General features: G+C 38.6%; 9 protein-coding genes across 18 annotated transcripts; 6 read left to right on the plus strand and 3 right to left on the minus strand.

The window, feature by feature from the left end:
- Positions 1-16,181: 16,181 nt before the first annotated feature.
- Positions 16,182-18,596, minus strand: LOC107793315 (splicing factor Cactin-like). Its single transcript, XM_016615645.2, has one exon. The coding sequence runs from the start codon at positions 18,542-18,544 to the stop codon at positions 16,466-16,468; it is 2,079 nt and encodes a 692-aa protein (XP_016471131.2). The 5' UTR covers positions 18,545-18,596; the 3' UTR covers positions 16,182-16,465.
- A 7,143-nt stretch (positions 18,597-25,739) lies between these two features.
- On the plus strand, positions 25,740-30,238 carry LOC107805627 (cytochrome P450 72A225-like). Its single transcript, XM_016629698.2, has 5 exons — positions 25,740-26,262; positions 27,233-27,450; positions 27,961-28,193; positions 28,457-28,844; positions 28,979-30,238. The coding sequence occupies exons 1-5, from the start codon at positions 25,986-25,988 to the stop codon at positions 29,120-29,122; spliced, it is 1,260 nt and encodes a 419-aa protein (XP_016485184.1). The 5' UTR covers positions 25,740-25,985; the 3' UTR covers positions 29,123-30,238.
- Positions 30,239-53,773: 23,535 nt separating this feature from the next.
- On the plus strand, positions 53,774-59,445 carry LOC107825439 (cytochrome P450 CYP72A219-like). The gene is made up of 5 exons (XM_016652303.2): positions 53,774-54,094; positions 55,132-55,349; positions 56,108-56,349; positions 57,911-58,295; positions 58,903-59,445. The coding sequence occupies exons 1-5, from the start codon at positions 53,809-53,811 to the stop codon at positions 59,323-59,325; spliced, it is 1,554 nt and encodes a 517-aa protein (XP_016507789.2). The 5' UTR covers positions 53,774-53,808; the 3' UTR covers positions 59,326-59,445.
- A 3,167-nt stretch (positions 59,446-62,612) lies between these two features.
- Positions 62,613-67,789, plus strand: LOC107825445 (uncharacterized). 2 transcript variants are annotated; one of them, XM_075227113.1, is made up of 3 exons: positions 62,613-62,882; positions 63,613-63,740; positions 64,080-67,789. In XM_075227113.1, exon 3 carries the CDS (start codon positions 64,086-64,088, stop codon positions 66,129-66,131), a length of 2,046 nt encoding a protein of 681 aa, XP_075083214.1. In that variant the 5' UTR covers positions 62,613-62,882; positions 63,613-63,740; positions 64,080-64,085; the 3' UTR covers positions 66,132-67,789. The 2 variants fall into 2 exon arrangements, with proteins under 2 accessions (XP_075083214.1, XP_016507802.1); XM_016652316.2 differs by lacking the exon at positions 62,613-62,882 and having other exon boundaries at positions 63,602-63,740.
- Positions 67,790-68,769: 980 nt separating this feature from the next.
- LOC107825461 (cytochrome P450 CYP72A219-like) lies at positions 68,770-73,207 on the minus strand. The gene is given in 5 exon segments (NM_001326151.1): positions 68,770-69,236; positions 69,949-70,333; positions 70,912-71,153; positions 71,998-72,215; positions 72,906-73,207. Coding segments are annotated over 5 exon segments (1,557 nt in total). The 5' UTR covers positions 73,195-73,207; the 3' UTR covers positions 68,770-68,813.
- Positions 73,208-73,871: 664 nt separating this feature from the next.
- LOC107825474 (F-box/kelch-repeat protein At3g23880-like) lies at positions 73,872-80,386 on the plus strand. Of its 9 annotated transcripts, none has more exons than XR_012697517.1 (6): positions 73,872-75,023; positions 76,052-76,186; positions 76,300-77,289; positions 78,871-78,969; positions 79,684-79,891; positions 80,248-80,386. XR_012697517.1 is itself a non-coding variant. In XM_075227114.1 (3 exons), the coding sequence occupies exons 1-3, from the start codon at positions 76,168-76,170 to the stop codon at positions 78,563-78,565; spliced, it is 1,014 nt and encodes a 337-aa protein (XP_075083215.1). In that variant the 5' UTR covers positions 73,873-76,167; the 3' UTR covers positions 78,566-78,785. The 9 variants fall into 9 exon arrangements, 2 of the variants coding, with proteins under 2 accessions (XP_075083215.1, XP_016507841.1); XR_012697516.1 differs by having other exon boundaries at positions 73,872-74,634; positions 74,970-75,023; positions 76,052-77,289; XR_012697515.1 differs by having other exon boundaries at positions 73,872-74,137; positions 74,532-74,634; positions 74,970-77,289.
- LOC142161661 (serine/threonine-protein kinase ZRK4-like) lies at positions 79,629-80,438 on the plus strand. The gene has a single exon (XM_075227560.1). It carries the CDS (start codon positions 79,629-79,631, stop codon positions 80,436-80,438), a length of 810 nt encoding a protein of 269 aa, XP_075083661.1.
- Positions 80,439-81,602: 1,164 nt separating this feature from the next.
- LOC107825430 (serine/threonine-protein kinase ZRK1-like) lies at positions 81,603-95,445 on the minus strand. The gene is made up of 3 exons (XM_075227561.1): positions 95,434-95,445; positions 94,834-95,288; positions 81,603-82,194 (listed from the first exon to the last, which is right to left on the minus strand). The coding sequence occupies exons 1-3, from the start codon at positions 95,443-95,445 to the stop codon at positions 81,603-81,605; spliced, it is 1,059 nt and encodes a 352-aa protein (XP_075083662.1).
- An 878-nt stretch (positions 95,446-96,323) lies between these two features.
- On the plus strand, positions 96,324-101,497 carry LOC107825516 (pentatricopeptide repeat-containing protein At3g16610-like). The gene is made up of 2 exons (XM_075227115.1): positions 96,324-99,550; positions 101,061-101,497. The coding sequence occupies exon 1, from the start codon at positions 96,475-96,477 to the stop codon at positions 98,887-98,889; it is 2,415 nt and encodes an 804-aa protein (XP_075083216.1). The 5' UTR covers positions 96,324-96,474; the 3' UTR covers positions 98,890-99,550; positions 101,061-101,497.
- Positions 101,498-144,179: the final 42,682 nt, after the last annotated feature.

A 144,179-nucleotide genomic window follows, 5' to 3' on the forward strand; every position in this document is an offset into this window, starting at 1 on the left:
CCCAGTACGGGTCCTCACCGTCTGTGAGAAAGAATAGAATAGAGTTTTAGAATTTTGATGTCAATAACTCGCACGACAAGAAAATCAAAGGAATATGATTGTTCTAAACAGTTACATAATTTTCCGAAGATAAGTACGGACGTCTCCGCACCGATCCGCAAGACTCTAATAAATCGGTTTGTGACTCGCGAATCATATGAACCTAGTGCTCTTATACCAACTTGTCACGACCCAAATTAACCCTCCATAAGGTATCGTGATGGCACCAAGTCTTTACGACTAGGTAAGCCTAATATTACAAAAACAAATGTAAAGAAAACACAACATCTTAAAGATAAACAGCATATTGTGAATAGCCAAAAGTAGTACCACTCCGCATATGCAAAATAATTTTTCAAGACCCGGAATATCACTAAGTCACAAGCTGCTATAATCTATGTAGCTCTATACAAAAGTCTGAAGATAATAAAGAAAGTCTCTAGGCGAGGAAGTAGAAGGGGACTCCGAAGATCTGCGGACGCAAGCAAAAGTACCTTGAAGTCTCCTAGAATCAGCAGCACGCACTAACCCCAAGGCTGATAGCTCGTACCTAGATCTGCACACGAAAAACATGTGCAGGAAAGGGCATGAGTACACCACAATGGTACCCACTAAGTGCCAAGCCTAACCTCGGTCAAGTAGTGACGAGGTCAGGTCAAGGCCCTACCGGAGTAAATATAATAAATTAAACAGTAAAAGATATAAGTAAAATTTATTGTAACACAGTTAAAGAAATTCTTGAAAATTTAACAGTTAAGGGAGCCCTCGGCTCAAAACAAAGTAGACACAATGGGGAATCTCCCGGGATACCGTCCCGTAGTTCCGAATGAATATGCAGTACAGGGGGATCTCCCGAAATACGTCCGTAGTCCCAAAGTAAATATGCAGTGTTGGGGGATCTCCCGGAATACGCCCGTAGTCCCAAAGTAAATATGCAGTGTTGGGGATCTCCCGGAATACGTCTGTAGTCCCAAAGTAAATATGCAGTGCTGGGGGATCTCCCGGAATACGTTTGTAGTCCCAAAGTAAATATGCAGTGCTGGGGGATCTTCCGAAATACGTCCGTAGTCCCAAAGTAAATATGCAGTGCGGGGGGATCTCCCGGAATACGTCCGTAGTCCCAATTTAAATATGCAATGCAAGATAAAATGACAGGTATGGCCTCGAATTTATACAGTTTACACTAATCACATATAGGAAAACTAAGGATTTAACTAAGCATGGCGCACAGAATGTCAAATAGGCAGTTAAAACACGTAAGCATGCCTTTCTAGTCTAAACTAAACAATTAAACATATTAGTGCGATTTAATAAGAGAAACAATTTATGATTTAAAAAGGATAAACAGGATTTTTGCAATAACAGCTCGTGTACATACTCGTCACCTCACGTACACGGTGCCCACACACCAAATAATATCAAGATATCCTAAGGGGAAAGTCTCCAACACAAGGTTAGGCAAGCCACTTACCTCGAACCGCTCAAATCAACTCGATATCACGTTCTTGCCATGAGTATCCGCCTCCAAATGGCTCGAATCTATTCAAATTAATTGCATAATGTGAATATAACTACAAGTAACTAATTTAACTAATTAATTCGAAGCTAAGGTGTGAAATTAGGAAAAACGCCCAAAAGGTCTCCCTGGGTCCACGTCTCGGAATCGGGTACAAATTACAATTTTGAACACCCATTCACTCACGAGTCTAACCATATCAAATTTACTAAAATTCGACACTATTTGGTCCTCCAAATCCACAAATCAAACTTCCAAATCCCTAGCCTCCAACTTCCAATTTTCACCTTAAATACACACTAACTAGGTGGGAAAATTCATGGAAAAGCAAGATTATTGATCAAAAATAAGAACAAGGGACATACCTCAAGAAATGCCTCGAAACGGCTCTCAAAGATCGCCCTAAACCGAGTTTGCAAAGTCAAAAATGACAAAAATCGCGAAGCCCTTTGATTTTAACCACTGCCCAGGTATTTCCGCACCTGCGGAACCTGGGCTCGCACCTGCGGGTGAGCTTATGCATAAAAAGTGCGCATCTGTGCAATTCACTTTCCCCCTCTGCCTTCGCGCCTGCGACTAAAGGGCAGCACCTGCGCGTGCGCTCCTGCGGAAATCCCTTCCGCTTCTGCTTAACTTGAGCACTTGCGAACGGTCTTGCGCATTTGCGGGTATCGCAGATGCGGCCTTTTCCCTCGCACCTGCGACCCCTGACCAATCCACCAAACTCCGCTTCTGCGCTAATTTTCTCGCACCTGTGGGCATCCTTGCGCAGGTGCAATTACAGCAGAACCAGCAAAAGCACCTGATTTTTCCTAAGTCCAAATTCATTCCGTTAAACATCCGAAACACACCCGAGGCCCCCGAGACCTCCATCAAACATACCAACCAATCCTAAAACACCATACAAACTTAGTCGGGCCTTCAAACCACATTGAACAACACCAAAATCATGAATTAAGCACGGATTCAAGCCTAAGAATTTAAAAAAATTCCAAATTCTACAAACGACGCCGAACCACATCAAATCTAGTCCGAATGACCTCAAATTTTACACACAGGTCACAAATGACATTACGAACCTACAGCCACTTTCGAAATTCCATTCCGAGCTCAATATCAAAATTTTCACTATCGGCCGAAATCGCCCAAAAACTAACTTTCGCCAATTCAAGCCTAAATCTACTACAGGCCTCCAAAACATATTCCGGACGCGCTCCTAACCCCAAAATCACTCAACGGAGCTAACGGAGTTGATGGAATTCCATTCCGGATCCGTCTTCACACAGTTCCGACTACGGTCCAAATTCTAAGGCTTAAACTCACAACTAGGGACTAAGTGTCCCAAAACTCTCTGAATTCCATAACCAATCACTCCGGCAAGTCCCGATAGCGGAAACAAATGTGGGGAAAACAGTTATTAGGGGATCGGGGCTTTAATTCTCAAAACAACCGATCGAGTCGTTACACTCATCATAGTTCTCTTAGTTCCTTTCCCTTCTTAAATACCACGACACTTTCAACCCACAACTCATGTTGCTAAGTATAATCATTCTCCACCCTTACTACAATATCATGATTAACATATTTCTCTTTCTGTATTTGTACAGACCTCATAACTTTACTAACGTGCACACTCATTGATCTTAGCTGAGATACGCATTTGGAGTACAACTCTGTTGTGTTATTTATGAGTTCATATTCACATATATTTTTCTCCAAGTACAACTTCCTTATGCTTCTAAGTCCATGCCCGGATATATTATTAACAAGCACGACTTCATTAAGCTCTAAGCCGAAGCTCAACCATTTTGAACAAGTATGAATGCTTCACATGAATTTGTATATCATATCTTTATGCAACTTTTATGCCATATAGACTTTCAAACAACATCTCCATACGTATTTTGTTTTCTTTTTCCCTTTTTCTCTTTTTCTTTTTCGATCATACCCTTACTACCCATGAATTTTAACATGTGTTTACACAATAAGATCCTCCATATCTAATAGGATATTCTTAGCCTCATTTCCACACAACATCTTTAGGATGAATGAGACATCAATACATATATTTGAAACATTTACAATTCGTCAACTTTCAAAATATAATATTACTGTTCTCCAGCTCTTTGGCCTTAATTTGTTCATGTATTTTACAACTCCTCAAAAGTATTACCTAGCCTCGTACTTCATTCAACACAGTCAACCCCTTTATAATGTAAGAGTTTTAATCAATCCATACGCAGCTGCTCCATTGGCCCATATAAAGTTTTTTGGAGTAAATTCTCGAAACTTCACCTTTCACAAATTTATCAACACTAATGAGACACACCCCGTATATACAAGTTTAATATCGTTGTTTCATGAAAACTTGCCTTATAAACAATTTATCTTACCCCTTTAACCTCTGAGGCCATGCCTTTTATACACTTTGTACCTTGACATATCATCTATTTATCCATTCTATTGTCTTTATATCATCGCAATATATATCAATATTTATTATTAAAAATTAATGCCCTTCATATTTCATAATGCCTTGATCACTAAGAAATGCGCTTAATACTCTAAACATGTCGTTGTTAGCTCATGTGACATGATAATGACTACAACCCGTCATACTAAGTGTCCTTCTGGCCCACATCAACTTTTAGTATCCATCTATAACAATCGCGGGACTCGAACTTTTTTAGTCAACTCGAAACTATCATATTCACTCGATTGAACTTTACCTCTCCTTGTTCAACTTGTCTTTCAGAACTGGTAGCCGACATATTATATTCATGTCTTTTTTCTCAAGCAATCCCAACCACATACCAGGCCACTAGGGTCATGCCCTCTCAATATGTGATCATTCTTTTTGGTAGCACAAACTTCCTGCAATTCTCGATGTATCACGACAACGGTCAACACGGTTCCCGTCTTATCTTCCTTCAAGCAGTCATTAGCTCTTGACAAAAAAAACATATGATTCGTTATTGCATTATTCGATTTGAATCAATTTTATTTCATTTCTTATCTTTTCCCACATATTCATATACATAGGCACCGACTCTTTCTTGGTAGTTCATCTAGTAGCTAGTGTCGTTACTTAAATCTCAAGCATTATGCTCAACACTCTCCTTCGTAAACCCCGCTAGGATGTCAATACATACACACGATTTTCTCCTCACTTCAAGCTTTAACGCACGATCTAGAGTGAGAAGAAAGGAATGAGACAATCCTACAATGTTCATGTAGCCTTCCCGTTATGGGTGTGGTTCACAACACACCAATAAGGAGAACTCTACTAGACACAATTCCATAGACTTCCCAGGACTCGAATTAGAACCTAATGCTCTGATACCAAGTTTGTCACGACCCAAAATCACGTGATCGGCACCCGGCATACTATCCAACCGGGGCGAACCAAACCGTACAAGAATGTCCATCTATATGAAAAATAAATACATGCAGAAGTCTTTTTGAAAATACAATCATTTTAAATGATTAAAACCATACATGAAACAAAGTCTTTAAATCCATTATTTTTCAATAATTGAAAAATACAAAATAATAACAATATTTCTTTCATGCATGACATACAAATAACTCTCGATTACAACTCCAAAAAAGAATAACAACTGTCTATGGAATCTCTAAAACACAATGATGAAATAAATACTTGGGACAGACCCAACCAAAAGTAAGTAAGATCAACATGAAGGCTACCACAGAATAGAAGTGGTGCCTTGCTATATGCTTCGGAGAAACAGTCATCCTATTGCCCCATCAGCTCATCATGTACCACGTCTCATCCTGAAAATATGTAAAGTAAGTGAGACCCTAGAGAGGGGTCCCTGAGGGCTGAGTACACCACGGCGGTACTCAATAACTGTCATAGACTCTCTCTAACTCAAGTTTCTGGGACAAGGCTTTACAAAAATATATCAACCAACATTGATATAAAACGATGACAATTATATCAATTCATGCTCTTTATCATTTTAAATGAAAAGACTAAAAAATTAAAATCTTGATATAAACTTTTAAAATATTTATTCTAACCCATGATTCTAATAAAATCATGTAAAATTATTTCAACTTCATTAAGTCATTGAAATCACTTTTGGCTCCTTAAGCCTAAACATAACAAAATTAGCTTTTACCTTTTCACCGGGAGTACTATACCGATACCGACATAATAAATAACTATTAGGTGATCGACCTAGCAACAAGTATTTGACCCTACTTGTCTGGGCGGCTTCTCGTAGTGTCGTACGAGTCGGCTTAACCTCATTACTTTAAGTAATGATCATTTTCCCTCTCAATGGGGGGACTTTATCCCACAAACCTCGGCTTAGCCTTGGAATGTGTCCCTACACCGGCACGTGTAGTTCCATGGTAACGAACTCAACATTCGAACCAATCTCGGTGGTCTCCACTAGTAACTCCCAAAACATTTGATATTTCAAAAATAGGTTTATAGCATATTAACCTCAAAGGATCTATTTTTATCAAATCATTGCTCATGGCCAAACTAAACCATTTGAATAAAACAATCAAACATATGATCTTTTTCATGTTAAAGCCTTTAGCAATTTAACATCCATCTTTCAAAGATAAAACGAGTGCTATCCATTAATAAAGTTTCAAAAGAAAATACTTTTCATAAAAATACATCTTTGGAACTCAAATATTTAATATTCTTTCCAATACTCAAGTTTGAATAAAACTTATAACATTTTCCTCAAGCAATTGTTTGACATCGAATCTTTAGAAACAAGATTTTTCAATTGTAAAACAACAAAATTTTCTTTATGCAACACAACTCCAAATACATAGTAACATCCTTTCCCGCTTGTCCCCACAAGTATGGATGCACATTTACAAACTCACGTAATAACTGAAATATGATTTTAGAGAAAATCCCTCAAGAAGAGTAAGTATAAATCAACTTACCTCAAGTCCAAGCTTCAAAATAATACTACGATGCTCGAATTCATTTATAACTCTCGAATGTCGCCAACAAGCCAATATCTACATTAGACATCCCAATACATCAAAATATATCCAAATATATGTCGATAACAATTTAGGGTTCACAAGTTAACTATAAGTCTTCAACAAGCCCAATTCACCCATACATATCCCATTTATCCTTAGTTGCTTCCATCATTGGCCTTTAAGCCTAATACATGTTATACGATTCAATACTTAATCATGATTAAGCTATTGAAGTACTAGAATCACCAATCATCTTAACAAGATTCAAAAATTCACTATTCATCTTCTTCTCCATTTAAGAACCCTAACTCACAATACTCATTTCAAGGACTAGTATAATTCTTCAACCAATTGGTACTTTCTAATTCACAATACATTCTAAATACTTAATCCATAGATGTATTTAAGTGTAGGGTAGGGATTTTACCTCTTGTAGCTCAAACCCTAACTTGAACTCTTTTGAATAATTCTTGAAGATTAGAGGAATCCCTATGAATTTCAATCCATGTAGATGTTAATACTATCATTAACTAGTGCTAATACATTATAAAAAATATCATAAAACTCACCTTTGATGTGTATTTGGGTTGGGGATGCTCCACCTTCTCTCTAGAATCCAAAGTTTAGCCAAAAATGAAATTTCTTTCTCTCTTCCCGAATCCCTTTATTTTTATAGAAAATAGCATGTGTAGACAAATTGTGCAGCCTATGTAGCTTGCCTACGTAGCCTATACAGATTGCCTACGTAGCCTACGCAGATTATCTACGCAGGCTTGTGTAGCCTACGCAGCTTAAGTCCTCCCCCTCACTTCCATTCTGTTTTTGCCTACGTAGCTTGCGAAGGATATGCAAGAAGGCTACGCAGGTCTGCTGGAATCCTTTCCTCTCTCTTAGCTCAATCATTCCAATTTATTAATCATACAACTTGAGGACCCTAAATCCATCTTACCTTCATGCCTAAGTATTGTAATGATCATATTACCCTCGTGTGGGTTCACAATCACTTCGAGGTCTCACAAAATATTCTCTTAAGCTCGAGTTCGGCTTAATCTTGTTAGAAAAATTTTCTGGGGCTTTACACTAAGAACCATGGAGGGCTAGGGATAAAGGATCTTGCCTTGCATAACAGGAGTTTATTGATGAAATGGCATTGGAGGTACAACATGTAAAGTTCAGGGCTATGGAAAACAGTAATTCAAGCAAAGTATGGGGTGGCAAACAACTAGTGCACTAGGCAGGGGAGAGCTCCACATGGTTCAGGCCCCTGGAAACACATTTCAAAGCTTTGGGGAGAATTCAAGCTCAAGTCATCACTAAAGCTAGGGAACGGGGCTCATATATCTTTCTGGAAAGATAAATGGCTAGGAACAGAGACCCCAAAAAATGAATTTCCAGCTTTATTTTTAATAGCTAGTAATAAAGATGCAACTATCTCACATGTTTGGCAAAATAGTGCTTGGGCTCCACATTTTAGAAGGGACATCGAAGATTGGGAGTTGAATGATTTGTTGGTATTTGCTCAATAAATTATCAGGTGCTAATGTCAATTCCCAAGTGCAGGATTAGTTGGAATGGGGTGAATCAAAAGAGAGAACCTATATTGTCAAAAGAGTACATGACAATCTATGCTCCAACAAGGAATTGATCAACAAATGGCCATGGAAGTTCATATGGAAAACCAAACTACCTACAAAAGTAGTTGGCTTTATGTGGACAACAATGTATGAAGCTTGTCTTACTCAAGACAATCTTAGCAGAAGGAGTATACCGACCGTGAATAGATGTTATATGTGCCAGATGGAATTTGAGAGTGTGAAACATCTTTTTTTGCACTGTTCAGCAGCAGCTGATATTTAGAGTATGTTTTTATTAGTTTTGGACGTGCCTGGGTTATGCCAAACAGTATCAAGGAAGCTTATGAGAGCTGGTGTTTGTCACGCACCCAAACTCGGGGAGTGCGACCGATGCTCAACCGAGTAAACCCGACTAAGCAAGCCTGTTAGATTTTATTCTATCCAAATTCATCCCTGAATAAAGAGGAGATGTACTCCGTTAATCAAATACTGAAGAGATTTCATTAACTGCTTCCATTTCATTCCCATTAACAACATCATTCAATATTTCCAAAATAGTACGAGTTTATAGATTTAATGAAAAACATGTTGCCAAATACTAACAGTTCTAATCCAATTCCCAACATCAGATACCACCCACATCCTGTCTACAGAGCCTCTAAGTATAACTGAAGAGTAATATAGAAATGCCGGCAACAAGGCCACAGCTATACCTCAAAACACACTACATGAGAAATAAAAGATACATGTGATGACCCAAAATATCATCTTTATATTTAATAATTAATTCTGTATTCTAAGACCTCGAAAATAACTAATTTATCATTCCTCGACTTGCGTGCACAGTACGTAAAATTTTCCGGAAAGTTTATATGTAAAAAATGGATTAAAATGTGAATTAGAGCTTTAAAACTCAACTGAGTTGATTTTGGTCAATATTTTGAGAAAATGAACTCGGATCAGTATTTTCACAGTTCTGGTAGGTCCGTATCATGATTTGGGATTTAGACGTATGCCCGGAATCAAATTTTGAGGTCCCTAGCCCGAGATATGAAATTTTGATGAAAAATTAAAAATTTAAGTTTAAATAATGACCGAATATCAAATTATGTGCAAACGACCCCGGAATAGAATTTTGATGATTCCAACAGCTCCGTATGATAATTTTGTACTTAGGAGCGTGATCGAAATTTTATTTGAAAGTCCATAGTGAAATTAGGCTTGAAATGGCTAAAATAGGAATTTAAGTTTGGAAGTTTGACCGGGGAGTAGACTTTTTGATATCGGGGTCGGAATCCAGTTCTAAAACTTTTTACAGCTCTGTTATGTCATTTAAGACTTGTGTGTAAAATTTGAGGTCAATCGGACTTGATTTGATAGGTTTCGACATCGAATGAAGAAGTTCGAAATTCTTAAGTTTCATTAAGCTTGAATTATGGTGTGATTTATGATTTTAACGTTGTTTGATGTGATTTGAGATTTCAAATAAGTTCGTATGATGTTTTAGGACTTGTTGGTGTATTTGGTTGAGGTCCCGAGGGTCTCGGGTGAGTTTCGGATGGTTAACGGATCAAAACTGGGACTTAGCTGCTGTAATTTTTCTGTTGGAAATGCTGTCAAAATCGGGCTCCCTGACCAAGTATCAAAATCGGGCTCCCTGACCAAGTGTTAAAATCGGGCTCCCTGACCGAGGTATAAAATCGGGCTTCTTGACCGGGGTACAAATCGGGCTCCGTGACACATCTGTAAGTTATAAAAATAGGGGACTTCGTCCCATTTGCCATTTTGACGAATTGGAGCTTGAGAAGAGGTGAGTTTTGTTATATTTTCAAGGAAAATATTGGGGTAAGTGATTCTAACTCGGATTTGGTCAATATACACGAATATATCATTGTTTTCACCACTTAATTAATGCTTTGAAATTGAAAATTTGAGAAACTTTTAGAAATGTCATAGAAATAAATTTTTGAGATTTCGGTGTCGATTCGGAGTCGGATTTGAGTGAAACTGGTATGGTTGGACTCGTAATTGAATGGGTTATCGGATTTTGGTGTTGAAACGCATGCGGTGAGATAAGGGTGGCTTGATACGCGTGACTAGTAGGGGAACTACTAGAAGTCATGCGGTGTGATAAAGATGGCTAAAACGTGGGATGCTATTTCGGAAAAAAATATTTTCTTTAAATTAAATTGTGAAGGCTCCCGTGGTGAGATAAGGAAATGAGATTTTGTAAATTTATTTATGATTTGGGACTACGAGGCGGTACCTCGGGAGTACCCTTGTTGATATTGATTTATGGCCGCAGTTGCCTTGATTTAATGTTGTGATTTTCTTAAAGTTGATAGAAATTTTTTTTTGTTTCCACAAGATATTAATTTCCATTATTTGGTGTAATTAAATGGTGACATGCTACTTGATTCATTTCTATTGTCATTTTATTTTATTATATTGTGAAATATTTTACCATGCCATTTATTATTTTCCAGTAGGGCCTGACCTGACCTCGTCACTACTCTACCGAGGTTAGGCTTGGCACTTACAGGGTACCATTGTGGTGTACTCATACTATACTTTTGCACATCTTTTTGTGCAGATCTAATTACTCCTTACCATCCCCGACTTCAGTGAGTTACATGTGCACGGAGCCTTCGAGGTATATCTGCCAGCGCCCGCAGACTCCGGAGTCCCCTTCTATCATTATTATGTTGCTTCCTTATTTTTCTTTAGACCTTGATATATAGACATTGAGGATAAAATTCTTAAAAGCTTGTGACTTATTTCTATCGGGTTTTGGGAGTTGTAATTATGTAAAAATTTTATATTTCTATTTTTATTCTGCATTGATAGGCTTACCTAATATTAGAGACTAGGTGCCATCACGACATCCTACGGAGAAAATTTGGGGTCATGACAATACATGACCCCGAAATAAAGTGGGGCTCACCAAATCAGCTGAAAAGAGTGTACTGCTATCACTGATCAATGCCACTTGCTGTAGAACCACCTGTATCCATTAAAGATACAGCGCCCCCGGCAAAAGGGACGTTAGTATTGTCGAATAGCACTAGTATGTATAGCTAGAAATCCTCTTTCAAAATAGAATGCACATATGATCTGTATGTGGAACACTTAATATAATGTAATTGAAACAACCTGAACAAACAAGGACAACGAAAGTGGCACCTATTGTCTGCATTAATAATGTGTCTCATTAGACCGTCCTTAGTGTTCACATATCATATTATACACTTATGCGTTTCATAGACCGTCCATAGTATTTATTCATACCGGCACCTATACTTCTCATACACAATGCACCTATGTGTTTTATAGACCATCCACAAGATTTCATAACACAATATACCTATGTGTTTCATAGACCGTCCACAGGATTTCATATCACAATATATCTATGTGTTTCATAGACCGTCCACAGGATTTCATATCACAATATACTTATGTGTTTCATAGACCGTCCATAGGATTTCATAACACAATATACCTATGTGTTTCATAGACCGTCCACAGGATTTCATATCACAATATATCTATGTGTTTCATAGACCGTCCACAGGATTTCATATCATAATATATCTATGCGTTTCATAGACCGTCCACAGGATTTCATATCACAATATACTTATGTGTTTCATAGACCGTCCAAAGGATTTCATAACACAATATACCTATGCGTTTCACAGACCGTCCACAGAATTTCAATATACCTATGTGTTTCATAGACCGTCCATAGGGTTTCATTCATTATTCTCGTTTTGGAAAATGATCACAATTTATGTTCATACTATCGCTTACTTGTACTAGCCACGGATAGTCATAGGACCTTAATGACATTATCATGTAAAGGAGATAAAACTCATCTCATAATGTTCACACATTCTTTCATTTCATTGGCACTATTAGCCACATATGTAATTCTCATTCTGGGCATGATGGCCACATTTAGTGTTCCATACTCACCCTTTTCACTTTTAAACATCATCATCATCAACAACAACAACAACAAGGTATTATAAATCAATATTTTTAGTAATCATGTGAGCAATTAAGAGTCTTAGGCACATAGAGATTTTTCACAAAATTTGGCATAATATCCTTCATTTGAACTTGACTTGAAGTCGCAATACTATTAACGCACAGCCCATACTTTGAACGTAATCTCAAATGACAACATAACATGATAAAGGTACTTTGGGATACCCATTGAACATATATCTTTCCACACAAGTTTATTCGAAATAGCCACTTTCATAATGAACAATTCGAGACTTACATAGATTACATGGATACCATGGGATTCAATTCTAGGAGAAAGGTTTAGCCAACATACCTCAATTGAGTTTTCCTTAAATTACTACAACGTTCCGAAAATTCTAGTAATCCCAATCTATTTTGAGACATAACAAAATTGAACCATAATTAGAAAGATATTCATGGTCTCAGCTCATTTGAGCATTTTATCAAACACTAGGTGTGCAAATTTAACCACAAGGTCCTTCTACAAGATTTCCTCCGCTCCACAACCCAATCCTTACTTATTTAAGCTCAACAATCTTTCCACAATTTTTATTGGTACATTCATGTATAAATAATACTCTCATACCCATGAATCATACTCCTAATCAACCATCTTCTACCCAAATTCAAAATTGAAAACTAGGGTATGGAACCTTACCTCTTAGATGAAGAACTTGTGGGTTTTCCTTGTTAATCTTCCAAGATTTGAGCAAGACTTGATGAATAATTAGCCTAGGGTTTCCTCTCTCTCTAAAACATTCTCCCTTCTCTCTAAAACATCAGAATTTTTGCTCAAAAATGACCCTTTGCGTGTATTTAACGAAGTAGGGTCGGGTTTTAAAAACTTAAAAATGGAGCTCCGGAATAGGTTCTGCGATCGCATAATCAATATGCGAACCGCATATCGGTCGCATAGTTGCTAACCAAAACGACCAAAAATTTATCTATGTCTGCGGTCACTATGCGGTCTGCATAACTATTATGCGGTCGCATAATGCACCGCATAACAGTTATGCGGTCGCATAGTCGACTGCATAATTGCTTCCAGACTGACCCTCTTCTGCTCACTTCTGCGGCCCGCAGAGTGGTTCTGCGGTCGCATAATGGACCGCAGAAACGCGCTTTTCCGCCAAAAATTTTTTTTTACATTCCGATGCATTGTTCAACCCAAAAAGTCCGAGCCGCGGCTCGCAATCTCGCCGCAAAGAATTTCAAAAATCCTCAAACACGTATACCTACTCCGGCACCACGTAACCTTAAATTCATTTGCGAAATTTTACTGGGCTTTATACTTAAATACTTCGGCAAAAAATTCCGGGGTGTTATAGTGTTCTTGGAGAGTTGGGAAATCCATCAAAAAGACTTGGTCAATGGTACTTGGTGCTATTTTTTGGAGTATTTGGAATGAAAGGAACCGTAAATGTTTTGATGGGATCTTAACTCCCAACAACACTCTTAAAGCCACTTGTTTAATTAACTTACTTAGTTGGTTCAATCAGACCCCTGTAACTAGTGTTGAACTATTTCTGGATTTTGTCTGCTCCTTAGCTGTCCTGTAAGTTTTTCTATATGAGCAGACAATACCTTTATGTTGTAATTTTTGCTATGCATCTTCTTGATGCCATTTAATGAAATTCCCTCACTTCGTCAAAAAAAAAAATCTAGATAAACAAAATAAAGCGCCCACTGCTTTTCTTCTCCTCTTTTTCTTTTGGTTTTGCTGTGCCGATAAAATTTCAGAAGAGAAGGTTGAAGGGGAGCGGTTTAGAGCAAGGGTGCGTCTTGTATAAAGACTCCGTTTTGCTCCTTAAGTGTACACGCAAGAAAGAAGAAAAGGAAAGAGGGAAGAAGGTTACCTAATCTGAAACATACATAGTCTGTATGAAAATCACACAATAGGTTCAATGATAGAAAAAATAATAAAGGTATATAATACTTGTAACATATTTCCAGAAAGTCCACCTTAACATATTAGTCATTTAACATTGTAACGCTCAGGGGAGTAAGCTACTTGCTTAAATAAAATTTGGGACATAACTCACAAACTTGTTTTAAATTACTAATTAACATTAAAAAATAATCTTCTAAATATTCAAGAGAAAGAATAAAGGAGGCTTTTATTTTCACAATAAATATGTAGGTTCTAACAGCAAACTTTAAGCTTAAAACCTGACTTCTGATATAGCTTGAGACTTTGGTTTGTATCCACATGCTCCATCAAACCAATATATATTCAACTAAGAACAGATGGAATAATTCCTAAAGACATGGATCCTAAGGGAAAACGAAATAAATCTAGTCCAAATCTCACCACGTAAATAGCACTTCAGAACACTCAATCGAGCTAATGGTAGAGTGCTGAAATTTCTAACTTATGATCTAAACAGAATATTATCCAGTCCAGAAAGTCTATTCAAGATATCAACAAGCATTCTGATTTTAACAGACTTTACTAACCATAGAAAATAGCCTAATCATGCTTTAGCCATAAACTTTCTAGAGTAGGGTTTTTGACAAACATGGAAAATTACGTGTATCAACACACATCAAACAGATAAATAACTATCCTGTTGGTTTGATTACCAAATTTTGAATGAAACGAAATCACAGTTTCTACAGTATCACATAAGACGTGCCTAACGTCGTCCATAGATAAACAGTCATCATTTCTGCACTAAGAAAAGAAGGGGCTAGATATATGCTCTCTAAGACAATTTTCAAGCATAAGACATATAATCAGAATAAGGACATTCATTGGCCCTCATTGTTATGAGATTTCTTAAGATGCGCAAAAAAAGAACCTAAGTAGCATGAACTCTAAGGCAACAAAGATTTGTGACTGGCATTTAGGCGGCATCAAAAAGAAGCATGACCAATATTTATTTTCACAACATCTACCATTAACGGATCCCAATCATACATAAACAGTTTGATAAACATTTGCCATTCACGTTTTTTATTAATACACAGCCAACATAGTAACTTCCCTAAAGAACATGATTTCTAATATGCTATATCAAACACAGAGCCTTCAATCAGTACCCAAAAATCAACTATAACATGGCAAATAGGGTAAACTGTAAATGGACAAAAACAGAAATATAGAGGTTTAGATCTAACCTACTTCAAAGCATTGATCTGGGCTCTGAGAGGCCGTTTCAGATTTACTCCTCCTCAAACAAGATCGAACCATACAAGGATTGAGAGAGGTTAAAAACTGGGATTTTTAGAGAGAGTAGATAGTCTGGAATTTTCACCCGGTTCGACCGTGGTTAAGCTGTAATAAATAACCAGTATTTACAGTGAAACTGGGGTTTGAAAAATAGGATTTCAAATTTGAGTTTGAAAATCATACTCCCTCCGTTTCAATTTATGTGAACCTATTTCCTTTTTAGTCCGTGCCAAAAAGAATGACTCATTTCCTTATTTGGAAACAATTTACCTTTATGCAATGATTTATAGCCACACAAAATATATGTGTCTCATTTTACACCACAAGTTTAAAAGTCTTCTCTCTTTTCTTAAACTCCGTGCCGAGTCAAATGAGTTCACATAAATTGAAACGGAGGAAGTATTAATTTAGGGTTTTGAAAATTGAAAATTTAGAGAGATTGAATGTTCAGATGCACAACCAAGTAACGAAAAATGAAGGCATAAGACTTTGCTGCTTTTCCTATTCAAGGAACATAGACCTTCAAGGAAACAATCAAGTAGGAATGATCCATCTCTAAAGGGGCACTTAGACATATCAAAAGCACAATTCAACCTGAGAACTATAAAATCTAGAATTACCTTTGGAATCTCCATAGGCTGCTCTATTTTGCAGATATCCCATGAAGGTTCTCCATTAGATTTATGTGCATCTTAGTGCAATTCGAGCAAACAGTGTTAACTCAATATGAAACACCACATTATAAATACATATTCTTTAAACATTCCAATGCCAAAATAAAGGGTCTAAGCAATTGTAAATTCCGATAGTTCATCTCCAGACATTCATATCTCTCTTAATTTACCAGATGCAGCTCAAACTATTGGAGGAAATAGAAATCATTAGCTTAATGTAAGTTACAGAGCATGCGAAGAAACTTGAGGAAGACTGAAAGGGCTAACCTTATAAGGTTGCCAGGCAACAGTGACTTCACTTACTATTAGCATAAGTTAATCAGAAGAGCCCTCAGCTTTGGATTACACACATTATGGCCAGTTTACAAAATTCTTCATGAATCAAATCACATATAAACTGGCCTAAAAAGTACATAAACAAGAAATTCATAAAGCTGAACCTTGCAACAAACTGTTTACTTCTTGAAGCCCATCAACGACGGTATCTGTGACGCTTGAAGTTAAAATACAGATGCAGAATTCCTCGATCGAATATGCACTTGAACCCCTTTTTATGAGAGTACTCCCATTCCCTGTTAACAATTCGAAAAGCTATATCCTCATAAGGAGGGCCAGCATGGAACTTTATGATGCAAGTATCAGCACTGTCTCCATCTTTCTCTATGACATAAGTTGGAGCTTTTGCTTTGTCAACGAGATCAGGATAAAAGATATTGAATTTGTATCCCTGCACAATCTTAGGAGGGGGGTTATCGTGATCATAATGAGTTTGATTATACTTGTTCCATTCATAACCAGTATGAACACGGTTGAAATACTTCGGCTTCCTCGGCCTATACTTGTCGTGCCACCAGTACACCTGTGAATCAAGATTAATTTCGTCGTTTGAGCCAAATACTGCATCCCCTTCCTCCATCACTCCCATAGATTTAAATGCTTTCTTCTCAAAGTTGTTGTCTTCTGCGGGAGTTGGTGTCAAAACCTTATCTTGTGCACGTCTCTCTTCCAAAACAGCCATACGTTTCCTCTCAAGTATTGCCCTGTCTTCTTCAGGATCAACTGCTTCTTCTTTGTCATCACCGTGCATTAACACAGGCGAATAAGAACCAGCCTCTTCATCATCATCTTCTTCCTCTTCCTCCACCTCCTTCTCCTTAGCCTCCTCATTCAAGAAGAGCTCCGGAGACATAGCTCTAACCTCGTCTTGATCATGCTCCATATCTTCCTCATTAGTCCTCAATGTCTCTTCTTCCACCTCTACATCGCGACTCTCCAATGGTTTCTCAAGATGCTCAAGATGTTTGCGCAGCATTTTTGCGTGAATTTCCCTCAAACAAGCCTTTGCCTTAAAAATCTGAAGCCGCTTAAGAACAGCTTCCCAGTACTCTACAACCTTAGCAGTACCAGATCGCATTTGCGACTCAATCTGCGACTGCATCGCCTCTAACTCACCATACCCTTTACCTTGTAACAAAGACTTAACATCTGCTTCGATACTCGAATGCAACCCCCTCTCTTCTGCAAGCAATTCAGGTGGTAATTCCTCTCCGCGCACTCGCGCTTTATCCATAGCTTCCCTTTTCCTAGCTTCAGCTAATTCCCAATTACACACCACCAAAAGCGCCTCCCAATACTGTATATGCATCGGTGTTTCCCTATCTAAGTCGATATGCAATTTTATATCCTCCTCAAGTTCTTCCATTTCTTTTATACCTAAACCTTTAAACACAACATAAGGTTCATCTATTTCCACATCGAAGTCTCCAGAAGGTTCTAACTGCTTTATAAGAACATCAATGGGCTTAACCCGACCCTGACGGAGGCGAATTTCAGTCCGAACTTTACTCTGATCAAAATGAAACTCTTCTTCCTTCTTCTCCCAGTCCTGAAACTCGGCCCGGGCCCGTTCTCTAGCTAACAACTGTAGTTCCTCTTCTCGTTGGGCTTTTTCCATTGCTCGTTCTTCTCTCCTTTTTTTAACCTTTTCGATTTCGGCCATTCGTTCTTTCTGCCTTTGCTTCTCTGCCTTCATCGAGAAGGTATCAAGCGGCACGCCACGTGTGACGTCTCGTTCGATTTTCTTCCTCCACACGAATTTCTCGTTCAGATTTGAATCACCGAATGGATTTGAATCGTTTGAATAGCCAGAAACTGTCTGTTGTTTCAACTTCTTCGCTACTTTCATAGCTTTTTTCTGTGCTTTTTTAGCCATATATAAAGCGATTTCTTCTTCAGTGATTTTCCTCTTCTTCTTCTCTCGCTCGTCATTGTCGCTGCTCTCTTCGTCGGAATATTCATGAGCTCTCGATCTGCGACTGTGACTTCGGCTTTTGCTTCGGCGGCGGCGACTGCTAGTCGGCGGAGATGAGTCGGAGTCGGAGTGAGAAATTGAATCGGAATCTGTGGCAGGGGATTCCGAATCGTCGGAATATCGTCGGCCAGACATGGACGATTTCTTCTTGCTACGGTTGCCGGATGAACCCATTGCGGCGGGGAGATTTTTGCTAATCGGGTTTGTGAGGGAAAAGTAGAACACGCAACTCTGCTCCATTTATATTTTGCTCCGGGTCGGGTTTAGATTTACTTTTAGTTTATTCTTTGTTTTTTGGTATAGTTTCGATTAAATGATAATGATAACATTGGATAAAAATAAAGAGCTATAAGCTGACGATTATTTGAAAAAACAAAAGTTCCTTTTCTTTTATATTAATTATAATTTAATTCAATTGTCTAATTGAATTATTGCATTACAGTAGTTTTTTATTTATAAAAAATTAGTATCGTTTGAGATAAAACCGAGTCTATTAATTTGCAAACAAAGTTGGGAAAAAATCCACTATGTTATAAAATAAATACTGTAAAGTGAAGACAAGTATAGAGAGAAACTGATATATTATTCAAACTTCAAACTTCTGTACATAATGAACTGAATTCTTCTCTATTTATAGAAGAGAGAAAGCTGTTGTGTAAGCTGCTACTGCAAGCTGCTGTGTAAGCTGTTTGTAAGCTGCTGCTCTAAACTGTTGTGCCAGATATAGATAATCTTCTATCATGGGTAATATTTATCCATAACGGGGTACCGAAAGGATAAGCTTCTTCAGGAGACTTATTTCCAATAGAGTACTAAATAGATAAATGTATTTATGGCGGAGTCTCATATGGATAAACTTCTTGAGGAAGCTTATTTACAACGGAGTACTAAATGAACATCCATAATATAATATATTGATAACACTCCCCCTTGGATGTTCATTAAAAGATAATGTGCCTCGTTAAAACCTTACTAGAAAAAATCCCGTGGAAAAAAATCCTAGTGAAGGAAAAAGAGTACACATATTTAGTAATACGCATTGCTAGCTGCCTCATTAAAAACCTTATAAGGAAAACCCTGTGAGAAAAAACCTTAATAAGGAAAAAAAGAGTACATCGCGTATTTTACTCCCCCTGATGAAAACCTTGTTTCAAATATTTAAGTCTCTGCATTCCAATCATGTATACCATCTTCTCAAAAGTTAAAGTTGGTAAAGATTTGGTGAATAAATTTGCCGGATTGTCACTTGAACGGATTTGTTGCATATCAATGTCACCATTTTTCTGAAGATCGTGTGTGTAGAATAATTTTGGTGAAATGTGCTTCGTTCTATCTCCTTTTATAAATTCTCTCTTCAATTGGGCTATGCATGCAGCATTGTCTTCATATAAAATTGTGGATCTTTTCTCACATTCAAAATCATATTTTTCTCGAATAAAATGAATTATTGATCTCAACCATACGCATTCCCTACTTGCTTCATGAATAGCTATTATTTTAGCATGATTTGAAGAAGTAGCAATAATAGATTATTTTGTGGAGCGCTATGATATTATAGTACCTCCACATGTAAACACGTACCCTGTTTGAGATCTAGCTTTATGGGGATCAGATAAATAACCTGCATCTGCATAACCAACAAGATCTGCACTATCTTTGTTAGCATAAAACAAACCCATATCAAGAGTTCCCTTTAAATATCGCAATATATGCTTAATCCCATTCCAATGTCTCCGTGTGGGAGAAAAGCTATATCTTGCTAGTAAATTAACAGAAAATGCTATGTCAGGCCTTGTAGCATTAGCAAGATACATAAGTACACCAATTGCACTGAGATAGGGTGTTTCAGGACCTAGGAGTTCCTCATCCTCTTCTGGAGGTCGGAACGGGTCTTTATTCACTTCAAGTGATCGAACAACTATTGGTGTACTCAATGGGTGCGTTTTGTCCATGTAAAAGCGTTTTAAGACCCTTTCTGTATAGGCAGATTGATGCATAAAGATCCCATTTGCTAAATATTCAATTTGCAGTCCAAGACAAAGTTTTGTCTTTCCAAGATCTTTCATCTCAAATTCTTTCTTAAGATATTCAATTGCCTTTTAGAGCTCTTCTGGAGTTCCAACAAGATTTATGTCATCAACATAAACAGCAAGTATAACAAATTCTAATGCCATTTTCTTTATAAAAATACATGGACAAATGACATCATTTATGTAACCCTCTTTCAACAAATATTCACTGAGGCTATTATATCACATGCGCCCAGATTGTTTTAAACCGTACAAAGATCTTTGTAATCTGATTGAGTACATTTTCCGAGATTTTGAATATGCTTCAGGCATTTTAAATCCTTCAGGGATTTTCATGTAAATCTCATTATCAAGTGACCCGTACAGATAAGCTGTAACCACATCCATCATATGTATTTCTAGCCTTTCATGTAAGGCTAAACTGATGAGATATCGAAATGTTATGGCATCCATAACGGGTGAATATGTTTCTTCATAATCGACTCCAGGTCGTTGTGAGAATCCTTGTGCGACAAGGCGAGCCTTGTATCTTTCAACTTTATTTTGCTCATTCCTTTTTCGCACAAAAACCCATTTATGACCGACTGATTTTATACTAGCAGGTGTTTGGACTACTGGTCCAAAGACCTCTCTTTTAGCAAGTGCGTTCAATTCTGATTGAATTGCCCCTTGCCATTTTGGCCAATCAGATCTTTGTTGACATTCTTCGACAGATCGGGGTTCAAAATCCTCACTATCTTGCATAATGTTAAGTGCAACATTATATGCAAAAATATTATCCACCACTATTTCAGATCGATTTAAATTAATCCCATCACCAGTAGAACTTATTAAAAGTTCTTCGCTCACTTGAGTCTCGAGTTTATTGATTTCTTCAGGAATCTCATAACTAATCAGATCTTGGGTCTCTTCAGGAGATCCCTTCATAATATCATTTTGATCATTTGTCGATTTTCTTTTTTTAGGATTTCGATCCTTAGAACCCATAGGCCTACCACGCTTCAGGCGTGCTTTAGGTTCACTAGCTCTCATGCTAATAGATGGTCCTGCTGGGACATCAATTCGAATAGGCACATTCTCTGCAGGGATATGTGACTTAGTTATCCTTTTCAAATCAGTAAATGCGTCTGGCATTTGATTTGCTATATTCTGTAAATGGATGATCTTCTGGACCTCCTGATTACATATAGGGGTACGTGGATCAAAGTGAGATAATGATGAAACTTTCCACACAATTTCTCTTTTGATTTCCTTTTTCTCTCCCCCTAATTGTGGGAAATTTGTTTCATCAAATCGACAATCTGCAAATCGAGCAGTAAATAAATCTCCTGTCAATGGTTTAAGATAGCGAATAATAGAGGGTGATTCAAACCTAATATATATTCCTAACCTTCTTTGGCGGCCCATCTTACTGCGCTGCGGTGGTGCTACTGGCACATATACAACACATCCAAAAATTCGTAGATGGGCAATATTTGGTTCATGACCAAAAACTAATTATGACGGAGAATATTTATTATAATGTGTTGGTCTGAGACGGATAAGTGATGTTGCGTGCAAGATAGCATGACCCCAACCAGTAGTGGACAATTTTATTTTTATAAGTAGTGGTCTTGCTATCAATTGCAGTCGTTTAATAAATGACTCTGCAAGGCCATTTTGAGTATGAACATAAGCTACCAGATGTTCAACTTTTATCCCAACTGATAGACAATAATAATCAAAAGCTTGAGATGAGAATTCTCCAGCATTATCACGGCAAATAGCCTTTATAGGATAATCTGGGAATTGTGCCCTTAATCGAATTATTTGGGCTAATAACTTTGCAAACGCCAGGTTGCGAGATGATAATAGGCACACATGAGACCATCTTGAAGATGCATCTATTAGGACCATAAAATATCTAAACAACCCACTTGGTGGGTGAATAGGTCCATATATATCCCCATGTATACGTTCTAAGAAGGTAGGGGACTCAATGCCAACCTTCATTGGTGATGGTCTAGTGATCATTTTGCCTTGATAACAAGCATCACAAGAAAATTCATTATTTGTAAGAATCTTCAAGTTCTTTAATGGATGCCCACTCGAATTTTCAGTAATTCGTCTCATCATTATTGATCCAGGATGGCCCAAACGGCCATGCCAAAGCACAAAAGTATTTGAATCAGTAAACTTCTGGTTTACGATAGAGTGTGCTTCAACTGTACTAATCTTTGAATAATTTAAGCCAGAAGATAAAGTTGGTAACTTTTCTACAATGCATTTCTGGCCAGAAATATTCTTTGTAATACAAAGATATTCCACATTCATTTCATCTATTGTCTCAACATGATACCCATTTCGGCGGATATCTATAAAACTCAACAAGTTTCTTCGGGACTTGGAGGAGTACAATGCATTGTCGATAATAAATTTTGTTCCCTTAGACAAAAATACAATAGCTCTTCCGGAGCCTTCGATCAAACTTATATTACCAGAAATTGTAGAAACATTTACTTTTTCCTTATGCAAATAAGAAAAGTATTTCTGATCTTTGAATATGGCATGAGTTGTTCCACTATCAACTACACAAATATCTTCATGATTGGTCTTTGATCCAAACATAATTTGAGGATTATCCATATTCTTCAAAATGACATAAACAAAATAAATATGATAGTAAACATTATAACTTTTATTTATGTACAACAATTACATAACTATACTATCTACTACAAATAACAAAAATTAAAATATTTACATCTCTACAGATTCACTACCGATCACATGACTTGTTTCTCCTTCTAGGAGTGCAAAGTAATCAGCTGCATCCAAATGCATGAAGTCTAAATTATCTTCAGAAATAAAATTTGCTTCAATATTTTTCTCTGTCTTCTTTAGGGAAGCTTGATATAGCTCAACCAGGTGCTTTGGCGTACGGCATGTACGTGACCAGTGCCCTTTTCCTCCACATCTATAGCATGCATTTTCTGGCTTTGCTGCTTGCACCGCTTCATGCTTTTGTTCCTTTCTTTTCCACTGCTGGTGGTGAGGAGGGTTCTTTGGTGCATTATTATTACCACGATTAGAGTTTCCTCCCCGACCACGGCCATGACCACGACTGGGGCCACGTCCTCTTCCACGTTTAGCTTGGTGGAAGTTCGTCTCATTCACTTCAGGGAATGGACAAGAACCAGTAGGCCGGCTTTCATGATTTTTCATTAATAGCCCATTATGTTGCTCGGCTACAAGAAGATGTGAGATAAGTTCAGAATACTTTTTGAATCCCATCTCTCAATATTGCTGCTGCAGGAGCATATTCGAGGCATGAAAAGTGGTGAAAGTTTTCTCTAACATATCATGATCAGTAATATTATCACCATATAGTTTCAATTAGGAAATAATTCTGAACATAGTAGAATTATACTCACTGATAGATTTAAAATCTTGTAATCTTAGATGAGTCCAATCATAACGTGCCTGTGGAAGAATGGCCATCTTCAGGTGGTCATATCTATCTTTCAAATTACTCCACAGTATGACTGGATCTTTAACAGTAAGATATTCCATTTTCAGGCCCTCATCAAGGTGATGGCGTAGGAATATCATTGCTTTGGCACGGTCTTGGTTTGATGCCTGATTTTTATCTTTGATGGTGTTTGCCAGACCCATCGCATCAAGATGAATTTCGGCATCAAGCACCCAAGACATGTAGCTTTTGCCCGATATATCCAGGGCTACAAACTCAAGTTTAGAAAGATTTGACATTATTTAGAAAAAGAAAGTTCGTACCTCTGATACTTTCAAAGTATTTTCTCGAGATGGCAGAGTCTCGTGCTGATAACGTGTTATAAAATAAAGACTGTAAAGTAAAGACAAGTATAGAGAGAAATTGATATATTATTCAAACTTCAAACTTCTATACATAATAAACTGAATTCTCCTCTATTTATAGAAGAGAGGAAGCTGCTGTGTAAGCTGCTACTGCGAGCTGCTGTATAAGCTGCTACTGCAAGCTGCTTGTAAGCTGCTGCTGCAAGCTGCTGTGTAAGCTGTTTGTAAGCTGCTACTCTAAACTGTTGTGCCAGATATAGATAATCTTCTATCATGGGTAATATTTATCCATAACGGAGTACCAAAAGGATAAGCTTCTTCAGGAGGCTTATTTCCAATAGAGTACTAAATAGATAAATGTATTTATGGCGGAGTCTCATATGGATAAACTTCTTTAGGAAGCTTATTTACAACGGAGTACTAAATGAACATCCATAATATAATATATTCATAACACTCCTTTCCCTTCTTCTTTTTACTCGAATGATTTGCTGTGTCCTATCCCCACCCCCACCCCACCTTTCCCTTGATGTAATAATTTTTTTATTATTGCTTTAGACAATATACACGAATTTATCAATTTTATTTTCAAAACTAAAATTATGGATAAATTTGTTTATTTGTTTAGTAAGTGATCATTATATTTTTATTGATGAGGTTCATTCCCCGTTCAATCAATTAAACGTTGCGACTTTAGCTCTTTGGTCTTTTTAGTGTTACAATTAATAAAAATTGTACATAAAATGTAGAATAAATGTAAGTTTTACGGAGTGGTGATTAGACCATATTGTATGGGGCAGAAGGTTGGTCAGTCAAAAACACTCATATCCAGAATATGAAAGTTGCAGAAATAAGAATGTTGAGATGGATGTTCGGGCATACTAAGTTGGATAATCGGGATATAGGTGCGTGTGGCTCCCATAGAAGATAAGATGCAGGAAGCGAGGCTTAAATGGTTCGGGCATATAAAGAGGAGAAGCTTAGATGCCCATCAAAGAGTTGCGAGCGGTTGGTTTGGGTGGATATGAGAAGAGGTAAAGGGCGGCCAAAGACGTACTGAGGAGACATGATCAGGCAGAACAGAACATACGACGACTTCAACTTACAAATGACATGGCCTTTGATGGTGTGAACGTCGAGAATTAGGGTAGAAGATTAGTAGGTAGTCGAGCATTTTTCTATTCCGTATCTATGATTTTTAGGGTTAGTCTGATGTCTTGTTCTTAAATTGCTAGTATTAGATGTTGTTTTCCTATAATCTTATGCTTAGGTTTTCTAGTATATTGTTGTTATTTTTTTTTTCTTGTTGTTATTATTGTTTGTTGATATTGCTTCCTTTCGTCTATTTTTCTAGTTCTTAAATTGCAGTTATTATCTTTTTGGCTTTTGTAGTTGATGTTGCTTGTTTCTACTATTGCTTTTTATCTTGTTGAGCCGATGGTTGATCGGAAACAATATTTCTACCTCCCAAGTATAGTTGTAACACATGCTTACACACATACTATAGACCTAGGAGTAAGACATGCGTACACGCTACAAACCTAGCTTGTACACTCCCCTAAATTTGTTGTCATTGTTATATTTCAAATGAGGCTTAACATATACAAAAAAGTTAGTAATGGAAGACGAAAAGTTTGATTTTTCTTGGCAGACAAGATCACTAGCAATCACCTTTGTCATATGCTTCTTATAAAGCTATCTAGATACCTTTGACTCTTCTAATATTTCTCAATGATAAGCTTGCTTTGCAACTCTCCTTTTGCCCAAAGAAATGCATATAAATACAAGATTTTCCAAGCCCATTTCTCCACTCTCTATCACAGAAAGAAACAAAGATGCTATACAATATTTCACTAGCAATCTCCTTTGTCATAATAATTATTCTTTTGAGATGTGGTTGGAGATTCATGAATTGGCTGTGGTTGCAGCCAAAGTGTTTGGAGAAATGCCTCAAAGAGTTGGGTTTCAGGGGAAACTCTTACAAGCTGTTGTATGGAGACATGAAAGAAGTTGTGATGATGGATGAAGAAGCTAAGTCCAAGCCTATCAAATTCTCCCATGATATTGTGCCTAGAATCATGCCCTTTATCCACAAAACCATCATCGATTACGGTAAGGTGAATATAATTCCCTAATACATATGCACCTTCTCATTCATTATGCTTTTTTTGTGTGGCTATTTTTCCCTTCCATTTTATATACGTGGAAAGTCAGTATAAGGAGTATAACCTGTTGACTCTGTGTGAATTCCTCAAGTGCGTATATTTGCAGTGGCGGAATCAGGAATTCTAACAAAAGGATTCAAAGGGAAAAAAATATCCAAGAATGCCACGTCTAAGATTTCCGTTCACTACACAAAAAGTTTCTCCTACGCCAAGAGGATTCAACAATTTATACATATCTAAGAAATTTTATTTTTACATTATTTGAATAGAATATTTTTTCGACGAAGGGAAATCAAACGTTGGACCATGTAGCTCGCCCCTGCACATATTGACATGACACTTCTTACTGAGCAAATATCTTGGGCGGAGCAAGGGGCGGAGGGGATCTTTTGTCAAAATATTACACTGCGTATATAAGATCATTATATATATTAGATGTTGAATCCTCTAGGCTTCTTCACATGCTATACTTTTATTATTTTTTGAATTCCCTTCGCGTGTTATTCCTGAGCCGAGAGTCTATTGGAAACAATCCCTCTTTCCTCACAAGGTAAGGGTAAGATTTGCGTACACACTACCCTCCCCAGACCCCACGGTGTGGGATAATACTGGGTAAGTTGTTGTTGTTGTTGTTGTTGTCCCTTGGTGAAAATCCTCCACCCACCACGGGCAAATACATGAAAATATTTCATAGATTGGTGGCAATGGAACTTGTGGACAGAACAAATAGCTTATTACATTACGTGAACTGATTAATCTGAAGTTCTGAACGCTTAAATTGTTAAAGACACGTTAATTACTTTTTTTAAGATCTGTAACATAACAAACGTCACTGCGCGATTTTGTTTGGAGTGAGATATTTATATGCCATCTCAATAGTTTTTATCAATAGTGAAATTATAGCATCTTAATTGTAGGTAAGAATTCTTTTATATGGTTGTGGCCAACTCCTGCAATGCTCATCACGGACCCAGAACTTATAAGGGAAATCTTGTCAAAGAGTAATATTTTCCAGAAGCCTCCTCCTACTGCACACACAAAGTTGCTAGTAGAAGGAATCTTGAGCTATGAAGCAGATAAATGGGCTAAGCACAGAAGAATCCTCAATCCTGCTTTTCACCTAGACAAGTTGAAGGTATCTCTAAACTCGATATAGTTGCTTAAGGCTCTAGGATTTAACTTCTATATATTGACGGTAATAAGTGAGAATAGTAACCTGCTATGTATAACATGTTAATATGCACTGATAAAAGGGCATCCTGCATTCAGGCAGGGTCCAGGAAAGTACCACACCCTAAGGGGTGCTTCCCTAAGGGTGTGTGTAATGTAGGCAGCATACCCTTACGCAAGCATCAGTGGCTGATTCCATTGCTCGAACCCATGACCTACAGGTCACACAAAGACAACTTTACCGTTGTTCCAAGGCTCCCTTTCATAAAGTGCTAACGCCCACCATGGGGCTCGAACCCATGGCCACAAGTTTAAGAGCCTTGCACTCTACCGACTGAGCTAGACTTAATATACACGGATAGGGTAAAAAATTTCTATACAGTATATATAAGAAAATCCTATTGATTTTTACCTTTACAGTATGCAAACTCTAATATACTGATTGTGGTTGTTTAAATGTTAATATAATATACAGCATATGATACCTTCATTCCATTTGAGTACTTGTGAGATGTTGAGCGAATGGGAAAAAGTTGCCTCTGCAGAAGGATCAGAGGTAGATGTGTGGCCATATCTTCAAAGTTTAACAAGTGATGCCATTTCAAGAACTGCATTTGGCAGTAGCTATGAAGAAGGAAGAAAGATATTTGAACTTCAACAAGAACTAGCCAAAATTATCTTAAAAGTGACAGAGTCAAGTTACATTATGTAAGTTACCTTCATATTCTTCCTCCAAGTATTGTTTAATACATAAAAAAGTTGAATTTATTTTTGTCGTGATTGGATGTTATTTTCGGAAGGATGTAAGTTATATACTTTGACAGCTGAAAAATAATTTTACATCATCGTGTAATTTAACCTATTATAGTAGGCATGTTCCCATTTTTAGCGGGTTGCCAAATATCAGAGTTGTCGTTACCTTATATGTTACACCATCAGCGCATAGAACTAAACTCATTTCTGAATTATAGGTTTCTGCCGACCAAAGAGAACAGAAGGATGAAACAAATATATCAGGAAGTAAGATCACTTGTGTTGGGAATTATCAATAAAAGAATGGATGCAATTGAAGCAAGGGAAGCTTTTAATAATGATGACTTATTGGGTATATTGTTGGATTCCAACTTGAAAGAAATTCAGGAACATGGAAATAAGAAATTTGGAATGAGTTTGGATGAGGTAATTGAAGAGTGTAAGTTGTTTTATTTTGCTGGACAAGAGACAACTTCAGCATTGCTTACATGGTCAATGATTGTACTAAGCAAACACTCCGATTGGCAAGCTCGTGCTAGAGAAGAGGTTCTTCAAGTCTTTGGCAACAACAGACCTGACTATGACATGCTGAATCAACTCAAAGTTGTAAGTGCATAATCCTATGTATCTATCCACTAAGTTTGAAGGTTTTTGTATAATTTTCTTTTCTATTCTTATAAACACTAGGAATTAAGTTAAAATACACTGACAGTCTATGTAATTTAACATGTGATATCAAGTGGAAAAAAGGGCAGCCCGGTGCACTAAGCTCTTGCTATGCGTGGGTCCGAGGAAGGGCAGGACCACAAGGGTATATAGTACGCAGCCTTACCCTGCATTTCTGCAGGAGGCTGTTTCCACGGCTCAAACCCGTGACTTCCTAGTCACATGACAACAACTTACCAGCTGCACCAAGTTCAAACGTGTGATATCAAGTCATTCACCATTTCTCCTAATGCTTAACCATAATAGGGATCTTGTAATAACCTTATAAATGATCTGATTTACACAATCAGTATATTGAATTTGAACTCTTTAAATAGAACTGGTGTGTTTAGGTGGACACCCGGTGTCATTAGGCGGATACCTACCTGTATCTTTTCAAGAAGAATTTAACTTATGTCCACTAACCGTGTAAATTAACAAATTTTTATATTATCAGTGTAATTTAACATTTTTCCTACCTTATTTTCTAGTTACTAATTTACCTTTTAGATAACATGATACTAATCGTATAAAGATTTATTTATACTGTCACCAGGGGCAGATCCAGCCTATTACATGCGGGTTCCCAGGAACCCAGTAGTTTTTGTATACACCCTGTATATATATTACAAAATTCACTAAATATCCATAAATATTTGATTGTGAACCCATTTACTTATTGTATATTTATTTAACTTCTTTTGATGGGTCGAGAGGTACATAAAGAAACCAAATTAGGAAACTTATCACTACCAGGTGGAGTGCAACTCCTATTACCAACAATAATGTTGCATCATGACCAAGAAATATGGGGTGAAGATGTTAAAGAGTTCAATCCAGAGAGGTTTAGTGAAGGAGTAAACAAAGCAACAAAAGGGAAGTTTGCATACTTCCCATTTAGTTGGGGACCAAGAATCTGCATTGGACAACACTTTGCTATGTTACAGGCCAAAATGGCACTTGCTATGATTCTACAACACTATGCTTTTGATGTTTCTCCATCTTATGCTCATGTTCCTTATTCTGTGCTAACTCTTCAACCTCAACATGGCGCTCAGCTAATTCTACACAAGTTGTAGACAGAGACGGAGCGAAAATTTGAAGTTTAGGAGCTCTAAACTTATCCCCGAATAGCTCGTCTTAGTTTCTCCAGACCCCACTTGTGGGAATATAGTGGTTATGTTGTTGTTGTTGTAGCTCGTCTTAGTTTTTGGGTTTGCAGTTAAATATTTATACATATGTAATAAATTTTCTATTACAAATACATGGTCTAAGCAAAAATTGATTCGTCTGAACTCGTGCCTAATACTTTAGTTCCGCTCCTGATTATTTGGAGCGTCTTGTAGCCAAATTAGCTTACGAAGTTTAGTTTAATATTTGGTAATAAAGGATCACTTATTCTAATTTTTTTTGTTACATGGTTTTGGGTTGTTATTTTTTATTTGTGCTGGTTCCTGCTCTTATTCATGAAGAGTGTATTAGTAGATTATTAATTAAAATCGAATCTATTATTAAGTGTATGAGTATCTCTTCATATTTTCTTGGTAAAAACGTTGGTGGGGTTGATGACATGAGATAGAAAAAATAACAAAAAATGGTCCCATATGTTTTGGAGTAGGTTTTAAAATAATATCTTAAATATAGTTTTGAGCACTAATTTTGTTCTTTAAGTTAGTCAAAAAAGAATACTTTTGATCTTCGTCAATATTTAACAGACTCTTCCAGAATTGTGATTTTCACTGGGTTTGAGAGATTTTGGTTACAGGTTGAAATTTTTTATTGGAATGTGTATAATTGTGCAAATTGTGTTTGTTGGTATTAACCAGTTGGAATATGTATAAATCGTGTAAATTGTGTTTATTGGTAACTAGTTGTAATATTTTCTTTCCAATGTATATTTGTGATTTGCACAAATAGGACACTTCGGTGTCATTTTTGCCCCTACTTGTTCTCTTGGCAAAATTTTAAGTTTAATACGTATTGTCGCTCGCTTACCTGACAAAAATTTTAAAAGTTCGGCAAAGACCCAAATATACTCATGTACTTTCGAAAATGGTGTAAGAATATCCCTCGTTATACTATTGGGCTATATATACCCTTCTCGTCATACTTTGGAACAAATATACCCTTATTTTGGATGGAGTGCCACGTGTCAGCACCAGATGAAAACGACCCATTTCTTTTTTTTTTTTACCCGATCCGTTTTAAAAAAACATCACCCGACCCGTTTTAAAATTCAGTTTTTTTAAAGCATATATTTTGTAAAAACTGGAATTTGTTTTTGTAAAAACTGGAGAAAAAAAAAAGAAATTTGCAAAATATATATTTTTAAGTCTTTTCAGTTTTTTTAAAGTATTCTTTTTGTAAAAACTGAAAAAAAAAATTTTTTAAAAAATGCTTTAAAAACTGAAAAAATATATATTCTGCAAAAACTGAAGAAAAAAAAGGAATATGCAAAATATATATTTTTCAGTTTTTTAAAGTATTTTTTTTTTGTAAAAACTGGAAAAAAAAAAGATTTTACAAAATATTTTTATTTTTTTTAAACTAATGCATATGTAGTTCACTGCTTTAGGAGTCTTTTTTATTCAGTTTTTAAAAAAAATATTTTTTTTTTCAGTTTTTACAAAAAAAATACTTTAAAAAAAACTGAAAAGACTTAAAAATATATATTTTACAAATTCCTTTTTTTCAGTTTTTATAGCATTTTTTAAAAAAATATTTTTTTTCAGTTTTTACAAAAAAATACTTTAAAAAAACTGAAAAGACTTAAAAATATATATTTTGCAAATTCCTTTTTTCAGTTTTTACAAAAATAAATTCCAATTTTTACAAAATATATGCTTTAAAAATCTGAATTTTAAAATGGGTCGGGTTGTGGGTTTTTTAAAACGAATCGGGTAAAAAAAAATGGGTCGATTTCATTTGACGCTGACACGTGGCACTCCATCCAAAATAAGGGTATATTTGTTTCAAAGTATGACGGGAAGGGTATATATAGCTCAATAGTATAATGAGGGGTATTCTTAGACCATTTTCAAAAGCAAATGGAGTATATTTGGCCCTTTGCCGTTAAAAGTTTGCCAAGTGAGGGTCAAAATATCAATACCATCCATTTTTTAGGCCATTAAGTGTAATTTACTGTTTCCTAGTCCACTTAAAGGATTTGACATACAGGGTTAAGAATGTTATTTTTTCCATTCATATAGAGGAACTAATGAAAGTTTAATATTTATACTATATTAAAACCACGAATGCATTCACCGAAATGTCATTCGCTTTTTTTACCCTTTAAAATATGTTTTCACATTAGACAAAATAGTCATTTATACTTTTTCCTAATATTTAGGAGTTTTAAACCAACTATATTTTGTGTATTAAATTTTTTCTTTTTTGAAATATTCACTTTTCAAAATTTAGGATTCTAAATATTAGGACTTTGAAATCAACTCAAAATTGATTATTAAATCTTTCCTTTTTAAACTAGGTACTAGGTGAGAAGTCTTAATATTTAAGTCCTAATACATAAATATATTACGTTAACAAAATATGACGTCATTGTTCAGAGATTTTTCTATGAATTGAGTTACATAGAAACGATAAGTAATAGAAACGTAATTTGTGTTATCATTAGTTTTAGGCTTTAAAAATCTTTTCAAATCATATTTTCAAGGATGTGAACTATATATATATGAATACAATATATATTTCTATATTATATTTGTATTACTTTTTATTCAAATAATATATTATTATTTATCATTTTTTTGTATAAATTTTAAAAATATACTCAATAATTAGAAGAAATACTAATAATATAACGAGAGAAAGAGAAAAATAATTTATTGGTGAAAGTTAATAACAATGATTCTACAATTTTGCTCTTGAAAAAAATTATTATTATTATCAATTTGTTAATCATGTTTGAGTCTTCTAAAATGAACTTGTGAATAACTTTTAAAAAAAAAATCAGAAAAACTCTTAAGTTTTCAAGAATTATATGTGATTGCTGAAATTGGAAAAGAAGCATGATAACTTATGAATTTAAAGTGATTGAATCATAAAACTGAAATAAATTTTAAGTTAAATATATTGACTGATGATTGAGAACTTCTATGAAGATTCGTCATTTTAGGGAATATTAACTTTTATTTTATAAATCAAACATGATATTTAATATATTATTTATAAAAAAATTACTGAGATATTATACACGCGCCAAGCACGTATCATAAGACTATGTGCATTCGCCTTAGCGAAATGTCGTTCGCCTTTTTTACCCTTTAAAATTAGAGTTCACATTGGATAAAATAGTCATATTAAATTATTTTTCTAATATTTAGAAATAGTCATATAATTAATTGTATTATATTTATTAATAATCATTGTGAGCACATGATTTTTGCCCGACTAAAATATTCCTACAAAAATTCACAAATAGAGAGTTTCTTAATTGTTTTAGGTTTTACAGAATTTGTAGGGATTTTTGGTTAATTGTTGCTTGCATTTATTTGCATATTTAACATTTTTAAATCATGAGAAAATACCAAAATATCTAAAGTATTTCATGCATAACATTTTAGGACTTAATTGCACTTAGGATTTAATTACATAAGTTAATTGCATTATTAAACAGAAAATCACAAAATATGGGTCATTTTTGAATTTTTAGCTTTTAATTGCAAATTAAGTAATTTTTCCTTCATTAGTCTAAATTAATTAATTATGGTAAAATAGCTAACTAGGTTTATTTCTACAAATTAGATTAATTTAAGACTTAATTTAGGTTTTAATTAATCAATTAGAATTCAAAATCAAGAAAAAGAAAAGAGAAGGAAATTCGTTGGGTTTAAATCTGGGCCAAAACAATTTGGCCCAAACAACCACCTGAATTCCGCCAGGCCCAACCCCTCACCCGGTCCAGTCTCACAACTAAGTGCGAACGACGTCGTTTTGGACGGATCGATCTCGACCATTCAATCCCTCTCCATCCAACGGGTACAGTCCACTCTCACCCCCCATATAAAAGGGCCATTATAATGCCTCCCCCCCTCCCCCAGAACCCTAAACCTAAATGCAGAGCTAAGCGGCGCCCACCTCTTTTTCTCTTCCTCCATCGACCGAACTCGCTTGAACTCAAGCAAGTTCACCCTCCCTCCAACTCACGCACGTGGTTCCTTCACCCTCCCTCCTCTACGTCACCCGTCCCGTAACGACCTCTGACAGAAAAGATTCTTCTCTCCCTTAGGCTTCACGCACTTTTTGTATTGAGAACAATCTCGGATGAATGGTGGTCGTAGGATCTGAGAGATTCAAGATCCTAGACCTCTATTTGTCCGATTTGGTTCACAAGAAAGAGAATCGGATTCTCGCGGATTTTTCGGACGGAAAGAGGAATTTTAGGGCACAACTTGAAGAAAATAGGTATGAAAATTTCTGGTTTGGGTATATATAGGGAGGTTAAGGGATTTCTTAGGGGTCTCTTTTTTTGGGAACAAAAATTTTTCAGAGAGAAAAATCGGAAAGAAAAACTAGGGTTTTAAAAACGTTCTTTTCCTTCTTAGTGGTGGATCTTCTTTTAGATTATTTTGTTTAGTTTCAGAACAAAAAAAAAATGTTCGGTCTTCTTCTTTTCCATTTTATTTCAATTACTGTCTAAAAATTCGAAAAAAAAATTCCGTCCCTTCTTTTCCAATCTGGATTTTGAGTTGAAAACTGGAGTTCGATTGGGAAGTTGTTGAGTTCGCTGCTGCTCAAGAAGGTTTTTGCTGAAGTCCTTGTTCGGACGTCATTTTCTTCATTGTAGTTCTGCTTATCATTTAAGAGGTCACATTTCGAATTCTATCCTTCTTTTTTGCAGATTCTGTGTCATGAATGTTGGCGTTATTTGCTTATTTTCTCTTATTTCTATATCTTGGCGTATATAATAATGTCTTGAATGTTTTTGAACTTTAAATGAATGGGTTTATGTTCAACAGTCATGCCGTAGATTTGGATTTCTCTTATCGACATGTTTCTGTTGTTCATTCTGAACTAGCATATTATAATGGGTTATTACTGTAAAATGACTTGATTCTTTATATGAATGTTCATCCCTCTTCCTGTTATGTTTCCTCACCAAAGTTTGCGTCATTTTTGTTTTGATTCTATTTGCTTGGATATGATTGAGTCCAGTCTCTGAGTTATCTCGGATCTTGAGCAATACCACGTTGAATATGTTTCATGTTTAGCTCATTATTTTTCGGCTGTCGTATGGTGAGTCGTATGATTATCTCTCTTGAGTGGCTAAATTTCTCTATAGAGAACAGACCCCCCCTCCATTCATATACCCAGATTTTTCTGATTTGGATCCTGGATATGTCATTTGGCCTATTGATTTCTGAGTTTACTTGACTTGTTTTGTTAGAATTACATGAGTTTATGTTGAATTCAGTTTGTGATTCTGTCATCTTTCCTTGTATATGCTTGTAATGCGAAGTTAGCCCCAAGTAGTGAGAAAACTGCGATTCTAACACTTTGGACAGCAAACTAATTTGGCAAATGTCTTAGATTAGCTACTGCTGTAATTCATGTTATCTAAGACCATAATACAATAGATGTAATCTCTTTGGCTATGTGTTTTGACAGAATTGAAATATTATGCATTGGGTTTAGCTTTTGTTTGTATTGACTTTCATGCATTTCGTGATTTTCCTTCTCCATGTGTGGCTTAATTGACCTTTGGTTTGAAAGGAAATGGACATGAGAGAGCCATTCCTAGGCCCCGGATGGATTTTGGCCATTTCTAAAAGGCTATCACGTCTTAGGCTGCATTTCTAAGCCCAATTTTGTTTGTGTTTGAAAACGTTGGAGGCCGATTGATCTTAACCCACGGTAATGTTATCTTGAGAAGAATTCTCATTGAAATAGATAAGAAAGCAACCCACTCATTAGGTTAATTCAATCGAAGAAAGATTCTTAAGTCTTCAATATTCTGACAGCCCACGTATGTCAGCTTCCAAATTTACCCTGGTTGGTGTACTTTATCTCCAAATAACCCTATAGTTATACACTTTCACATGAAAATCGCAAATTTTAGGAAAAGTTGAATAACTCACGAACACGCGCTAGTTGCTTTAGGCACGATTAATAAATCATCGTGACTATGGGTACGGTTCCCGTGACATAGTCATGATACACAATTCCCCAATTCGAGTGTGCGTTTCACGTGACTCGACCATAACTTCAAATAATAATAAAAATAAACATGTTGTAAGTCGCGGGTGCGTTTCACGTGACGTGATTCACAATGTGTGCCAAAATGACAAGTGTACGACATCGTGACTTGTTCCAGAAATAATTTCATAAATAATCAAAAGCGGTTAAAAAGTAAAAATGCACAATAGGCTTTAAATATGTAATAAATCAGATAATTAGGCCAATTATTAATAGTTGAGCGACCGTGCTAAAACCACGGAACTCAGGAGTGCCTCACACCTTCTCCCGGGTTAACAGAATTCCTTACCTGGTATTCTGTGTTCGCAGACCATAAATAAGAGTCAATTTCCTCGATTTGGGATTTAAAATAAACCGGTGACTTAGGACACCATAAATTATTCCAAGTGGCGACTCTGAAATAAATAAATAATCCCATTTCGATTAATGTCACTTTAATTGGAAAAACTCCCCTATCCTCCCGTTCGGGAAAAAGGAGGTGTGACAGCTCTGGCAACTCTGCTGGGGAACCGAACCCAGAATCTCTGGTTCAGGGTTCAGAATTCGAGCTTAGATGACTGTTATACTTGGCTTTTACTTATTATCTGATTTTTTACGTGTTTGAGCCTAATGTGCTAAATGCCTATTTTTACTGCTTTGATATTGTTTGGACTGTATATAAACTGTCACGAAACCATTCTCCTCTCTGAGTCTTCTAAATCTTCTGGGAAGTGCACGCTGGCGTGACTTCTTTTCTGTTAGTGTCATATCCTAATTTAGAACAAGGATCAGATCAGTTACAAAGCCGGATGGCCTTTTGGTTACCGGTACGTTGCCCCCCTCGGCTCGAGTTGTCCACTCGGGTAAGCCAGGTCTAGAACCATACACCCAGGGTTTTAAGCCTAGAATAACATAGCCTCATGCCGGATCCCTAGTAGGTACGTTTATTTGCATCACGTGCATTTGACTTTGGAGACTCAACATAGGGGTTGGGTCTGTCTAGGACAGGTGTACCCAAATTAAAAGACCATCCTGATGCATTTTACGTGCTACTTGTGTATTCATTTGTTTCGGCTTGCATGTTGACTGGTTTCTAGAATATGGAAAGAAAATTAAAAAAAGAGAGAGGAAAAAGAAAATGAAAAAGAAAAAAAACCAAAAGTGAGGTAGGATAGAAAAATACCCGGTTTTGATAATCTCGATATTCAAATAGTCTCGTTACTCTGCCAAAGTTTCAAAAAAAAAAAGAAAAAAAAGAAAATCTTTTCAAAAAAAATCATATCTTTCTGCGCATCAAAATTGGTAGAACTACGCGGGTCTGATTCTCACCGGATGTGAGATACGTAGGCAAACCTCATCGGTTCCGGCCCACAATTTTCAAAAAATCCAAAAATATTTTCCTTTACCTCCTCTTTAGAAAGTCTTTCTTTTAGACCACAATTTTTAAAAAATCCAAAAATATTTTCCTTTACCTCCTCTTTAGAAAGTCTTTCTTTGAGACCACAATTTTCAAAAAATCCAAAAATATTTTCCTTTACCTCCTCTTTAGAAAGTCTTTCTTTTAGACCACAATTTCCAAAAAATCCAAAAATATTTTCCTTTACCTCCTCTTTAGAAAGTCTTTCTTTGAGACCACAATTTTCAAAAAATCCAAAAATATTTTCCTTTACCTCCTCTTTAGAAAGTCTTTCTTTTAGACCACAATTTTTAAAAAATCCAAAAATATTTTTCTTTATCTCCTCTTTAGAAAGTCTTTCTTTTAGACCACAATTTTCAAAAAAAAAAAACGAAAAATATTTTCCTTTACTTCCTTCTTTAGAAAGTCATTCTTTTAGACCCCAATTTTTTAAAAAAATACAAAAACATTTCCTTTTTAATTTCTTCTCAAAATCCAAAAATATTTTTATTCTTCTTTCAAAAATTGAAAAGAAAATTCAAGATTCAAAAATATTTTTTTTCTTTTCTTTAGAAGTATTTTTTCATAAATTCAAAATAAAAGTCCATAAATTCAAAAATATTTCCTTTCTTTTTTAGAAGTTTTTCTTTCGAAATTTCGGAAAAACAAAATCAAAATTCCAAAATATATATATATTTTTTCTTCTTTAGAAGTCTTTCTTTTCAAAAATTAAAAAAAAAACAGAAACAAATCGAAATCCAAAAATATTTTCTTTCTTCTTTATAAGTCTTTCTTTCGGAAATTAGAAAAAAAAATAGTTAGTTTATTTCCTTTATTCTTGATCTTCCCGAACTACGCACGATCTGATTCATGTTCCCACATGATACGTAGGCAACCCACATCAGGTTCGATCGACCATAAAAAAAAAGTGTTAAAAAATGATGATGATGATAATAAGGACCGACTGAGTCCATTCTAACGTGTCTCTTGTTTTGAATTGTAAAGAAAGTTTGAGGTGGTCGGTTTGTGGTAAGCTGGCAACACAAGATCCAAGGAAAAAATGCCATTGACAACTGGTATCGAAGCTGTTACAAGTGCTCAAAAGACTCAGGGTCAGAGGGTTCAACAAGAGTCTACTGTGGTTGAGGAAAATAGGGTACAGAAGCAGCAAATGACTGAATGTGTCAAGCATGGGCCAATGGCCAAGGACCGCCTTTTTCTATTTATGGTTTTCCAGAGTTCACATCCATTTCAACTACTACCATTCCGATCTCATTGCATGATAAATCTTATCCACCTGGGTTGAGTCTTTATCCCAACTGTATGACTACAGTTGGAACTTCTGTTACGCGCTCCCAAAGTGTGCCATTGACAACCAATCAGACAACCACTACTGTTATGCCCGTCTTCACCTTCCCACAGCCGACAGTGGTACAAAAGAAAACTCATGAGTCACAATTTGCTACCCAGCAAGAACAGTACCATTCTCCTGAGTACCACTCATACCTATTTGATCTTCCTGCAAAAATTGAGAAGCCTGCCCAAAAGATGGCACAAGAAGAAATGACCCAAAGAATAAAAAGCTTAGAACAACAGTTGAAAAACATGCAAGGGTTGGCAGGTCAGAAGAGTATTGCCTTCAAGGATCTATGTATGTTCCCCAATGTTCGTTTGCCACTTGGTTTCAAGATCCCAAAATTTGAAAAGTATGATGGACACAACGACCCCATAGCTCACTTGAAAAGGTATTGCAATCAGCTAAGAGGTGTTGGAAGAAATGAAGAATTACTAATGGCTTATTTTGGGGAAAGCCTGACAGGGGTAGCCTCTGAATGGTTTATGGATCAAGAAACCTCTCACTGGCATGTCTGGGATGACATGGCCCAGGCCTTTGTCAAACAGTTACAATACAACATCGATATCACCCCAGACCGCAATTCCCTTTCAAACCTGAAAAAGAAACCAACTGAAAGTTTCAGGGAATATGCCATTAAATGGAGAGAGCAAGCGGCTAGAGTTAAGCCACCCATGGATGACCACGAGTTAATCACTGTCTTCCTTCAGGCTCAAGAGCCAGATTATTTTCAAAACATGATGTCCGCAGTGGGCAAATCCTTCTCGGAAGCAATCAAAATTGGGGAAGTGGTTGAGAATGGCCTTAAGACAGGCAAAATTATAAGTCAAGCTGTTCTCAAAGCTGCAACTCAGGCTGTCCAGATTGAATCTGATAATTTTAGTGACACGAATGAGAAGGATGAAGAAACCATGATGACAATAAGGTCGAGAAGAGGTCCTAGGAGAACATCTCGAAGGTATGAGCAGCCTCATCAGGTTTCCGATGATTCCCCTGAGCACTACTATCCACCTCAGAACCCACAATACTCTATTGCTCCACTTCAGTATGTTGTCTAGCCACCAAGACACCCCAGAAGGCGAGCACCAGCACCACAAAATTTCCACCAGCTTCCACAAAATTTTCAAGTGCCCTATAACCCACATCCAAGCCAGGGGTATAAAGGGGAACAAAGGTTGAAAGATAATTTTACACCAATAGGAGAGTCCTATGCAAGTATGTTTGAGAAATTAAAGCATTATGACATGATTGCACCTATTCCTCCAAATTATGTGGACCCACGTGCAAGAAGCTTTGATCATTCTAAAAGGTGTGAATACCATTCCAATGCCCAGGGGCACAATGTTGAAAGTTGTCGGGATTTGAAAAGAGAAATAGAAAGGATGATCCAGGAAAAACTGATTGTGATCCAAGATAATGACACCCAGAATATCACACAGAATCCTTTACGTGCACATGATGATGCACACTTTGTAGGGATGATGTGTGGTGACATGGAGTATGAGAATCCTCTTGGGAACTTGCCGACTGAAATTGGAGAAGGCCATGGTGATTCTGATGAGCAAATTTGTGGCTAAATGTCAAGCTTAGCAATTGAAAAGTCATTCCCTCATCACTAGGAAGGAATCTTGGTAGCTTGTTTTGATATTTTTTCTATTATCTGGGTTATTCCAGGGTGTGAACCAGATTTTATTTGTTTTATTGAGTCAAACCCTTCTATCCCTCTATTTTGTTTGTGTGAGTCTTGTCTGTCCATTTTGTTGCTATTTTCATTAGCCGGGTTATTTTAGGGTTGTAACTCGGATTTTAGGTTGTTTGTCTTGTTGTTTACTCAATAAAATACAGTTTGTCCTTTTGTGTCATTCCATGCTTAGTTCTTTTCCCTCTAGTTTTAGTGATATGACATGCATGCGGAATTTTTGGCCAGATCTTAGAAAACTGATTTAAGCTTGAATTGGATAAATGAGAAAAAGGAACTTTTGAGGATGAATAAAGAGTTGAAACACTTTGGAATTAAGCTCAAATAAATTGACCCGTGAAGGTTAATGATCTTTACCTTCAAATCATTGTGAAGGTCGGGTTTGAGGAAGAATCAATTGAAGTTTATTGGTAAGTTTGACATTAATGGGTGAAAAGTGTCTTTCGATCACGACACACCAAGAAGATGGACATGTTCATCAATGTTGTGTCGCGAAAGGAAACCATGTTTGGCATTCTCGAGGCTAGGAGGCCATTTTTCTGCTACCCAAATACTTTATACCCTTTGTTACCCCTTTTGAGCCTGCGTTATTTTCTTTGACCAACCTCTTTTGGAATCAAGTTTAGAGTCAAAAGTCAAAATAAAAAAAAAATGAAAAAAAAAGTTCATGCTCCCAAAGTACAAACTGGGAAACTCTTAGAAAGTTCAAGTGAAAAAGAAAAAAAAGAATATTCGAAGGTCCATGCCCCTAGAAAATAGAAGCTGGGGCAGTTTGTTTTGAAAACAAAAAAAAAGAGAAGAAAGAGGGGGAAAATGAGAAAAAAAAGAAAGAAAAAGAAAAAGAAAAAGAAAGAAAGATGAAAAAAAATAGTTAGTTCAGAGGTTTGAACTACGTTAGACCCGATCCCTTAAAAAAAAAAGGATACGTAGGCAGCCTTACACGGTTCGGTCCAACCAAATAAGAATTCAAAAAAAATCCAAAAATCCCCAATATCTGAAACTGGGGTAAAGATTTTATTTCACTTTTGAAAGAGTCGATTCCAAGAGTTGTAAGTCTACAACCCCTTATTTTGAGTCTACTTTGAGCCTTCATAACGTCGCTCTTTTCCAACCCTATCCAAAATCCTTCCAAATAAAGATCTCCCGATATGCTTTCAAGAATGTCAAGAGAAGCATGCAATGAGCAACGGTTGTCACGCGACATAGAACACTGTCAAGTTGCTCACACAAGAAAGCAAAAGAAAAAGAAAAAGAGAAGAAAAATGAGAGAGTCTTACTAGTGAAAACCCTCACAGGCACTGTAAGGCGACGGTAAGCAGAGATAAATAAAGAAGAGAGACTTGTTGGTGAAAACCCCTCAGGGCACCATTAGTCGATAGTGAGTCATGAAGCTGATGCAAAGGATTGGCACGAACAAGCCCGACTTCAAAGGTCATAAGAATGGTAAAAGGGAAGATTGGATCAGTTTGATAGATCAGGCCGTTAAGTCCAAAATGCATGTCATGATCATTAAGGCTAGTTACCGCAAAATAAAAAAAATAAAAAATAAAAAACTCTTCCTTCTGTCCTTCCGACAGAGGCATTTCTTGTTAATACTTGTTTCTTTGCATCATTGTGTCCTTCACTCTAAGTTAGTCCTTGTCAAAACAAGCAAGAAAAGATTTCAAAATCTGCTACTAGCTTTTCAGTTGCACAAAGTTAATTTGGCCAGCACAATCAGGTGTCACAGTCAACATGCCTTGAGGATTTATGCAAAGGCTTCCCCCCAAAATACCCTTGTCAACCTACTTGGCTAAAGCAAGCAAAGATAACCTCGAGTTTAATCAGGGGCTCGGGCTCTTTGTAGTACTGAACAAGAACTATAAAGTGTGCACATCATGCAAAAGACATTTAACAGTTGTGATTCTCCCTGAGAGACAAAATTGTTCCAAAACCAAAAGCCATTCAAGATATCTGAAAAGGTTATCCAAGAAAAGAAATCTCTTTTTTTGAGATAAGGCTGATTGAGCCACAAAACACAAATGGCATTGGGAGCGAAACAATCAGGGTTGATACAGAAAGTAAAGGTCCCTTGTAAGGAACAACAGAGTCTCCCAGCAGTGCAACCAACTACCAATACAGTCAGTCTTCCAAAAGTTGGATGATCACAAAGTCAAGCCACCCAAGACTCAAGGCCGCAAACCGACCACCACTTTTAAAACTGACAAAATTTTCTTTGTTTGAAACAGGAACAAAGCAGTGCAAGGAATTTGGGTTTCCAAAAAAAAAAAAAAAGAAGAAAGGAAAGAAAAAGAAAAAAAGAAGAAGAGAAGAGCCGACAAAAGGGAACTTTCTCAAATCTTTGCCTTTATTTGTCTTGCTAGTGTGCATAAAATATTGCCATTGCTCTTCACATTTTTCCTCCTAGAATCGAAATCTTAGTCTGATGAATCTTTCTCCTAAGATAAGAAGACCTAGTCTGATGAATTTTCTCCTAGGATAAACGTCTTAGTCTGATGAATCTTTCTCCTAAGATAATAAAAAAAAGACCTAGTCTGATGAATTTTCTCCTAGGACCGAAATCTTAGTCTGATGAATCTTTCTCCTAAGAATGAAGACCTAGTCTGATGAACTTTCTCCTAGGATAGAAATCTTAGTTTGATGAATCTTTCTCCTAAGATTGAAGACCTAGTCTGATGAACTTTCTCCTAGGATAGAAATCTTAGTTTGATGAATCTTTCTCCTAAGATAACAAAAAAGGACCTAGTCTGATGAACTTTCTTCTAGGATCAAAATCTTAGTTTGATGAATCTTTCTCCTAAGATAGAAAACTTAGTCTGATGAACTTTCTCCTAGGATAGAAATCTTAGTCTGATGAATCTTTCTCCTAAGATAGAAAACCTAGTCTGATGAACTTTCTCCTAGGATAGAAATCTTAGTTTGATGAATCTTTCTCCCAAGATACCAAAAAAAAAGACCTAGTCTGATGAATTTTCTCCTAGGATAATAAGTTTAAAAAAAGGGAAGTCTGAAAAAAAAAGGTCAATTTTTAGTTTTCTTAAGTTATCAATCTTTAGTTTTCTTGAAATTAGGGGTCCCGCCTTGAGAATAGGGTCAGTTTTTAGTTTAGTCAAGCTTAGTTTATAGTTTTCTGCAAGCTCAATCTCAAATTTAGGAGATGCACTTCCTAGTTTGGGTTTTACAGATTTTTATTTCTTTAGGAGACGCACATCCTAGTCGAGTCTTCAATTTTGCTCTCATCATTGCATCATTCATCAATAGCATAGGTAATTTATAGTTCTGCTAATAACTCACAAATCTTCCTAGTGTAAACTGGGGCAGAAAAAATTTCTTTTGTTGTTTCCATTTTGTTGTAGTAGCAGGCGCCCACCTGGAGAACGAGGGAATTCATTTCAGTTTTAAGTCATCAGGCACCCACCTGGAAAATGAGGGAATTTATTTTAAGTTTTTAAGTCAGCAGGCGCCCATCTGGAAAATGAGGGAATTTATTTCAAGTTTTAAGTCATCAGGCACCCACCTGGAGAATGAGGGAATTCATTTCAAGTGTAAGTCATCAGGCGTCCACCTGGAAAACGAGAGAATTCATTTCTAGTTTTTAAAGTCAGCAGGCGCCCACCTGGAGAATGAGGGACTTTATTTCAAGTTTAAGTCAACAGGCGCCCACCTGGAGAATGAGGGAATTTATTTCAAGTTTTAAGTCAACATCAGGCGCCCACCTGGAGAATGAGGGAATTTATTTCAAGTTTCTAGGTCATCAGGCGCCCACTTGGAGAATGAGGGAATATATTTCAAGTTTTTAGGTCATCAGGCGCCCACCTGGAGAATGAGGGAATTTATTTCAAGTTTTTAAGTCATCAGGCGCCCACCTTGAGAATGAGGGAATATATTTCAAGTTTTTAGGTCATCAGGTGCCCACCTGGAGAATGAAAGAATTTATTTTAAGTTTTTAAGTCATCAGGCGCCCACCTGGAGAATGAGGAAATTTATTTCAAGTTTTTAAGTCATCAGGCGCCCACCTGGAGAATGAGGGAATTTATTTTAAGTTTTTAAGTCATCAGGCGCCCACCTGGAGAATGAGGGAATATATTTCAAGTTTTTAGGTTATCAGGCGCCCACCTGGAGAATGAGGGAAATTTATTTTAAGTCATCAGGCGCCCACCTGGAGAATGAGGGAATTTATTTCAAGTTTTTAAGTCATCAGGCGCCTACCTGGAGAATGAGGGAATTTATCTCAAGTTTTTAAGTCATCAGACGCCCACCTGGAGAATGAGGGAATTTATTTCAAGTTTTTAAGTCATCAGGCGCTCACCTGGAGAATGAGGGAATATATTTCAAGTTTTTAGGTCATCAGGCGCCCACCTGGAGAATGAGGGAATTTATTTTAAGTTTTTAAGTCCTCAGGCGCCCACCTGGAGAATGAGGGAATTTATTTCAAGTTTTTAAGTCATCAGGCGCCCACCTGGAGAATGAGGGAATTTATCTCAAGTTTTTAAGTCATCAGGCGCCCACCTGGAGAATGAGGGAATATATTTCAAGTTTTTAGGTCATCAGGCGCCCATCTGGAGAATGAGGGAATTTATTTCAAAGTTTTTAAGTCATCAGGCGCCCACCTGGAGAACGAGGGAAGTCACTTAAGAATTCAATTCAAGTTAGAAGTAGCAAAAGTTCGCCTCGAGAATGCGAGCTGACAGTCCGAGATAACCAAAGGAAGAAGTCTCAATCCAGAATAAAAGAAAAAGGGTGAATCCAAAATGCAGAAGCCGATGAAAGATGTGAACTGCTCAAGACATGGCTGAAGTCACAAGCTTTGCATGTCCCGTCTTGATCCGAAAAGCTGAAGAAGAGAGAACTAGCATCTGCAGCTAGCAAACATCAAGGTTCAAGTCAAAAGTCCGCATGAAGAACCATTCAAGACTCAAGATCAAGCTTCAGAAGACTCATAGATAGGAGTCTTGTAACTCGTAGCTGATAGGCTTAGTTAGTTTCTTTTTCATTTTGACTTTGGTGTAATAAGGAGCTCAGCAAGAAAGAGCAGCAGCAGCAGCAACAGTGAAACACAGCTTCTCGGTAATTCCAGCTACCAAAATTTCCAGAACTACAATGACCTGATTCCGCTATAGCCGAGGATATGTAGGCAACCTCGGAAGCAAGGTTCGGTCAAACGCTTTCAAAATGCTTCCATGGAGTATGCAAGCGGTCAAAAATCACTCGTGTTTGCTCAATGTATCTTTGCCCGAAAACTCTTCGTGTTTCCAAGCAAAGAGGGGCAGCTGTGAGCACATGATTTTTGCCCGACTAAAATATTCCTACAAAAATTCACAAATAGAGAGTTTCTTAATTGTTTTAGGTTTTACAGAATTTGTAGGGATTTTTGGTTAATTGTTGCTTGCATTTATTTGCATATTTAACATTTTTAAATCATGAGAAAATACCAAAATGTCTAAAGTATTTCATGCATAACATTTTAGGACTTAATTGCACTTAAAATTTAATTACATAAGTTAATTGCATTATTAAACAAAAAATCACAAAATATGGGTCATTTTTGAATTTTTAGCTTTTAATTGCAAATTAAGTAATTTTTCCTTCATTAGTCTAAATTAATTAATTATGGTAAAATAGCTAACTAGGTTTATTTCTACAAATTAGATTAATTTAAGACTTAATTTAGGTTTTAATTAATCAATTAGAATTCAAAATCAAGAAAAAGAAAAGAGAAGAAAATTCGGTTTGGATTTAAATCTGGGCCAAAACAATTTGGCCTAAACAACCACCTGAATTCCGCCAGGCCCAACCCCTCACCCGGTCCAGTCTCACAACTAAGTACGAACGACGTCGTTTTGGACGGATCGATCTCGACCATTCAATCCCTCTCCATCCAACGGGTGCAGTCCACTCTCACCCCCATATAAAAGGGCCATTATAACGCCTCCCCCCCCCCCAGAACCCTAAACCTAAATGCAGAGCTAAGCGGCGCCCACCTCTTTTTCTCTTGCTCCGTCAACCGAACTCGCTTGAACTCAAGCAAGTTCACCCTCCCTCCAACTCACGCACGTGGTTCCTTCACCCTCCCTCCTCCACGTCACCCGTCCCGTAACGACCTCTGACAGAAAAGATTCTTCTCTCCCTTAGGCTTCACACACTTTTTGTATTGAGAACAATCTCGGATGAATGGTGGTCGTAGGATCTGAGAGATTCAAGATTCTAGACCTCCATTTGTCCGATTTGGTTCACAAGAAAGAGAATCGGATTCTCGCGAATTTTTCGGACGGAAAGAGGAATTTTAGGGCACAACTTGAAGAAAATAGGTATGAAAATTTCTGGTTTGGGTATATATAGGGAGGTTAAGGGATTTCTTAGGGGTCTTTTTTTTTGGGAACAAAAATTTTTCAGAGAGAAAAATCGGAAAGAAAAGCTAGGGTTTTAAAAATGTTCTTTTCCTTCTTAGTGGTGGATCTTCTTTTTGATTATTTTGTTTAGTTTCAGAACAAAAAAAAATACAAAAAAAAAATGTTCAGTCTTCTTCTTTTTCATTTTATTTCAATTACTGTCTAAAAATTCGAAAAAAAAATTCCGTCCCTTCTTTTCCAATCTGGATTTTGAGTTGAAAAACTGGAGTTCAATTGGGAAGTTGTTGAGTTCGCTGCTGCTCAAGAAGGTTTTTGCTGAAGTCCTTGTTCGGACGTCATTTTCTTTATTGTAGTTCTGCTTATCATTTAAGAGATCACATTTCGAATTCTATCCTTCTTTTTTGCAGATTCTGTGTCATGAATGTTGGCGTTATTTGCTTATTTTCTCTTATTTCTATATCTTGGCGTATATAATGATGTCTTGAATGTTTTTAAACTTTAAATGAATGGGTTTATTTTCAACAGTCATGCCGTAGATTTGGATTTCTCTTATCGACATGTTTCTGTTGTTCATTCTGAACTAGCATATTATAATGGGTTATTACTGTAAAATGACTTGATTCTTTATATGAATGTTCATCCCTCTTCCTGTTATGTTTCCTCACCAAAGTTTGCGTCATTTTTGTTTTGATTCTATTTGCTTGGATATGATTGAGTCCAGTCTCTGAGTTATCTCGGATCTTGAGCAATACCACGTTGAATATGTTTCATGTTTAGCTCATTATTTTTCGGCTGTCGTATGGTGAGTCGTATGATTATCTCTCTTGAGTGGCTAAATTTCTCTATAGAGAACAGACCCCCCCTCCATTCATATACCCAGATTTTTCTGATTTGCATCCTGGATATGTCATTTGGCCTATTGATTTCTGAGTTTACTTGACTTGTTTTGTTAGAATTACATGAGTTTATGTTGAATTCAGTTTGTGATTCTGTCATCTTTCTTTGTATATGCTTGTAATGCGAAGTTAGCCCCAAGTAGTGAGAAAACTGCGATTCTAACACTTTGGACAGCAAACTAATTTGGCAAATGTCTTAGATTAGCTACTGCTATAATTCATGTTATCTAAGGCCATAATACAATAGATGTAATCTCTTTGGCTATGTGTTTTGACAGAATTGAAATATTATGCATTGGGTTTAGCTTTTGTTTGTATTGACTTTCATGCATTTCGTGATTTTCCTTCTCCATGTGTGGCTTAATTGACCTTTGGTTTGAAAGGAAATGGACATGAGAGAGCCATTCCTAGGCCCCGGATGGATTTTGGCCATTTCTAAAAGGCTATCACGTCTTAGGCTGCATTTCTAAGCCCAATTTTGTTTGTGTTTGAAAACGTTGGAGGCCGATTGATCTTAACCCACGGTAATGTTATCTTGAGAAGAATTCTCATTGAAATAGATAAGAAAGCAACCCACTCATTAGGTTAATTCAATCGAAGAAAGATTCTTAAGTCTTCAATATTCTGACAGCCCACGTATGTCAGCTTCCAAATTTACCCTGGTTGGTGTACTTTATCTCCAAATAACCCTATAGTTATACACTTTCACATGAAAATCGCAAATTTTAGGAACAGTTAAATAACTCACGAACACGCGCTAGTTGCTTTAGGCGCGATTAATAAATCATCGTGACTATGGGTACGGTTCCCGTGATATAGTCATGATACACAATTCCCCAATTCGAGTGTGCGTTTCACGTGACTCGATCATAACTTCAAATAATAATAAAAATAAACATGTTGTAAGTCGCGGGTGCGTTTCACGTGACGTGATTCACAATGTGTGTCAAAATGACAAGTGTACGACATCGTGACTTGTTCCAGAAATAATTTCATAAATAATCAAAAGCGGTTAAAAAGTAAAAATACACAATAGGCTTTAAATATGTAATAAATCAGATAATTAGGCCAATTATTAATAGTTGAGCGACCGTGCTAAAACCACGGAACTCAGGAGTGCCTCACACCTTCTCCCGGGTTAACAGAATTCCTTACCCGGTATTCTGTGTTCGCAAACCATAAATAAGAGTCAATTTTCTCGATTTGGGATTTAAAATAAACCGGTGACTTGGGACACTATAAATTATTCCAAGTGGCGACTCTGAAATAAATAAATAATCCCATTTCGATTAATGTCACTTTAATTGAAAAAACTCCTCTATCCTCCCCGTTCGGGAAAAAGGAGGTGTGGCAATCATTTAATTATTTTTCTAATATTTAAGACTTTGATTTCAACTAATTTTTTTGTTAATAATTTTTTCCTTATTTGAATTAGGTAGGAAGACCTAATATTTAGGAATTCAAAATTAATATAATTACACTTATAAATATGGTACTATATTTTTCATCCAATAAAAAATAATTATGCACAATCTAAACATGTACTTTCAAAGTCTTATTTTTGATATTGAAAGTTTTGTTAAAGTACGACAAAAACAAATAGTTGCTTAACTTATCAATTTCTAATTCAAACAAGGATATAATAGAAAACAAAATAATCTATTTGTTTGGTATTAGACGTCTTTTATCACTCGATAATATTTGTTCTCGAGAATTTAAGTTAAAAATAAGTAAAAAGTAGTTATAATTTATTATAGGTTTAAATTACTCTTTGTCGTAGAATTATAGAAAAATTAATTATATCTTAATAAAATAATAGATTTTTTTTTTGTGAAAAAACTATGTTTGATTTTTCGGAGTATATAATAGTATGTCCATTATCCTTTAATCTAACACTCCTTCTATAAGTTTTATGTACTAAAACGTAAATACACATTTTACTGGTATAACTAGATATAAACTAACCCAATATCCATAATTATGATACTCTTTATTTCACTATCAAATCTAACAAATGCTTTTAAAATGACACATAATAATTGAATGTCAGATGTAGGTAGACACGCAAAGCGCGTACATTAAAAGGCCGCCCTTCACGAAGTATTGATCGATATTTTTACCCATCAAAAATAAATTTTTAGACAATCTAGCTAATTGAGATCAATATTCTATCATTTTTTGAAATTTATATTTCATAATATAATTTTATATTATAACTCAAATACATTATTCAAAAATATAATGTTCTAAATTTTTAAATTATATATTTATTAATATAGATACACGCGCAAGGCGCGTACCATTTTACCCTCTAGAAATATATTTCACATTATACAAAATAGTCATTTGATTATTTCTCTAATACTAGAAATATGAATAGTCATTTAATAGTTTTCTAATATTTAGGAATTCGACATCACTAGATTTTCTGTATTAAACATTTCCTTATTTGAACTAAATAATATAACATATTAGTACAAGAAAAATAATAACAAAGAAGAATCACAATATATTGTGGTGTGTTTCAAAAAAATCGTTTACTATTTTTATGTTCTGGGAGTACTTTTGTTTGTGATACATTTTAAGAATTAATTCTTTAAGAAATTAGGTAATTTAAGTAAAAGTTTTGAGTACTTTCAATTCCTTTTAAGTTTAGGAGTTTTTTATTTGTTATAATTAAGTAATAAAAACTTTGATTTCTTTGACCTCTTTTTAGTTTAGGAATATTTTTATAAAATAAATTAACCGATTAATTTATTGTAAGAAAAATATTACTAATTCTTTTTAATTATGTTAGGTAAAAATTCCATTAATTATTTATAAATATTTTAGGTAAACTTTTCGAGCACTTTCACCTCGGTTTAGGTTTAGGAATTTTTTATTTTTTATTGCAAAAATTTCGAGCACTTTTACCTCAAGTTTAGAAGAATGCGTTTATGCATGGAATCTTAATATTTAGGATTTTGATTTTTTTAAAATTCTACTTTATAGAAATCCCTCGTGAATTATATTATGTAACATGACTATAATTTCTTATATCTTTTTTTTTTCATAATTCTTTTTTTTTCGGTTACTTAAGAGACACAACATTGTGAATGAATATTAGAGGCATCCAATATGGTTTCATAACCCTTATTTTTAGTATTTGTTAACATAAGTCTCCGTAGATATCCAATATGTTGTCCAAGCCTTTTTTATTTTTTGGATCTTTTTAAAATCCTTCAAATTTGAGGTTTTTATCCTTCTTCATTAAACTTTTGATATTTTTGTTTGTATAAATTTAATATTCAATCTTAATTTTATTTTCAACAGATTCAAGCTTAAAGTTTACAACATATCAAAACAGGTCTTGTAGGAAGAAAATTGAATTTAGGCCAAGAGATAACTGAAGTTTCCGAAGAATTCTCTCATGCTCTCTTCTTGATAAATTGCACATTCATAAATTTATTTGCCTAATAAAAGAGTTTGAAACCAACTAAAATTTAATGATCTATTGGATAAACTTTATCATTTCGTTATTGCATTCAAACAATAAACCACACTTTATTTGATATTATATTTATAGGCTCAAAATCAATGGTTATGGCAAGTAAGGCTGATTTAGCTTTGTGCGCTTTTTTATATGTCTGCAACAATCATGAAGGTTGCGTTCAACAATTCTGAAGAAAGTTTGAATCATTCTTTTTTCTCTTTATTATGATCTTACCCATTGCGATCAATTGCAGTGCACTAATTCTAAATGCAGGACCTAATGAAGTTGAACTATATTGTGTGCTCTTAGATATAAATCTATTTCTACTATTCAAACTAATGTTTGAAATTAACTATTTGCTTTGTGTTTTCTATAAATATTTTCTTCTCGGATTTTTGGTATTAACCTTTGCGTTATATGTTTATACGTTCATAAGTTTGACTATATATAGCTCATTGAAGTTATTATTTTCTTCATATATAGTTTTTATTTTTCTGTAAATTTACTTTTTTGTACTTTTTATTCCTTTTACAACTTTAAATCATTAATTATATTTAAATACGCTGACTAGCTTAAGAAACTTTTTTCATAGTTGCTTTGATTAGATATTTTACTTGGTAAGTTATTATTATTGTAAAGAAATACACATCTAAATGACTAAATGATAAAGAGTCATCATTTTTGTTTCAGCATTAGATAAATATTTTAAAATTTTTAGGACCGACAACATCGTTAAGGAAAGAGAAATTATGTTAGATTCAATATTATACTAACATATTATTATCTCATACAATAAAATACCTATAATTAAAATAATATATAATTAACTAAACTGATTTGTTTATCTTTGCAAGTCCTGAAAATATTCAATTACTACATCTATGTAATCACGTTTATTTTTATCACTTAAATGACTCTTATTTTAATGTTATTTTTTTATTTTACATAATTATTTTTCCTTTTTTACAAATTTTAGTTTACTGGCGTTATATGCACGTGCAACGCACGTACTCTAAGACTAGTCATGTGAAAAGGGGCGGCTCAATAAATATGGAGGCATAAAGCAAAAATTCAACGAGAGGCCCTTTTTTTATATAAAATAAAAAATTCATATATAATTTCATTTAAATTATGTATTTCTAGTTTTTCATATGCAAAGTTATTACTAATTTTATCTAATCCATTTAATTTCTCTTGAGATATACACGTTGTGGAACTGTATTAAAGTTTTAACCTTTTTTGAGTTATGAATTAATAATCGAATCATTTCTCAATTTATGATCTAGAGAATGATTTCCAAAAAGATATTTTTTCTCAATTTATGATCAATAATTTAATCCTATTTTTTTACTATAAAAATTTGTACTTTCTCATTTAAAGTACTAAATATTCTTCTAAAAATAAATTAATATATAACCTATTAGAAAAATTTGGGGCCCCAAAAATTACGAGGCCCAAAATAGCTGCTTTAGCAGCCTTACCCCTGGCCGGCACTGCATATGAAATACAGGACTTAACTAATGTTGACAAAATCTGATTGGTGGAATAATCACCTTCTTTTCCTTTCTCTTCTCATTTTTTTTATAAATGTATATTTTCGACGTTCTCAAAAATAATAATCGACAACCTGTCAATTTTTGTATATTGCCTTTTTTTTATATATATATTTCACTGCAACCCATCACAATCTCTGCTCAAGCAAAGATTATTCTACTCCTTGTTCCACAAGGAAAGGGAAGATAAAAATTTAATATTTCTAGTCCTTCTTCCACTATAAAGAAAAAGGATTAATTATATCATTATTACTTTGACTTTTATGTTTATTCCAAAACTTAGCAACCAAGCATTGGAAGTTCCAGATAACCTTAAATTTTTAACTCGTACTAGGATGACCCTCCTTTGCTTAGACTTTGAATTTGTGTTTGAATCTTTAAAATAAAAGAATTTTGAGTTATATACATTGAAATTTTGTATATCATCAAGTCATCTTTATCTATTGTGCAGGTAATTTTTCTTATTTTATGATTGTAAATCTCATACTTATAAAGAGACTTACATGTAGATATTATTTGGATAACCTGATAATATTACTTTTTTACACCAATATGTATATAACTTAAACTCAAAAAATAATGGATACATATTCAAAAAAAAGCTTTTTTCACTTTTAGATCCCGCCAGAAACTATTTACATTTATTAGCCGAAAAAGTGTATAAAATTTATATTATTTTTTTTATAACATACAAAATATATATATTACTATATTTTTCGGCTATTATTTTGAGAACGGTTATACAATGTCATTTTCCGTTAAAAGAAATCTAGACAGAGACAGAATGACGTGTATTGCTTCATAAACATTAAAGACGCGTGTGATCACTTTGTTTGTCAAACAATTTCTTGATTATAGTCAAAATTTAGCTCATAAAAAAATAGTCCATTTATTTTCATCAAGTATATAATACTATCAAGATCAAAGAGCTTAGTGTGGAAAAAGCCTACAATGGAGATACCATATTACAGTTTAAAAATTGCAGTCTCATCACTTTTAGTTATCTTTATATTAAGATGGGCATGGAAAATCTTGAATTGGGTTTGGTTCAAACCAAAAGAATTGGAGAAATGCCTCAGACAACAGGGTTTCAAAGGAAACTCTTATAGATTCTTGTTTGGAGATGTGAATGAGATGATGAAGATGGGTAAAGAAGCTTTGTCTAAGCCTATTGATTTCTCCCACGACATTTGGCCTAGAGTCATGCCTTTCTTACACAAAACCATCACCACTTATGGTATGTATACTGTCTAGTTTCATTTTATATGTCTTAGTTTGACTGGTCAAGTCCGTTTTCATCATGTATTTACTCAATCTTGTGATTTTAATTTTTATATATATATATATATATATATATATATATATATATATATATATATAAACACACACACACAACAAGACATCCCGCGTTCATGCAAGATTCGTGGAAGAGCCGCTTCCTAAGGGGTTTAATATAGACAACCTACCATAGCTAATGCAAGCATTGATAGTTGCTTCAACGGTTCAAACTCGTGACCTATAGGTCATGAGAAAATGGTGTATAACAATATAAGAGAGTATTATTAAATGTAATATGAGAATGTTTACATTGAAAACTTACTAAATATAAAAATATGGTATTTTCTCGAAATAGACTAAAAAGAAAAATAAGACATAAGACATAAATTGAAATGGAGTATTAGAAATCCTTGCCTTCCTATCAGTGATAAATGCATGATTTAAGATAGTGGATTCAGAGGTCTGCAGTTTATTATATGTACGTGTTCTGTATTCACCCCCCCCCCCTATATATATAAGTATTTGGTAGATGTAAGCAAATGTTCAATTGAATTCACTGCATGAAGTTAAGATCACTTCTGTTTAGGCCATGTTCTGGAACAAGGTACCCAAGATCTTGAAAATAATAAGGATTTAAGTTATTGTCACGACTTAATTAGTTATAGCTAGTTAGCTACTATATTTTTTATGTTATTAATATTTATCGTAGAGATGTACTTATTATTAATCTATTAGTGATTTGTGTGTAAACATGTTTACAACGTGGCAAAATTTAAAGGGATCTTTATACAAATAGCCAGCTCATTCATTATTTATTTTTCTTAGCTGGTGAATTATATACTGATTATATACAATTATATATATATATATATATATTATACTTGAATTATTTATATATTATATATCCATCAGCTATTTTAAATTAAGCGATTTGGAGACGGCTATTTAGGTTAAATTTTCAAAATTTTAAACTCAAAAGTTGTTGTACTTTTGTAGGTAAGAATTGTTTGGCGTGGTACGGGCCAAGACCAGCAATTGTTATCGTAGACCCTGAACTTATAAGGGAGGTGCTAACGAAAATCTACGATTTTCAGAAACCACCTGGCACTCCACTTACTAAGTTGGCAGCAAATGGACTTGCTGGTTATGAAGCAGATAAATGGACTAAACATAGAAGACTTATCAATCCTGCTTTTCACCTTGACAAATTGAAGGTTTTTAGTATGAAACTATGTTAGTGTCAATTTGCACTACTTTTTTTTGAAGTAGTTTATTATAGACTTGCTTAAGAATTCCGCATGTGTGAGCTTGCTCACATAGTCAGTCTCAAATCCAGATAAAGGAGGAGGGTTACGGTAGGCTGACAGTCAGCATAAAATTTTTTGTAGACTTGCTTGAAAACTCCGCCTATGTGAGTTTGCTGACGTTTCCAGTCCCAAAACTGATAAAAGAGGAGGGTTGCGGTAGGCTGACAACCAACGTAGAATTTGCTAAATTGTTGACTTGCTTAAGGTTGGAGTTTTTATTTTATTTTTTGGTTTTACTTACCATTATGTTGTGGGATTAGGGCAAAATGGGGTGATGAGTATCGAACCCGCACCTGTTGTGTGAAACATTCTAATTGATGTCACTGGACTATAAGTTTTGGTGGTTAAGGCTAGATTCATAATTATTACAATAATACTTTTTATATTTTGTTCGGGAGTGTAATGCCTTTTATATGCAAAAAAGATAAAAATTGGAAACTAAAGCTCATTTGATCTATCACCACTACTTATCAAAGGAGGATCTAAGGTGAGTTACGTGGATTCAACTGAATAATTTGCCTTTAACTCAAATTTTATATACATATACAAAAAGAATTTGAACGTATACATATATTAAATCATACATATTATGATAAATCACTGATTTTAGATCTTGGATTCGTCTCTGCTACTTATTTTGATCATGTCTAATGCATAACGTGCAGCATATGCTACCTGCATTCCAAGTGACTGCTAGTGAGATGTTGAGCAAATGGGAGAAAGTTGTCTCTACAGAAGGAACAGAGATAGATGTGTGGCCATATCTACAAACTTTGACAAGTGATGCCATTTCAAGAACTGCTTTTGGCAGTAGTTACGAAGAAGGAAGAAAGATTTTTGAACTTCAAAAAGAGCAACTGGAATTACTTTTACAAATAGCACGCTCATTATACATCCCCGGATGGAGGTACAATTACTGATTTCATTGGATTCTAAATTAATCTCTATTGTATTTAAATATGTGATTTCTTCTAATGAATGCTGGTGAGACTCGAAAGCATATCGTTGATTGCTTTGATACCATATTGAATTGTACGATCACCTCATCAAAAAATTTAAACTGATTGAGAAAACTACACTTTTTTCCTTCTTTTAGTATTATCTGTTGTTCTTTTCGTTTCGATTTCTTACTATCTTGTTGTTGTTACTGTTTGGTGCTATTATTTTTTTTTTTGTCTTTCGTGAGCCGAGGGTCTATCGGAAATAACTTTTCTACCTTCATGGTGAGGGTAAAATCTTTGTTACACACTACTCTCCCCAGACCCCACTTGTGCGATTACACTAGGTTTGTTGTTGTTATATTTAAGGGAAAATGACCAAATATACCTCTCTACTTTCATATATTGTCTACATTTAACCTCCGTTGTACTATCGGGCCAAATTTACCCTTACTGTTATACTATCGGGCCAAATTTACCCCTACAATCAACAAACTTTTAAAAATACCCCTTGATCTGTTAAGTAATCCAAAATCTCCCAAATTCTTTTTATTAAATCACTTGTTGTTCTTCTTGCTCCATTATTTTCAAAAATTACTATTGATGTGAATGTTAGAGTTACTAGACTATACAAAAATTACTATTGGTTTAGAATTTTATTTGTTTTTAATCATATACACACCGTAGACTTTAGTGGGTCTATTTATTGTGTATTATATGCAGCTGATCATCATGTATGTACACGTATATTCAAATATATTTTGTCATTGCCTTGTTAGTATAGAGTTCGATCGACTAACTTAAGAGTGCACAATGTGTGAGAATTTAATTAAAGTAAAGTTGAATTAGACAATATAAAGTCTCCGAGAAACTTCAATTTTATTCACTAATACTTGCAAAGTCTCCGTACATTTGGTGCAACGAATTCATTAAAATTGGGATGTTGAAAATACTTTTAGAATTTATAAAAGCTACCTAATTTAGATTTTTCAATTTACTATACTTTGTTTATTCGGTTGTATTATTTAATATATATTTTCTCTAATTCAGAAAGCAGTTAAATGCCAATTATTTCAAAAATAATGGACCAAGAAGAACAACAAGTGATTTAAATAAAAAGAATTTGAGAGATTTTGGATTACTTAACAGTTCAAGGGGTATTTCTAAAAGTTTGCTGATTGTAAGGGTAAATATGGCCCGATAGTATAACGGTAGGGGTAAATTTGGCCCGATAGTATAACAGAGGTTAAATATAGATAATATATGAAAGTAGATAGCTATATTTGGCCATTTTCCCTATATTTAATTATGTGTTCATAGGCCATGTTGTTGAAAATTCCTTAATGATGGCGAGACTCCAACGCAGATCGTTGATTGCTTTGGTACCTGGTTAAATTGTGTGATCATCTTATTTAAAAGTTTAAACCGTTTGAAAACATACAATTTTAGTTACTTAATTACGTTTTCAGTATCTACTATGAAACCTTTCTTATTTGCAACTTCAATTCTACTTAATTTCTTGAACCATAGGTTTATGCCAACAAAAACAAACAGAAGGATGAAGCAAATCTTTAACGAAGTGCGCGTATTGATATTGGGAATTATCAAGAAAAGAATGAGTATGATTGAAAATGGAGAAGCTCCTGATGATTTATTGGGTACATTATTGGCATCCAATTTACAAGAGATCCAATTACATGGAAATAATAAGAAATTTGGTATGAGTATTGATGAGGTGATTGAAGAGTGTAAGCTATTTTATCTTGCTGGGCAAGAGACTACTTCAGCTTTACTTGTATGGACTATGATTTTATTGTGCAAGTATCCTATTTGGCAAGAACAAGCTAGAGAAGAGGTTTTGCAAGTCTTTGGAAGTGATGAACTTGACTATGAAAAGTTGAATCAGCTAAAAGTAGTAAGTATTCTCTCCATGTTACTTCAAATTAAAAAAAAAATTCTATCCTCAACCTAAACAAGAAATAGTATGTTTTACTAAAAAAAGTTTTTTTAGTGCTTATCTTTAAAAAAAGTGTATAGTTTAGAAAATTCAGATGTTTGGCCAAGCTTTTATAAAAAAAATAAATATTTTTAATTAGTAGCAGAAACTGTTTTTTAGAAGCTAAAAATGTAGCTTTTCTCATAAGCACTTTTGAACTTTGGCCAAACACAAATTACTGCTCTAATATAGGTAAAAGTATTTTTTAAATTAATTAGCTAAATACTACTAGACAAAAATATATTTTTGAAAAGCACTTCTAAGAAAAATTACTTTTCAAAATAAATAGATTAAGTTCGGCTAAACATGCTATAAAAGAATTTTTACACTATCAATTATCTTAAAAGATAATCGTTGGTAATAATAGTCCATAACATCCTAGAAAATAATGTAGGTTACCTTCTATAATAGATAAATATATACTGACAGTGTAAACGTTCTTTAAACTGACAGTATATATAAATAAAATTCTCGAGAAAAAAACATGTTATCGTGATGGTAATATTCACTTGTGAACTTTTTATAGGTGACTATGATCTTAAATGAAGTCATGAGATTGTATCCTTCAGGATATTTCATTAATCGAATGGTAACCAAAGAAACAAAGTTAGGGAATTTATATTTACCAGCTGGCGTGCAACTTTTATTAGCAACAATTTTGTTACATCATGATACTGAAATATGGGGAGATGATGCAATGGAGTTCAATCCAGAAAGATTTAGTGAAGGTGTAGCCAAAGCAACAAAAGGACAACTTGTGTTCTTTCCATTTAGTTGGGGTCCAAGAATTTGTATTGGCCAAAACTTTGCTATGTTAGAGGCTAAGATGGCAACTGCCATGATTTTGAAACACTATGCATTTGAACTTTCTCCATCTTATGCTCATGCTCCTCACCCACTGCTGCTTCAACCACAATATGGTGCTTATTTAATTTTGCATAAGTTGTAGAAATGATTAGAAGGGGAGTCATCAGCTTGTTTGGATTGCTATTACATGTCGTTTCATAATGTATCGTATAGTATTTTACTGTATTATATTATATTGTTTGATTAAAACAACGTTTTGATAGATTGTATTGTTTGCCGTCAGTGGCAGAGCCAGAATTTTTATCAAGGGGTATCAAAATATAAATAATTAGATGCATCGAAAAGTCAAGGGGAGTCAACGTATTGTAAATATACATAAAATAAAAAAATTTATCTAGCAATATAGTGTAATTTTTCGGTGAAGAGGTTTCGCTTGACACCCCTTGGTTCAATGTGGCTCCGCCAGTGTTTGTCGTCGTTTCATGATATCAAACACCAACAATATGAAGAATAAACTTGCAACATTAGTAAGAAAAAATAGGATACATAATAGAATTATTATATAAAAAAGTACGGTAAATAATAAAATATGATTATTTAATAATGGGGGAGGGAAGATGAGAGAAAAAGCAAGGAAACAATGCCACCACACCAAATCCGTCGTTTCATAAATTGTCACTTTTCGTCGTTGCATAATGATGGATTTAACAATATGATACATTAAGTTGTTAGAGCAATTGTAAAATTATTTCTGTGTGACCTATAAATCACATATTCGAGCTTCTGAAAACAGTCATTAATACTTGTATTAAGGTAAGTTGTCTACCTTAATACAAACTCAAGGTGTAATTCTTCCCCGTCATACTACGTGAATGCGAAATATTTTGTGCGCTAGGCTGCCTTTGTAAAAATGATAAGCTGGAACTTTGTTATCAAACCTATATGTATCATTGTAATCAACTATCAAAGAATTACCTTTTCTTGTAAGATATTTATCAGACTCTTCAATAAATTTAATAGTACTATTATATATGCCTTATTAATGCAACTTGTTGGAAACCATTTCACTTTCGCAAGTCTTTATTTATTGTCTTTTTTTATAACTGCATTGATCGAATCAATTTATTTATACTTTGACTATTCCATAAGGTACTTTACTACTTCCGGCCAATACATATTTTTTGTTAGTTCTTTTTTTCAAAGCTTAGACATATAAGATAAATCAAAGCGCTTACCTTAAGACTAGATTTATGATTGATTTAAAATTATTATTTATTTTTTAAAATAGACTTAAAAAATAAGTGCACATAAAATGTTCATTTTTCTATTGTGTTACTAAAGTTATTTTTGAAAAAAAAAGAGAAGAAGACAAGTTAACCTACTACAATCATATACCAATAATAGATTAGTAAAACTCATATAGATATATATCTACCTGTATATTTTATGAAAATCGAGATCTTGAAGTTGAGTTACTATTTTATTTCAATTTACTCCTTATGATATTTGACTAATTACTACTTCCAGTCTATCTTAGTGATCCTATTGCTCTTTTACACATTCTTTTAAAAAATATTAATGAAGGTTTTTTTTACTACTATAACCTTATTTAATACTGAGGGCAAAGTAATTATTTTGGACCAAATATATTAACAATCAAGATAACTAATATGGACCAGAAGGAGTATATTTAACCTTTAATTAAATAGAAAGTGTGATTTTACTCCAATCATTAATGGAAGTTAAAAGAGAAAAATGGATTGTTTACTTCTTAGAAAGGAAAAGAGTTAATACCGTAACCCCCGCCTAAACTATATAATTTTTGTCAGTTACCTACCTAAATTATCGCCTATCCCCGAAAATCCCCTGAACTATGTTCCCTTTCATAATATAACCCCCTCGTCGCTTATGTGGCATTAGAGGTGGGCATCGGTGGGCATCGATCGGTTCGGTTCGATTGTGAATATTATCGGTCTAGCATATCGGTTTATAAATATGCTAAACTGATAACCGAACCGATAAAATATCGGTTATCGGTTAATCGATTATCGACCGTTATCAGTTTACCCGATAAGATAAGAAACATAGTATATAATGCACATAGACTGAACTTCACTCACTGAAGTTTGCATAATCAGATTCCAAAGTTGCTTTACTCATTGCAAGTTGCTTACTTGACCACATGATACCATTTGCAAGTTCCCTCAATTTTTCATATTACAAACAAAGAAAAGGAAGTAATCAAGTAAGGAATGTTTTTACATAAAGTTAACCTGCAGTTAAGCAAGAAAGAAAAAAACAATTTATTGGAGTCTAGACGTCACAAACGATATCCTGTAGCTAATTCGGCGAGTGAGTAAAGGAAGAATAGTGAATGTTAAGGAGGTTATATCCTACCTCAAATCATTCAAGAAGCTCAAAATTAAATTTCAAGAGTACATCTCACTGCTACCGTTGATGGAATGAAAAATGAAGACTTGCGGCTGAGCAAAGTTCGGAGAAGGCCAAGCCCTAGATGTATTTATATACTTAAGGATAAAATTATAATTTTATTAAATTTTATTGGGGGGTTGGTTAACCCGTTAATAAAATTGGATAACCGAGATCCGAACCGATAACCCAATAAGTTTTTTTTGGTTTGGGCTATCGGTTTTACCCGATATATGCCCAGCCCTATATGGCATAATGCGTATAATAAATCGCCAAAGAGCACGTGAAAGCTGAAAAAACCATTAAAATGGCCCACCAGAGAGTGTTTAATGGCTAATTAGCCTTTCTTTTTTAAAATTTATATTTCTTTTTATTTTTTCCTCTTTTTTATTATTTTTTATTTTTTTAATATCACCTTCCTTCCTCATATTTTTACCTTTCTTCTCTATTTTTTCATCTGAATTCATCTAAAATTCTACCTCCCTCTTGTCAAAACCCTAATCTTCTGTGCCGATTCAGGAGCAGAACCCTAGTTTTATCCCGATTTTTGAACAAAAGCAAGAATAGACAAAGCAATTGAGGTTAGACCCAAGATTAATGGAGATAATCGCTATTGAGAGAAGGTGAAGTCATTCTCCGATGAGAGCAAATAGAAAATGAGTTTTTGATAATTGACCCACTAGTTTTAACCCTAGCCTTTTTTTATTTTTTCGTGTAATTTTTTATAATGATATAATAAAGAGTATTAAAATCTTTATTAAGTCTATTCTTTAGATTAAGCTAAACAAATATCCACATAGATTGCTACATAACAGATTTTAAAAATAATTTGGAGCGTTTATTATACGCACTAGTAAGAATGCGGCAGATATTTTTTTTATTATGAAGTAGATATAGTTAGGCCGACAAAGTTGTATAATTTAGTCGGTTTTAGGGTAATATTAACTCAAAGGAAAAAATAAATACCACATTTAAATAAACTTTTCCGTCCTTTTCCATTTCTCTACAAAAACTGTGTAAAACCCCTCAATTTCTCCTCCATTTTCCCTCTCAAATCTCAAACTCCAATGGACGAAAATCATTATTTCTCTATACCCAATTCAGGTTCATCTCTGAAGCAGAAGTTGAAAAACTCCCTTTGCTTCACTGCCACCTTTCTCCTCCGCCTCCGCCGTCATCCTCCGATGAGAATCCGCCGCTGATTTGGGGACCCTTTGAGTTATTCGCTGAATTTCGAAGATGTATTTGATGAAGAAGAAGCCCCTTTGGGTAATTTCACTTCTAGACTCCCTCCTTCCCCGCCGGTGAAACCTATGTCTCTGACGGGAATTACTGCTGCCAGTTAAAGTAATTAATGTGTAATAACTTTTGAGCAGTAGTTGTAGTAACTTACCTTTTTTTGTTCTTTCTTAAAGTGGAGCCGGGAACGTAGAGTAGTGGAGCCACCTGAGCGAAACATAAATTTATATATAAAAATTCACTAGAATTGCCATATATGATAAGTAGGTCTGAATCCAAATTTTAAAATGCAATGAGTTCAATTATAAAAACCTTAAAAGTTGAACTGCTCTTTGTATTCAATATTCTAAATCTGCCTCTGATTAATGGTCTTTGTATTCAATATTCACTGCTTTGTTGTCATCTTAAAAGTGAATTGTCTTTGATCTTTTTTATGAGTGTAAATAAATTGGAAGAATTTCCAGCTCTCTCGTATAACTAGTTATGACTTTGCTGTTGGTAACTGGTATGTGAATTAAATGAGGGAGACATATTATATACAATTGGAATTTGCAGTGAGGCTAAAGTAAAAAAGAGTTATAACGAGGGAACTAATTATGAGTAAGATGCATGAAACTTGAGAAATCCCTCCTCGAAAGGAAAGAGGGACGAGTTTTACCTACTATTGGATTTGAACCAATGACTCTCGCCGTATGAAAGCGATACTCTAACCGCTGAGTCAAGTAGGTCAAGGATCTTTCTTTTGCTGTTCTCTGGCCAGATCTAGGTGTGAATCAGGAGCTTGCCATTGTGGAGAGAGAATGGATATGTCAATTACTACTCTGCGTATCTGATGTGTGCTTCGGAGTATTGGAATACTGATCAGAGGCGGGCGACGGTAGAAAGGAGGTAAGAGTTTTTCTGATAAAAAGACGTGTTCCCTAGTAATAACCGTAGCTTCAGTGGCTGAATTTTGTAACGAAACAGAGAAATGGGCAGTTCTAGATGTTTGCTTAGTGGTATTAATTTTATATTTTGGTCATTAGTTTACGTATTATTAATTGAGTCTTGTACTTATTTTGCTTTTAGTCCCTACAAGTGGCCGTAGGATTAGTTGCCACATGTCTCATCCGGTAGAAGCCTTGGCCTTTTATTTCAGTGTATTTCCCTTTTGGTAGCTATGTTGAATGAAAATTAGATTTTTTATCTTTTAATTTCTTTTCTCTTTCTTTGAATTTCTCTTTCAAGTTTTCAATGGCGAATCCACCGTGGGATTCGCTACAATTGGTATCAGAGCCGACGATTCTCAGCTGTTCATCGGATAGACAGAAAACTATGGATTCCGGCAGAGCACAAAATCAGTTAGAGCAGCAGATTCAAGCTTTTATGGCTAGATCGAACAGAAAAATTCAGCATTTAGCAGAACGATATCATCACCTTTCCAGGACCTTCCATAGTTCATCAAATCAGTATGAGGCTCAAAGATTGGAGAGTGAACAATGGATTTCCGATGGCCCGTACGCAAATCATCAGTATGCCGGTGCAAATACACATTGTTATCGAGAATCCTCTGGAGTTGAGCAGTACCATAAAAATCTGTATGCGTACACTTACCCTCATCCATATTACAGACCAGACCTGAGTTGCAATCCCTATGGCGTTGAGTATTGCCATGGTGATTCGCGAACTTGTCCTTACCAGGTTCCATATGCTTATCATTTTGATGGTAACTATCTGGGTTCCTATTTTGTTCAGTTGGGTAATGGTTCTGTAGTGTTAGTGACAGCTGCTCCAACTACTCCTACATACAGAGATGAACAAACAGTATTGACAAAATTCAGGAAGAATAGGAAGAAGAGAAGATACCTTAATGTCTGCAGTGGTCGTATCGAAAAACACAAGAAACATCCTGGAAGTAAACGAAACGCCGGTAAAATGCACCACCTTGGAATCCTCTTCGACGAATACCATCTAAGTTACTTCGGAAAAGTGGGCAAGACATATTTTCACAAACGCATCAACTTGTTTGGAACATCCACTCTCTGCAACGACGTTGAAGTACATGAGGATGAAGAAGAAACTTCTGTTAACTGTGATGCATGTGCGTTACTGGAAATTGAAGTTAAAGAGGAAGGAAGTTCAGTGGAAGACCAAGTGCTTGATGAAAGTTCTCACACAAATGAAACTCTGGAAATTAGCCCTAATGAGATCACAACGTGCAATGCAAGTCCCGTGATTCCATTTTTCACCAAATACGTTCTTGCCTTTACCATTGAAGACCAAAATGCTTTGAAACTAGAAGATGAAGGTGAGGAAAAGCCATCACCGATAGAAAATGAAGGTGCTGAAGCTTATGAAAACAAGGTATGCATAGTGTTTGATGAATGTCCTCAAAGGGACGAAACTGAACTACAAGCTGAGTTTTGGTCAACAAGAACAAAGAAGAATAGTAATTACTCGGAATCATTGACTTGGTATGAGGTACACAATCTTCTCCGGGCTTGCAACGGAAACTTGGATACCACTACATTGATCGAAAATCTCACCAGATATTCTGCTAATTCAACTCAAATTCCCCTTTCGATGGTTTTGTTTGGCCCTATTTTCTATTATAGGCACGAAGGGTCGTATCATCAATCAATATTTCTATTCGTATCAGCTACTATTCAGTTTGATAATTGTAGGGACCATTTGATTGTTGAGATGTTGGGACTTCTTAACCACCATAAGTTTGCACGTGTGGTTTTCTTGTTATTCGCTGTTTGGCGTACTGTTAATTGGGGATTTTATCTTGATCTTAATACTGCCTTGATCAGTGTTGTTACAATGCAATTGAAATGGACTGATGTTTGCTTGACTGGTGGTGTTTATCTTTGTGCAATGGCTCTTTCCACATTCGATTCACTGAGATTCTCTACCTTCGTTGTCAATGAGTATGTGGATGGATCAATTTTTGGGGAGCTTCTGATGATGTTGTTTCCATCTATAGCAGTATTTTTTGTGGTTCAATTCTTCATAAGAAATAATATCTCATCTCGGAGTTCTATTATGGGTGGTACCATGAGAAAGGCCAAACCAATATTTTTCGAAAATAGTACATTGGTGTTAGTTTTTAGCGAAACTTTTGAAAAGTTGGCCACCTTCACGAGGGAGTTACTTCATAAAGGAAGTTCTATGGTCATTAGATATTTCAATTCATGCGAAGGAGTTACTCATTGGAACCATGTAATTCTCTGTTTTCTTGCTTGGCAATGGGATGAGAAGAGCATATTCATTTTATCAACACTTAGGGGTACTTGAGCGTCATGTGCTATTCAGTTCTCTTGGGGATATCCAGGGAATTGAACATAAGAGAGTTTGTTTGATTGCAATGAAGTTATTGAAAATCTTATTATATGTTACAACTTTACATGTCAATGGTGATCCTGCTGAAGAGGGTGCGATTGGAGAAATGCAATCAAGTGCTTCTTGGAGTGTTTACAAGGGGATTTTCTACTCATTCTGTTCATTGCTGGCTTCACTTCTTAACTACCCTGTGAACTCTACTGAAAGTTTGAAGGATCTGGAGTGTGGAATAATATACTCCAGTTTGCACGTCTTTATTAAATATCTTTACTTTTACAGCTTTAAACTGAATGAACCAATTGTCTTTGAACCTGGAGGAGGCATATTATTTGCGGGGTCAATATATAAAGACAATGATGAATTCCTTGAGGTGTTGCTTATTCTAAGTTACCTTGGTTGTGATACATTTGAAGTGGAGTTCTTGATGAAACATATTGTGTTGTGGCGTTCTTGCATTTGGAACTTAGATGCAAACCTGATAATCCTTAATTCTTTTGTTGGAGTCGGTTGTTCCTATTTGAGAATTTCATTGGAAGATCTTAATAATGGCGATGTTAGGATAGCTGTGGACTTCCTAGCATTTTTATTGAAGAGGTTTGAACTATTTCCAGAATATAAAGGAAGAGAATTTCATACTAACAGGAACTCTTGTCAGCATAGTCATGAATCTGTTACTGGACTACGTAGATAAATATGCCTATTATTCAGAGGTGCCTGATCCTGGTAGTTGGGTAAGTGGTGATTATGCTAGTTTCTTGCCTCTCCATTCTGTTGCATATGTTTTTAGCACAGTTAGTGTAGAGGTGGTGAAAAAAGAGGCTGAGAACTTTGAGTGTCTCCAATATTTTCAAGTGTTCCCTTCAGTTGGAGGAAACAACTTTGCACTAGGAACTTTGTTAATTTCAGAGATTAGGGGAGAATACCCTGATTGCATGAGCTTCAACAACACTGAGTTGAAGATGGAGGCTGCATATTCAAGAGAGTAAGTAAGAAGTTCCATGATTGAGCAATGGAGCAAGAAGGTCGTGGATGGACATTCCCATTACAATTATACATTTACTATTATACAGAGGTCCATTACAATTATATTGGACGAGATAATATTTCTACCACAGTCAAGGAGATCACTTTATTCAAGAGGTGGCACAATTGTAGGATTAGTTTGCAAGTTTACTTCACTACTATTCCGGAGTCAAACTAATGCAGTAGTGCCTGATTTTGTTTTTGGAGGTTATTGGTTCACAATTTGTGGTTCTCTGCAGTTTAAAGAGTTTGGAACATCAATCCAATATGTAAGCTGATGAGGCTGTTCCAGGAATTCCAGATTTATATGAACCTTGAGGACAAGGTTCTTCCAAGGGCGATGGAATGTAACGAAACAGAGAAATGGGCAGTTCTAGATGTTTGCTAGTGGTATTAATTTTATATTTTGGCCATTAGTTTACTTATTATTAATTGAGTCTTGTACTTATTTTGCTTTTAGTCCCTACAAGTGGTCGTAGGATTAGTCGCCACATGTCTCATCTCATCCGGTAGAAGCCTTGGCCTTTTATTTCAGTGTATTTCCCTTTTGGTAGCTATGTTGAATGAAAATCAGATTTTTTATCTTTTAATTTCTCTCCTCTTTCTTTTAATTTCTCTTTCAAGTTTTCAATGGCGAATCCAATACAAATTTCATGCAAGTTAGATTTTGATTGTATTGGCTTAACATATCTTGTTAGTCAGGATTTAATTATAAATATAATGTTAAAACATCAGGTAATCATAGGGTAACATGAAATGACATTACTATATCATTGAGATAAAATTTCATTTTACACAAACTAAAAAAAATCTTGTTCAAGTCGTGAAAATAGTCATTAATATTTGTATAGTTGTATTAGAGTAGACTGTTTATGTCACGCCTTTGGGGTGCGATACTTCCCAATCCTTATGTGAACACGAGATGCTCTGTATAGTAAGTAGTCCTTTTCTTGTTGAGGATATTGCTAAAAAAGAAAACTTCAAATTTGTTTATGGGGATGTGACCCTAAGATAAAAGATGTTCCACATAAAGCGACATATGTTGGAATATAAACAAGCTAGGCCGTATTATCACTTTATTGTAAATGGAAAAAAAGAATAATACAATATAAAGGATAAAAATTTGCAAGACGCAAAAAGGATAAAAGAAGGAGATAAACATAAAGCACACTATCAATATTATGAAAAATACCACTTTTACAAAGAAAAAAATTCAAGACACACATATAGCTACTACACTTTAACTCCTAATTAAATGAACTGCAATTAATAACAATGAGAATGACTCAAAAGACACATTTCTAAAGAACACATATTAGACCTTAAACACCTAGGAGTCTAGGACATAACTCAAAAGACAAATGAACTTAGATACTTGATCACACTCTTAATTAACATTTAAATATACTATTTCCAACACTTCAAAAGTACATCTCTCTTATAACTAGAATCATAAGGTTGGTCAATAAGGAACAACTTGACAGAGTATCCTGAGGTAACAAGACATCATTGACGAGAGTAGCGACACACAAGGATCTAACCTCAAGCCGTGTTCCCTCAATATGGCTTGTTACAATGATAAAAGTTCCATAACAAGTTCCAAATTGACCATTTCTACAACTTGTACAAAATTAATTGAGCACCATATTGAGGTTGAAGTAGTAGTGGATGAGGAGCATGAGCATAAGATGGAGAGAGTTCAAATGCATAGTTTTTCAGAATCATAGCCATTGCCATCTTGGCCTCTAACATAGCAAAATTTTGCCCAATACATATTCTTGGACCCCAACTAAATGGAAAGAACACAAGTTTTCCTTTTGTTGCTTTGGATATTCCATCACTAAATCTCTCTGGATTGAACTCCATTGCATCATCTCCCCATATTTCAGTATCATGTTGCAACAAAATTGTTGGTAACAAGAGTTGTACCCCAGCTGGTAAACATAAATTCCCTAACTTTGTTTCTTTGGTTACCATTCGATTAATCGCATATCCTGCTGGATACAACCTTAAGACCTCGTTTAAGATCATAGTTACCTATAAAAAGATAGATCAAACTAGTGAATATTGCCCTCAAAATATATGGCTTTTGGAAGATTGAAAATAAAAGGGTCTAATGTTTAGGTGAAACATTCAAGGGTGTCGTCTACTGGTACATGACGTGGGTGAAAACTATGAAAGATCAGGGGTGTGTTTGCTCTGAAGGAAAATATAAGTCATTTTCTGGCAATCAAACATCAAAAAATATTTTTCTTAAGAAATATCTTTCATTAAAAGGGAAAAAATAACTCTCTTCATTCGATAGTCCATTTGAAACATTTTCTAAATCTCGGATAGTCTTGAATAGTGAGACAAAGCTTCTTCTGAAAAATATTTTCTTTAAAGCAAACACGCTCCAAGGTTCAAATTAAATCCCAGTATGAGATAAACAACTCTAGGTAGTTTCTTTCCATCTGTTTAAATTTGAGTGGAAAAAGGTTTTTGGTACTTATGCTAGTAATAGGTATCTGTTCAGGTATAAAAAACTTACTCGTACTTGGTGTTTACACCAAACCATACCAATTTACCATGTGTATTAAGAACTATGGTTTAGTGATAAGTGTATGTGAAGACACGTGTCATCTTGGGTTGGTGTAAGCGCCAACCATAAGAAAGTTTTTAAACGGTTCGAAGTGTGCACAAATTGATCCGAGCATCACCGTTATTAAGAAAAAAGTTCAAAATAATTGAATATGTAGACAATACTTACTATTTTTAGCTGATTCAACTTGTCATAGTCAACTTCCCTACTTCCAAACACTTGCAAAACCTCTTCTCTAGCTTTATCTTGCCAACTAGGATGTTTGCACAACAAAATCATAGTCCATACAAGTAAAGATGAAGTTGTCTCTTGCCCCGCAAAATAGAAGAGTTTACACTCTTCAATCACCTCATCAATACTCATACCAAATTTCTTGTTATTTCCATGTTGTTGGATTTCTTTTAAATTGGATGCCAATAATATACCCAATAAATCATCAGGAGCTTCTCCATTTTCAATCATACTCAATCTTTTCTTAATAATTCCCAATACCAGCGCTCGTACTTCATTAAATATTTGCTTCATCCTTTTGTTCCTTTTTGTTGGCAAAAACCTGCAGTTCAAGAGATTTAATATGAAGTTGCAAACAAGAAAATTAAATGTTCTAGTGATGATTTTGTTAAAACATATTGATAATATTATTGTTAGATAATCAATAAGAAACTTGATAGGCTTAGAGACGCGTGAACACGCTTCTTTCTTAAAGATACTTAGTCTCATCCAAGAGCAAACGGAAGAATGATAACCACATCATCGATCTCCGGAATTTAACTGTCACTCAACGTTGTATTTAAGAATGTTTTTTCTACTCTTGAATTTAGGGTGAATCACCTTCTGACCAATGTCTCACCAAAAGTATTTTTTTGAAAAGTATTTTTAAAAAAAGAACTTCTCAAAATAAGCAGATTTTAGAAGCTTGGCCAAACAGGCTATTAGCGTTGCTCCAAGCTCCTTTATCAAAAGGTATTTGTTAAAAACAAAATAAATTTAGAATGTCAAAGAATGAATCTAAAAATAAATTCCTTTCATTTTCAAGATTCATAAATCACCGGATTGGCAATACTTTTTCAAGATTATTGGAACATTATCTAACAGATTTAATTTATAATCCAAAGAAGTTAATAACTCTACCTCCATCCTGGGATGTATATTGTGCGGGACACTTCTAGAATTAGTGAAAGTTGTTCCTTTTGAAGTTCAAAAATCTTTCTTCCTTCTTCATAACTACTGCCAAAAGCAGTTCTTGAAATGGCATCACTTGTTAAAGTTTGTAGATATGGCCACACATCTATCTCTGTTCCATTTGGTGAGACAACTTTCTCCAATTTGCTCAACATCTCACAAGCAGTAAATTGGAATGCAGGTAGCATATGCTGCACATTAATAAGCATCCAACTTTAAGTTTGCAAAACATAAACAATAAGAGTTTAACTTCTATAAATTACTCATGTAAAAAAACTTTTAAACTATTAGGTCATATCTAAAAGATAAATATATGTAAGTCGTCCATTAAAAGTGGATTGAAAATAAGGCAGATGTCACATGCTACAACATATTATATTACACTAATGAATTTTACACTATCAACTCACTTAAAAGATAGCTAAAGGTAACCATTCATTAAAAATAAATTATTTACGTGAAATATAAGGCAAACATAACATGCTGCAACATTTTAATCTTGAGTATACCGATGAATTTTTGCGCTATCTGTTCGCCTAAAAGATAACTACATGTAACCATCCATTAAAAATGGACAAATAACCTAGAAAATAAGGCGGATATAACATGTTACAATATGTTAGAGTATACTGATGAACTTTTATACTAACAGGTCACCTAAAAGATATCTTAAGGTAACCGTCCATTAAAAGTAGACTAATAAGCTGAAAGATAATGCAGACATAACATGCGACAATATGTTGAAGAGTACACTGATGAATTTTTATACTATCAAATCATCTAAAAGACAGCTACATGCAACCATCCATAAAAAGTAAATTAATAATCTGCAAAAATAAGGCGGACATAACATGCTACACCATGTTAGAGTACTCTGATAGTGTATATATTTACAATATTAGTATATATAAGTTAAATTATTTTCGAATTTAGAAAATAGCCATTCATTTAAAAAGAAAACAAATATACATAAATTGAAAAGGAGGGAGGAGTAGTAACATAAATTGAAGATAACAAAGCTTTTCATACTAAAACCTTCAACTTGTCAAGGTGAAAAGCAGGATTGAGAAGCCTTCTATGTGTAGCCCATTTATCTGTTTCATAGCCTGCAATTCCAGTTGCTGCCAATTTTGTGAGTGGAGTGCCAGGTGGCTTCTGATAAACGAAATTCTTCGTTAGCACCTCCTTTACAAGTTCCGGGTCTGTGATCAGGACTGCTGGTCTTGGCCCAAACCACACAAAACAATTCTTACCTACAAGGTGAAACCACTATCAAATAGTGGTCTGTCCATCCGTTTAAATTAAAAATCCGTATATAATCTATATATACCATTTTAAAAAAATAAATAATAAATCTAGCAGCTATTCGTGTAAATATTCTTTTTATGAAACATGGTAAATGAGCTGTTACAATAGGTAAAACAACACTAAGAGCTCGTTTGGTACGAGAGATAAGAGATAATTAATCGCGGAATTAAATTTGAGATGAGTTTATCCAACGTTTGGTTGAGATTAAATCGTAGTATAACTAATCTCGGATTAGTTATTCCGGGATTATAGTATTCTTTTATCTCCATAGGAGGATAGGATAACTAATCCTAGGATAATTAATCATCTGATAATTTATTTCCCAACCAAATGACCCATAATAGTTTGAAATTCTTTGATAGTATTAGTGTGTATAATTTAACTTTTATAGACTGACAGTATAATTGTTTTTTTATATGATAGGATCAATTAAAATATAACTATAAGTAACTACTCAACTACTCGTAACAACTTACTTGAAAAATAAGACAAACAATCTATTGCAATAAGTTAAAAAATACTGATAGTTTGATGCATAAAGCATCCCGTATTTACTCAGAGTCTAGGACCACACCCCTCAAAAAAATATTACAACTATTAGTGTATACAAAATAATTGAAGTTATGAAGTCTTACCATAATTGGTGATGGTTTTGTGGATGAAGGGCATGACTCTAGGCCAAATCATGTCATGAGAGAAATTGATTGGCTTAGACATAGCTTCTTCACCCATTTTCTTTATCTCTTTCATATCCCCAAACAAGAATTTGTAAGAGTTTCCTTTGAAACCCTGCTGTCTGATGCATTTCTCCAATTCTTTTGGTTTTAACCACACATAATTCAAGATTTTCCATGCCCATCTTAGTACAAAGATAATTGCAAATGAAAAAATTGTAAGTTTTAAGCTGTAATATGGTATCTCCATATTCTTATCCCCCACTCACAAGCACAATGCTCTGGGGCCTTTATTATAATATAATACCATTATATAAATTCTAGTATTAAATATTTGATGAGAAGAAAATCTAAGAAACTATGAAGTGAAATGTCAAAGCCTTAGTAACCAAGGAAATTTTAGGCCTTGGTGACAAAGATAAACTAGTCAAACAAAATCAATACACGTCTCCGAAAGTGAAGAAAATAATCCACACGTCGTTTTCTCTATTTTTCTAGATTTCTTGTCTGGATTATGTGACTAGTCTACTCTTATCTCCTTTTTTATTTTTTTTATTTTGTTATAATTAAAAATACTTTATTCTAATTTTTAAAGTACTTTACGAAAAAGTAATTTTGAGTTATTATTTATTAGAGTGAAAAAAGTAAAAAGATAGAGTCAAAAAAATTTATCGAAAAGTTATGTTTTTCGGTTTTTGAGAAAATATAGTTATACTTGGTGAAAAAAAATTGAGGAATAATACCAGATAGCCACTATAAAGGGCTGTTATTTAAAAATTAGTCCGTATATCCTAAATTTTAATTTTTTAAAATAAAAATATTACGATTTGTCCTGAAGTTAAAAATTTTTAATTTAAATTTCAGGATAAAATAAATAACGGCTAATTTGTAAATAATGGTAATGGATATATGTGCCCTTGCCCCAAAAAAGGCATAATGGCCATTTGTGAAATCCATTTGCCCGGCCCAATTCGTTCAACGACTACTCATCTCCCTCCGCTGTCCATTTTTCCGGCGAGCTTCTCCGGCGAAACCGAGTTGCAGATTTTCCCTATTCTTTTTCCAGCGATTTTAGCTGTAACAATATGAACAGTGTTGCAATTCAAATTCATAAAGAAAGCCTCAACTTCAATTTGGCATAGTTATTTGCAACTTTTACGAGTTACTTCGCATATTTGTTAGTTTCGCATGTGGTAATGGATTCAAATCTTAATTAAGCTTACAATTGAAGGGTACAAATATTCTAATCACATTTCAATTTTTATTGAATTATCTGTGTCCGTTCAGCTCTATTTGTATTCTCACCAATTTTTTCAATTGTGCTAATAATGTTGAAGGCCAGAAAATTCTATTTCTTCTAATTCTTATGCATTAGAGAACTAAAAACAGAATATTTTGACGTGTCATTCTGTTATTAGACTCGGGACTTTTTTTCCTTTTACATAAATTCTAACACTACAAATTGATGTTATAGCCATATCTGAATAATTTTCACTCTTTCTCTGTCTGCGATCAGTTGGATCACTGATTAAATTGAGCTATGTAGCCTAGGGTTGCCTGAATAATATGATCTTGAATTATGTGCAGCTCAGTATATCCTAATTTATGTTGACACCACAATATTTGCATTTTGATCAAGACGAAGGGAGTTAGCTACCACCATCAAACCATCAAATGTTGTGGTGGCATGGTAAGTAATCTTCTGGTCTTAACAAGAGGTCTCAGGTTTGGGTATGGAGTCGCCTTTGGTAAGGAGTGTTTTACCTCAAAGGTGGGACTTTACTGCGCGAATCCTGATTAGTCGGACCCCAAAACGCGTGTCAGACACTGGGTGGGAAACAAACATAAAAAGAAAAGAGGAAGTTAGCTGCCAGGTTAAACCTGGGGGAGGATTACTAATAATTTGTTGCACTGTGGAACTAGTACAATCAATAGGGTAGTATAATTGCTGATGGACTTTGCTTCTAAATTTACTAAATTAATGACTCGAACTTTATACATTTTAGCATTCTGTGTGATTTGCAGATAAGGGGATACATTCTGTGGGTCTATTGGAAACAACTTCTTTATCTTCACAAGGTAGGGCTAAGGCTGCCTATACACTACCTTCCCCAGACCCCACTATGTGGGATTATACTGGGTTTGTTGTTGTTGTTGTTGTTGGGATACTTTCTGCATATGATTAGTGGGTAATATCTATTTCGATAGTCTCACATGCTCATTACCGTGTGTTTAGCGGTTCATAGTCAAAAGATCATTTTTTTTCTTATTAAACCTTCATTAAATGAAAACTATAGTTGCTTTCCTTAATTAAATTGAGCGTGAGTATGTTTCAGCAGAAAAGGATTATGTAGGTCCGTGCCTTACACGAAACTTTTAGTAGTATTTGGGAACATGTACCCACAACTTGTTCCTTGGATGTTAAGTTGACAAATGGTGAGGGTATTAAACATGATGAACTGTTTTTCTTACACACGTCGAATCATGTGGTATTGGTTATGGTTATTAGGACCTTTTCAGTTTTATATATGCTTCATGTTTTCTAACTGAGCACTTGTCTAATACTCAGCCTTGTTCAATCTTCTTGAAACACAATATTTCAGTGGCTATAACATTTATGATGTTATCAAGATCCTAACTTAGCAAAATAAGGCATCATCTTAACTTGGTAACTAATGTTAACTAAGTAGAGAAGGTTTATATAGAATCCAAGCTCCACCTCTCCATCAATCTCCATTTCATATGTAGATACATTGTTGTGAGTGATTTAATTGTCCACATCCTATTTGTTTCCTTTTATTATCCTCTTTTCTCCTTTCGGTTGCTCCGTGTCAATCTCTTTATTCACCACCGACTCTCCCATTAATTGTTGTCGGTTTCTCCAACTTCCACCTTCCTTTTGTTCACCACTCTTCCTATTTTTCTTCAGCGTGACAGTTGTGTTTCAGTGGTGTCTCTGATAGTCCTCATTTTTCCCCAGATTTGAAAGTTTTTTCTCTGTCCCTCTCTCACTTATGACCTTACCTAACTGGTAGAGTTGTAAGTGCTTCATTTACTGGTGCTAAATTTTCCTGTTCTTTTGATCTTGTAAAAGTTGTTTCTGCTAGGCATCAGGGAGAATTTTTGGCACTTCTTTTTTCGATTACTATCTTAAAAAGCACGATGATCTCTGCTGATCCACCTGGTGATGAAATGACAAATATTTTGTCAAGACTTCCTGTCAATGCTCTCATGCAATTCAGGTGTGTTTGCAAATCTTGGTGTAATCTCATTAGAGATCCTCATTTTGTTAACATGCATATGAATCAACATTCATCATATAAGAGAAGCTATCTGATCAGTAAAGATATCTTAGATGTTGGGGAAAAGGAATGTTGCACTTTGTTCTGCGATGAAACATTTACCAAGCACAAGAAATTGGAATTTCCTTTGTGGGAATCAACTAAAAGTTTTGAAGTCTTTGGCTGTTGCAATGGTGTTCTCTTTCTTCTTTACCCTATAGCTCCTAGATCTGGTTGCAACATGTATTTTTGGAATCCAGCCACAAAAATAGTCAAGAATGTTAGCAGTTCTATCGTTCAGCTTCCTGACGTTCCTGTTCATGTAGTGTTTGGTTTTGGTTGCGTTCCTAAATTGGATGAATATAAGGTGGTAAGGATTTTGTATTCTGAGCAAATGAATCTAACTGACCCCCCAAAACTTCCGCCTATTGTTGAAGTTTACTCATTGAAAACAGATTCTTGGACAAAGATTGAAGTTGATCTTTCATACTTTATTACTAGCCATATGGCAAAGGCATTTTTAGATGGATCTATATATTGGGTTGCACGAAAAGTTAACGAAACTTTATATGATGACTTCATTGTATCTTTCGATATGGCTGACCACGTTTTTGAAGAGATAAAGCTTCCAAAATCTTGCCTCGACGATGGTGCATTAACTGGATCATTTTCAGTCTTCTGTGATTCACTTTACCTATTTGTTCATGGCCCTGAATCACTAGATTGGTGGCATATATGGTTGATGAAAGAGGATTGTTCTGGAAAAGTTTGGTGCCATCAGTTTAAAATTGATTGCTCATTCAAAATCTCTTGGCCCCTATGTTTTATTAAGAATGGCGAAGTTATATTCGAATCCATTGAGGGGGACCTTTCACTTTATGACCCTATGAACCAGCAATTTCAAGATCTTCACTTCCAAGGGAATCCTGAGATGATAGAACTGTTTGCATACAAGGAGAGTCTGGTTTTACTTGATTTAGGAACTAAATCTTGGCCTAGCAAATTTCCCGATGATGGGAATGAAAAAGTTGAAAGCCAAACTCAGAGTCAAGAAAGCTTCACAGGTAATGAGCCAGTTTAGTCCATGTGAAATCTTTGACTGGTTTTTCTTCTTGTTTCTGAAGGATTAGCTGTTCATTAGCTTTCTGCATGAAGGTTAAATTTTGGATTGTTAATATTAGTCACCTCTATGTTACATGTATAACTTTGTGAGGAAAATGAAAGATATGGTTATTGTACCACTGTGTTTTACGTCATCCTGAAAGGAGGTCAAATCCAAAGGTGCCATCTATAAAGATGAGTTGTTACATGAGCTATTTTACTGCTAGCTTTTCGTTACAAAGGGTCCATGCAACAAATAATCTTCTTTGCAATAACTCAGAGGCGGAGCTAGGATTTGAATTTTATTGGTTTTAAATTCTAGGATAACGACATCAGATGTTAGTAACTGGGCTTGAATTTAAGTTTTGTACATATTTAGTGAATTTTATACTACAAATACACGGTTTGGACTAAAAGTAATGGGTTCGGCCGAACCTATACTTACCTTCTAGCTCTGCCCATGCGATAACTAACATGCTTGATAATAAAGCAGTTAATAAAAAATTGCATCATGATTCACCTGACACTCTTTCCAGATATTCTACCGTGTACCTGCACATGAATGGTAACAAACAATTTAACATAGGTTTTGCAACAATGTATTAGAGTTCTATTGATGTGTATACAATGCTACAAAAGAGTTATGTTTCTAAATGAACTATACAACTTTCATACTCTCTATTCGAAGCATTAAGCTTCATTTTGTTCTAGCATAATTCAGAATATGTACATTATACACTTTGTTGACCTTAACTTCTCTTACCTCTCTGTATTTGAATGATGTGAAATTTAGTCCTTATAAGGGATTACTTTAGGAAATCCTAAAGGTTAAAATTTAAAGCTCAAAATTTGGATATATCGATCTTAATTTGACTGAATTGTCATGCTACTTTGCATTCTCACCCCTTTTCCCCTTCCAAAGCATTGTTGTCCTAGCACTCAACAATATTTGAGACTTGGCCTTTGATCCTCAATACACGGGGCTCTCAACAATATTGCATTGCTCAATTCGAAGAATGGGTTTTGGAATGTTATTTGTATAGCTTGAAAACTGATTGGTCTTGGCTTAAGTCCTGCTAATGCACATCTTTTACATCCTTCCTCTCTGATGGATCAGCCATTGCTGTTTCGATCCTTTTTTAACACCCTACGATGTTTTACTCTGGCGATCCTGTTCTGTTATTGCATTCGTAAAAGGTACAAAATTTAAAGATCTTCTTGGTTCTTCATGCAGGTTGACAGGTTACTATTTCTTGAACATCTTTTGTATCGCGACTGCAAGGAATAATGCATCAGTGAATTTTGAAAGTTTGCAGGAACCAACTCTTTACTGATAGCTCTTACAAACTTGTTGATTGTTGTTGTTTGATGTATAATCTTAATAGAGCAGAACCTTCTTGTATGTGAAGTTCATTGTTTGAAGAATAGCTTGTTTTGTATAGACTACTTGCTGCTTTTTCACTTTTGAAGTTGCTCTCTTTTTTTTTCTGTCATTGAAATCGTAAATGTTTGCTAGAAGCTAAGAATGCCACTATTGTACACAGGTAGAGGAAGGCAAAGAAATGTACACATGAAAAAGATTTGTTGATGTCGGAAGATGTGCTCAAGGAAATGGAGTTTTTACTCGTGGGGATTTAAGTCATGTAATTATGAAAGATTTTGCTAAATATTAGTGTTTAACAATGTATCAAAAAAACGTAAAGTTGAATTTAGAATATTTAATTTAGAACAAGGAGAGTAGTTGGTAGCAAGACCAGGAAATTTAATAAAAGTTAAAACGTGGGCGAGAAAATCTTTTCTTTTTTATATTTAAAAAAAGAGTTATTTCCTTATGATTCCACTAGTGATGATGTGATGCCTTGTTGAATTTAAGCCCCCTGCATTAAGATTAGTTCACACGAGATTTTTCCTGAAATTTGAGGTCTCTGATTAAGGGTAGATGAATCCATTCATCCACCACATCTCTTACTACTGGTGACTCCTAGATTACTACTCACTCCGTATCAAAGAGATTATTTTAGTTTGATTTGACACAAATTTTAATAAAAAATGGAAAACTTTTGATACATGTGGTCTTAAATAAGCCACAAATTTTGTGTGGCTGTAAAACTTTTGAAACTTATGGTTTGAAATCTATCGTATCATTTGGGTGACTATAAATGCTTCTTAATAAGGAAATATTTAAAGATGTCAATTATTTTGAAACAGATTAATAAGGAAATAGTGTCAATCTTTTTGAAAAAATAGAGATTAATTACTAACTAGTAGTCATTATTTTTGCAAGAGGTCTTGGCAAGATCAGATGCATCACTTCAGGGGACTCATGAGGAAACTAATATCATCCTCTGCCTCTGCAGAAAAGCTGAAGAAAGAGCAGTATTTAAAGAATGGAAGTGCACTGCTAGAGGAGTTTATTGCTTTATGCGACGGAAAATGCCAAATTCCCCTCCGTTACTTCAGTGCCACAGAAATCGACAGGGCAATAAAACACCTTGAAAATACCATGGAGATCTTCAACAGTCATATAGTTATGGCCTCACTAGACAACCGTCGCGTTTTAATGAGGTTAGTCCCACCTAAATATTTTGAAAATCTCAATAACATATGCCGAGATATAGCAATTACTTCTCAGATGAGTCATCTCAAGAGTGTGCTAAAACTTGTTGGTTGCTGCCTAGAGCTTCCGGAACCAGTTCTTGTGTATGAATATGTTGATGCTATATCTCATGCTAAAAAATCAGTATCTTGGGAACGTAGATTGCGTATTGCCAATGAGATTTCTTCAGCAATTGTTTATCTCCATAGTGAATTTACTACGCCAATCATCCATAGAGATATACAGCCATCGAATGTGATAATAGATCAAAATAACGGTGTTGCCAAAATAATGAACTTCTCATACTCCATATCATTGCCTCCAGGAGAATTGGAAGTAGAAGACGTTGTTTGCGGAACATATTGGTATGCAGATCCTGAATATATGGTCTCGGGAATTGTTACTCAAAAGACTGACGTCTACAGCTTCGGAGTTCTTCTCTTCCAGCTATTAACGGGAAAGAAAGTGAATATGGTTGATGGCAAGATAAAAGAATGGCCCAACAACTGCGTCTAATCCAATATTGAAGAGTGTAATGTAATGGATATAGCGGATCCTGCCATTTTGGCCGAAGAGCGTGGAACAGATATTCAACAACAATTGGATGACTACTTAGATCTTGTTAAGAGATGTACGCTCTCGAAGGGTGAAGATAGACCATACATGATTCATATTGCAAAGGAATTACGTCGAATTGAGAAGTGTTTTCGTGCCCTCACTCAAGGTCTGCATTAGATGTGTGTGTTTTACACGATGGCAAAATTACTGTTAAATTCAAACTCTCGGCTGCTACGAACAGTCACCAGGGAACATTACGAGTTTGCAGGAACAAACTCTTTACTCATGGCTCATACAAACTCATTATTGATGGCTGTTGTTTGATGTAAAATCTTAATAAAGGAGTTACCCTGCATTTGAGATGCAAAGTTTGAACTAGCTTGCACTTGTGAAATGTCCATGGCTCCTCACTGTTGTTTGTGGTTGTTTTCTTTTCATTACTGTTGTGCTTATGCTTTACTGAGTCGAGGGTCTATTTGAAACAACCCTTCTATCTCCACGAGGTAGGGGTAAGGTCTGCGTACACGTTACCCTTCCTAGTTTCCACTATATGGGATTATACTGGGTTTGTTGTTGTTGTTGTTATTGCTGCACTTGTGAAATGTCCTTCTCTTTTGGAGATTATTCTCTATTCCATACATTTAAAGAGAATGGCTTATTTCCTTCTTGATTATTAACGAGCACCCTATGGAATACACCCTTGTGGTCATGTCCTTCCCTGGACCCCGCGCATAGCGGGAGCTTAATGCACCAGGCTGCTCTTTTTTAATCTGGAGATAGACATCTTAGGGTGTTGAAAACGGATCACAACAGAAAAGGCTGCAAAAATAGCTATTCAAACAACACCCCAGAACCATTCTTAAAATTGAGCAATGCAATGTTGTCTAGAGCTCCATGTGTTGAGCTGTGTTTCCTTCTCATATTGGTAATGCTTGGACAAATTTCAAACAGACAAGAAAATAGAACAAGTTTCATAGTAATTGTGCCTTTCAAGTAGTAGTCACAGACTCACAATTACAATTACATGAATGTGGTCATGCCACAAATTGAATTCTCCAGCTTCAAAGTGAGGTGCAATTGAATTTTACAGTACTCCTATTTTCCCCCCTGTAAAACAAAGATCTAATTCAGACCTTGAGTGAGGGCACGAAAACACTTCTCAATTCGACGTATTTCCTTTGCAACATGAATCATGTATGGTCTATCTTCTCCATTTGATAGTGTGCATCTTTTAGCAAGATCCAAGTAGTCCTCCAATTGTTGTCGAATCTCAATTCCATTCTCTTCCAAAATTGCAGGATCCACTATATCCATTATACTACACTCTTCAATATTGGACGCATTGCACAGATCTCTCATCTCGTCATTAACAATATACATTCTTTTTCCAGTCAATAGCTGAAAGAGAATAACTCCAAAACCGAAGACGTCAGTTTTTTGAGTAACAATACCCAAGCGGGCATATTCTGGATCCAAATAACCACATGTTCCAGGCACAACTTGAGCTTCTACTTCCAACTCTCCTGGAGGCAATGATATGGACAATGAAAAGTCAAATAGTTTGGCAACTCCACTGCTCTGATCTATTAACACCTTTTGTAAGTGCAGGTCTATGTAAATAATGGGCGTAGTAAATTCACTATGGAGATAAAGAATTGCTGAAGCGATCTCATTGGCAATCTGCAATCTACTTTCCCAAGATAGTGATAAATTTCTAGCATGATTATAATAATAATCCTTACGAAAAAGTAAATTGATGTTTGGCATATTTCGATATGTGTTGATGTTACTTTGCTCATGTTTTAACCACTTTTTGATGTTATTTAATCTTTAAAACACCCAACATGGTGTAATTATTGGTTTGATGACTAATTAAGTTATGTGTGACGATTTAAGGTGTTCGGAGTGCAAAATGTGAAGAAAAGGTGGTTTAGCCAGAGGAAGAAGGGTTGGATGCGTCGCATCCAACCTAGGAAAACATCATCCTGCATGCAACCTTAGCAGTGAAGTTGGGCCATAGCGTCTGCCATCGCGTGCGAAACTGGGAAGTAGAAGAGAAGGTGGATGCGTCGCGTCCACCATCGCGTGCAAAGCTGAGAAATAGAGGACAAGGTGGATGCGTCGCATCCACCTTCGCAGGCAAAAAATTGAAATGGAGGACAAGATGGATGCGTCGCATCCATCTTAGCATCAATCCCTGAAGCCGATTTGGACTAGGAATAGGAGAGCTTTGGCCCACGACTTTTGTACGCAATATATAAGCTAAAAACGCCTCTTTTAGGTTAGCTAACAGATTGGGAAGGGGGAAAAAGCCACGAAAAAGCTGTGGAGGCCGGAATTCATCAAGTTTCATCTTTCTCCCACCAAACTTAGTAATTTTTATGTTTCTTTATATGATTTGTTGTTTGGCTACCATGTCTATGTGGAGCTAAACTTCACGTTCTAGGGTTGTGGTTCTTCCATGACTATTATTATTCGGATATTGATTTTGACTTCTTGATTTATCATATTAGTTTATTTATTCAATCTTGCACTTAATTATTTAATTGCTTGATCACCAATTGAATATTATCTACGAATCTAGAATTGAACTCGAAAGTGGGAATTCTATATTGCATATAGGATTGAGTAGGGCAAGTTCTTGAACTCGGGCATCGGGGAACGGATTCGTGGATAGGATAGACATATACCTAATTGCCTTGCTTGGTTGATTTACAGGAATTATAAATGCGTTCTTGTTGATTCTAACTCCATAGACATATAGGCGTTAGGTTAGCTTGAATAGGCGAGTAAGAACTCGACAGATTCTTATGAGCAATATTAACCCTGTCAACCAATAAGCTAGATAAATTAGTCGGTCAATTCAATTGAAGAATACAATAGGATTGTTAGATAGACCATAACCCTAGATCGTTTTCATTACATTGATATCATTAAACTCTGCTCTTTCTCTGTTCAAAGTTTATTATTTATATTTTTCTTATTTAATTAGTTAGAATAAAATATTTTTAGATTTAATTCTTGTTTAGATAATTAAGATAGGCTAATTTAGTTAATAGCTAATCATAAGTCCTCGTGGGTTCGACATCCGACTTTTAGTCACTTTATTACTTGACGACCGCGTATACTTGCGTGAGTGTGTTTGGTCGCAACAAGTTTTTGGCGCCGTTGCCGGGGACTTAGAAATTAGCTACGTGACTAAGTTAAGCTTTTATTAGATATTTGTTTTCAAGTTTTAATTTTCAGTTTGCCTGGTTTGTGTCAACGCAGGGTCTTCTCTCGAATGCAGAGGAGTAGAAGTGCAAACAACCTCATTCCTCTTGATCCAGAAATCGAACGAACACTACATAGAGTGAGAAGGGAACACGAAGCTAGAACGAGAATAGAAAGAGATTTGGACATCGCAGTCCAACCACAGCCAATAGATATGGCAGGCAATGAAGAGCGTCCGGTAATTGAAGCCGCAAGGCCCAATCTTGCGAATATGACTCAGGCTATTGTGAAGCCTGATATCACTAGGCATTTTGAACTCAAACAGTACATGGTACAGCTGATTCAGTCCACAGGACAATATGTGGGTCTATCTCATGAGGACCCGCAGAGGCATATTCAGAACTTCTTGAAAATCACGGACACTTACAATTATCCGAACGTCTCCAAGGACTATGTCAGGCTGACACTATTCCCTTTTTCACTGTTGGGGGAAGCTAAAGAATGGTTGCAAAAGGAGCCCGCGAACTCTATCCACACTTGGGATGATCTAGCAAGGAAATTCCTGATCAAGTTTTTCCCAACTAAGAAGACAAAGTCGTTGAGGAGCCAAATTCTTGGGTTCCAACAACGGGATGGCGAGACACTTCGTCAAGCTTGGGAAAGATACAAGAAGCTACTCAGAGACTGCCCGCATCATTGTCAAACTGATGAGGTATTGGGTCACACTTTTGTTGATGGGTTAGATGAAGCATCAAAGATGAATCTTGACTCAGCTTGTGGGGGTAGTTGCATGGCAAGACCGTATAGTGAAATACAACTCTTGCTAAATAATTTCACTGCTAATGACCATAATTGGCAAGGAGAGGGGGATTCACGAAGGGGAATTAAACAGAAGGCCACCGGTTTGATTGAGCTTGATGACTTTTCCGCCATGAGAGCCGATATAGCAAAATTGGCAAATCAGATGAATAGAATGACAACACAACAAATGCAACATGTACAACAGATGTCTATTTGTTGCGAACTATGCGGAGACAGTCATATGATTGACATGTGCCCCACGAATCCTGAATTTATATACTATGTGGGGCAACAAAACAGAGGTCCTATGAATCAACATGCGCAATATGGGAACACTTACAACCCAAACTGGAGGAATCATCCTAACTTCTCATGGGGCGGAAGTCAACAGAATCAGTATAGGCCTCAAGGGAATTTTACTCAACCTCAGAAGCCACCCCAACAAATGGAAGAAAGTACGAATGACTTGCTGAAAAAGTTGTTACTAGACAATCAACAGCTCAGGACCGATTTCAGAAATCTTGAGAGGCAAATGGGGCAGTTAGCAGCAAACCAAAATACTAGACCTACAGGCTCACTTCCCAGTGATACAGAGAAGAACCCTCAAGTTAATGCAGTTACACTTAGAAACGGGAGGGAACTAGAGGAAGTGCCAAGGAAGATAAAAGAAAAACCTATACCTGGGGGGAGTTGACACCTAAGGTAACACAAGAGTCAAAGGAAGATGATGCAAGTTCAGAGCGAATGGAGGTTACAAGGCCACCACCACCTTTCCCCCAAAGATTGCAGAAAAGGAATGACGATCGCATGTTCAACAAATTTCTCTCCATGTTGAGTCAGGTTCAATTAAATATTCCATTAGTGGATGTACTTCGTGAAATTCCAAAGTACGCTAAGTACATAAAAGACATAGTGGCTCATAAGAGGAAATTGACTGAGTTCGAGACGGTTGCACTTACTGAGGAGTGCACATCAAGGGTCCAAAACAAGCTTCCCCAAAAGCTTAAGGACCCTGGCAGCTTCACCATTCCAGTACAAATCAGTAATATTAACGTGGGACGTGCTCTGTGTGATTTGGGTGCAAGCATAAATCTGATGCCTTTATCCTTGTTTAAGCAATTAGGTCTGGGAGCTCCGAGACCAACCACCGTGATGTTGCAATTAGCTGATAGGTCCATAGCCTACCCCGAAGGAGTGATTGAAGATGTGCTGCTGCAAATTGGAAAATTCATCTTCCCAGCTGACTTCATTATTCTAGACTTCGAGGCTGATGAACAAGTTCCAATCATATTGGGACGACCTCTCTTGGCTACTGGCGATGCAATAATTAAAGTGAGAGAAGGGAAAATGATTATGAGAGTGGACAACGAGGAGGCAGTCTTCAATGTCTACAAAGCAATCCAACTCCCCCGCCACTATGAGGAGCTCTCTATGATATCTGTGGTGGAGGTGGATGAGAAACTTCTTGACACGAGTGTATATCTAGGCGACTGTTTAGAAAAAGCAATCATGATGTTTGATAGCTTGGAGATGGATGATGAGGTTGAGGAGATGAAGGGAATCCTAGATACATCATGTGGTTACATGCAAGGAATAATCCCGTTTGAGCCCCTGAATAGGCCAAGTGGCCCCCCACCAAAGCCGTCAATTGAAAAAGCTCCAAATTTGGAACTTAAACCCCTACCCCTCACCTTCAATATGCTTATTTGGGAAGTTCTGACACTTTACCTGTTATTATTTCTGCTCACTTGTCTAAATTACAGGAAGAAAAGCTATTAAGGGTGCTACGTGAGCACAAGCGAGCAATTGGGTGGACAATGTCTGACATTAAAGGCATTAGTCCAGCTTTCTACATGCACAAAATCCTCATGGAGGACGGACACAAGCCAAGTGTAGAACACCAACGCCGACTAAATCCAATCATGAAAGAAGTGGTAAGGAAAGAAGTGATTAAGTGGCTTGATGCAGGTATTGTATTTCCAATCTCTGATAGTAAATGGGTAAGCCCCGTTCAATGTGTGCCGAAGAAAGGGGGATAACCGTAGTAGTTAATGAAAATAATGACTTAATTCCTACAAGAACTGTAACTGGATGGAGAATTTGCATAGATTACAAAAAACTGAACAATGCCACCCGGAAAGACCACTTTCCCCTTCTTTTTATTGACCAAATGCTTGATAGATTAGCTGGCCAGGAATACTACTGTTTCCTGGACCGTTATTCGGGGTATAATCAGATTGCTATAGCCCCAGAAGACCAAGAGAAAACTATATTTACATGTCCTTATGGCACGTATGCGTTCAAGAGAATGCCCTTCGGTCTTTGTAATGCACCTGCGACTTTTCAAAGGTGTATGATGGCTATTTTCACTGACATGGTTGAAAGATATGTAGAAGTATTCATGGACGATTTTTCTGTGTTTGGATGTTCTTTTGATAGTTGTTTGATGAACCTTGATAAAGTGCTAGCTAGGTGTGAAGAGACGAACTTGGTGCTAAATTGGGAAAAGTGCCATTTCATGGTACGTGAAGGTATAGTTTTGGGGCACAAGGTTTCAAAAGATGGTCTACAGGTGGATAAAGCAAAGGTGGAGACGATCGAAAAATTGCCCCCGCCGACATCCATCAAAGGCATTCGCAGTTTCTTGGGTCATGCAGGTTTTTATCGTCGTTTCATTAAAGATTTTTCGAAAATTTCTTCCCCTTTGTGCAGGCTTCTAGAGAAAGACGTTACCTTCAAGTTTGATAATGCATGTCTGAAAGCATTTGAGGAGCTGAAGGGAAGATTGGTGACTGCACCAATTATCATTGGCCCCGATTGGGCACAACCATTTGAGTTGATGTGCGATGCAAGTGACATAGCAATTGGAGCGGTGTTGGGGCAAAGGAGGGATAAAATCTTTCACTCCATTTATTATGCAAGCAAAACTATGAATCCAGCTCAGATGAATTATACAGTGACTGAAAAGGAGTTGCTTGCAGTGGTGTGGGCGTTTGACAAGTTCAGATCCTATCTAGTGGGAACCAAAGTCATCGTCTACACAGATCATTCAGCTATCAGATACCTATTTGAAAAGAAAGACGCCAAGCCGAGGCTGATTCGTTGGGTCCTCCTCTTGCAAGAATTTGACTTAGAGATCCGAGATCGAAAAGGGACAGAAAATCAAGTGGCCGATCATTTGTCCAGATTAGAGAGCCGGAACCATGTAGCTGAAGGAGGGTCAATTAAAGAAACATTTCCGGATGAGCAAATATTAGCAATCACCTCAGGTGAAGCTCCATGGTATGCAGATTATGTGAATTTTATCGCAAGTGGGGTAACGCCACTAGAATGGACAGCTGACAATAGAAGAAGATTCCTACATGATGTAAGGTTCTACGTGTGGGATGAGCCATTCCTATATAGGCAGTGTGCAGATCAGTTGGTGAGAAGGTGTGTTCCTGAGGAAGAGATGAAGGCTATACTACATGACTGCCATGCGTCACCATATGGAGGTCATCACGGCGGGGATAGAACCGCCCAAAAAGTGCTACAATCAGGCTTTTATTGGCCAAAATTGTTTAAGGATGCACATGCCTTCGTTAAAAATTGTGATAGATGCCAAAGAACTGGAACTATCACGAGGAAGCACGAGATGCCCTTGCAAAATATACTGGCAGTAGAACTTTTTGATGTTTGGGGGATTGATTTTATGGGACCATTCCCATATTCTAACGGACACAGATACATCTTGGTGGCGGTCGACTATGTTTCTAAGTGGGTAGAGGCCATAGCTCTTCCTACTAACGACGCAAAGGTTGTGGTAGGCTTTGTAAAGAAGCACATCTTCACACGTTTTGGGACCCCAAGAGTGTTGATAAGCGACGGGGGAACTCACTTTTGTAACAAACTGCTGAATAATATTCTTGCAAAATACGGAGTCAAGCACAAAGTTTCCACTGCCTATCATCCCCAAACGAGTGGTCAAGTAGAAGTTTCCAACAGAGAGGTCAAGCAGATTTTGGAAAAGACAGTAAGTATGAATAGAAAGGACTGGGCCGGGAAGCTGGATGACGCATTATGGGCATATCGCACTGCGTACAAGACCCCAATAGGCACTTCTCCGTACAGGTTGGTTTATGGGAAGGCCTGCCATCTGCCCGTCGAGCTTGAACACAAAGCATATTGGGCGATTAAAAAGCTAAATATGGAGATGGACTTGGCCGGTGAGAAGAGATTGCTACAACTCAACGAGCTTGATGAGTTTCGATTGCATGCGTATGAAAATGCCAAATTGTATAAAGAGAAGACCAAAAGATGGCATGATAAGCATATCCAACATCGTGAGTTTGAACCAGGTCAAGAAATTCTACTGTTTAATTCAAGGCTAAAGCTTTTTCCAGGAAAGCTTAAATCTCGATGGTCGGGTCCGTTTGAAGTGGTTAGTGTGAAACCTCATGGTGCGATAGAATTGTGTGATAAGGGGTCCAATACGACATTCTTGGTAAATGGCCAAAGAGTAAAACACTATTGGGGTGGTGACATTGCACGTCACAAGACCACAATGGATTTAGTGGAGGCATGAAGAACATGTTGCGTCGTGCCGCGACGTTAAATCAGGCGCTTCTTGGGAGGCCACCCAAGTTAGTTAGTTTATTTTTATTTTTATTTTTAAATTTTTTTTTCTTCTTCGGACATAGATCTTATTCAAAAAAAAAAAAAAAAAAAAAAAAAAAGTTCCCCAGATATGAGAAAACGAGGCGGATGCGTCGCGTCCCCCTCAGCAAAAAAAAAAAAAAAAAAATTTTTGACGGGCCAATTGCTCAAGGCAGTGAAGTCTGCCTATCGCGCCCGTATCGCGTCCGAAAATTTTTGAAGGAAGACAAGGGGATGCGTCGCGTCAAAGCTCGCACGCACAGGTAAGTAATATATATTTTAACACATCTTAAGATAACCTATTCGAAAAAAAACATTTCTTGCGACGCATCCACTCGTCTCTTTTTGGCGACGCCTACGAACGCAGAACAGAATTCTCTCATCGAAATTGTAACGCATACAAACAAAATAAGCTCAAACGCGACAGGTACGCATCACCCTCTTCGTTCTTCCATTGGCTTCTCTCCTAATTCGTCTCTCCTCCCTCCTTCAATGGTAGCAACAAGTAGGTTTTGCAATTTCAAGATTTTTAGGGCTGTCGTTCTTGGTAGTTGTAATGGTTGCGAGATGATAAACTATAATTCCCTTCATCTCGTCCAACTTTGGGAGGGTAGTTGCATTGCTCAACTGATAGAATGAACTAGGCACACTTGTTGCATACCACATGTTCGACGAATTGTCCCTGAGGAAAATTTAGGCGTCGGTGAAGTCTGAGTAACCGAGCAACATTGGTGTATGCTTGAGAATAAGTGTGGGGTCGAGTGAGGGGCTATGTGAAATTGAATTTTTGAAGAGAGTTATCACATACCTGCTGAAAGTCATGAGCTACAATTCCATGAAGAGTGAATGGCATGACTTTACGAATAAATTGAAGTCTGCAAGTTGTTGCAATTGCTTTCAAGCTGAACTTCGCTGTTTCATCTGCTAATTGTTGAATTCTTTGCATTGCAGGTACTTAGATTCGTAAAATGACAGCAGCGAGTAAACCATCCAAGCAACAAGACAAAGATGGTAACAAGCAACCGCCCAAAAAGCCTACCGGAAGGGCAGCGGGCGGTCCAAATCCACAGAAAAAAAGGAAGCGGACGGAGAAGGAAATGGAACTGCTGCCTAGGCAGTTAAGTGATGATTCAGAGCAAGAGGAGGAGGAAACATTGGTCAGGAGGACAGTGAAGAAGGGTATTACACCAAGCAAAGGAATAGAGATACGAGAGCCTGTGACATACCAAAGAAAAGCTTCGAGAATGAGTGCTCCGACTGATAAAGGGAAGGAGAAGATTACTACAGAATCTGAATCCGATTCCGATTCGGACAATGACCACCTACAGGTCAACATGAGTGATGAAGATGAGGGTGAACCCATAGACCGAGTTGATTGGGAGAAATACTTCGTTAATGAGAAGGCATTCCGAGCCTATAAGAAGATACTGGTTTCAAAGAAGTATATTCCGGAAAAGCCGATAAACATCGGACCACTTAAGACAAAGTACTCAGAGTTTCTCAAGTCAATTCGAGAGGTGCAAAAATGGGGACCCATTCTGAAAGGTCACGGCAAAGCCAACCTCACCATTGTTAGAGAGCTCTACGCCAATTGGCGTCACGCAAGGGGAAACATTGTGCGAGTAAGAGGGGTAGATATTAATGTGTCAGCTGAAGCTCTGAATAACTTCTTAAGGGTGCCACACACACTTACAGACAGGTTTGACGCCATATGCAAAACACCAGATTATGCACACATTAAATCTGTCCTATGCCCTACCAGGAAGGATGCAGAATGGAAGCATGGGAGTATGGAGTACCACTCTATAGCAAAGGAATTCATGAGTGCGTTAGCACGTGTGGCTCTAAATTTCATTTGTAACCGCCTGCTGCCATGCCAACATAAAACTGATGTCCCTCGTTACCGCGCACTCGTATTATATGCTTTATTAGAGGGGATACCACTCAACTTCGGAGCCATCATGCATGATCAAATGCAGCGAACCAGGATGAATTACAAGTGGAGGCTGTTCTTTGCTAATACCCTAACGGCTTTTTTAACAGAGAGGGGAGTACTATGGGACAAGGAGAATGACGACATTGAGGCTAAAGCTCCAGGACCATATGATGTCACTCATGTTCTAGAGCCGAACAAGGGAAGGTCTTCTAAGCTCACCATCCAACAATTATTTGAGCATATGCAAGCAGATATGCAAGAGAACAGGGCTGAGCTGATAGCGACTCGTGTCGAGTTGAGTGCCACCAGGGATGAGTTGAGACAGACTCGTGCGGATCTAAGCCGAGTTCAGACTGAGCAGGCCACGATGATGAAGGAGATATCATTACTCCTCAGAGCTCTGGTTCAATGTGCAGGTACAGACATCTCCCAGCTGATTGCATCATCCACTGCCGGACCATCCACTCCTGTTCCTCCCATAGTCACCGAGGCTCCACTCAACAGGCCTACTGAGGTCGCTGTAACACCTGATACAGAATCCGCACCAGTTGTTGATGATAGGAATGCTATGGATGCAGATGCTCCTCCACAGACTGCGGATGAGCCCTCCACCTTGACTTGAGGGAGTTCTTCTCACCCTACTTTACCTTGTTTGTGTGCGTTGGGGACAACGCACAGTCCTAAGTGTGGGGTGGGGGTGATTCATGTTTGATGTATGGATGAATGTACTAATATATTCACTGGATTAATGGCATAAAATAGCAGTAAATTCATCTATATGGAGTAACTATCAGTTTATCTATCAGTTTATCATTATGAAAAAAAAAATAAAAAAAAATATATATATATATATAGTATCTTTGTAGATAGTAATAATCCCCTGTGGTTTTTCTTTGTGCCTCGGTTCTTTTCCATGGGATGTAGTTTGAACCGGGTAATTTTGTTTTCTTTTTAGAGTAGAGTAGGAATGTAGGGAATAAAAGGAGGAAGAATGATGAACCTAGGTGACCTTGACTTGGTTGATACTGGCATATTTAAGCTTTTACATATGTAATATCTTCCCTTCTCACTCTGAAATTATTGATGATGCCTTGTTAAAACGGATAGCATGTTTTGTGGCGCCTATTTCTCATTTTCTTGACTTGTGTTCACTTTGCGCTTAATGCTTAATATCTCGTTGCTCCGTGAATACTTGCATTGTTTGAGAGTCGGAATGTGACCGTCCTTAGCGAGTCATGTGCCATGTGTGGTGAGGTTTTTGTGTAGTCCATATAGTGTACTTGTGTCTAGAACTTGCCCGGTATGTGAGTTGAAGCGAAATTTTAGGTGATGCTCGGTTTGAAAAATGATTTTAGGCTTTCTTTGATCTTTTTGAGCTTATTGCTTATCACAAATAAAATCTATCCCTAGTTAAACCTTTTGAGCCTGTAGACCTTTTATTTGGTACCCACATTACAAGCCTACACCCTTTTTATTCTTAATTGACATTGTTTTGATCCTTTTACCTCTTAAAGCACTTTAAGTGTTAGATGAGCGCTAAAAGAAGTAAGAAGGGACTAAGTGTGGGGTGACTTTTGAGTGGAACCAATGAAAGAAAGAAGGGTGCACTTATTTTGTAAAATAATACGCCACTAGCGAAGAAAAAAAAAAGAAAAATATAAATTGAAAGAAAGAAAAATATCAATGAATAAATTGTTGTCTTGTTCTTGCTAGTGGGTATGAATTAAAGTAGTGCTTAAAAAAAGAGGAAATATTGTTGGGGTGATATTATTTGTGAAATTGAAGTGGTGTTGAAGAATTTGCGCTTAAGTTATTTGATGATGTGTTAAAGTGCTTAGGAGGTTGAGTCACTATTCCTAAAATATATCCTACCCGTCCCTTAGCCCACATTACAACCATGAAAAAGTCCTAATTGATTTTAGATCGAGCGAGCTTACATTAGTAGAGATTTACATTAAGGGCAAGCCTATGGTACCAACTACATGCATGTGACTTCTTTTGTGAGAGTGAGCGATTTTCTTTGTGAGCATGAGATTCGAATGTGTGGATTGATTCTACTCTCTCTGCTTTTGTTGTGAGGGCACATGGTTTCACTAGGGATAGGTAACGTTATTAGATTTCTCTATGATGTTGGTTGTTCAAGCCATGAGTGCATTGTGACATTGAGTCGGTTTTTGAGGTTAGGATTGTTGTGAGCATGTTGTCTTTGTTCGAATATTTTTAAAGAATGGCATAAGTAAAGGGAAGGGTATGTGATGCATAGCCTAGAGCCTAATTGTTGCAAATAACCACGGTCATAGGTGCAGTGTGCTTTGAATGATAAGAGCTTAATTTTGTTTCGTCTACTATAGGATGGTTTGTTCGAGGACGAACAAAGGTTTAAGTGTGGGGTAGTGATGTTTGGCATATTTTGATATGTGTTGATGTTACTTTGCCCATGTTTTAACTACTTTTTGATGTTATTTAATCTTTAAAACACCCAACATGGTGTAATTATTGGTTTGATGACTAATTAAGTTATGTGTGACGATTTAAGGTGTTCGGAGTGCAAAATATGAAGAAAAGGTGGTTTAGCCAGAGGAAGAAGGGTTGGATGCGTCGCATCCAACCTAGGAAAACATCATCCTGCATGCAACCTTAGCAGTGAAGTTGGGCCATAGCGTCCGCCATCGCGTGCGAAACTGGGAAGTAGAAGAGAAGGTGGATGCGTCGCGTCCACCATCGCGTGCAAAGCTGAGAAATAGAGGACAAGGTGGATGCGTCGCATCCACCTTCGCAGGCAAAAAATTGAAATGGAGGACAAGATGGATGCGTCGCATCCATCTTAGCATCAATCCCTGAAGCCGATTTGGACTAGGAATAGGAGAGCTTTGGCCCACGACTTTTGTACGCAATATATAAGCTAAAAACGCCTCTTTTAGGTTAGCTAACAGATTGGGAAGGGGGAAAAAGCCACGAAAAAGCTGTGGAGGCCGGAATTCATCAAGTTTCATCTTTCTCCCACCAAACTTAGTAATTTTTATGTTTCTTTATATGATTTGTTGTTTGGCTACCATGTCTATGTGGAGCTAAACTTCACGTTCTAGGGTTGTGGTTCTTCCATGACTATTGTTATTCGGATATTGATTTTGACTTCTTGATTTATCATATTAGTTTATTTATTCAATCTTGCACTTAATTATTTAATTGCTTGATCACCAATTGAATATTATCTACGAATCTAGAATTGAACTCGAAAGTGGGAATTCTATATTGCATATAGGATTGAGTAGGGCAAGTTCTTGAACTCGGGCATCGGGGAACGGATTCGTGGTTAGGATAGACATATACCTAATTGCCTTGCTTGGTTGATTTACAGGAATTATAAATGCGTTCTTGTTGATTCTAACTCCATAGACATATAGGCGTTAGGTTAGCTTGAATAGGCGAGTAAGAACTCGACAGATTCTTATGAGCAATATTAACCCTGTCAACCAATAAGCTAGATAAATTAGTCGGTCAATTCAATTGAAGAATACAATAGGATTGTTAGATAGACCATAACCCTAGATCGTTTTTATTACATTGATATCATTAAACTCTGCTCTTTCTCTGTTCAAAGTTTATTATTTATATTTTTCTTATTTAATTAGTTAGAATAAAATATTTTTAGATTTAATTCTTGTTTAGATAATTAAGATAGGCTAATTTAGTTAATAGCTAATCATAAGTCCTCGTGGGTTCGACATCCGACTTTTAGTCACTTTATTACTTGACGACCGCGTATACTTGCGTGAGTGTGTTTGGTCGTAACATAAATCATGAAGAGTTATAGCCTCAACATATTCATACACTAGAACAGGTTCTGCATATTCTAGGCAACAACCAATAAGTTTAAGCACGTTCTTAAGATGACTCATCTGAGAAGTAATTGCTATATCGCGACATATATCATTGGACTTTGCAACGAAAGTATCGTACGTGAAGCTAACCAAAACAAAGCGTTTGTCTAATAAGCCTTTTACCGTATGTCCTCTGTAGTTGTTAAATAATGACTTTTCTGAATGTTCAATTGCCCTCTCGATTTCTATGGCACTGAAGTAACGAAGGGGAATTCTGCTTTTTCCATCGCATAAAGCAATAAGCTCCTCTAGCACTGCACTTCCATTCTTCAAATAGTATTGCTCTTTCTTCAGCCTTTCTTCAGAGGCGCAGAGGATGAAGTTAGTTTGCTTATGAGTCCCCTAAAATGATGCATTTGTTCTTGCCAAATAAATTCCACACAGAAAATGAGATTAAATAACATTAGACGGCTATTGATTTGACTCTCTTATGAGTTACTTGGTAGTTTCGTTGCTTTTGTTTTGTGTCTTCTCAATTTCCAGGCACTTTCATTCCCATTGTTTATCTGCTTCTTGTGGGGAATTTAACTTGATTATTCTTTGTTAAATTTGGTTGACTTGATATGACTTGGTTGTTTTACACCATTTTCAGCCACTAACTTTTTTCTTTCTGGCCCTCTTTTCAAGTCATTAAATTTCCTGGCCATGAATCATGATACAACTATACTCCTTGATTAAATATTTTACATGTAACCTTTTTTTTGTTGGTGTAATCAAAAAGCTAAAATTTCTTAAAATCTTTCATAAGCCACATGGCTTAAGACCACCACGAGTAGGAACCTCATTTTCTTGAGTATTTTCACCAATTTATAAATTTTCCTCGTATCTATGTCCTTAATAGCGAAAACTTAATACGCCGGAATGCCTTTTTTTTTTTTTTTAAATAAATCTTCTTCATATCTGTGTTCTTAATATTGGATTGAATGTAATAAATGTGGGGCCATTCTTCATAATTTTTTATCTTGCCATCAACCATATTCACTTTTCGTAGAAACCTAATAGCCGAAAGAAAAGAACTCCTAGACGTTAGTTTTTGTGAGTAACAACATTACTCGAGATGACATATTTATATCATACCAATAAGTATATAATTTGTGTCTTTTACATATATTTTGTTATTTAATCAAAATTCATTGATATGTATTTCACTTTAATTTATTGGCTAGCTATATTATGTAATTTGGTGTAAACACCCTATCTAAGCAATTTTTTTTTAATAATCTTAAAAACAATTGTGTATAAGGACTTGACAACTGGCTGTTGTTAATTAGTCTAGTGAAAAAAGACAAATTACTCAAGGTCTCACTCTGTTTCATTTTATGTCAAGCATTATTTCTTATAAGTCCCTTCCAAACATATTTTTATATTTGTAGATAATTTAATTCTAAATATTTTATTTTACCTTAATGCCATAATTTTATAACCACAAAAATACCATTTTACATGTTCTAATTCACAGGAAATTCAAGCTTGAGAAGGGCAATTTCATTTCTCTTACAGAGACCAAAAGCCTTAAGCCAAGCGGGAGATGACATGCGCAAATGCGCGGCGAATAGTAAACATCAGTTGGAATTTCAGACAAGAACCTTACTACAATTACCTTGCGCTTCTTGACGCCTGCACAGAATCCAAGTCATTATCAATAGGCAAATCAATCCATCAACACATCCTAAAACACAATCACTGTAATGACAACAATTCAAATATACTAGACAAGTTAACTCGTTTTTATATCTCATGCAGTAGAATTGATCTTGCACGCCATATGTTCGACGAAATTCCTAATCCGGATAGAAATAATAAAACCATATTATGGAACCAAATGATTAGAGCATATGCTTGGAATGGACCCTTTGAGAAAGCTATTGACTTGTACTATGAAATGGTCGAGTCTGGTGTTAGACCCACAAATTATACATACCCTTTCGTGGTTAAGGCTTGTTCTGCTATGCTAGATGTAGAAAATGGTGTCAAGATTCATGAAGAAGTGAAAAAGCATGGGCTTGATGGTGATGTTTATATTTGTACAGCGTTGGTTGATTTTTATGCCAAGTGTGGGTTATTGGTTGAGGCACGACAAGTGTTCGATGGAATGTGGCAAAGAGATATTGTGGCATGGAATGCGATGATCTCAGGGTGCTCGGTGAATGGTTTGTATTTGGAGATGATGGGTTTGGTTTTCGAAATGCAAGAGAATGGGTTAACTCCAAATTCATCTACAATTGTGGCTATTCTTCCCGCTACTGCGGAAGCTAATAAGTTGCGTGAAGGGAAGGCTGTTCATGGGTATTCTATGAGAAGGGGCTTTGTCAAAGATGTAGTTGTTGACACTGGCATTTTGGATGTGTATGCAAAATGCGGTTTGTTGAACTATGCACAGAGGATTTTTAGAGTCATGTCTTTTAAGAATGAGATTACGTGGAGTGCAATGATAGGAGCATATATAACATGTGATTCTACGCAAGAAGGATTGGAACTGTTTGAGCACATGAGGGTGGAAGATACTGGGTCTCCTTCTCCTGTCATGCTTGCCGCTGTCATTCGAGCTTGTGCTAAGCTGAATGATCTGAGAAGAGGAAGAAAGATGCATGGTTATACTGTTAAGTCAGGGTCCAATTTGGATTTGATGGTGAGTAATACTCTTCTTTCTATGTATGCAAAGTGCGGGAGAATAGATGATGCGCTTACGTTCTTTGAGGAGATGTGTTTAAAAGATTCTGTTTCTTTCAGTGCTATAATTGCAGGGTGCGTCCAGAATGGCCATGCAGAAGAAGCTTTGCAGATTTTCCAAATGATGCAATCGTCTGGGGTTCAACCAGAATCTGCAACAGTGATGGGAATTTTACCAGCCTGTTCACATTTGGCTGCTCTACAACTTGGAGTTTGCACCCATGGTTACTCGATAGTACGTGGATTTACAGAGGATGTTTCTATTTGTAATGCCCTAATTGACATGTACTCCAAATGTGGTAAAGTCAACATTGCTAGGATTATCTTTGATAAGATGAATAAAAGGGATGTTGTCTCATGGAATGCAATGATTGCTGGATATGGAGTTCACGGTCATGGAAAGGAAGCAATTTCGTTGTTCTATGACATGCAGACTGTAGCTCAAATGCCAGATGAGATAACTTTCATCGGTCTCTTATTTGCTTGCAGCCATTCTGGTTTTGTTGCTGAAGGGAAATATTGGTTCTTCAGCATGTGTCAAGAATTCAAAATTAGCCCTAGGATGGATCATTACTTGTGCATGGTGGATCTTTTGGGCCGTGCTGGTCTCCTAGATGAGGCCTATGGTTTTATCCAGAATATGCCTTTTAAACCTGATGTGCGTATTTGGAGTGCTTTGCTTGCTGCTTGTAGAATCCATAAACATATTGTACTAGCAGAAGAAGTATCTAACAAGATCCAATATCTAGGACCTGAAAGTCCAGGCAATTTTGTTCTTTTATCCAACTTGTATACTACTGCTGGTAGATGGGATGACGCTGCTCATATTAGGATTAAGCAGAAGGATTCTGGCTTTAAGAAGAGCCCAGGATGTAGTTGGATTGAAATAAATGGGGTTGTCCATGCATTTGCTGGTGGGGATCAATCCCACCCTCAGTCCGCTAAAATAAATGAGAAATTGAAGGAGCTTTCAACGGAGATGAAAAAATTGGGGTACAGTGCAGAATCCAGTTTTGTCTACCAAGATGTTGAGGAAGAAGAGAAGGAACAGATTCTGCTTTATCACAGCGAGAAGCTTGCAGTTGCATTTGCATTGCTAAATCTGGATCCTACCAAGTCCATACTCGTTACAAAGAATTTGCGAGTTTGTGTTGACTGCCATAGTACGCTGAAATATATAACTTTAATTACGAAAAGGGAAATTACAGTGAGGGATGCAAGTCGATTTCATCATTTCAGAGATGGAATATGCAGCTGTGGGGATTTCTGGTGAAGAATGATTGAGACTGTTTTTGTTGCTTGATATAGAAATGATTCAGTTTTCTTCTACACCTACTAATGCAACATTGGCTAACTAAACTAGATTGGTGTAGGGTATTCACAGTTGATGTCTTGGCTGTTGTTCTGTTAGACCAGTTCCTGAGTACATTACTTGGTAGAATTGACAATAAACCATTTCTTAGATGAAGAGTGCAGATAAACTTTTGCATTGCATTAAGATGATGAGTGATGAAGATTCGAGGGGTGCAGCGTGTGCCTGCTATGTGCTGAGAATACAACATCACTCAGTTGCTTGTAAAGAGTCTCGTTGATCGCGATAAGTGTAATCAGGGGTATAAATTCTTCATTTTGACTGGAAGATCAACTTGGTGCTGCATCGCACGCTGATCATATACCAGATTGGAGTAGTTCTTCATTTTGTGCACTCTGGTCCACTAATTCAAGTACGTCAAGTTTTATCTTAATGTTGGAATACTTGGAAGTCTGATATTTACTGTCAATCAGTAACATACTGGAGCTTCATAGAACCTACACCATGGTTGGCACATGCATTAGTGATTAAAGTTTTTCATGAGCAATCCATCCAGGTAAATCGTGGGCAAATGCTGGATTTCTGCCATTATGCGGACATGTACTTCAAGCTGTGATTTTAAGTGAGTAGTTCTATCCTTCTTATATGCTTCTTCATACTAGGAGTTACTCAAATTAACTGTAAGGAAGCATTTGATTGGAGGTAGTTGTGACTATTCCCACAGTTGGTCATATTAGCTTAGAGAGCTCGCACCACCCTAAATATCTATCACGCTAGAAGCAATTGCTTGAAATTGATATAATCACTACTACAATTGCAAGAATTCATTATGTACTCCCAAGACAATAAGTCTAGAAGAGGAGAGAATGTTTTTAAGCCATTCTCAAAGTTGTACTCCTTGTAGGAAATTCGTAGTTAGTACATTTAAGCGAAACTGGATTTATGATTATACATCTTAACAAAGACACTTTCTCTTTCTAATTTCAAATTGAGCTTCTGCATTTCCATGTAAGGCTATATTAACTTAGGAATCAGTGGATATGGTGTGTTGCTTGCTCCAGCAGCAAGCATTCCAAAACTGGAAGGAATGCACATGGTTGGTCTTAGGTTACTAACCATACAGGCCATAGTGCTGGTTGTCCATAAATATTTAGAATATTAAGTCCCGTATATGAATTTAGATTCTCAATTGAAAGAAAGCCACTCACTAGTTGATTTATATAGTCTTAACAATTCAAGGTGCACTTAGTCAATTGATTTTCTTGACAAATTTAAGCCAGCTCGTTATTCTTGTGGATTTTGTACCAGTCCATTATCATAATTGCTACACCACTTTAGATATATGCTTCTATGTTCTTCAGACATTTCTGCTCTTGATTGTTTCCTACAAAATTAGTGCCGAGGTCCACTCTTGCTCAGTAGTGGCACAACACAAGTAGACACTGGTTGGTTTTGCTCTTCTTTGCATGACCTGTGAACTTCTTATTGATAATTGAAACTGAAGAAATATTCTAACTTTATCCAATTCTCTATTATTTCAAATAAGTAATCGTCATAATTTGACCATTTTATAAGTACTCAACTGCAGCACTTCTTGGAAACATAAGACTAGTTTTTTTCTTGTCTGAACCAACTTGTATCCTGAGCCATCGCTTTAGCACTATGCATTATCCGATTTTTGTCTAAAATTCTCAGGATATGCCCTCATAGATATAACATCAAGAAATAGATAGAGGTGGTCCACAAACCATTTTCGAGATAGATGAGGTTTTATCAATCTGTTCTTTGTTGTGAACATCAGTGGGACCTTCTGCTTTCAAAGTCTAATTAGTATGACAATTAGTTGGAAGGCAAAACCATGTGATACTTCAGGTTCTATTGTCTTTAGCTGGTGCCCACACAAAGCCTTTTCAATGCACATTAGTAGGATTGTACAACTTGTCATTGGCCTATATAAACACATACCAAGAGGGGTTTACTATAACAACACTCAGCAAAACCTGAAACCATATAAAACATTTCTTTGATCTCAAGGTCCTTATTAATTATTCCCATCCTTATTTGCTCATCTGTATTGAACTAAACGATCATGGCTCTCAGTATGCCTCGTATAATCAAGAAGTCTTCTACAGCTGGAGATATTCCAAAGGGCCATTTTGCTGTTTATGTTGGGGAGAAGTAGAAGAAGAGATTTGTAATCCCCATATCATTCTTGAGCCAACCTTCATTTCAAGATTTGCTTAGTCAAGCTGAGGAAGAATTTAGCTTTGATCATCCAGTGGGTGGTGTCACAATTCCCTGTAGGGAGGATGTGTTCGTTGATCTTACTTCTCGTTAGAGTAGGATGTGAGGCTTTTTCTTTCACAGTTTTGTGAAGAACTAACCTGAATTTTGCAGTTTGTACACTAGAAGAGCTAGGAAAGACACATCATTCATACCATATCACTTAAAATTAGATAGATGAGGCTACGGTTAGTTGCAACAATAGATCCCAATTGAATGTAATTTTGACAAGAGACAAACATCATATTCTTTAGCAAATGAAATCTGTTCAGCTTCATTCTTTAGCCAATTGTTTTTTCAGTATTCTTGTTGGAGAAATTCCTTTGCTAATGTTGATTAAATCATCAGATTAAGTCAATTTATTACTAAAAGAATTGATTAATACAGCTAAATTTTATTCTTGGTTCCCATAAAATTTTAGGCGATTAGCAGCCCGTCGCCCGAATTCATGAAGATGTCATGGACTTTAGCACACGAAAAATTAGAAATTGTCCTGAATTTCTGATTTATAGGCCTAAAACGCTAAAAACGAGGAACAAACACAGCGAAACAATGATTATTATTCTAGGTTGTTTCTGATGGGCCCACAAAAGTTTAGGCGATTTTGAGCCCGTCACTCGATGGCGTGGACATTAGCACACGAAAAATTAGAAATTATCCCGAATTCCTCTTTTATGGCCCTAAAATACCAAAAGACGAGGAATGATCATGGCAGGGCGATGACTATTGTTCATTAGGCCGTTTCTAATGGTCCGGGCCTATGCAGGAGGCGTGGGCTATAACAAATGAAAATCTGAAAATCGGGCGGAATTCTTATGGCCCTAAAATGCCAAAAAATAATTAACGGTAATGGCGAGACAGTGACTATTGTTCCTTAGGTCATTTTTGATGGATCGAGTTTTTTTTAGGCTGTCCAGGTCTGGGCGTCCAGGCCCATTCAGGAGACGTGGGCTATGGCACCCAAAAATCTGGGAATCGGGCGGAATTCTCGTTTTATGGCCTTAAAATGCCAAAAAAGAGAAACGGTCATGGCGAGGCGATGACTATTGTTCCTTAGGTCGTTTATGATGGGATGACAAAATTTAAAGCGATCCGGGTCCGGGCGCCCATGCCCATGCAGGAGGCGAGGGATATAACATACGAAAATTTGGGAATCAGGTGGATTTCCAACTTTATGGCCCTAAAATGCCAAAACACGATGAACGGTCATGGCGAGACAGTGACTATTGTTCCTTATGTCATTTTTGATGGATCGAAAAAAATTTAGGAGGTCCAGGTCCAGGCGCCTGGAGCCCATGCATGAGGCGTGGGCTATAGCATACGAAAATCATGGAATCAAGCGAAATTTCAGCTTTATGGCCCTAATACACCAAAAAGCGAGTAACGGTGATTGCGAGGCGGTGACCATTTTTTCTTAAAGTTTTAGGCGACTCGGGTCTGGGCCTCGAGAACCATGCCGGAGGCATGGGCTATAGCACATGAAAATCAGGGAATCGGTCAGAATTTTTGTTTATGGCCCTAAAATGCCGAAATACGAGTAACGATCATGGCGAGGCGGTGATTATTCTTCCTTAGGTCGTTTTTGATGGGCTGACAAAATTTTAGGTGATCTGGGTCCAGGCATCCGGGCCCATGCAGAAGGCATGGGATATAACACACAAAAATCTTGGAATTGGGAAATTCCAGTTTTATTGCCCTAAAATGCCAAAAACGAGTAACGATCATGGCGGGGCTAATGTTCCTTAGTTCGTTTTTGATGTGCTAGAAAAATATTTAGGCAGTCTCGGTCCGAGCACCCGGGCCCATGTAGGAGGTGTGGACTATAGCAAACGAAAATCTGGCAATCGAGCGAAATTCTAGTTTTATGGTCCTTAAAACGCCAAAAAAGAGTAACGGTCATTGCGAGGCGATGACTATTGTTCCTTAGGTCATTTTTGTTGGTTCAGCAAAATTTTAGGCGCTCCGTGTCCGGTGGCCTGCGCCCATGCAGAAGGCGTGGGCTATAGCACAGAAAATATGAAAATCGGGCGGAATTCCAATTTTATGGCCATAAAACACAAAAAAATGAGGAACGTTCATGGCGAGGAGGTGACTATTGTTCCTTAGGTCGTTTTTGATGGGCCGAAAATTTTTTAGGCAGTTAGGGTCTGGTCATCCGGGCCTATGCAGGAGGTGTGGTCTATAGCAAATGAAAATATGAAAATCAGGCGAAATTCTTATTTTACGGCCCTAAAATGCCAAAACATGATTAATGGTAATGGCGAGACAATGACTATTGTTCCTTAGGTCATTTTTAATGGATCGATTTTTTTTAGGCTGTCCAGGTCTGGGCGTCCAGGCCCATTCAGGAGACGTGGGCTGTGGCACCCAAACATCTGGGAATGAGGTGGAATTTTAGTTTTATGGCTTTAAAATGCCAAAAAAACAGAAATGGTCATGGCCAGGCGGTGATTATTGTTCCTTAGGTCGTTTATGATGGGACGACAAAATTTAAAGCGATCCAGGTCCGGGTGCCCATGCCCAAGCAGGAGACGAGGGCTATAACACACGAAAATTTAGGAAACATGTGGATTTCCAACTTTATGGCCCTAAAACGCCAAAACATGATGAACGGTCATGGCGAGACAATGGCTATTGTTCCCTATGTCATTTTTGATGGATCGAAAAAAATTTAGGAGGTCCGGGTCCAGCGCCCGGGGCCCATGCAGGAGGCGTGGGCTATATGCACACGAAAATCAAGGAATCACATAAAATTCCAACTTTATGGCCATGATACGCCAAAAAGAGAGTAACGGTCATTGCAAGGCGGTGACTATTTTTTCTTAGGTCGTGTTTGATGGGCCAAAAAAATTTTAGGCGACTCGGGTCTGGGACCCCAGACCCATGCCGGAGGTGTGGGCTATAGTACATGAAAATCAGGGAATCGGTCGGAATTTTAGTTTATGGCCCTAAAATGCCGAAACACGAGTAACGGTCATGGTGAGGCGGTGACTATTTTTCCTTAAGTCGTTTTTGATGGGCCGGCAAAATTTTAGGCGATCTGGGTCCAGGCGCCCGGGCCCATGCAGAAGGGATGGGATATAGCACACAAAAATCTTGGAATTGGGAAATTCCAGTTTTATAGCCCTAAAACACCAAAAAACGAGTAACGATCATGGCGGGGCTAATGTTCCTTAGTTCGTTTTTGATGTACTAGAAAAATATTTAGGCAGTCTCAGTCCGGGCACCCGGGCCCATGTAGGAGGCGTGGGCTATAGCAAACGAACATCTGGGAATCGAGCGAAATTCCAGGTTTATGGCCCTTATAACGCCAAAAAAGATTAACGGTCATTGGGAGGCGGTGACTATTGTTCCTTAGGTCATTTTTGTTGGTCAGGCAAAATTTTAGGCGCTCCGGGTCCGGTGGCATGCGCCCATGCAGAAGGCGTGGGCTATAGCACAGAAAATCTGGGAATCGGGCGGAATTCTAGTTTTATGGCCCTAAAACGCAAAAAATAAAATGAGGAACTTTCACGGCGAGGAGGTGACTATTCTTCCTTAGGTCATTTTTTATGGGCCGAAACATTTTTAGGCAGTTAGGGTCCGGGCATCCGGGCCTATGCAGGAGGTATGGGCTATAGCAAATGAAAATCTGAAAATCGAGCGGAATTCTTATTTTATGGCCCTAAAATGCCAAATAATGATTAATGATAATGGCGAGACAATGACTATTGTTCCTTAGGTCATTTTTGATGGATCAATTTTTTTTAGGCTATCCAGGCCCATTCAGGAGACTTGGGCTATGGCACCCAAACATCTAGGAATCACGCGGAATTCTAGTTTCATGGCCTTAAAATGCCAAAAAAAGAGAAATGGTCATGGACAGGCGGTGACTATTGTTCCTTAGGTCGTTTATGATGGGACGACAAAATTTAAAGCGATCCGGGTGCCCATGCACATGCAGGAGGCGAGAGTTATAGCACACGAAAATTTAGGAATGAGGTGGATTTCCAACTTTATGGCCCTAAAACGCCAAAACATGATGAACGGTTATGGCGAGATACTGACTATTGTTCCGTATGTCATTTTTGATGGATCGAAAAATTTTTAGGAGGTCCGGGTCCAGGCGCCCGGGGCCCATGCATGAGGCGTTGGCTATAGCACACGAAAATCACGGAATCAAGCGAAATTCCAGCTTTATATCCCTAATACGCCAAAAAACGAGTAACGATCATTGCGAGGCGGTGACTATTTTTTCTTAGGTCGTGTTTGATGGGCCGAAAATATTTTAGGCGACTTGGGTCTGGGCCCCTAGACCTATGCCGGAGGCGTGAGCTATAGCACATGAAAATCAGGGAATCGGTCGGAATTTCAGTTTATGGCCCTAAAATGCCGAAACACGAGTAACGGTCATGGCGAGGTGGTGACTATTCTTCCTTAGGTCGAAAAAATGTTTAGGCGACCTGGGTCCAGGCGCCCGGGCCCATGCAGAAGACATGGGATATAGCACACAAAAATCTAGGAATTGGGAAATTCCAATTTTGTAGCACTACAACGCCAAAAAACGAGTAACGATCATAGCGGGGCTAATGTTCCTTAGTTCATTTTTTATGTACTAGAAACATATTTAGGCGGTCTCGGTCCGGACACCCGGGCCTATGTAGGAGGCGTGGGCTATAGCAAACGAAAATCTGGGAATCGAGCGGAATTCCAGTTTTATGGCCCTTAAAATGCCAAACAAGAGTAACGGTCATTGCGAGACGGTGACTATTGTCCTTAGGTCATTTTTGTTGGTCCGGCAAAATTTTAGGCGCTCCGTGTCCGGTGGCCTGCGCCCATGCAGAAGGCGTGGGCTATAGCACAGAAAATACAGGAATCAGGCGGAATTCCAATTTTATGACCATAATACGCAGAAAAACGAGGAACGTTCATGGCGAGGAGGTGACTATTGTTCCTTAGGTCGTTTTTGATGGGCCGAAAAGTTTTTAGGCAGCTAGGGTCTGGGCATCCGGGCCTATGCAGGAGGTGTGGTCTATAGCAAATGAAAATATGAAAATCGGGCGAAATTCTTATTTTACGGCCCTAAAATGCCAAAACATGATTAATGGTAATGGCAAGACAATGACTATTGTTCCTTAGGTCATTTTTAATGGATCAATTTTTTTTCGGCTGTCCAGGTCAGGGCGTCCAGGCCCATTCAGGAGACGTGGGCTGTGGCACCCAAACATCTAGGAATCAGGTGGAATTCTAGTTTTATGGCTTTAAAATGCCAAAAAAACAGAAATGGTCATGGCCAAGCGGTTACTGTTGTTCCTTAGGTCGTTTATGATGGGACGAAAAAATTGAAAGTGATCCGGGTCCGGGCGCCCATGCCCATACCGGAGGCGAGAGCTATAGCACACGAAAATTTGGGAATCAGGTGGATTTCCAACTTTTTGGCCGTAAAACGCCAAAACACGATGAACGGTCATGGCGAGACAGTGACTATAGTTCCTTATGTCATTTTTGATGGATCGAAAAAAATTTAGGAGGTCCGGGTCCAGGCGCCCGGGGTCCATGCAGGAGGCGTGGGCTATAACACACGAAAATCAGGGAATCACGTGAAATTCGAACTTTATGGCCATAATACGCCTAAAAGTGAGTAACGGTCATTGCAAGGCGGTGACTTTTTTCTTAGGTCGTGTTTGATTGGCCAAAAATATTTTTAGGCGACTCGGGTTTGGGCCCCCAGACCTATGCCGGAGGCATGGGCTATAGCATATAAAAATCAGGGAATCGGTCGGAATTTCAGTTTATGGCCTAAAATGCCGAAACACGAGTAGCAGTCATGGCGAGGCAGTGACTATTCTTACTTAGGTCATTTTTTATGGGCCGGCAAAATTTTAGGTGATATGGGTCCAGGCGCCCGGGCCCATGCAGAAGGCATGGGATATAACACACAAAAATCTGGGAATTGGGAAATTCCAGTTTTATATCCCTAAAACGCCAAAAAACGAGTAACGATCATGGCGGGGCTAATGTTCCTTAGTTCATTTTTAATGTACTAGAAAAATATTTAGGAAGTCTCGGTCCGGGCACCCGGACCCATGTAGGAAGGTGGGCTATAGCAAACGAAAATCTGGGAATCGAGCGGAATTCCAATTTTATGGCCCTTAAAACGCCAAAAAAGAGTAACGGTCATTGAGAGGCGGTGACTATTCTTTCTTAGGTCATTTTTGTTGGTCCGGCAATATTTTAGGCGTTCAGGGTCCGGTGGCCAGCGCCCATGCAGAAGGCGTGGGCTATAGCACAGAAAATCTGGGAATCGGGTGGAATTCCAGTTTTATGGCCCTAAAAAGCAAAGAAACGAGGAACGTTCATGGCGAGAAGATGACTATTGTTCCTTAGGTCATTTTTGATGGGTCGAAAAATATTTAGGCAGTCAGGGTCCGGGCATCCGGGTCTATGAAGGAGGTATGGGCTATAGCAAATGAAAATCTAGAAATCGGGCGAAATTCTTATTTTATGGCTCTAAAATGCCAAATAATGATTAATGGTAATGGCGAGATAGTGAATATTGTTTCTTAGGTCATTTTTGATGGATCGACTTTTTTAGGTTGTCCAGACCCATTCAAGAGACGTGGGCTATGGCACCCAAACATCTGGGAATCAGGCAGAATTCTAGTTTTATGGCCTTAACACACCAAACAAAGAGAAATAGTCATGGTCAGGTGGTGACTATTGTTCCTTAGGTTGTTTATGACGGGATGGAAAAATACAAAGCGATCCGGGTTCGGACGCCCATGCCCATGCAGGAGGCGAGGGCTATAGCACACGAAAATTTAGGAATCAGGTGGATTTCCAACTTTATGGCCCTAAAACGCCAAAATACGATGAACGATCATGGCGAGACTGTGACTATTGTTCCTTATGTCATTTTTGATGGATCGAAAAAAGTTTAGGAGGTCCGGATCCAGGCGTCCGGGGCCCATGCAGGAGGCGTGGGCTATAGCACACAAAAATGAGGGAATCACGCGAAATTCCAACTTTATGGCCATAATACGCCAAAAAGCGAGTAACTGTCATTGCGAGGCGGTGACCATTTTTTCTTAGGTCGTGTTTGATGGGCCAAAAATTTTTAGGCGACTCGGGTCTGGGCCCCCAGACCAGTGCCGGAGGCGTGGGCTATAGCACATGAAAATCAAGGAATCGGTCGGAATTTCAGTTTATGGCCCTAAAATGCCGAAACACGAGTAACGGTCATGGCGAGGCGATGACTATTCTTCCTTAGGTCGAAAATATATTTAGGCGACCTGGGTCCAGGCGCCCGGGCCCATGCAGAAGACATGGGATATAGCACACAAAAATCTGGGAATTGGGAAATTCCAGTTTTATAGCCCTAAAATGCCAAAAAACGAGTAACGATCATGGCGGGGCTAATGTTCCTTAGTTCGTTTTTGATGTACTAGAAACATATTTAGGCGGTCTCGGTCCGGCACCCGGGCCCATGTAGGAGGCGTGGGCGATAGCTAACGAAAATCTGGGAATCGAGCGGAATTCCAATTTTATGGCCCTTAAAACGCCAAACAAGAGTAACAGTCATTGCGAGGCGGTGACTATTGTTCCTTAGGTCATTTTTGTTGGTCCGACAAAATTTTAGGCGCTCGGGTTCGGTGGCATGCGCCCATGCAGAAGGCGTGGGCTATAGCACAAAAAATCTGGGAATCGGGCGGAATTTCAGTTTTATGGCCCTAAAACGCAAAAAAAAGAGGAACGTTCATGGCGAGGAGGTGACTATTGTTCCTTAGGTTATTTTTGATGGGCACGAAAAGTTTTAGGAAATCAGGGTCCGGGCTTTCGGGCCTATGCAGGAGGTATGGGCTATAGCAAATGATAATCTAGAAATCAGGCGAAATTCTTATTTTATGGCCCTAAAATGCCAAAATATTATTAATGGTAATGGCGAGACAATGACTATTGTTCCTTAGGTCATTTTTGATGGATCGATATTTTTTAGGCTGTCCAGGTCTGGGCGTCCAGGCCCATTCAGGAGACGTGGGCTATGGCACCCAAACATCTGGGAATCAGGCGGAATTCTAGTTTGATGGCCTTAAAATGCCCAAAAAAGAGAAATGGTCATTGCCAAGCGGTGACTATCGTTCCTTAGGTCGTTTATGATGGGACGAAAAAATTGAAAGCGATCCAGGTCCGGGCCCCATGCCCATGCAGGAGGCGAGGGCTATAACACACGAAAATTTGGGAATCAGGTGGATTTCCAACTTCTTGGCCATAAAACGCCAAAACACGATGAACGGTCATGGCGAGACAGTGACTATAGTTCCTTACGTCATTTTTGATGGATCGAAAAAAATTTAGGAGGTTCGGGTCCAGGCGCCTGGGGCCCATGCAGGAGGCGCGGGCTATAGCACTCGAAAATCAGGGAATCACGCGAAATTCCAACTTTATTGCCATAATACACCAAAAAGCGAGTAACGGTCATTGCGAGGCGGCGACTTTTTTCTTAGGTCGTGTTTGATGGGCCAAAAAGTTTTTTAGGCGACTCGGGTCTGGCCCCCAGACCTATGCCAGAGGCGTGGGCTATAGCACATGAAAATCAGGGAATCGGTCGGAATTTCAGTATATGGCCTAAAATGCCGAAACACGAGTAGCAGTCATGGCGAGGCGGTGACTATTCTTCTTAGGTCATTTTTTATGGGCCGGCAAAATTTTAGGCGATTTGGGTCCAAACGCCCGGGCCCATGCAGAAGGCATGGGTTATAGCACACAAAAATCTGGGAATTGGGAAATTCCAGTTTTATAGCCCTAAAATGCCAAAAAATGAGTAACGATCATGGTAGGGATAATGTTCCTTAGTTCGTTTTTGATGTACTAGAAAAATATTTAGGAAGTCTCGGTCCGGGCACCCGGGCCCATGTAGGAGGCGTGGGCTATAGCAAACGAAAATCTGAGAATCGAGTGGAATTTCAATTTTATGGCCCTTAAAACGCCAAAAAAGAGTAACGGTCATTGCGAGGCGGTGACTATTGTTCCTTAGGTCATTTTTGTTGATCCGGAAAAATTTTAGGCGCTCAGGGTCCGGTGGCCAGCGCCCATGCAGAAGGCGTGGGCTATAGCACAGAAAATCTAGGAATCGGGTGAAATTCTGATTTTATGGCTCTAAAACGCAAAGAAACGAGGAACGTTCATGGCGAGGAGATGTCTATTGTTCCTTAGGTTATTTTTTATGGGACGAAAAATTTTTAGGCAGTCAGGGTCCGGGCATCCGGGCCTATGCAGGATGTATGGGCTATAGCAAATGAAAATCTGAAAATCGGGCAAAATTCTTATTTTATGGCCCTAAAATGCCAAAATAATGATTAATGGTAATGGCGAGATAGTGAATATTGTTTCTTAGGTCATTTTTGATGGATCGACTTTTTTAGGTTGTCCAGGTCTGGGCGTCCAGGCCCATTCAGGAGACATGGGCTATGACACCCAAACATCTGGGAATCAAGCGGAACTCTAGTTTTATGGCCGTAACTCGCCAAACAAAGAGAAATGGTCATGGCCAGGCGGTGACTATTGTTCCTTAGGTCGTTTATGACAGGATAGAAAAATTCAAAGCGATCCGGGTCCGGCCGCCCATGCCCATGAAGGAGGCGAGGGCTATAACACACGAAAATTTAGGAATCACGTGGATTTCCAACTTTATGGCCCTAAAACCCCAAAATACGATGAACGGTCATGGCGAGACTGTGACTATTATTCCTTATGTCATTTTTGATGGATCGAAAAAAGTTTAGGAGGTCCGGGTCATGGACGCCCGGGGCCCATGCAGGAGGCGTGGGCTATAGCACATGAAAATCAGGGAATCACGCGAAATTCCAACTTTATGGCCATATTACGCCAAAAAGCGAGTAACGGTCATTGCGAGGCGGTGACTATTTTTTCTCAGGTCGTGTTTGATGGGCCGAAAATTTTTTAGGCGACTTGGGTCTGGGCCCCCAGACCAGTGCCGGAGGCGTGCGCTATAGCACATAAAAATCAGGGAATCGGTCGAAATTTCAGTTTATGGCCCTAAAATGCCGAAACACGAGTAACGGTCATGGCGAGGCAGTGACTATCCTTCCTTAGGTCGGAAAAATATTTAGGCGATCTGGGTCCAGGCGCCCGGGCCCATGCAAAAGGCATGGGATATAGCACACAATAATCTGGGAATCGGGAAATTCCAGTTGTATAGCCCTAAAACGCCAAAAAATGAGTAACGATCATGGCGGGGCTAATGTTCCTTAATTCGTTTTTGGTGCACGAGAAAAATACATAGGCGGTCTCGGTCCGGGAACCCGGGCCCATGTAGGAGGCGTGAGCTAAATCAAACGAAAATCTGGGAATCGAGCGGAACTCCAGTTATATGGCTCTTAAAACGCCAAAAAGAGTAACGGTCATTGTGAGGCCGTAACTATTGTTCCTTAGGTCATTTTTGTTGGTCCGGCAAAACTTTAGGCGCTCGGGTCCGGTGGCATGCGCCCATGCAAAAGGCGTGGGCTATAGCACAGAAAATCTAAGAATCGGACGGAATTCCAGTTTTATGGCCTTAAAACGCAAAAAAACGAAGAACGTTCATGGCGAGGAGGTGACTATTGTTCCTTAGGTCGTTTTTGATGGGCCGGAAAAATTTTAGGCAGTCAGGGTCCGGGCATCCGGACATATGCAGGAGGTGTGGCCTATAGCAAATAAAAATCTGGAAATCGGGCAAAATTCTTATTTTATGGCCCTAAAATGCCAAAAAATGATTAATGGTAATGGCGAGACAGTGACTATTATTCCTTAGGTCATTTTTGATGGATCGATTTTTTTTAGGCTGTCCAGGTCTGGGCGTCCAGGCCCATTCATGAGACGTGGGCTATGGCACCCAAACATCTGGGAATCAGGCCGAATTCTAGTTTTATGTCCTTAAAATGCCAAAAAAGAGAAATGGTCATAGCCAGGCGGTGACTATTGTTCCTTAGGCCGTTTATGATGGAACGACAAAATTTAAAGCGTTCCGGGTCCGGGCGCCCATGCCCATGCAGGAGGCGAGGGCTATAGCACACGAAAATTTAGGAATCAGGTGGATTTCTAACTTTTTGGCCCTAAAACGCCAAAACACGATGAACGGTCATGGCGAGACAATGACTATTGTTCCTTATGTCATTTTTGATGGATCGAACAAAACTTAGGAGGTACGGGTCCAGCGCCCAGGGCCCATGCAGGAGGCGTGGGCTATAGCACACGAAAATCTGGGAATCGGGCGGAATTCCAGTTTTATGGCCCTAAAACACAGAAAAACGAGGAAAGTTCAAGCAATGAGGTGACTATAGTTCCTTAGGTCATTTTTGATGGGCCAGAAATATTTTAGGCGGTCAGGGTTCGGGCCTATATATGAGGCGTGGGCTATTGCAAATGATAATCTCGAAATCGGACGAATTTCTTATTTTATGGCCCTAAAATGTTAAAAAATGATTAACGGTAATGGCGAGACAATGACTATTGTTCCTTAGGTCATTTTTGATGGATCAACTTTTTTTTAGGCTGTACAAATCTTGGCGTCTAGGCCCATTCAGGAGACGTGGGCTATGGCACCCAAAAAATCTGGGAATCAAGCAGAATTCTAGTTTTATGGCCTTAAAATGCCAAAAACGAGAAATGGTCATGGTGAGGCAGTGACTATTGTTCCTTAGGTCGTTTATGATAGGACGACAAAATTAAAAGCGATCCGGGTCCGGGCGCCCATGCCCATGCAGGAGGTGAGGGCTATAGCATACGAAAATTTGGGAATTAGGTGGATTTCTAGCTTTATGGCCCTAAAACGCCAAAAAGTGATGAACGGTCATGGCAAGACTATGACTGTTGTTCCTTATGGCATTTCTGATAGATCAAAATTTTTTTAGGAGGTACAGGTCCAGGCGCCCGGGGCCCATGCAGGAGGCGTGGGCTTTAGTACACGAAAATCAGGGAATCACGCAAAATTCTAACTTTATGGCCATAATACGCCAAAACGCGAGTAATGGTCATTGCGAGGCAGTGACTATTATTTTCTTAGGTCATTTTTGATGGGCCGGAAAATATTTAGGTGACTCAGGTTTGGGCCCCCGGACCCATGCCGGAGGCGAGGGCTATAATATATGAAAATCAGGGAATCGGTTGGAATTTTAGTTTATGGCTCTAAAATGCCGAAACACGAATAATGGTCATGGTGAGGTGGTGACTATTCTTCCTTAGATCGTTTTTGATGGGCCGGCAAAATTTTAGGTGATCCAGGTCTAAGCGCCTGAGCCCATGCAGAAGGCATGGGATATAGCACACAAAATTCTGAGAATTGGGAAATTCCAGTTTTATATCCCTAAAATGCCAAAAAACGAGTAATGGTCATGGCGGGGCTAATGTTCCTTAGGTCGTTTTTGATGTACTAAAAAAATATTTAGGCGGTCTCGGTCCGTTCCCCCGGGCCCATGTAGGAGGCATGGGCTATAGCAAACGAGAATCTGGGAATCAAGCGGAATTCCAGTTTTATAGCCCTAAAACGCCAAAAAATAGTAACGGTTATTGCGAGGCAGTGACTATTATTCCTTAGGTCATTTTTGATGGTCCGGCAAAATTTAGGTGCTCCGGGTCCGGTGGCCTGTGTCCATGCAGAAGGCGTGGGCTATAGCATAGAAAATCTGGGAATCGGGCGAAATTCCAATTTTATGTCCCTAAAACGCAAAAGAATGAGGATCGTTCATGGCAAGGAGGTGACTATTGTTCCTTAGGTCATTTTTGATGGTCTAGTAAAGTTTTAGGCGGTCCGGGTCTAGTGGCTCGGGCACATGCAGAAGGCGTGGGTTATAGCACACGAAAATCTGGAAATCGGGTGGAATTCTAATTTTATGGCCCTAAAAGACCAAAAAAATGTGTAACGGTCATGACGTTTCGGTGACTACTGTTCCTTAGGTCCTTTTTGATGGTCTGGCAAAATTTTAGGTGGTCTGGGTCCGGTTGGGCACATGCAGAAGACGTGAGCTATAACACACAAAATCAGGAAATCCGACGGAATTCTAGTTTTCTGGCCCTAATCCGGGTCTGGTGGCCCTAGCCCATGCAGAAAGCGTAGGTTATAACACAAGAAAATCTGAAAATCGGTCGAAATTTCAGTATTATGGCCCTAAAACGCCAAAACATGAGTAACGGTCATGGCGAGGAAATGACTATAGTTCCTTAGGTTGTTTTTCATTGTCCGGCAAAATTCTAGGCGGTCGAGATCCGTAGCCCATGCCCATGCATAAGGCATGGATTATAGCACACGAAAACTTGAGAATCGTGCGGAATTCCTATCTAATGGCCCTGAAACGCTAAGAAATGAGTAACGGTCTTGGCGAGGTGGTGAATATTGTTCCTTAGGTAATTTTTGATGGTGCGGCAAATATTTAGGCTTTCCTGGTCCGGGTGGTCCGGCCCATACAGAAGGCGTGGGCTATATCATATGAAAATTTAGGAATCGGGCGCAATTAAGTTTTATGGCTCTAAAATGTCAAAAAATGACTAACGATCCTGGAGAGACGACGACTATTATTCCTTAGATCGTTTTTGATGCCCCGGCTAAATTTTAGGTTGTCCGGGTCCGGTGGCCCGGACCCCTACAGAAGGTGTGGGTATAGCATACGAAAATCAGGGAATCTGGCGGAATTCTAAATTTATGGCATAAAATCGCTAAAAAACGAGTACTGTCATGGCGAGGTAGTGACTATTGTTCCTTAGGTAGTTTTCGATGGTCCGGTAAAATTTTTGGCAGTCTAAGTTCGGTGGCCCGGGCTCATACAAAAGGCGTGGGGTATAGTACACGAAATCTGAGAATCCGGAAATTTCAGTTTTATGGTCCTAAAACGCAAAAAAATGAATAACGGTCATGGCGAAGCGGTGCCTATTATTCCTTAGGTCAATTTGGATGGGCCAAAAAACTTTTAGGCGGTCTGGGTGCATGTGCGCATGCAGGAAGCGTGAGCTAAAGCATATGAAAATTTGGGGAACAGGCCGAATTCTAGTTTTATGGACCTAAAACGCCAAACAATGAGTAACGGTCATGGCGAGGCGGTGACAATTGTTCCTTAGGTCAGTTTTGATGTGCCAAATTTTTTTTAGGCGTTCTGGGTCCGGGCGCCCGGGCCCATGCAAGAGGAGTGGGCTATAGGACACGAAAATCTATGAATCGGGTGGAATTCCAGGTTTATGGCCCTAAAATGCCAAAAAAGAGTAACGGTCATTGCGAGGCTGTGACTATTGTTTCTTGTGTCAATTTTTATGGACCGACTGAATTTTTGGCGGTCTAGGTCCGTATGCCCGGGCCCATGCAGAAGGCGTGAAATATAGCACACGAAAATTGGGAATCATGTGGAATTTTAGTTTTATGGCCCTAAAATACCAAAAAACGAATAACGGTCATGGCGAGGCATTGACTATTGTTTCGTAGGTCATTTTTAATATGCCATAAAATTTTTAGACGATCCGGGTCCAGGCGCCGGGGCCCATGTAGGAGGCGTGGGCTATAACACATAAAAATTTAGGAATCGGGCGGAATTCCAGTTTATGGCCCAAAAATATTTAAAATCTGTAACGGTCATGGAAACGATGGCGAATTTTTACTTAGGTCATTTTTGATGGGCCGGTAAAATTTTAGGTCGTCCGGGTCAGCGCGCCCGGGCCTATTCAGGAGGCCTAGGCTATAACACACGAGAATTTGGGAATCGGGCATAATTCTAGTTTTATGGCCCTAAAATATATAAAACGAGTAACAATCATGGCAGGGCATTGAATATTGTTCCTTAGGTCATTTTATGATGGGCCGAAAATATTTCCCATGTAGGAGGCGTCGGCTAAAGCAAATGAAAATCTGAAAATCAGCCAAAATTCGAGTTTTATAGCCCTAACAAGCAAAAAAGAAGTGACGGTTATGGCGATGTGGTGACTATTGTTTCTTAGGTTGTTTTTGATGGGCCGGAAAAATTTTAGGCTGTCAGGGTCCGGGAGTCCAGGCTTATGCAGGAGGAGTGGGCTATAGCAAATAAAAATTTGGAAATCGGACGGAATTCTTATTTTATGTCTCTAAAATGCTAGAAAATGATTAATGGTAATGGCGAGACAATGACTATTGTTCCTTAGGTCATTTTTGATGGATCGATTTTTTTTAGGCTATTCAGGTCGGGGCGTCCAAGCCCATTCAGGAGACATGGGCTATGGCACCCAAAAATCTGGGAATGAGGCGGAATTCTAGTTTTATGGCCTTAAAATGCCAAAAAAGAGAAATGGTCATGGCGAGGCAGTGAATATTGTTCTTTAGCTCGTTTATGATGGGACGACAAAATTAAAAGCGATCCGGGTCCGAGCGCCCATGCCCATGCAGGAGGCGAGGGCTATTTCACACAAAAATTTGGGAATCAGGTGAATTTCTAGCTTTATGGCCCTAAAAGGCCAAAAAGTGATGAACGGTCATGGCGAGACAGTGACTATTGTTCCTTATGTCATTTTTGATGGATCGAAAAAAATTTAGGAGGTCCAGGTCCAGGCGCCTGGAGCCCATGCATGAGGCATGGGATAAAATCTGGGAATCAGGAAAAATTCCAGTTTTATGGCCCTAATACGCCAAAAAGCGAGTAACGGTCATTGCGAGGCGGTGTCTAATATTTGTTAGGTCGTTTTTGATGGGCCAAAATTTTTTTAGGCGACTCGGTTCTGGGCGAATCGGTTGGAATTTTAGTTTATGGCTCTAAAATGCCGAAACACGAGTAACGGTCATGGTGAGGTGGTGACTATTCTTTCTTAGATCATTTTTGATGGGCCGGAAAATTTTTAGGTGATCCGGGTCGAGGTGCCAGGGCCCATGTAGAAGGCATGGGATATAGCACATAAAAATTTGGGAATAGGGAAATTCAAGTTTTATAGCCCTAAAATGCCAAAAACCGAGTAACGGTCATGGCGGAGCTAATGTTCCTTAGGTCGTTTTTGATGTACTAGAAAAATATTTAGGCGGTTTGGGTCCGGGCACCAGTGCCCATGCAGGAGGCTTGGGATGTAGCAAACGAAAATCTGGATATCTGGCGGAATTGTAGTTTTATGGCCCTAAAACGCCAAAATATGATTAACGGTCATGGAGAGACCGTGATTATTGTTCCTTAGGTCAATTTTGATGGGTCGGAATCTTTTTAGGCTGTCCTGGACCAGGGGCCCGGGCCCATGCAGGAGACATGGGCTATAGCACACAAATATCCGGGAATCAGGCGGAATTCTAGTTTTATGGCCTTAAAATGCCAAAAAATGAGTAGCGGTCATGGCGAGGCGGTGACTACTGTTCCTTAGGTCGTTTATGATGGGATGACAAAATTTGAAGTGATCCAGGTCCGGGAGACCATGCCTGTGCAGGAGGCGTGGGCTATAGCACACGAACATTTGGGAATCAATTGGATTTTCAATTTTATAGCCCTAAAACGTCAAACAACGATGAACGGTCATGGCAAGGCAGTGACTATTGTTCCTTAGGTCAATTATAATGGGCCGAAAAAGTTTTAGGCGGTCCGGTCGCCCAGGTCCATGTAAGAGGCGTGGGTTATATCATAGAAAATCTAGGAATCAGGAAATTCTAGTTTTATGGCTCTAAAATGCCAAAAAACGAGTAACGGTCATGACGAAGCGGTGACTAGTGTATATTAGGTCATTTTTGATGGGTGGAAAAATATTTTAGGCGGTCCGGGATCTCGGGGCCATGCGGGGGGCGTGGGCTATAAAGGTCATGGCGAGGCAATGACTATTGTTCCTTCGGTCATTTTTGATAGATAAAAAAAATGAGTAACAATCATGGCGACAAGGTGAGTATTGTTCCTTAGGTCGTTTTTATGGGCCGACAAAATTTTAGGCGGTCCAGGTCTGGGCACCCGGTCCCATGTAGGAGGCATGGGATACTACGCACGAAAATTTGGGTAACGGGCGAAATTCTATTTTTATGGCCCTAAAACGCAAAACAATGAGTAACAGTGATGGCGAGACGATGGCTATTGTTCCTTAGATCATTTATGATGGGCCAGAAAAATTTTAGGCGATCCGAATCCTGGCCCCCATGCCCATGCAAGAGACATGGGCTATAGCACATGAAAATCTTGAAATCGGGCGGAGTTCCAGTTTAGGGCCCTAAAATGCCAAAAATTCAGTAACTTTCATGGCGGCGATGACGATTTGTTTTTCCTTTGGTCGTTTTTGATGGGCCGACTAAATTTTAGGTCGTTCGGGTCCGGTGCCCGGGCCCATACAAGAGTTTTCGGTTATAGCACACGAAAATAGGAGTTGGGCGAAATTCCAATTTTATGGCCCTAAAAAGCAAAAAACAACGAGTGACGGTCATGACGATGTAGTAACTATTATTCCTCAGGTCATTTTTGATGGGCCAAAATTTTTTTAGGTGGTCTGGGTCCAGGCTCCCGGGCGCTCCCTGGCCAATGCAGGAGGTGTGGACTATAGCACACGCAAATCTAGTTTCATGGGCCTAAAACACCAAAAAATAATTAACGGTCATGGTGGGACACTGACTATAGTTCCTTATGCCATTTTTGATGGATCGAAAGAAACTTAGGCGATCCGGGCCCATGCATGAGGTATTGGCAATAACATGCGAAAATCTGTGAATCAGGCAGAATTATAATTTTCTGGCCCTAAAACGCCAAAAAGTGAGTAACAGTCATTACGAGGCGGTGACTATTATTTCTTAGGTCATTTTTGATGGTCCAGAAAATTTTTAGGCGATACGGATCTGGGCGCCCGGGCCCATGCCGGAGGCGTGGGCTATAGCACATGAAAATCTGAATCGGGCGGAATTCAAGTTTTATGGCCCTAAAACGCCAAAAAATGTGTAACGGTCATGGCGAGGTGGTGAATATTATTCTTAGGTTGTTTTTGATGGGCAAGCAAAATATTAGGTGATCCGGGTCCGGGCGCCCGAGCCCATGCAGAAGGCAAAGGCTATAGCACACGAAAATCTGGGAATCGAAAAATTCCTGTTTTATGGCCCTAAAACGCCCAAAAATGAGTGAAGGTAATGGCAGAGCTAGTGTTCCTTAGGTCGGGTCAAGGCGCTCCGGCCCAAGCAGGAGGTATGGGCTACAACATACAAAATTTTGGGAATCGGACGAAATTCTAGTTTTATGGCCCTAAAACGCAAAAAATGAGTAACATTCAAGGCGATGCGGCGACTATTGTTGCATAGGTCATTTATGATGGGCCGAAAAAATTTTAGGCGATCCGGGTCCGAGCGCCCATGCCCATACAGGAGGCGTGGGCTATAGCCCACACAAATTAGGGAATCGGGCGAAATTCCAGTTTTCTGGTCCTAAAACGCCAAAAAACGAGTAACTATCATGGCGAGGCGGTCACTATTGTTCCACACGTCATTTTTATGGGCCAAAAAATATTTAGGCGGCCCATGTCCAACACTCGGGCTCATGCAGGAGACGGGCTACAACACATGAAAATCTAGGAATCGAGCGAAATTTTAGTTTTATTGCCCTAGAACACCAAAAAAACGAGTAACGGTCATGGCGAGGCGGTGACTATTGTTCCTTAGGTCGTTGTTGATGTTCCATAAAATGTTTAGGCAGTACGGGTCCAAGCACCCCTGGGCCTATGCAGGAAGCGTGGGCTATATAATACACGAAAATCTGGGAATCGAGCGGAATTCCAGTTTTCTGGGTCGCTTTTGATTGTCCGAAAATATTTTAGGCAGTCCACGGCCAGTGGCTCGGGCCCATGTAGTAGAAAGCACACGAAAATATGGGAAACGGACGAAATTCCAATTTTATGGCCCTAAAACGCTAAAAAATGAGTAACGGTCATGGCGAGGCGGTGACTATTATTCCATAGGTCGTTTTGGATGGTCCGACAAAAGTTTTATATAGTCCAGGTTTGGTGGCCCGGGCCCGTGATGAGGGCGTGGACTATAGCACAATAAAATATGGGAATCGGGCAGAATCTAGTTTTATGGCCCTAAAATGCTAAAAAGGAGTAACAATCATGGCGAGGCGGTGAATATTGTTCCTTAGGTCATTTTTATGGTAAGACAAAATTTTAGGCGGCTGGGTCCGGTGGCACGGGCCCATGCAGAAGGTGTGGGCTATAACACACGAAATTCTGAAAATCGGGAAGAGTTCTAGTTTTATGGCACTTAAATGCCATAATATGAGTAGAGGTCATGCCGAGGCGGTGATTATTGTTCCATAGGTCATTTTTGATAGTCCGAAATTTTTTTTAGGCGGACCGGGTCCTTTGGCCCGGGCCGATACAAAAAAGCATTGGTCTATCGCACACGACAATCAGGGAATCGGGCGGAATTCCATTATTATGGCCTAAAACGCCAAAATATTAGTAAGGGTCATGGCGAGGCGGTGACTATTTTCCTTAGGTCATTTTTGACGGTCAAGTAAAATTGTAGGCGGTCCGGGTCTGGTGGCCTGGGCCCATGCCGAAGGCATGGGTTACACACGAAAATATGGGAATGTGGCGGAGTTCCAGTTTTGTGGCCCTAAAACGCCAAAAAAAGAACGGTCATGGAGAGGCGGTGACTATTGTTTCTTAAGTTATTTTTGATGGTCTGACAAAATTTTAGGCAATCTGATTCTGGTGGCTCAGGCATATGCAGAAGGCGTGGGCTATAGCATACGAAAATATGGAAATGTGGAAGAATTCCAATTTTATGGTCGTTAAACGCCAAAACATGAGTAACGGTCATGCCGAGACGGTGACTATTGTTTCTTAAGTCAATTTTATGGTCTGGAAAGTTTTAAGGCGGTCCGGGTCTGGTGGATCGGGCCTATGGAAAAGACGTGGGTATAGCACACGAAAATCTTGGAATCGGCGTAATTCAAGTTTTATGGCCCTAAAATGTCAAAACACAAGGAACGATCATGGCGAAGTGGAGACTTTTGTTCCTTAGTCATTTTTTATAGTCCGAAATTTTTTTAGGCAGACCGAGTCCTTTGTCCGAGGCCCATGCAAAAGGCATGGTCTATCGCACACGACAATCTTGAAATCGGGCAAATTTCCAATATAGTGTCCTAAAATGCCAAAAAATGAGTAACGGTCATGGCGAGGCAGTGACTATTTTTTCTTAGGTCATGTTTTATGGTCACGTAAAATTGTAGGTGGTCCGAGTCTGGTGGCTCGAGCCCATGCAGAAGGTGTGGGCTATAGCATACGAAAATCTTGAAATATGGCCGAATTTCAGTTTTATGGCCCTAAAATGCCAAAATACAAGGAACAGTAATGGATAGGCGGTGACTATTGTTCCTTAGGTTATTTTTTATGGTCCGGCAAAATTTTAGGCCAGAGCCCATGCAGAAGGCGTGGGCTATAGCACACGAAAATGTGGGAATCGTGCGAAATTCTAGTTTTATGGCCCTAAAACGTCAAAAAATTAGAAACGGTCATGGCGATGTGGTGACTATTGTTCCTTAGGAAATTTTGACGGTATGGCAAAATTTTAGGCGGTCTGGGTTCGGTGGTCCGGGCCCATGCAGAAGGCGTGGGCTATAGCACTCGAAAATCATGGAATCAGGCGAAATTCTAATTTTATAGTCCTAAAATGCTAAAAATTGACTAACGGTCATGGCGAGGCAGTTACTATTGTTCCCTGCTCATTTTTATGTTCTAAAATATTTTTAGGCAGTCTGGGTCCGGTGGCCTTGGCTCATGTAAAAGGCGTGGTTTATAACATATGAAAATCTGGAAATCGGGCAGAATTTTAGTTTTATGGCCCTACAACGCCAAAAAACGAGTGACGATCATGGAGAGGTTATGACTATTATTCCTTAGATCACTTTTTATGGTCCGGCAAAATTTTAGGCGGTTCGGGTCCGGTGGACTTGGCCTATGCAGAAGGCGTGCGCTATAGCACACGAAAATCTGGGAATCGGGCGGATTTCCAGTTTTATGGCCCAGAAATGCCAAAAATGAGTAATGTTCATGGTGAGGCGGTGACTATTGTTTCTTAGATAATTTTTGCTGGTCCAAAAAAATTTAAGATGCTCCGGGTTCGGTATCCCGGGACCATGCAGAAAGCGTGGGCTATAGCACACGAAAATATGAAAATCGGGCGGAATTCTAATTTTATGGCCCTAAAATGCCAAAAAATAAGTAACGGTCATTGTGAAGTGGTAACTATTGTTCCTTAGGTTATTTTTATAGTCTGGCATAATTTTAAGCGAGACGGGTGCAGTATCCCGGGACCATGCAAAAAGGCGCGGGCTATAGCACACGAAAATATGGGAATCAGGCTGAATTCCAATTCTATTTCCCTAAGACGCCAAAAAACGAGTAACGGTTATGGTGAGGCAGTGACTATTATTCCTTAGGTCGGTTTTTATGGTCTGGCATAATTTTAGGCGGTCCGGGACCAGTATCACGGGCTCATGCAGATGGCGCGGACTATAGCACAAGAAAATCTAGGAATCGGACGAAATTCTAGTTTGATACCCCTAAAATGTCAAAACATGAGTAACGGTCATGGCGAGGAGGTGACTATTATTTCATAGGTCATTTTTGATGGTTCAGCAAATTTTTAGTCTGTCCGGGTCTGGTGGCCCGGGCCCATGCAGAAGGCGTGGGCTATAGCACATGAAAAATTGGGAATTCAAGTTTTATGGCCCTAAAATGCCAAAAAATGAGTAACGTTTATGGCGAGGCAGTGACTATTGTTCATTATGTCTATTTTGATGGTCCAACAAATCTTTAGGCGGTCGGGGACCGTTGGCCCGTGCGGAAGGCGTGGGCAAATCGGGTAAAATTCCAGTTTTATGGCCCTAAAACGCCAAAACAAGAGTAACGGTCATGGAAAGGCGGTGACAATTGTTCCATAGGTCGGTATTGATGGTCTAGAAAACTTTTAGGAGGTCCGGGATCGGTGGCTAAGGCCCATGCAGACGGCGTAGGCTACATCACACGAAATTCTGCGAATTAGGCAAAATTTCAATTTTTATGGCCCTAAATGCCAAAAATAAGGAATGGTCATAGCGAGGCAGTGACTAGTGTTCCTTATGTATTTTTTGATGGATGAAAAAAATTTTAGGCTGTCTGGGTCCGGTTGCCCAGGCCCATGTAGAAGGCATGGGCTATAGCACACGAAAATTAGGTAATCAGGTGAAATTCAAGTTTTATGGCCCTAAAATATCAAAAAACGATTAACGGTCATGGCGAGGCAGTGACTATTATTCTTTAGGTTATTTTTTATGGTCTGAAAAAAAATTTAGGCGGTCCAGTACTTGTGGCCCGAGCTCATGATGGAGGCGTGAGCTATAACACAAGAAAATTTGGGAATCAGGCGGAATCTAGTTTTATGACCCTAAAATGCAAAAAATGACTAACGGTCATGGCGAGGTGGTGACTATTGTTCCTTAGCTCATTTTTTATGGTCCAAATTTTTTTTATGCAGTCTGGGTCCAGTGGCCTGGTCCCATACAGAAGGCGTGGGCTATGGCACACGAAAATCTCTGAATTAGGCGGAATTCTAGTTTTATGGCCCTGAAACGCCAAAAAATGAGTAACGGTCAGGCCGAGGCAAGGACTATTGTTCCTTAAGTCATTTTAGATGGCCCATAAAAATGTTAGGTGGTCAGGATCAGGTGGCCTGGGCCCATGCAGAAGTAGTGGGCTATAGGGCACGAAAATCTAGGAATTGGGCAGAATTCCATTTTTATGGCCCTAAAACGCCAAAACACGAGGAACAGTCAGGGCGAGGCAATGATTATTGTTCGTTAGGTTATTTTTGATGGCCCAGAAAAATTTTAGGCGGTTTAGATCAGGTGGCATGGGCTCATGCAGAAGGCGTGGGCTATAGCACAAGAAAATCTGGGAATCGGGCGAAATTCTTGTTGTATGGCTCTAAATAGCCAATAAATGAGTAACAGTCATGGCGAGACGGTGACTATTGTTCCTTAGGTTATTTTTGACGTTCCCGTAAAATTTTGGTCGGTCTGGGTCTAGTTTCCCGGGCCAATGTAGAGGCGTGGGTTATACCACACGAAAATATGGGAATTAAGTGGAATTCCGATTTTGTGGCCCTAAAACGCAATAAAACGAGTAAGGGTTATGGATATGCGTTGACTATTATTTTTTAGGTCATTTTTTAAGGTCCGGCACAATATTAGGTGATCCGGGTCAGGTATACCAAGCCCATGTAGAAGGCGTGGGCTATGGCACATGAAAATTCGGGAAACGGGCCTAATTTCAGTTTTACAGCCCCAAAATACCAAAAACATATTAATGGTCATGGCGAGACGGTGACTATTGTTACTTAGGTCATTTTTTATGGTCCTACAAAATTTTAGTCGGTCCCAGTCCGGTGGTACGGGTTAATGTAAAAGGTGTGGGCTATACCACACAAAAATCTAAGAATCGGACGGAATTCCAGTTTTATGGCCCTAAAAGGCCAAAAAATGAGTAACGGTCATGCCGAGGCGGTGACTATTTTTCACTAGGTCAATTTTATGTTCCAGCAAAATTTTAGGCGGTCCGAGTCTGGTATCCCAGAACCATGCAGAAGGCGTGGGATATGGCATACGAAAATTTGGGAATCGGGCGGAATTACAGTTTTACGGCCCTAAAACGCCAAAATTTTAGTTACAGTCACAGCATGGCGGTGACTATTGTTATTTAGGTCATTTTTGATGGTCCGGCAAAATTTTAGTCGGTCCGGGTCTATGGCCTAGGCCAATGCAGAAGGCGAGGACTATAGCACATGAACATTTGGGAATCGAACGGAATTCCTGCTTTATGGAACCTAAACACCACAAAACAAGTAATAGTCATGGCAAGGCGATTACTATTGTTCCTCGGGTCATTTTTGATGGTCCGTCAAAATTTAATGTGGTCAGACTCTGCTGGCCTGGGCCCATGCAAAAGTGATGAAGCCGCAGAAGTGAAGAAATTCTCGCATCTGCGAGACCGCAGATACTGCTAAATATTCAGCAGAAGCGGAACCTAAGAGGAACCTCTGGACAGTGTACAAAAACATAGGGTTTCGACGTTTTTATTATTTTGGACATTTTTAGTTTTGGGCGATTTTCAGAGAGAATTCACGGGAAAACTTGAGGTAGTTCACTTGTGATTATTGTTATTCAATAAGATTGGATTATCATTGAGTATTTTGACAAGATTACGTATTTTTGAGGTAAAATTAGAGGATTTGGGTTTAGGGATTTCAAAATAAGAAATTAAGATTTGAAGGTCGAGCTGATGTCGAAATTTGGTATGGTTGGACTCGTGGTTGAATGGGCGTTCATATTTTGTAACTTTTATCGGGTTCCGAGACGTCATTTTTTAGTGCAATTTTGGATTGTAATGGAAAATTAGTATTTGCATATGGAATTAATTTCTATAATTTGTATTGACTGAATCAAATTAATTGTAACCAGATTCGAGGCGTTCGGAGGCCAATTCGCGAGGCAAAGGCATAGCGGAGTAAAAGAATTATAAGGTTTGAGGTAAGTAACATTTCTAAACTTGGTTCTGAGGATATGAATCCCCGAATTTGGTGTTATATAAATTGGTTGGAGGTGACGCACATGCTCGGTGACGAGCGTGTGGGCGTGCACCATAGAAACTATGACTTAAATAAATTCTGTGGAGTTATAAAATTGAAGAATCATGTTATTATCCGTATATCTTCCATGTGTTAGAGAAATTGAGCTGAGGCTGGTATTAAAGATCATGTTTAGGCTATGTGCCGATATTTTGGGACCCGTAGTGTCGTGTTGCTGTTGAATTAAATAGTACACAAAAATCTGGGTATTGGGTGGAATTCTAGTATTATGGCACAAAATCGCCAAAAAATGAGTAATAGTCATGGTGAATCGGTAACTATTATTCGTTAGGTCAATTTTGATGGTCCGACAAAATTTATGCGGTCCGGGTTCGGTGGCCCAGGCCCATACATAAGGCGTGGGCTATAGTACACGAAAGACAAGGAATTAGGCGAAATACCAGTTTTATGGCCCTAAAATGCCAAATAATAACAAACGATCATCGCGAGGCAGTGCGATGACTATTGTTCCTTTGGTCATTTTTCATGGTATGAAAAAATTTAGGCAGTCGGGGTCTGGTAACCCGGTCCCATACAGAAGGCATGGGGTATAGCATACGAAAATCTGGAAATCGGGCAGAATTTTAATTTTATGGCCCTAAAATCCAAAAAAGAGTAACAATCATGGAAAGGAAGTAACTATTGTTCCTTAGGTTATTTCTGATAGTCCAGCAAAATTTTAGGAGGTCTGGGACCGGTGGCCCGGGCCCATGCAGAAGGCGTGGGCTATATAGCACACGAAAATCTTGGAATCTCGCAAAATTCTAGTTATATTGCCCTTAAACGCCAAAAGATTAGTAACGTTCATGGCGAGGCAGTGACTATTGTTACTTAGTTTATTTTTTATGGTCCAAAAAAATTTTAGGTGGTCCAAGTCCGGTGGGCCCAGGCCTATGCAAAAGGCGTGGGTTATAGCACACGAAAATCTATGAATCGGGCGAAATTCAAGTTTTATGGCCCTAAAATACTAAAAAACGAGTAATTGTCATAGAGAGGCGGTGAATATTGTTCTTTAGGTCAATTTTGATGGTCCAAAATTTTTTTAGGCGGTTCGGATTCGGTGGACCGGGCCCATGCATAAGGTGTGGGCTATATAGCACACGAAAATCTAGAAACCGAGCAAAATTCCAGTTTTATGTCCCTAAAATGCTAATAAACGAGTAACGATCATCGCAAGGCGGTGAATACTGTTCCTTAGATCATTTTGGATTGTGCCGAAAAATTTTATGCGGTCTGGTTCTGGTCGCCCTGGCCCATGCAGAAGGCGTGGACTATAGCACACGAATATCTAGGAATCGAGTGGAATTCCAGTTTATGGCCCTAAAATGCCAAAATATGAGTAACGGTCATGGTGAGGCAGTGACTATTGTTACTTAGTTCGTTTTTGGTGGTTCGGCAAAATTTTAGTAGGTCCGAGTCCGGTGGCCCGAGCCCATGCAGAAGGCGCACATGAAAATCTAAGAATCGGGCGGAATTCAAATTTTATGACCCTAAAACGCCAAAAAATAAGGAACGGTCATGGCGAGGCGGTGACTATTGTTCCTTTGGTCATTTTTTATGGTACAACAAAATTTTAGGGGGTCGGGGTCCGATGGCCCGAGCCTATGCAGAAGACGTGGATTATAGCACACGAAAATTTGGAAACCGAGCAGAATTCCAATTTTATGGCTCTAAACCGTGAAGACAAGAGTAACGGTCATTCTAAGGTGGTGACTATTGTTCCTTAGGTCATTTTTGATGGTCCGAAAAGATTTTAGGAGGTCTGGGACCGGTGGCCCAGGCCCATGCAAAAGGCGTGGGCTATAGCACACGAAAATCTGGGAAACTAGCAGAATTCAAGTTATAAGGCCCTAAAACGCCAAAAACGAGTAACGTTCATGGTGAGGCAGTGACTATTGTTCCTTAGGTTATTTTTGATAATCCTGAAAAATTATAGGCGGTTCAGGTCTTGTGGCGCGGGAGCATGCAGAAGGCGTGGGCTATAGCACACGAAAATCTATGAATCAGGCAAAATTCCAATTTTATGGTCCCTTAATTTCCAAACAATGAGTAACAGTCATGCCGAAGTGGTGACTATTGTTCCTTACGTTGTTTTTATGGTCTGGCAAAATTTTAGGTGGTCATGGTCTGGTGGCCCGGTCCCATGTAGAAGGCGTGGGCTATAGCACACGAAAATCTCTAAACCGGGCGGAATTCTAGTTTTATGGCCCGAAAACTCCAAAAAACGAGTAACGGTTAGGCCGAGGCGGTGACTATTGTTCTTTAGGTCGTTTGATGTTCCGAAAATTTTTTAGGCAGTCCGGGTCTGGTGGCCCAGTCCCATCTAGAAGGCATGGGCTAAAAAGAACACGAAAATCTGGGAATCAGGCAGAATTCTACTTTTATGGCCCTAAAATGTAAAAAAATAAGAAACGGTCATGGCGAGGCGGTGACTATTGTTCCTTAGGTTATTTTTTATGGTTCGGAAAAATATTAGGTGTTCTGAGTCCGGTGACCCGGGACCATACAGAAGGCATGCGATATAGTACACGAAAATTTAAAAATCGGGTGGATTTCCAGTTTCATTGCCCTAAAACGCCAAAATAATGAGTAACGGTCATGGCGAGGTTGTGAATATTATTCCTTAGGTCATTTTTTATGGTCTAACAAAATTTTAGGCGGTCTGAGTCCGGTGGTCAGGGCGCCTACAGAAGGTGTGGGCTATAGCGCACGAAAATCTTGGAATCGGGTAGAATTCCAGTTTTATGGCCCTAAAACGCAAAACAATGAGTAACGGTCATGGCGAGGTGGTGAATATTATTTCTTAGATCATTGTTTATGGTCCAGCAAAATTTTAGGCGGTCCAGGTCTGGTATCATGGGCCCATGCAGAAGTCGTGGGCTATAGCACACGAAAATTTGGGAATCGGACGGAATTATAATTTTATATCCCTAAATTGCCAAAAAGGTAAGCAACGGTCATGGCGAGACGGTGACTATTATTCCTTAGGTCATTTTACTGGTACAACAAAATTTTAGTTGGTCCGGGTCCGGCGGCCCAGGACAATGCAGAAGGCGCGGGCTATAGCATACCCAAATCTAGGAATCGGGCGGAATTCCAGTGTTATGGCCCTAAAATGCTAAAAACGAGTAACGATTATGGCTATACGTTGACTATTATTTTTCAGGTCATTTTTATAGTCCGGCATAATTTTACGTTGTCCGAATTCGGTATCCCGGGCCCATACAAAAGGCGTGGGCTGTGGCACACGAAAATCTGGGAATGTGGCAGAATTCCAATTTTATGGCCCTAAAATGCCAAAAATGAGTAACCGTCATGGCGAGATAGTGACTATTGTTTCTTAGGACATTTTTGATAGTCTTGCAAAATTTTAGTCGGTCCAAGTCTAGTGGCCCGGGCCCATGCAGTAGGCGAGGGCTATAGCACATGAAAATTTGGGAATCGGGGGAATTTCAGTTTTATGGCACAAACACTCCACAAAACGAGTAACAATCATGGAGAGGCGGTGCATATTACTCCTTAGGTAGTTCTTGATTGTCCGAAAAATTTTAAGGCTGTCAGATTCCGGTGGCCAGGGGCCATGCAGAAGGAGTGGGCTATACCACACGTAAATCTAGGAATCGGGCAGAATTCTAGTTTTATGGCCCCAAAATGCCTAAAACGAGGAACGATCAGGGTGGGGCTATGACTATTGTGCCTTAGGTCATTTTAGATGGCCCCAAAAAATTGTAGGCGGTTCGGGTCTTGTGGCCCGGGCCCATGCAGAAGGCGTGGACTATAGCACACGAAAATCTATGAATCAAGCGGAATTCCAGTTTTATGGACCTAAAACATCAAAAAATGAGTAACGGTCATAGAGAGGCGGTGAATATTGTTCTTTAGGTCAATTTTAATGGTCCGGCCAAATTTTAGACGGTCCGAGTTCGATGGCCAGGCCTATGCATAAGGATGGGCTACAGCACACGAAAATCTAGGAATCGGGTGAAATTCTGATTTTATGGCCCTAAAATGCCAAAAAATGAGTAACGGCCATGAAGAGGCTGTGACAATTATTCCTTAGGTCGTTTTTGATGGTCCGACAAAATTTTTGGCGGTTTGAGCCCGGTGGACCGGGGCCATGCAGAAGGCGTGGGCTATAGCATACGAAAATCTGAGAATCGTGCGGAGTTCCGGTTTTATGGCCCTAAAACGGTAAAAACGAATAACGGTTATGGAGAGGCGGTGACTATTATTCCTTAGGTTGTATTTATGGTCCGACATAATTTTAGGCTGTCCGGTATCCCAGACCCATGCAGAAGGCATGGGCTAAAGCACACGAGAATCTAGGAATCGGGCGAAATTCCAATTTTATGGCTCTAAAATTCTAAAAAAATGAGTAACAGTCGTGGCGAGGCGGTGACTATTGTTCCTTAGATTATTTTCTGATGGTCCAAAAAGAATTTAGTCGGTCCGATTCTATTGGCCCGGACCTATCCAGAAGGCGAGGGTTATAGCACACAAAAATTTGGGGATTGATCGAAATTCCAGTTTTATGGGACCAAAATGCCCAACAAAGAATGACAGTCATGGCGAGGCAGTGACTATTGTTCCTTAGGTCATTTTTGATGGTCCAGCAAAATTAAAGGCTGTTAGAGTCCGGTGGCCTAGGCCCATGCTGAAGGCATGTGCTATACCACATGAAAATTTGGAAATTGGGCGGAATTCAAGTTTTATGAACCTAAAATGCCAATAAATGAGTAACGGTCATGGTGAGGCGGTGACTATTGTTCTTTAGGTCAATTTTGATGGTCTAGCAAAATTTTATGCGGTCTGGGAATTGGCAGAATTCCAATTTTATGGCCCTAAAACGACAACAAATAAGGAACGGTCATGGAAAAGCGGTAGTTCGTTTGGTCATTTTTTATGGTACGATAAAATTTTAGGCGATCGGGGTCAGGTATTCCGGGCCATGCAGAAGGTGTGGGCTATAGCACACGAAAATCTAGAAACCGGGCGGAATTTCAGTTTTATGGCCCTAAAACGCTTAAACAAGAGTAACAGTCATGGAAAGGCGTTGACTATTATTCCTTAGGTTGTTTTTGATGGTCCGAAAAAATTTTAAGAGGTCAGGGGCCAGTGGCCCAGGTCCATACAGAAGGCGTGGGCTATAACACTCGAAAATCTGAGAATCTAGCGAAATTCCAGTTATATGGCCCTAAAACGCCAAACAAAACGAGTAACGTTCATGGAAAGGCGATGACTATTGTTACTTAGGTTGTTTTTATGGTCTATAAAAATTTTAGGCAGTCAAGGTCCGGTGGCCCTGGCCCATGAAGAAAGCGTGGGCTATAACAAACGAAAATCTGTGTATCGGGCGAAATTCCAGTTTTATGGCCCTAAAACGCCAAAACACGAGTAATGGTCAAGCTGAGGAAGTGACTATTGTTCCTTAGGTCATATTTATGGTCCGGAAAAATTTTAGGCGGTTTGGGTCCGGTCGCCCGATCCCATGCAGAAGGCGCGGGCAGTACACGAAAATCTGGGAATCGGGCGGAATTCTATTTTTATGTCCCTAAAACGTTAAAATAAATTAGAAACGGTCATAGTAAGGCGGTGACTATTGTTGCTTAGGTTATTTTTGATAGTTCGACAAAATATTAGTCGATATGGGTCCGGTAGCCCGGGCCCACGCATAATATGTAGGCTATTGCACATGAAAATCTGAGAATCACGCGGAATTCCAGTTTTATCACCCTAAAATGCCAAAAAATGAGTAACGGTCATGCCGAGGCGGTGACTATTGTTCTCAAGGTCATTTTTATGTTCTATTAAAATATTAGGCGGTCCGGGTCTGGTGGACCGGGCCCATGCAGAAAGTGTCTGCTATAGCACACGAAAATCTGGGAATCGAGCAGAATGCCAGTTTTGTACCAAAAAATGTGGAACGGTCATAGCTAGGTGGTGTCTATTTTTTCTTCGGTCATTTTTGATGGTCGGGAAATATTTTAGGCGGTCGAGGTCTGATGGCACATGCCCATGCAAAAGGCACGGGCTATAGCACAGAAAAATCTAGAAATTGGGCAGAATTCTAGTTTTATGGCCCTAAAACTCCACAAAACAAGTAACAGTGATGGCGAGGCGGTGCCTATTATTACTTAGCTCGCTTTTGATGGTCCGTTAAAATTTAAGGCGATTAAAGTTCGGTGCGCCGCGGCCATGCAGAAGGCATAGGCTATAGCACATGAAAATTTGGGAATTGGGCGGAATTCCAGTTTTATAGCCCTAGAATGCCAAAAAATGAGGAACGGTTAGGGCGAGGCAGTGACTATTGTTCCTTAGGTCGTTTTAATGGCCCAAAAATTTTTTAGGCGAGCCGGTTCAGGTGTCTTAGGCCTAAGTAGAAGGCGTGGACTTTAGCAAACGAAAATTTGGGAATCTGGCAAAATTCTAGTTTTATGGACCTAAAACATCAACAAATGAGTAACGATCATAGCGAGGCAGTGAATATTGTTAATTAGGCCAATGTTGAAGGTCCAAAAATATTTTAGGCGGTCTAGGCGAGGCGGTGACTATGGTTTCTTCGGTCGTATTTGATGGCCCCAAAATATTTTAGGCGATCCGGGTCCAAGGGCCGAGCCCATGCGAAAGGCATGGTCGATAACACACGAAAATATAGGAATAGGGCGGAATTACAACGAGGAACGGTCATGGCGGGGCGGTGACTATGGTTTCTTAGGTCATATTTGATGGCCCGAAAAATATTTGGCAACCCGGGTGGCCGGGCCCACACCGAAGGCGTGGGTTATAGCACACGAAAATATGGGAATCATGTATAATTTTTGTATAATGGCCGTAAAACGCAAAATAATGAGAAACGATTATGGCGGCGCGGTTATTATGGTTCCTTAGGTCGTATTTGATGGCCTCGAAAAATTTTAGGCGATTCGGGTCCAAGGGGCCGGGCCCATGCGGAAGACGTGGGCCATAGCACATGAAAATATATGAATGGGGTGGAATTCGAGTTTTATAGCTGTAAAAACGCCACTAAACGAGGAACGGTCATGACAAAGCGGTGAATATGGTTCCTTAGGTCATATTTTATGGCCCAAAAAAATTTTAAGCGATACGGGTCTGGAGCCTGGGCCCACACGGAAGGCGTGGGCTATAGCATATGAAAATATTGGAATCGGACAGGATTCTAGTTTTATGGCCGTAAAACGCAAAAAAAGAGGAACGGTCATGGCTGGGCGGTGACTATGGTTCCTTAGTCGTATTTGATGGCCCCGAAATATTTTAGGCGATTCGGGTCCAAGGGGCCGAGCCCGTGTGGAAGGTATTGGCGATAACACACGAAAATATAGGAATAATGCGGAATTTCAGTTTTATGGCCGTAAAATGCCAAAAAATGAGGAACGGTCATGGAGGGGTGGTGACTGTGGTTCCTTAGGTCATATTTGATGGCCCAGAAAATTTTAGGCAACCCGGGTGGCCAGGCCCGCGCGGAAGGCGTGGGTTATAGCACAAGAAAAAATGGGAATCGGGTACAAATTTTGTTTAATGGCCGTAAAACACAAAATAATAAAGAACGATCATGGCGAGGTGGTGATTATGGTTACTTAGGTTGTATTTGATGGCCTCAGAAAAGTTTAGGCAATCCGAGTCCAAGGGCCGGGCCCATGCGGAAGACGTGGGCTATAGCACATGAAAAAATAGGAATAGAGCGGAATTCCAGTTTTATAGCTGTAAAACGCCAACAAATGAGGAACGATCATGGCGGGGCGGTGACTATGGGTCCTTTGGCCCAAAAAATTTTTAAGCGATCCGGGTCTGGGGCCTGGTCCCACACGGAAGGCGTGGGCTATAGCATACGAAAATATTGGAATCGAGCAGAATTCCAGTTTTATGGCTGTAAAATGCACAAAAATGAGGAACGGTCATGGCGGGGAAGTGACTATGATTTCTTAGGTCATATTTGATGGCCCTAAAATTTTTAGGTGATCCAGATCCGAGGGCCCGGGCCCACGCGGAAGGCTTGGGCTATAGCCACCGGAAATATGGGAATCAGGTAGTATTCTAGTTTTATGGCCGTAAAATGCCAAAAAATGAGAAAGGGTCATAGCGGGGCGGTGATTATGTTCCTTAGATCGTATTTGATGGCCCAGAAAATATTTTCGCAATACAGGCCCGAGCCCACGTGGAAGGCGTGGGTTATAGCAAACGAAAATATGGGAATCGGGCAAAATTTCAGTTTTATGGCCGTAAAACACAAAAATATAGGAATGGTCATGGTTGGGTGGTGACTATGGTTCCTTAGGTCGTACATGATGGCCCCAAAAAATTTTAGGCGACGCGGGTCCAAGGGTTCGGGCCCATGCGAAAGGCATGGGCGATAGCACACGAAAATATAGTAATAGGGTGGAATTCCAGTTTTATGGCTATAAAATGCAAAACAATGAGGAACGGTCATGGCGGCGCAGTGACCATGGTTGCTTAGGTCATATTTGATGGCCAGGTGATTTTTAGGCGATCCGGGTCTGGGGGGCCCATGCTGAAGGCGTGGGCTATAGCACATGAAAATATGGGAATCGGGTACAATTACAGTTTTATGACCGTAAAACGCCAAAAAATGAGGAACGGTCATGGAGGGCGGTGATTATGGTTCCTTAGATCATATTTGATGGCCTAGAAAACTTTTTCGCGATCCAGGCCCGGAGGCCCGGGCCCACGCGGATGGCGTGGGTTATAGCAAACAAAAATATGGGAATCGGATGAAATTCTAGTTTTATAGCCGTAAAACGCAAAAAAAAAAAAAGAGGAACGGTCATGGCTGGGCGGTGACAATGGTTCCTTAGTCGTATTTGATGGCCCCGAAAATTTTTAGGTGATTCGGGTCTAAGAGGCCGAGCCCGTGTGGAAGGCATTGGCGATAACACACAAAAATATAGGAATAGGGCGGAATTCCAGTTTTATGGCCGTAAAATGCCAAAAACAGGGAATGGTCATGGCGGGGTGGTGGCTGTGGTTCCTTAGGTCGTATTTGATGGCCCGAAAAATTTTAGACAAACCGGGTGGCCAGGCCCGCGCGGAAGGCGTGGGTTACAGCACACAAAAATATCGGAATTGGGTACAATTTGTGTTTAATGGCCGTAAAACGTAAAATAATGAGGAACGATCATGACGGGATAGTGACTATGGTTCACTAGGTCGTATTTGATGGCCTCAGAAAATATTAGGCGATCCGAGTCCAAGGGTCGGGCCCATGCAGAAGACGTGGGCTATAGCACATGAAAATATAGGAATAGGGCGAAATTCCAATTTTATAGCTGTAAAACGCCAACAAACGAGGAACAGTCATGGCGGGGTAGTGACTATGGATCCTTAGGTCGTATTTTATGGACTAAAAAAATTTTAAGCGATCCGAGTTTGGGGCCTGGGCCCACACGGAAGGCGTGGGCAATAACATACGAAAATATTGGAATCGGGGAGAATTCCAGTTGTATGGCTGTAAAATGCACAAAAATGAGGAACGGTCATGGCGGGGAAGTGACTATGGTTTCTTAGGTCATATTTGATGGCCCAAAAATTTTTAGGCGATCCAGATCCGGAGGCCCGGGCCCACGCGGAAGGCTTGGGCTATAGTCACCGAAAATATGGGAATCGGGTAAAATTCTAGTTTTATGGCTGTAAAATGCCAGAAAACGAGGAACGGTCATGTAGGGGCGGTGATTATGGTTCTCTCGATCATATTCTATGGGCCATAAAATATTTTCACGATACAGGCCCGAGCCCACGCGGAAGGCGGAGGCTATAGCAAACGAAAATATGGGAATCGGGCAAAATTTCAGTTTTATGGTCGTAAAACACAAAAAAAATAGGAACGGTCATGGTTGGGCAGTGACTATGGTTCCTTAGGTCATATTTGATGGCCCTGAAAAAATTTAGGTGATCCGGGTCCAAGGGGACGGGCCCATGCGGAAGGCATGGGCGATAGCACACGAAAATATAGGAATAGGGCGGAATTCTAGTTTTATAGCTATAAAACGCAAAAAAAGAGGAACGGTCATGGCGGGGCAGTGACTATGGTTCCTTAGGTCGTACTTGATGGCCCAGAAAACATTTTCGCGATCCGGGCCTGGAGGCCCGAGCCCACGCGGAAGGCGTTGGTTATAGCAAACAAAAATATCGAAATCGGACGAAATTATAGTTTTATGACCGTAAAACGCAAACAAAGAGGAACGGTCATGGCTGGGCGGTGACTATGGTTCCTTAGTCGTATTTGATGGCCCCGAAAAATTTTAGGCGGTTCGGGTCCAAGGGGCCGGGGCCGTGTGGAAGGCATGGGCGATAACACACGAAAATATAGAAATAAGGCAGAATTCCAGTTTTATGGCCGTAAAATGCCAATAAACGAGGAATGGTCATGACGGGGTGGTGATTGTGGTTCCTTAAGTCATATTTGATGGCCCAAAAAATTTTAGGCAACCCGGGTGGCCAGGCCCGCGTGGAAGGCGTGGGTTATAGCATAAGAAAAAATGGGAATCGGGTACAAATTTTGTTTAGTGGCCGTAAAACACAAAATAATAAAGAACGATCATGGCGAGGTGGTGATTATGGTTCCTTAGGTTGTATTTGATGGCCTCAGAAAAGTTTAGGCAATCCGGGTCCAAGGGCCGGGCCCATGCAGAAGACGTGGGCTATAGCACATGAAAAAATAGGAATAGGACGGAATTCCAATTTTATAGCTGTAAAACGCCAACAAATGAGGAACGGTCATGGCGGGGCGGTGACTATGGGTCCTTAGGTCGTATTTTATGGCCCAAAAAATTTTTAAGCGATCCGGGTTTGGGGCCTGGGCCCACACGGAAGGCGTGGGCTATAGCATATGAAAATATTGGAATCGAGCAGAATTCCGGTTTTATGGCTGTAAAATGCACAAAAACGAGGAACGGTCATGGCGGGGAAGTGACTATGGTTTTTTAGGTCGTATTTGATAGCCCAGAAATTTTTAGGCGATCCAGATCCGGGGGCCCGGGCCCACGCGGAAGGCTTGGGCTATAACCACCGAAAATATGGGAATCGGGTAGAATTCCAGTTTTATGGTCATAAAACGCCAAAAAATGAGGAACAGTCATGGCGGGGCGGTGATTATGGTTCCTTAGATCGTATTTGATGGCCCAGAAAACATTTTCGCTATACAGGCTCGAGCCTATGCGGAATGCGTGGGCTATAGCAAACGAAAATATGGGAATCAGGTGAAATTTCAGTTTTATGGCCGTAAAACACAAAAAAATAGGAACGGTCATGGTTGGGCAGTGACTATGGTTCCTTAGGTCGTATATGATGGCCCCAAAAAATTTTAGGCGATCCAGGTCCAAGGGGTCGGGCCCATGCGGAAGGCATGGGCTATAGCACCCGAAAATATAGGAATAGGGCGGAATTCCAATTTTATGGCTGTAAAATGCAAAAAAAAAAAAGAGGAACGGTCATAGCGGGGCAGTGACTATGGTTCCTTAGGTCGTGTTTGATGGCCAGGAAATTTTTAGGCGATCCAGGTCCGGGGGGCCGAGCCCACGCTGAAGGCGTGGGCTATATCACACGAAAAGATGGGAATCGAGTACAATTAAAGTTGTATGACCGTATAACGCCAAAAAATGAGGAATGGTCATGGCGGGGCGGTGATTATGTTTTCTTAGATCGTATTTGATGGCCCAGAAAACGTTTTCATGATCCAGGCCCGGGCCCACGTGGATGGCATGTGTTATAGCAAACGGAAATATGAGAATCAGATGAAATTCTAGTTTTATGGCCGTAAAACGCAAAACAAAGAGGAACGGTCATGGTTGGGCGGTGACTATGGTTCCTTAGTCGTATTTGATGGCCCCGAAAAATTTTAGGCGATTCGGGTCCAAGGGGCCGGGCCCGTGTGGAAGGCATGGGCGATAACACACGATAATATAGGACTAGGGCGGAATTCCAGTTTTATGGCCGTAAAATGCCAAAAAACGAGGAACGGTCATGGCGGGACGGTGACTGTGTTTTCTTAGGTCGTATTTGATGGCCCTGAAAATTTTAGGCAACCCGGGTGGCCAGTTCCGCGCGTAAGGCATGGGTTATAGCACGCGAAAATATGGCAATCGGGTACAATGTTTGTTTAAAGGCCGTAAAACGCAAAGTAATGAGGAACGATCATGGCAGGGTGGTGATTATGGTTCCTTAGGTCGTATTTGATGGCCTTGGAAAAGTTTAGGCGATCCAAGTCTAAGGGCCGAACCTATGCGGAAGACGTGGGCTATAGCACATGAAAATATAGGAATAGGGCGGAATTCCAGTTTTATACCAGTAAAATGCCAACAAACGAGGAACGGTCATGGAGGGGCGGTGACAGTGGTTCCTTAGGTCGTATTTTATGGCCCAAAAAAATTTTAAACGATCCGGTTCTGGGTTCTGGGCCCACACGGAAGGCGTGGTCTATAGCATACGAAAATTTTGGAATCGGGTAGAATTCCAGTTTTATGGCTGTAAAATGCACAAAAACGAGGAACGATCATGGCGGGGAAGTGACTATGGTTTCTTAGGTCGTATTTGATGGCCCTGAAATTTTTAGGCGATCCAGATCCGGGAGCCCGGGCCCACACGAAAGGCTTGGGCTATAGCCACCGAAAATATGGGAATCGGGTAGAATTCCAGTTTTATGGCCGTAAAATGCCAAAAAATGAGGAACGGTCATGGCGGGGCGGTGATTATGGTTCCTTAGATCGTATTTGATGGCCCAGAAAATATTTTTGCGATACAGGCCCGAGCCCACGCCGAAGGCGTGGGCTATAGCAAACAAAAATATGGGAATCGGGCGAAATTTCAGTTTTATGGCCGTAAAACACAAGAAAATAGGAACGGTCATGGTTGGGCGGTGACTATGGTTCCTTAGGTCGTATTTGATGGCCCCAAAAAATTTTAGGCGATCCGAGTCCAAGGGGCCGGGCCCATGCGGAAGGCATGGGCGATAGCACACGAAAATATAGGAATAGGGCGGAATTCCGATTTTAGGGCTATAAAATGCAAAAAAATGAGGAACAGTCATGGCGAGGCAGTGACTATGATTCCTTAGGTAGTATTTGATGGCCAAGAAAGTTTTAGGCGATCCGAGTTAAGGGGCGGGCCCACGCTGAAGGCGTGGGCTATAGCACACGAAAATATGGGAATAGGATACAATTACAGTTTTATGACCGTAAAACGCCAAAAAACGAGGAACGGTCATGGCGGGGCGGTGATTATGGTTCCTTAGATCGTATTTGATGGCCCAGAAAACCTTTTCGTGATCCAGGCCTCGAGGCCCGGGCCCACGCGGAAGGCATGGGTTATAGCAAATGAAAATATGGGAATCAGACGAAATTCTAGTTTTATGGTCGTAAAACGCAAAAAAAAAAAAGAACGGTCATGGCTGGGCGGGGACTATGGTTCCTTAGTCGTATTTGATTGCCCCAAAAAATTTTGGGCGATCCGGGTCCAAGGGGCCTGGCCCGTGTGGAAGGCATGGGCGATAAAACACGAAAATATAGGAATAGGGCGGAATTCCAGTTTTGTGGCCGTAAAATGCCAAAAAACGAGGAACGGTCATGGCGGGGCAGTGACTGTGATTCCTTAGGTTGTATTTGATGGCCCAAAAAATTTTAGGCAACCCGGGTGGCCAGGCCTGCGTGTAAGGCGTGGGTTATAGCACACGAAAATATGGGAATCGGTACAATTTTTGTTTAATGGGCCGGACCCGTGCGGAAGACGTGAGCTATAGCAAATGAAAATATAGGAATAAGGCGAAATTCCAGTTTTATAGCTGTAAAACGCCAACAAACGAGGAACGGTCATGGCCGTATTTTATGGCCAAAAATATTTTAAGCGATCCGAGTCTGGGGCCTGGGCCCACACGGAAGGCGTGGGCTATAGCATACGAAAATATTAGAATCGGGCAGAATTTAAGTTTTATGGCTGTAAAATGCACAAAAACGAGGAACGGTCATGGCGGGGCGGTGATTATGGTTCCTTACATCATATTTGATGGCCCAGAAAATATTTTTGTGATACAGTTTGATAGCAAACGAAAATATGGGAATCGGGCAAAATTTCAGTTTTATGGCCGTAAAACACAAAAAAATAGGAACGGTCATGGTTGGGTGGTGACTATGGTTCCTTAGGTCGTATTTGATGGCCACAAAAAATTTTAGGCGATCCGGGTCCAAGGGGCCGGGCCCATGCGGAAGGTATGGGCGATAGCACACGAAAATATAGGAATAGGGCGGAATTCCAGTTTTATGGCTGTAAAATGCAAAAAATTGAGGAACGGTCATGGCGGGGCAGTGACTATGGTTCCTTAGATCGTATTTGATGGCCAGGAAAATTTTAGACGATCCGGGTCCGGGGGGCTGGGCCCACGTTGAAGGCGTGGGCTATAGCACATGAAAATATAGGCATCGGGTACAATTCCAATTTTATGACCATTAAACGCCAAAAGCCGAGGAACGGTCATGGCGGGGCGGTGATTATAGTTCCTTAGATCGTATTTGATGGCCCAGAAAACTTTTTCGCGATCTAGGCCTGGAGTCCCGGGCCCACGCGGAAGGCGTGGGCTATAGCAAATGAAAATATGAGAATCAGACGAAATTCTAATTTTATGGCCGTAAAACCCAAAAAAGGAGGAACGGTCATGGATGGGCGGTGACTATTATTCCATAGGTCGTATTTTATGGCCCAGAAAAATTTTAGGCGATACGAGTCCAAAGGGTCGGGGTCATGCGGAAGGCATGGGCGATAGAACACGAAAATATAGGAATAGGGCGGAATTCCAATTTTATGGCCGTAAAACGCCAAAAAACCAGAAACGGTCATGGCGGGGCGGTGACTATGGTTACTTAGGTCGTATTCGATGGCCCGGCAAATTTTAGGTGACCCGGGTGGCCGGGCACACGCGGAAGGCTCCGAATCTTCTAAATAAATTTGAATCGTACAAAATGACCTAAGGAACAATAGTCATAGCTTAGCCATGACCGTTCCTCGTTTTTTAACGTTTTAGGCAATAAAACACAAATTAAACACGAATTTTTTATTTTCGTGTGATATAGTCCACACCCTCTTCATGAATTCAAGTGACTGACTCTGAATCGCCTAAAATTTTGTGGGCCCATAAAAATAACCTAAGGAATAATAGTCATTCCATCGCTATGACCCTTACTCGTTTTTTGGCGTTTTAGGGCAAAGAAACAAGAAGTCAGCACGATTCCCAAACTTTCGTATGCTATAGTCAACGTCATCTGCATGAATTCGGGCGACTGGCTTCGAATATCCTAAAAATAATTCAGACCATAAAAAATGACCTAAGGAACAATCGTCATCGCTTCTCCATCAATGTTCCTCGATATTTGGCGTTTTAGGGCCATAAAATAGTAATTCAACACGATTTTCAAATTTTAGTGTGTCATAGTCCATGCCATCTGTATGAATTCGGGCGTTCGGTCCTGAATCACCTTAAATTTTGAAGGCCCGTCAAAAATAACCTAAGGAACAATAGTTATTGCTTCGCCATGACTGCTTTTCATTTTTTGGCGTTTAGGGCCAAAAAATAAGAATTCATTACGATTCCTAGATTTTCGTAGTCTATAGTTCACACCATCTGCACGAATTCGGGCGACTGGCTATGAATCTCCAAAATTTTCGCTTGACCATAAAAAATGACCTAGATATAATAGTCATCGTTTCGCCATGATCGTTTCTCATTTTTGGTTTTAGGGCCATAAGCTAGGAATTCAACATGATATCCAAATTTTCGTGTAGTCCACGCCATCTGCATGAATTTGGGCGTTCTGCCTTGAATCGCCTTAAATTTTGCGATCCCAAAAAAATGACCTAAGGAACAATAGGCATCGTTTCCCATGATCGTTCCTTTTTTTTGGCGTTTAGGGCCAAAAAAAGGAATTCAGCAAGATTTTCAAATTTTCATGTGCTATAGTCCATGCCATCCGCATGAATTCGTACAATCGGCTCCGAATCTACTAAAATTCTGTTGGATCATAGAAAACGACCTAAGGAACAATAGTCATAGTTTAGCCATGACCCTTCCTCGTTTGTTTTGCGTTCTAGGGCAAAAAAACAGTAATTCAACATGATTCCCAAATTTTCGTGTGTTGTCCACGCCATCTGCATGAATTCGGGCGACTGGCTTCGAGAGTCCTAAAAAATTTTCGAACCATAAAAACAACCTAAGGAACAATAGTAATCGCTTCACCATGATTTTTCACTCGATATTTGGCATTTTAGGGCCATAAAACAGTAATTCGACACGATTTTCAAATTTTCGTGAGATATAGTCCACACCATTTGCATTAATTCGGGAGTTCGGCCTTGAATTGCCTTAAATTTTGCGGGCCCATAAAAAATGACCTAAGGAACAATAGTTATCGCTTCTCCATGACTATTTTTCGTTTGTTGCCGTTTAGGGCCAAAAAATAAGAATTCAGTAAGATTCCCAGATTTTCATGTGCAATTGTCCACAACATTTGCATGAATTCGGGCGACCGGCTCCGAATCTCCGAAAATTTTGCTTGACCATAAAAATGACCTAAGGAATAATATTCATCACTTCGCCATGATTGTTCCTCATTTTTTTGGCATTTTAGGGCCATAAATAGGAATTCAACCTGATATCCAAATTTTCGTGTGCAACACCATCTGCATGAATTTGGGCGACTCGCTCCGAATCGCCTAAATTTTGCGGGCCCATAAAATATAACATAAGAAACAATATTCATCGCTTTGTCATTATTTTTTCTTATTTGTTTTGGCATTTTACGGTCATAAAATAGGAATTTCGTACGATTTTCAGATTTTCGTGTGCTATAGTCCACACCATCTGCATGAATTCGGTCGTTCGGCCTTGAATCGCCTTACATTTTGCGAGACCATAAAAAGTGACCTAAGGAACAATAGTTATCGCATTTCCATGACTGTTTTTTGTTTTTTGGCATTTAGGGCCAAAAAATAAGAATTCAATACGATTCCCAGATGTTCGTGTGTTGTAGTCCACACCATTTACATGAATTCGGGCGAACAACTCTGAATCTCCTAAAATTTTGCTTGACCATAAAAAACGAACTAAGGAATAATATTCATTGTTTCGCCATGACCATTCCTCATTTTTTGGCGTTTTAGGGCGATAAAATAGGAATTCAGCATGATTTCCAAATTTTCGTGTGCTATAGTCCACGCCATCTGCATGAATCTGGGCGACCAGCTACGAATCGCCTAAAATTTTTGTCGGTCCCATAAAAAAGACCTAAGGAATAATAGTCATCGCTTCGCCATGACCGTTCCTCGTTTTTGGATTTTAGGGCCATAAAATAGGAATTCAACATGACTTCTAGATTTTCGTGTGCTATAGTCTACGCCATCTGCATGAATCCGGGTGGTCAGCCCCAAACCACCTAAAATATTGTCGGCCTATCAAAAACTACCTAAGAAACAATAGTCATCGCATCTCCATGACCGTTCCTCGTTTTTTTTGTCATTTTAGGGCAAAACACTAGAATTCCGCTCGATTCTTAGATTTTCAAGTGCTATAACCCACGCCATTTGCATGAATCCGGGAGAGAAGCTCCGAATCTCCTAAAATTTACCGACCCATCAAAAATGACCTAAGGAACAATAGTCATCGCTTCGCCATAATCGTTCCTTGTTTGATGGCGTTTTAGAGCAAAAATACTGGAATTTAGCCTGATTCCCTGATTTTTCGTATGCTATAGTCCATGCTATCTACATGAATTCGGGAGACCGGCTTCGAATCTCTTAAGTAGTCCACGCCATCAGTATCAATTCGGGCGACCGGTTCCGAATCTCCTATCATTTTGTGGACCCGTAAAAAATGATCTAAAGAACAATAGTCATCGCTTTGCTACGACCGTTCATCATTTTTGGCCCTTTAGGCCAGAAAAAGGGAATTCATCACGATCCCAGATTTTCGTATGCTATAGTCCACATCATCTGCATGCATCCGGGCAACCGGATGTGAACCGCCTAAAATTTTATCGGCCCATCAAAAATGACTTAAGGAACAATAGTCATCGCTTTGCCATGGTCGTTCTTTTTTTTAATGTTTTAGGGCTAAAAAATTAGAATTTTGCCTGATTCCTAGATTTTCGTGTGCTCTAGCTCACGCTATTTGCATGCATCTCGGCGACCGTACCCGAACCGCCTAAAAAGATTTCGGCCCCTCAAAAAATACCTAAGAAACGATAGTGATCGCTTTGCCATGACTTTTTGTCATATTTGGCATTTTAGGGCCAAAAACTAAATATCCGACCGATTCCTAGATTTTCGTTTGTTATAGCTCATGCCATTTGCATGTATCCGAACGATCGGATCTGAA

The sequence above is a fragment of the Nicotiana tabacum genome, chromosome 12 (genome assembly GCF_000715075.1).
Source record: "Nicotiana tabacum cultivar K326 chromosome 12, ASM71507v2, whole genome shotgun sequence".
NCBI classification, from domain to species: Eukaryota; Viridiplantae; Streptophyta; class Magnoliopsida; order Solanales; family Solanaceae; genus Nicotiana; species Nicotiana tabacum.

What these genes read in the sequence shown, in the direction of transcription:
- LOC107793315 (XM_016615645.2), bottom strand. Translation starts at nt 18,544, where the DNA reads ATGGAGCAGAGTTGCGTGTTCTACTTTTCCCTCACAAACCCGATTAGC.
- LOC107805627 (XM_016629698.2), top strand. Translation starts at nt 25,986, where the DNA reads ATGCTATACAATATTTCACTAGCAATCTCCTTTGTCATAATAATTATT. An exon ending in TTCACCTAGACAAGTTGAAG is followed by an intron (nt 27,451 to 27,960) that starts GTATCTCTAAAC and finishes TATAATATACAG; the next exon opens with CATATGATACCTTCATTCCA. An exon ending in TGCTGAATCAACTCAAAGTT is followed by an intron (nt 28,845 to 28,978) that starts GTAAGTGCATAA and finishes TGTGATATCAAG; the next exon opens with TGGAAAAAAGGGCAGCCCGG.
- LOC107825439 (XM_016652303.2), top strand. Translation starts at nt 53,809, where the DNA reads ATGGAGATACCATATTACAGTTTAAAAATTGCAGTCTCATCACTTTTA. An exon ending in TTCACCTTGACAAATTGAAG is followed by an intron (nt 55,350 to 56,107) that starts GTTTTTAGTATG and finishes CATAACGTGCAG; the next exon opens with CATATGCTACCTGCATTCCA. An exon ending in AGTTGAATCAGCTAAAAGTA is followed by an intron (nt 58,296 to 58,902) that starts GTAAGTATTCTC and finishes AACTTTTTATAG; the next exon opens with GTGACTATGATCTTAAATGA.
- LOC107825445 (XM_075227113.1), top strand. Translation starts at nt 64,086, where the DNA reads ATGGCGAATCCACCGTGGGATTCGCTACAATTGGTATCAGAGCCGACG.
- LOC107825474 (XM_016652355.2), top strand. Translation starts at nt 76,107, where the DNA reads ATGATCTCTGCTGATCCACCTGGTGATGAAATGACAAATATTTTGTCA.
- LOC142161661 (XM_075227560.1), top strand. Translation starts at nt 79,629, where the DNA reads ATGCATCACTTCAGGGGACTCATGAGGAAACTAATATCATCCTCTGCC.
- LOC107825430 (XM_075227561.1), bottom strand. An exon ending in GACCAAACACACTCACGCAA is followed by an intron (nt 82,195 to 94,833) that starts GTATACGCGGTC and finishes TAATCATGCTAG; the next exon opens with AAATTTATCACTATCTTGGG.
- LOC107825516 (XM_075227115.1), top strand. Translation starts at nt 96,475, where the DNA reads ATGACATGCGCAAATGCGCGGCGAATAGTAAACATCAGTTGGAATTTC.